At 36.8% G+C, this 140,772-nt stretch overlaps 16 protein-coding genes, 3 long non-coding RNA genes and 1 pseudogene across 36 annotated transcripts; 10 read left to right on the top strand and 10 right to left on the bottom strand.

Moving 5' to 3' along the window:
• Positions 1-1,147: 1,147 nt before the first annotated feature.
• LOC103961880 (E3 ubiquitin-protein ligase ZNF598) lies at positions 1,148-5,618 on the bottom strand. Its single transcript, XM_009374522.3, has 7 exons — positions 5,212-5,618; positions 4,352-4,654; positions 3,991-4,199; positions 3,849-3,897; positions 3,673-3,762; positions 3,526-3,588; positions 1,148-3,392 (listed from the first exon to the last, which is right to left on the bottom strand). The coding sequence occupies exons 1-7, from the start codon at positions 5,377-5,379 to the stop codon at positions 1,599-1,601; spliced, it is 2,676 nt and encodes an 891-aa protein (XP_009372797.2). The 5' UTR covers positions 5,380-5,618; the 3' UTR covers positions 1,148-1,598.
• An 11,648-nt stretch (positions 5,619-17,266) lies between these two features.
• LOC125471819 lies at positions 17,267-20,219 on the top strand (annotated as a pseudogene).
• Positions 20,220-30,289: 10,070 nt separating this feature from the next.
• On the top strand, positions 30,290-31,462 carry LOC125471846 (putative disease resistance RPP13-like protein 1). Its single transcript, XM_048572693.1, has 3 exons — positions 30,290-30,587; positions 30,842-31,014; positions 31,295-31,462. Exons 1-3 carry the CDS (start codon positions 30,290-30,292, stop codon positions 31,460-31,462), a joined length of 639 nt encoding a protein of 212 aa, XP_048428650.1.
• Positions 31,463-32,252: 790 nt separating this feature from the next.
• Positions 32,253-33,377, top strand: LOC125471845 (putative disease resistance protein At3g14460). The gene has a single exon (XM_048572692.1). It carries the CDS (start codon positions 32,253-32,255, stop codon positions 33,375-33,377), a length of 1,125 nt encoding a protein of 374 aa, XP_048428649.1.
• Positions 33,378-46,291: 12,914 nt separating this feature from the next.
• On the top strand, positions 46,292-52,259 carry LOC125471853 (putative disease resistance RPP13-like protein 1). Of its 2 annotated transcripts, XM_048572716.1 has the most exons (3): positions 46,351-46,479; positions 46,577-51,085; positions 51,830-52,259. In XM_048572716.1, the coding sequence occupies exon 2, from the start codon at positions 47,020-47,022 to the stop codon at positions 51,037-51,039; it is 4,020 nt and encodes a 1,339-aa protein (XP_048428673.1). In that variant the 5' UTR covers positions 46,351-46,479; positions 46,577-47,019; the 3' UTR covers positions 51,040-51,085; positions 51,830-52,259. The 2 variants fall into 2 exon arrangements, with proteins under 2 accessions (XP_048428672.1, XP_048428673.1); XM_048572715.1 differs by having other exon boundaries at positions 46,292-51,085.
• A 2,180-nt stretch (positions 52,260-54,439) lies between these two features.
• On the bottom strand, positions 54,440-56,231 carry LOC108868142. The gene is made up of 2 exons (XR_007253891.1): positions 56,071-56,231; positions 54,440-54,806 (listed from the first exon to the last, which is right to left on the bottom strand). It is a non-coding gene; the product is annotated as an uncharacterized LOC108868142 (long non-coding RNA).
• A 3,085-nt stretch (positions 56,232-59,316) lies between these two features.
• Positions 59,317-60,140, bottom strand: LOC125471882. The gene is made up of 2 exons (XR_007253995.1): positions 59,918-60,140; positions 59,317-59,734 (listed from the first exon to the last, which is right to left on the bottom strand). It is a non-coding gene; the product is annotated as an uncharacterized LOC125471882 (long non-coding RNA).
• Positions 60,141-63,846: 3,706 nt separating this feature from the next.
• On the top strand, positions 63,847-65,608 carry LOC125471809 (putative disease resistance protein At3g14460). The gene is made up of 2 exons (XM_048572591.1): positions 63,847-64,867; positions 65,276-65,608. Exon 1 carries the CDS (start codon positions 64,012-64,014, stop codon positions 64,819-64,821), a length of 810 nt encoding a protein of 269 aa, XP_048428548.1. The 5' UTR covers positions 63,847-64,011; the 3' UTR covers positions 64,822-64,867; positions 65,276-65,608.
• Positions 65,609-67,698: 2,090 nt separating this feature from the next.
• LOC103959990 lies at positions 67,699-74,829 on the bottom strand. 6 transcript variants are annotated; one of them, XR_007253975.1, is made up of 15 exons: positions 74,601-74,829; positions 74,395-74,512; positions 74,163-74,289; positions 73,991-74,050; positions 73,676-73,855; positions 73,422-73,525; positions 73,079-73,337; positions 72,430-72,485; positions 71,766-71,813; positions 70,694-70,739; positions 70,414-70,511; positions 69,531-69,559; positions 68,890-68,999; positions 68,639-68,774; positions 67,699-68,432 (listed from the first exon to the last, which is right to left on the bottom strand). It is a non-coding gene; the product is annotated as an uncharacterized LOC103959990 (long non-coding RNA). The 6 variants fall into 6 exon arrangements; XR_007253978.1 differs by lacking the exon at positions 69,531-69,559; XR_007253972.1 differs by lacking the exons at positions 68,890-68,999; positions 69,531-69,559.
• Positions 74,830-74,968: 139 nt separating this feature from the next.
• On the top strand, positions 74,969-77,451 carry LOC108868141. Its single transcript, XM_018650563.2, has 3 exons — positions 74,969-75,524; positions 76,536-76,610; positions 76,734-77,451. The coding sequence occupies exons 1-3, from the start codon at positions 75,522-75,524 to the stop codon at positions 77,187-77,189; spliced, it is 534 nt and encodes a 177-aa protein (XP_018506079.2). The 5' UTR covers positions 74,969-75,521; the 3' UTR covers positions 77,190-77,451.
• A 2,169-nt stretch (positions 77,452-79,620) lies between these two features.
• Positions 79,621-82,869, bottom strand: LOC103959993 (cilia- and flagella-associated protein 20). The gene is made up of 6 exons (XM_009372380.3): positions 82,731-82,869; positions 82,068-82,138; positions 81,944-81,975; positions 80,913-81,154; positions 79,951-80,187; positions 79,621-79,851 (listed from the first exon to the last, which is right to left on the bottom strand). Exons 2-6 carry the CDS (start codon positions 82,118-82,120, stop codon positions 79,843-79,845), a joined length of 573 nt encoding a protein of 190 aa, XP_009370655.1. The 5' UTR covers positions 82,121-82,138; positions 82,731-82,869; the 3' UTR covers positions 79,621-79,842.
• Positions 82,870-82,889: 20 nt separating this feature from the next.
• On the top strand, positions 82,890-85,567 carry LOC103959987 (pentatricopeptide repeat-containing protein At2g33680). The gene has a single exon (XM_009372374.3). The coding sequence runs from the start codon at positions 83,025-83,027 to the stop codon at positions 85,149-85,151; it is 2,127 nt and encodes a 708-aa protein (XP_009370649.2). The 5' UTR covers positions 82,890-83,024; the 3' UTR covers positions 85,152-85,567.
• Positions 85,568-88,469: 2,902 nt separating this feature from the next.
• Positions 88,470-92,940, top strand: LOC103959986 (protein LNK3). The gene is made up of 6 exons (XM_009372373.3): positions 88,470-88,678; positions 89,443-89,811; positions 90,129-90,402; positions 91,228-91,338; positions 91,440-91,591; positions 92,192-92,940. The coding sequence occupies exons 2-6, from the start codon at positions 89,453-89,455 to the stop codon at positions 92,547-92,549; spliced, it is 1,254 nt and encodes a 417-aa protein (XP_009370648.1). The 5' UTR covers positions 88,470-88,678; positions 89,443-89,452; the 3' UTR covers positions 92,550-92,940.
• Positions 92,941-95,411: 2,471 nt separating this feature from the next.
• Positions 95,412-96,975, top strand: LOC103960015 (protein MIZU-KUSSEI 1-like). The gene has a single exon (XM_048572805.1). The coding sequence runs from the start codon at positions 95,909-95,911 to the stop codon at positions 96,653-96,655; it is 747 nt and encodes a 248-aa protein (XP_048428762.1). The 5' UTR covers positions 95,412-95,908; the 3' UTR covers positions 96,656-96,975.
• A 4,393-nt stretch (positions 96,976-101,368) lies between these two features.
• LOC103959985 (cytosolic sulfotransferase 15-like) lies at positions 101,369-102,599 on the bottom strand. The gene has a single exon (XM_009372372.3). The coding sequence runs from the start codon at positions 102,559-102,561 to the stop codon at positions 101,572-101,574; it is 990 nt and encodes a 329-aa protein (XP_009370647.2). The 5' UTR covers positions 102,562-102,599; the 3' UTR covers positions 101,369-101,571.
• Positions 102,600-112,010: 9,411 nt separating this feature from the next.
• LOC125471811 lies at positions 112,011-114,619 on the bottom strand. Of its 3 annotated transcripts, none has more exons than XM_048572594.1 (7): positions 114,213-114,619; positions 113,834-114,117; positions 113,628-113,737; positions 113,154-113,301; positions 112,565-112,717; positions 112,345-112,458; positions 112,011-112,269 (listed from the first exon to the last, which is right to left on the bottom strand). In XM_048572594.1, exons 1-7 carry the CDS (start codon positions 114,616-114,618, stop codon positions 112,225-112,227), a joined length of 1,260 nt encoding a protein of 419 aa, XP_048428551.1. In that variant the 5' UTR covers position 114,619; the 3' UTR covers positions 112,011-112,224. The 3 variants fall into 3 exon arrangements, with proteins under 3 accessions (XP_048428551.1, XP_048428552.1, XP_048428553.1); XM_048572595.1 differs by having other exon boundaries at positions 112,425-112,458; XM_048572596.1 differs by having other exon boundaries at positions 113,628-113,731.
• Positions 114,620-114,655: 36 nt separating this feature from the next.
• Positions 114,656-119,974, bottom strand: LOC103959984. 3 transcript variants are annotated; one of them, XM_009372371.3, is made up of 7 exons: positions 119,799-119,973; positions 118,779-118,880; positions 118,521-118,664; positions 116,847-117,743; positions 116,513-116,600; positions 116,319-116,392; positions 114,656-115,324 (listed from the first exon to the last, which is right to left on the bottom strand). In XM_009372371.3, the coding sequence occupies exons 1-7, from the start codon at positions 119,847-119,849 to the stop codon at positions 114,815-114,817; spliced, it is 1,866 nt and encodes a 621-aa protein (XP_009370646.2). In that variant the 5' UTR covers positions 119,850-119,973; the 3' UTR covers positions 114,656-114,814. The 3 variants fall into 3 exon arrangements, 2 of the variants coding, with proteins under 2 accessions (XP_009370646.2, XP_048428550.1); XR_007253890.1 differs by having other exon boundaries at positions 115,187-115,324; positions 116,553-116,600; positions 119,799-119,974; XM_048572593.1 differs by having other exon boundaries at positions 116,319-116,600; positions 119,799-119,974.
• A 718-nt stretch (positions 119,975-120,692) lies between these two features.
• LOC103959981 (protein MAINTENANCE OF PSII UNDER HIGH LIGHT 1) lies at positions 120,693-123,749 on the bottom strand. The gene is made up of 3 exons (XM_009372359.3): positions 123,550-123,749; positions 122,154-122,288; positions 120,693-121,190 (listed from the first exon to the last, which is right to left on the bottom strand). The coding sequence occupies exons 1-3, from the start codon at positions 123,727-123,729 to the stop codon at positions 120,846-120,848; spliced, it is 660 nt and encodes a 219-aa protein (XP_009370634.2). The 5' UTR covers positions 123,730-123,749; the 3' UTR covers positions 120,693-120,845.
• Positions 123,750-126,469: 2,720 nt separating this feature from the next.
• Positions 126,470-134,149, bottom strand: LOC103959982 (probable choline kinase 2). Of its 8 annotated transcripts, none has more exons than XR_007253932.1 (11): positions 133,893-134,147; positions 132,798-133,162; positions 132,171-132,292; positions 131,832-132,027; positions 131,107-131,224; positions 130,967-131,014; positions 130,767-130,867; positions 130,313-130,436; positions 129,163-129,247; positions 127,177-127,267; positions 126,470-126,960 (listed from the first exon to the last, which is right to left on the bottom strand). XR_007253932.1 is itself a non-coding variant. In XM_009372370.3 (9 exons), the coding sequence occupies exons 2-9, from the start codon at positions 133,146-133,148 to the stop codon at positions 126,944-126,946; spliced, it is 1,077 nt and encodes a 358-aa protein (XP_009370645.2). In that variant the 5' UTR covers positions 133,149-133,162; positions 133,893-134,147; the 3' UTR covers positions 126,470-126,943. The 8 variants fall into 8 exon arrangements, 1 of the variants encoding a protein (XP_009370645.2); XR_007253930.1 differs by having other exon boundaries at positions 127,184-127,267; XR_007253931.1 differs by lacking the exon at positions 127,177-127,267 and having other exon boundaries at positions 132,798-133,216; positions 133,893-134,149.
• A 1,051-nt stretch (positions 134,150-135,200) lies between these two features.
• LOC103959980 (putative RING-H2 finger protein ATL69) lies at positions 135,201-136,313 on the top strand. Its single transcript, XM_018650554.2, has one exon. The coding sequence runs from the start codon at positions 135,430-135,432 to the stop codon at positions 135,952-135,954; it is 525 nt and encodes a 174-aa protein (XP_018506070.1). The 5' UTR covers positions 135,201-135,429; the 3' UTR covers positions 135,955-136,313.
• The last annotated feature ends 4,459 nt before the right edge of the window (positions 136,314-140,772 follow it).

Here is a 140,772-nt window from a genome sequence, read left to right as displayed (position 1 = left end):
CGAAGCAGAATGTAATTAAAGTAATAATTCTCCAAGTTCCGACGATTCCACTTTCAGTCTGTTAACGTTTTGGGACCTTAATAACACAAGCGTGCAACAAAAAACATAAACATGGAAATCTGAATGACAGAAATGTCAACAACAAACCTGTAAAGTCTCACACCTTTGCATATATTCTCAATCCGAAAGAGTATACATGAACACTTGTACCATAACGATAAATACGGCGAGGCAGGATCCTTCCAGGAAATGTAATTAATAAATGAGGTTATTAATGTATAAATGGACTAAAATTATATTTTGATCTTACTTGGAAATGAGACTTTTAAGAAAAAACATGTAATTATTGGAGCTAATCGAAAACTTGGCACAAAACCAGGTGCAATTGTGTTTCAAGATTGATGCAACCAACCCTACTTAGTGAATACGGATTGATTGTTGTAGTGGTGGTTCTTCCAAGATAACGGGGACGATCAAGGGTTACTCTTTCTTAAAGATATAGTGTCGGAACAACGCAGGGAAAGACTGACACAAGATATCTCACATTTTCCTCCAAAAAAAAAAAAAATATATATATATATATATATATATCTCACATTCCCTGCATAAAGAGAGATGAGTAAGTGATCAGATGCACTCTCATAGCAAGCTCGGTTTTCATTTCGCTTTCCGATCAAAGCCAGGTAAAAAACATTTTATGCCTTTCTCAAGTAAAATTTCCCTCCATCAAGAAGTGAGCTCCATTATTTCGACATGAAAAAATAAAAAGCCTAATTGTATTATTAGTTCCGGTGATAATAGGAAAGTCGGGAGATGAAAACAGTGATAAAAAAATAAAAAAAAAAAAGATTTAAACCCTTGCTGTGAAGTGCGTTAGAATTTAGGTACAAAATTAAAGTTCCGTCAACTCTCCTTTAATTGTTAGCCCGTGAACCATACATGTGAGTCCAAAACATAACTCTCTAATAATTGTCAGCACATGAGATTCATGCGCTAACAATTATCAGAGAGTTGACGGAACTTTTAATTTTGTACCTAAATTACAGGGGTTTAAATCCTAATTTGTTGACCACAAGGGCTATCTTTCGACTTCCCCATCACCACGGGACTAATAATCCAATTAAGCCAAAATAAAAACAAGCCTACATAACGAAGCAGAATATAATTAAAGTAATAATTCTCCAAGTTCCGACGATTCCACCTTCAGTCTGTTAACGTTTTGTTACCTTAATAACACAAGCATACAACAAAAAACATAACCATGGAAATCTGAAAGACAGAAATGTCAACAACAAACCTGTAAAGTCTCACACCTTTGCACTATATTCTCATTCCGAAAGAGTATACATGAACACTTGTACCATAACGATAAAAACAGCGAGGCAGGATCCTTCCAGTAAAAGTCGAAACTGCCACGCCACACAGCACCCCACTGCCCAGTTGCTTAAAACAGAGAAACCAACCTGGATGCAGAGTTGAGAACTAAATGGTCGCAAAAAGTGGGGTGAACGCGAACTCTTTTCCAAAATACGAGTTCAATTTGTAACCACAACTTTACCGACAAAAAAATGATGATGTAAATCATCATTGTATTTCTTCTAACTAAAGAGTTTTTGAGTTCCTTTTCGCCAAACACCTTTGACAGGCAATCCTCCAGCCGAGTTACTGCTCCTCCCATCTAATCCTTCATCACCGGCATCTGCTTGAGAATCAGAATTTCTGCTATCTAAAAGTGCTGCAGCATCACCCAAGCGGACTCTATCAAATTTGGAGGTTTTCTTCCGCTGCTTGCTCCCTCCACCACCATCCACTAAATTTGGCCTAGCAGCTGGCGTGGAATCCTTTTGGCCCCTTGGTTGCACTAGAGGTTGACTGCGAGAATTCAACTCCTCCTGGTGCCCATTCACTAACAGATTTGATTTTCCTTTGGCAGCACGGTACCCATCCTTTGTCAACACCTCCACCACTTCTTCCGTAGGCCTGTTGTTTGATTGAAGTTCCCGTACAGAGCTAATAATGCTATCTGCTAGCGTGTTCTTAGAATTACTGTTTTCAGACTCCGAAATCTTCCCTTTACCTTTCTTAGAATTATTACCATCTTTCAATTTAGGACTGTCCTGAGACCATCCGTTGCGGGTACCAGTATTGTAGGCATCGATAAGCTCCTTCTGCTTCTGAGAATCAGGGCAGAGTCTAGCCAAATCAAGGACAAGATGAAGCAAGCCAAACTGCCGCACAAAATCTAAATATATTCCTGTGTCAACCAAACCCTGGCGATACTGTCCAGATATGTCTTTAAAAATAGTGTATTTTTCTTCGTCAAATTCAAGACCGGCACGAATCTTTTCCACTAAGGACTTGTTAGCAGTTTGAACATCCTCCACTTTCAATATAGGATGGGTAGTTGAAGGCAACTTACGCACTTGTACTGCAGAAACAGGCGGAAAATCAGAATTGGAGGGTTGAACAGATCCATTTTCGACCAAATTAGGAGCTGACGTAGAGTGGCCGATCCTACCAGATTTGGTGTTGCTTGAATCCCTTGAAGAACCTGATGATAACAATCCAGGTATTGTTGTCTGTTCAACATAAGCTGCAGAACTTGCATAACTAGATGGTCTCGATCCATTAGCAAAGGCATTCTGTCTAGTCTCAACTTGAGCCTGAGTGGAACTGGCATAACTAGATGGTCTGGGTCCATTACCAGAGGCCATATTGCTCTGACCAGAAACACGAGATGAAACACTTGTCGCGGGTGAAGCCTGAGCTGAATTAGTAGGTTGTACTACAGGCCCCCGAGTTGCTGCTGGCCAAGCCTGTCCAGAACTATTAACAGCCACAGGCCCACGTGTTGCTGCTGGCCAAGCCTGTCCAGAACCATTAACGGCCACAGGCCCACGTGTTGCTGCTGGCCAAGCCATTCCAGAGCTATTAACAGCCACCTTGTGGTTGTTTTGCCGGCGGAGATGCGCAGCCATTGTGTTGCTAGGCAGACTATCTGAGTCTTGTTTGGGGTCTGAACTGTTGCCAGCTGCCATTGAGAGGGGAGGAAAGGAAGATTCTTCCAAACGCCCATTCCTAGAAATAGGCCCCACGGCCTGACGGTACCTTGAAGATGTTTCAATATCTGTTGCACTTAATGATTCAAATGAATCAGCGATCGGATCAATATCGCCTGTATCCCCAATATCTGGAGGAACTTGCAGTCTGGAGGATGAAGGATCATCGTATGTTCTATCAGCATGAGCAGTCTCCAAACTTGCTTGAACAGCAATAGAAAGTTGATTTTCAGAAGAATCGCGATGAAATGCCAGACCTCTTCCACCTCTTCCGCCTCTTCCACGTCGATGATCTTGTTCACTACTTCGTTGATATCTGAAGCTGGTTGGTATCTGTTACAGATATATGACGAAAGATAATTATATTGCATAAAAACTGAATTACAAATAAAAAAAAATGAGAGAAGAACTGAGCCTCGATGCAGAAGGGAAATTGCAGAGAAGAACAAAAAAATAGTATGCCTACCTGCAGAGCAGCATTACGCTTGGAACGAGACATGCTCCCTCCATGTTCAAGTGTATTATGCCTCTGAAAAATAAATAAGAAGGGGAAGTCAAAAATTAAATACTGCAAGAGCAGGAACGCATAAGTTTCTCACATTTTATAAGTCACCTTCATTTCTGCCTCAGATTGGAAGACAACAAACTTTTTGCTGAGGCAGGACTCATCTTCACATAGAAAATGACCTTGGCGGAAGTGCATCTGTGACATACAATGAAAAAGCATTCATAACACATATACAGCAGCAGGAAAAACATAATACAAAATAAATAACACTAATAACTTACCTCCAGGTCATCATAATTCTTATAATATTCATATTGTCCAGGATTCTGCCTGCATTGAACAGCAGAAATCACATATGCGCTTGAACATTTTAAAAATTACAATCAAAACATAGCACTCTTCCAGTGAAAGACGGTCGAATACCTTTGGCATATATGACAAGTATAGTGATCAGTAGTCATGTGGGAGTACAGCTCATTATCGCCATAAAATGGGGTTCTGCAAAACTCACACATAGGATGTCCCATGAAGCCACCTCTTTCACTCTCACTTCCATCCACTTCAGAGTCACCTGTATTTATATGCCGCCTCAATTGAGTTCTAGTATATAGTTTTTGTTCACATATAAACACCTGCGTAACATGAAAGAAGCTAATTAGATAAATCAAATAAAAATGATAATACCTAAGAAGACAGAAAGAAGATAATAGAGCAAAAGCGCTGCTTGAAATGTAAATATACGATAAATATCAAGTCTCTTAGCAATCAGAGTAACGACTTTTACCTTCCTCCCTTCCAAACATAAGGAGCACATCCACAACCTATGTTGGTGGAATAAATGATTCTTCAGATGATCAAGGTTCCGAATCTTCCCACGACGCTTTGGGCCATCATTTGATTGCTCATCCATCTTGTCACATTCGCTACATGAAAGCTTGCACATTGCCTTGATCATCTTGTAGTGGTCCACATCATCGAAAAATGCTTGAGTGTCCTCGTGGTACCAATATGGTCCAATGCGACCCTCCCTTACTTCAGTCGGCAAGACTGAGAAGTCATTAATCATCCTTGTATAATCTCCTAAAGCCTGAAAAGATCGTCAAGGCACACCGCATAAGGAAACCAGAAGCAGAGAAGAATCAAGAAAGTGCGTAGAAGTTAATGCATCCCACTTACAACAAGTTACAACGGAGCAGGCACTGAATAATGTATCTGCTAAATTATGTAAAGCTAGAATTTTTTCACAATAAACAGATACATCGACAATGAACAAAAATTTAAGAAAGTGTGTACGGGCAAATGCATGCCACTTAAACTTCTACAAAAAGCTCATCGAATAAAACACAAATCATGCAGCCAAGAAGCTCATTACATTCAAGGGCAAGAGAATCCAATATGCACCACAATGATAAGTCAATAAATACCAAGAGAATTCAACCCGAACAAGCAAATCGAATGCGAAACAGCCCAGAAAAACATAATCCTACAAAAAAGGACAAATCTTTCCCGCTTCTGCGTGTATCAAAGTTCTCACAAAGAAAATTCACATATCAAAAACCCACAATTATAGTTTGAAGTTTCATCACAAAATCCTAAGCTAAAAAGTAAGAATCTTTAACCCAAGATCAGAGAACAATATAGCACCTTGGTGATAAAAATGACGTCGGACTCGGTCTTGCAGATGCAGCATCGGCGATCGTTGCAGATGAAGCGGAGACGAACGACGCAGGTGGAGCAGACTTCGCGATGTCCACAGGCACCGTAGGCAACCCATTCCAGAGTATCGGCACACACCGCACAGCTGTCGTCCATGGCTATCGTTCAAGCTCTGTGCGTGCCTCTGGGATTGGAGAGCGGAAACCCTAATTCGGAGGTTGATTGAAGGTGGAGGAGGGTTAGGGGATCTAGGGTTTTTATACAATCGATTGGAATTAAATTCTGGGAATGTTGTGAAATTGGGAAAGGAAAGCAAAAATTGAGTCGGTTGAGGATGAATCTGCAAAGGTTTTTGTTGAAGCCAGATATTATACAACTCCGTAAGAAGATGGAAGTCCTTCCCCCTCAAGTTAAAAAAGAGGGGGGCAAATCCGTACGGAAAAGAATTTATCTTTAAACTTTTACTTTCCCACTTTTATTAGCACGTAAATTCGTAAATGTGGATGCAAGTTTTTGTTGGGGCAATTAAAAGACCAAATTTGTATATAAAATTTATAAACTAAATAATATATCAACGTTTATCAAATTTTAATTAATTATTCAATTATGAACTTCTATGTTATTTAGTTTACAAAAATTTATCTACAAATTTAGTCTTTCTAGTATTATCCTTCAAGAAAACTTGCAAAATAAAAAAAATTGAAAGATCAATTGAAAACATCAATGTGTTGTTTGCCAATGGGATGTGATTAGCAGTAGTGGTGGAGTTCTAATTTTAGCTTAGAAGACCCAAAGTTTCAAAACGTTTTATGGATCTAATATAAGTTACCGTGTTGTGTGGTGAGCAACCAATTACTATAGTTTGGGTCTGGTATGGAGTCATGCTCATCATCATCTTCCGTAAAACCTAAACTCCAAGTCTCTGTGACTTTCTTCCTTTCTTTTTCCATTGATTCCCTTACTAGAATCCTCTTCAAAGCTCACAAGCAACAGATTGCTTGAACTCAATAGGAATCACCAACCTCAAATCATGTCTGACGAATAAAATTAAGGTAAAAATATCGATTTGGGTCCTGAACCTACAAAAGACAAAAAATTATAAGCATAACATTAAACTTTTCTATACAAAAAAATGTCAAGACTATCTTAGTCCTTTCGTGGCTCCACCCTTGATCACCAATTTTTTGTATGACTCGTTTATCTATATGGAAGAAGTCCATAAGTTGTGTGCTAAACTAGAGCAAGGCAGACCGACAAGTGAGCAGTCGACTAACCGGTGGAGAAGTATTCCTTTGGGCTCTATGGGTTTTGTGAGAGTCCAAGTAAATCTTACGATCCCAAAAGAGCTTGATCAGATAAGATCCAGCAGAATCTTTAAAGATAACAAGTACGACCAATTAGAATTGCAAAGGAAAGGAGTTGAAGTTTCCTTTTCTGTTTTTGGGTCCGAAGAAAACTTAGCTTTATATTTACTAGATTGTCAAGTAAATAGAAATAGTATATTATAACCGTTCATTTTTCGTTCTTTTGAATAATTGGGACCGTTTATTAAAGTAAAAGTGTGCCACTTTTTAACTAAAGAAAAATGAAACAAATATAAAGTTCCTTGAACCTTGCGCATCTTGAAAACCCAGGCCTCATATGCAAGATTTAATTCAAAGATGATCAACTTGTGCAAAAAACTGTGTGTTTTTTTTTTTTATTAAAAAACGATATTATTTGCCCAAGAGAGGGGAGGTAGACTTAGCCTCATAATGAGCCAGTAATAATGTGATTCAAATTCGTTTTTGACGAGAATTGAACCTAAGACCTCTCACTTACAAATAAAGAAAAATACTACTAGATCGTAGTACTAAGTGGCAAAACACCGTGCATTTCGATATGAGTTTTCTTCCAAATCCTCAAATATCCCAAATTTTCTTGACAACAAAAAGAAAAAAATAAAATAAATCCCAAACTTGGGGAAGTAGTAGCACATATTTAAATGCTCGAACTGGTTTATGGATTTCATTGTTCTTTAAATGACAAGTATTTTTCATTTCTCTCAACTTGAGAAGGAGAATTTGAGATGCAACTTCAATTAACTTAATTCAAAGTCAACGAAAATATTAATATAATCAAATTCTCTTGATTAACGATGATTAACAAGGGAAGGTTCCTGCCAGTGCAGGAGCAGGACAATACATGTATGTAACACTCTGTATATGTGTATATAACACTCCGTATATGTGTTTCCTTGCCTATAACGTACGAACATTAGCTATTCAAATTGCAGTTTTAATACCTCATCATTCTGACTAGTTTTCCAAACGAGCTTTAAATCTTATCACATAAAATTTGAACTTGGTCTTTTGTAAGATTTGTGCTTCTTCTCTTTCGCATATTTCTCGACAATAGATTAAAGCCACCTCTAGAACTCCCTATTTTCATGTTGGATTTTGGTTCATGCATTCATTTCAATATTTTGTCTTCCTGATTTATATGTGTGTAGCAAAAATCTACCGTCTTTAGTCTTAACGAATTTATACCTACAAAATAATCAACAACTTTGATAAAAGACCAAAGCCTCACACGCCCACGAGGTGAACGGTTTGCCAAATAGATCTTTGATGCTTAAGTCAGCAACTCTGAAAAGAGTGAAGGGTTTAGGGCTTGTGTGCTTAACAAAAGTTTATATGCGGATACGAATGCTAGACTGTGATGTTGTATGCTGAGTTACACTAGGCTTGTTGAGTGTACGTTACTTGAGAATTCCAGCATGCTTGTGAATTCTGGGTACTAAACTGAAATTAACTGTAAAAGGAAAACGATGCTGAGGATCGAGGAAGTACCAGTTTGAGAGACGAGGATTGAGGAAGTACTAAACTGAAAGTAACCGTAAAAGGAAAACTCTTTATGTGCTTCATGTGTACAATTAGCTCTAGAGTTGTTGAGAGTATGCGACGTTAGAGAGGAAAATCTTCCATAAAGTGATACATGCTCACATTCTAACAGTGTTGAACCTCATTGAAATCCTATTGATGCCAAAAATTGCTTCAGCGGTCAAGATGGGAGATGGATAGATCACATTCACACATAGAGACACAAGAGGTACTTAGTTCACCAAGATCAGCTACGTCCACGGGATTAGAGAGTGCATACAAACAATCCAACGTAGTTTGATTCTCTCATCCCTTCGTTTCCTTTTAAGTCCTCAAGGTAGTAGAAAAATTGCTCCCTTAGTAAGCAAGGTTAATGTAGGACATACAAGTTCTGTTAATATGGGGGTGACTAAAAGCAGGTGGATCAAGAAGTTTAGTCCACATCAGATGCAGGCTGACTAACCAGACGCTTAATCATCTTCATCTTCAGTCTCAGCTAAAAATATTGAAAATATAAATGTTTACTTCAGGGTTGTTTGATAACTATTTCGTTAACTTAAATCTTGTTTGGTAACTACTTATCAAAAACTGAAAATTACCGGTTTTCAAACAAAGTAGAAACTAAAGATCAAAAATAAAAAACTGAAAATTAAAAACGAAATAGTTACCAAGTGGTTCCTTAGCCGCTTCCATTTGAATTGGCATGTTCTACATGCAAGGAAGTTCTGTAGATTTGCATATAACCTGTACAAACTGATGTTACATCTACTAGCTCTTAAGACAAAGGAGAGGAAACGACACAATATTAAAGAAAGAGTAAATGATAAATAAAAATAAATAAATAAATAAAGAGTCAAAAAAGAAATAAATGGAGGGCATGAGTCATGACTGATAGGGTAGTAAACTAGGACTTTATCATTGCAAATTTTGTGTTAACTAGGTCGTCGTATAAATAACCAACTTGCTCTGCATCTAGTGGACTTTGTCATTGCAATCTTTGTGTTAACAACTTGTCGACTCAATAACCAACTCGCTCTAGGTTTAATGGTGCTTGTTTTCTCAAACTAGTGCATGGCAGACCAACGGGTGACAATCCACTAACCGGTGGAGAAGTATACCTTCGGGTTCTACAGGTTTTGAGTGAGAGAGTAGAATTCTCTTCCCTTCTATTCCCATCCAAGTAAATCTTTATGATCGCGAAAGAAATTGATCAGATAAGATCCATCAGAATCTTTAACGATAACGAGTACGACCATTTAGAATTGCAAAGCAAAGGAGTCGAAGTTTCTTTTTCTTTTTTGGGTCGGAAGAAAACTTTGTTGATAAAAGTGGGGCAAGTCTTCAATAATTCGGACTATTAGTCAGTTCAGCTTTATATTTATTTTTGTCAAGTAAACAAAAATAGTGTTTCATAACCATTCATTTTCCGTACTTTTGAGTAGTCCGGACTATTTATTAAAGAAAAAGTGTGCGACTTTTTTTTTTTTTGGGAGAACAAGTGTGCGACTTTTTAACCAAAGAAAAATGAAAGAAAAAGAAAGTCCCGTGAACCATACACATCTTGAAAACCCATGCTTCATATGCAAGATTCAATTCAAAGATGATCAACTTGTGGAAAAGACCATGCTTTCAATATGAGTTCTCTTCCACATTCTCAAATATCCCAAATTTTCTTGACCACAAAAAGAAAAAAAACCCAAAATTAGGTAAGTAGTAGCACATATTTAAATGCTCAATGTAACAACCCGTCCCGATTATTTAGCGGAATTTACGGAACGAAAGGGTAATGTTGTAATTGGATTTTGGTTATGGGATATTAATTTAAAATATTGTTTTTAGGTCTTAATAGGTGTGCCCAAGAGGGGCCCACCTTTGGTTTGTGTTCCCCCAGCCTAATTGCTCTCTCTCCCTCACCTCTCTGTGAAACTCTCTCTTCTCTCCTCACTTTTTATGTTTTCCCCTCCCGAGCTAGACACCTCTCCCTTAACTCACTCACCCTCTTCCTTCAATTGATCTGAAACCATCAAGCTTAAAGAGGCCATTTACACTTGATCCTCACTCATCTCGTTCCTGTCAACATTACAACCTTGATGCACGGAGGAACATCGACAACTTAACTCAGAATCCAATGAATCCGAGGTGAGTCGATATGTTTGGGGTTGTATCCTTGTTCTAGTGAGTCTTTCGAGTTGTTTGGGATTTTTTTGGAGTTGAAATCAAGGGGTTTAACCCTGTGCATGCGTGTTCTTCGTTCCCCAGATTCCGGCAAGAAAACCGGTGACCTTCGTGTGGTTTTTCGACCAACTCCAGGCCGTTTCATGGCCTCCAATAGGTATATTTCGAATCTTGGTATTCTTAGCTTTATTATGGTTTTGAAATGGAGACTTTTGGTGGATTTTTTACCCCTAATCGAGCCGGGGAAATTTCCCGGCGAAAAACCCCTAGTTTCTGGTTTTCCCATCCATTGGGTCCGGCGACCCATGAGTGGAGTTGGGCTGGCCCAACCCTTTTAGCCTAAACCCCAAACCCCTTATCACTTAGGCCTTTGGGCCATTTAGAACTTAGGCTTTAGGCCCATTAAGCCCAAGACCCAAAACCTTTTAAAACCTTTTAAAACCCAAGCCTTCGGGTCGAGTTAGCACGAGCCCTTGGCCAAAACCCTTGGGCCGGGCTTTTAGCCCAAAAACCCAAAACCCATTTCCCCTGGGCTTGGTTACAAGCCCAATGCACTAAACCCAAACCTTTTGGACCCAAGCCCAAAACTCAGGCTTAACCCGGATCCAACCCAAGCCTAGACCCGGTTGACCTGACCTGACCCGACCCAGTTGACTTGACCCAGACTGACCGTTGACTTTGACCGGTCAACGGTTAACGTTGACTTTTTGTTGACTTTTTTGAATTTTGCCCAGTCAACGGTTAACAGTTCCGTTTTATGAAACTTTTTATAAGTAAATTAGATTTACACTTTATGATTATCATGCTTACTGAGAATATTTTGGAATACCATATTTTATCGAACTTATGTTCTTTGTAGTATATATGATGGATGACTATATACTGCTTATGAACATGTTTTTACACTTCTTTATAGTATGTATGATGGATGGCTATATGCTGTGAAGATGTCTTTGGGATATATGTACCTACGTTTGGAAAGACTATGTTCAATGTTTTGTGCATATCTAGTGGTCACTATTTTGCCTACGGGCGAGATATATATTTGTTGGCTTCGGGCCGAGAGAAATAATCTCTGGCTTCAGGCCGAGAGACATAGTTGTTGGCATCGGGCCGGGAGAAATAATCTCTGGCTTTGGGCCAAGAGACATAGTTGTTGGCTGCGAGCCGGGAGATGTAATTATTGAACACCACAAGTGACTGTGATTAGGATACTACTAGTTAACACACTATATACGAGATATGTTTTATAAAGGTTTCATGGCATTCTAGGGTTTCGGAAAACTTATCACATATTATGCTAGTTTTCATAAAACTTTGGAGGTTAGTATGTTGATAACTATTTCAATATTATATATATATATATATATCAACTTGGTCAACTCATGTTTGTTTTGTGCCCCCTCAAGTCTTAGAATTGAGGCATACAATCTCAACGTCAAGGCACTTCCGCATAGGCATCTTCGAGTCCTCTCGGTGTAAGACCTACTCCTTTATTCATTCACTTTTATATTATTCTTTTTTAGTGTTCTGGTTAGTTGTATGCTTTGAACATGTTCCTTATTTGCATATTAATTATATTTAAATTTATAAGACTTTTTTTTTATTCATTATTCTCATGTATGGCTTCGTCACCTTCGAGTATCGGCCAACACATGCCTAAAATAACTAGAGCCATGATGCAGAATATCAATTAGAAGCTTGCACAAAAATTAAATTAATTGACTAACAAAATTAGAGTCATTCCCCTAATTTTAACCAACATCCAAATATCCAAATTTGCACAGAAGACTTATTTCCAAATTCGAATTTACAGTTCTAGAAATGAGACTATATTACAGAAAATAACAATGCATTTGTGAAGCAGAGCAGAAGTGGGATTTACTTGGATGCTGATGTAGAGGGTTTGGAGGGTGGCTTTCTGGTAGTGGCCTGCGCGACCTTGTAAGGGTTAGAGATGGTATGTTGCTTGCTAGTTTGGAGTTGGCTTGTTGACCCATTATTCAGAGGTGCATGAGTACTTTGTTACTGTTTGAATTATCTTCACCTGCAGTGACACGCCTGATCCCGATATTCCCCGAATATCAGGATAGATACGTGCTGGCTGACACCCGAAGGGTGACGAAAGCCATTTATTAAGTGTAAATGTTGAAAGCAAGGTATATATAAGACTTATAAATATAAAAGAATAATGAATAAGCATTTAAGGAACGTGTTCAGAGCACATATCTAATCTAGAACACTAAAAGAATTAATATAAAATTGAATGAATAAAAGGATGCGTCTTATACCAAGAGGACTCGAAGATGCCGATGCGGAAGTGCCTTGAAGCCGGGATTGTATGCCTCGATTCTAAGTCCTGAAGGGGGCGCAAAACAAATATGAGTGGACCAAGTTGATATATATATATATACACACACATATATATATATATATAAAATAAAACAGTTATCAACGTACTAACCCCCAGGTTTTATGAAAACACATATAATGATAAACATAGGTTTTCCGCAACCTAGCATGATGTGCAATGTCTCAAATCATAATTTGTATATATAATAATCACTAGTGAATGTCTAATATAACCTTCAGGCTCCATGCCGGCTCCTCGTCTCTAAGCAGATAGTCAGAGAAAAATACATTATAGGCCTCATGCCGGCTCCCCGTCCCTGTGCTAAATAGCCAGAGGAAACACACTCTAGGCCCTATGCCAACACTAAACCGTCGTCCGGGACAGACCAGAATTTATCCCTACGTCCCGTAGCGGAATCAAGACCACTAGGTAAGTACAAAACCATTAACCATATATAAATTGACACACCCCAATCCCAATATTTCCTGAATACCAGGATAGGCACGAGCTGGTCGACACCCAAGAGTGATGAAAACCATTTATTGAGTGCAAATGCTGAAAACAAGGGGTAGATAAGGCTTATAAATATAAAAGAATAATGAATATGTATTTAAGGAACGTGTTTAGAGCACACATCTAATCTAGAACACTAAAAGAAAATAATATAAAATTGAATGAATAAAAGAATGGGTCATACGCCGAGAGAACTCGAAGATGCCGATGCGAAAATACCTTAAAGCTTGGATTGTACGCCTCGATTTTAAGTCCTGAAAGGGGCGCAAAACAAACATGAGTGGACCAAGTTGATATATATATATATATAATAAAATAGTTATCAACGTACTAACCCCAGGTTTTATGAAAACACATATATATCATGATAAACATAGGTTTTCTGAAACCTAGCATGCCGTGCAATGTTTCAAATCATAACTTGTATATATAATAATCACTAGTGAATGTCCGATAACCCCAGGCCCCATGCCGGCTCCCCGTCTCTGAGCAGACAGTCAGAATAAAATACACTCCAGGCCCCATGTCGGCTCCTTGTCCTTGTGCTAAATAGCAAGAGGAAACACACTTCAAGCCCTATACCAACACCAAACCGTCGCCCGAGACAGTCCAGAATCTATTCCTACGTCTCGTAGCAGAAAGGACCATTAGGTAAGTACAAAACCAGTGAACATACATATATTCAAAAACAACTTCATAGTATAAAGTCATCCATCATCTATACTATAAAGAGGTGTTCTAAACATGTTTTAAATATCATATCGTTATCCATCGGATATTCTATAAGAACACGGGTTATATGAAAAATAGTAATAATTCAAAATAGCCTCAGTAAGCATGTTATCTCATAAAACGTTTCATAAAACATAGTCATCAAATCATGCTTTTCATGTATGCTACTATCAAAACATGCATTTTTAGAAGGGGTCCACTCATAGTACTTAGCTGCCGAAGAGCCACGCAAATAGCGAACACGGAAACGCCACAATTAATTGCCCCTAAGCACATAAATGGTACATTTAGTCAAACTCTACTCAAACGACTGAATTTGGGAAAACATACATCGAAAACGGGTTCAGGACGTCGAAATTAGCCTAGAAGGGGTCCCGCACGAAGACCCAAAAAGTCAACGATCAAAGTCAACGTTGACCGTTGACCGGTCAAGGTCAAGGTCAAGGCTGACTGTTGATCGAGTCAACGGTCAGATCAGGTCAAAGTCAACGGGTCTTGGTTAACGAGTTAAACCAGGTCAACCGGGTTTGGGCTTAGGGTTGGATCCGGGTTGGGCCTAAAGGGTTTAGGTTTTGATGGGTTTGGGTTTTAAAAGGGATTGGGCTTGGGTCACAAAAGGTTTAAGGTTTAAAGGTTTGGGCTTACAAGGGTTTAGGGTTAGGGCTTAAAAGCCCGGCCCAAAGCCCTTTGAATTTCAGAAAAACAAATAAAATAAATACATGGGTTGGGTTAGTTTTTCAACGGGTTGAAGGTCCTAATTTGTTCGGCCCAAGGGCCTGGTTTGAAGGGTTGGGCTTGGGAGCTCATTACTCACCGGGGAAGAAGGCTAGAAAATGCCTCGAAAGCCGCGAAGGTCACTGGAAACTAGGTAAGATTCAAATGGATATAACTTATTCAATACTCAACGAAATTGGGTGAAACAAAAGGAAAGTTGTAGTACTCAGCGAGACGAAGAGATTGATACCTTTGCATGCAGGCCAACTTGCCGTGGTTTGGTCAAAAATTGCCTCGAAAGGGGTGATGCTTGCCGAAAAATTTGGAAAAGCTACTCTGAGCTATTTTCTATGATTCACAATTATACACCACTTAAAAAACCTTCGATCTAACCGTAAAACACAACCCAAGGATTTCTAGAAGTTTACCAATGTCAGAAAAACACGAAACACATTGGAGAATACGAAGAACAGTAACACCATCATTGTTGGGGTTCCATGAAGGTTTGCTTGAGTTTTCCCGAGGTTCCTACGTCTAGTGATGTTGGTTTGGGGTTGTTGTTGCTTGTGTGAGTGATGAAATCGAGAAGAGAGGGAGAGATCAAAGAGGGAGTGCACAAGGAGGGAAAGGTCCAGGGGTGAGGGAAGAGAGTGGGGGAAATGAGAGAGAAGAGAGAAAGAGGCTCGGGGGACAAAATCAAGGGGTGGGCCCCTTGGGCACACCATTTAAGACCCAAAAACAATTTTAAAAAGGAAAGTATCCTCCAAACTTAGTGAAAATACAAAAATACATTTTTTCTTCCGTAAATCTCAGGACGGGTTATTACATATATTGAAAAGCAACTTCATAGTATAAAGTCATCCATCATTTATACTATAAAGAGGTGTTCGAAACATGTTCTAAATATCATATCGTCATCCATAAGATATTCTATAAGAACATGGGTTATAGGAAAAATCGTAGTAATTCAATCTAGCCTCAATAAGCATGTTATCTCAAAGCGTTTCATAAAACATAATCATTAAATCATGCTTTTCATGTATGCATTTCTACTATCAAAACATGCATTTTTAGAAAAGGTCCACTCACAGATACTTAGACGCCGAATAGCCACGTAAACTAGCGAACACGGAAACGCGATAATAATTGCCCTTAAGCACATAAAGGGTACATTTCATGAAACTTTACTCAAACGACTTAATTTGGGAAAACGGACATCGGAAACGGGTTCAGGACGTTGAAATTAGCCTAGGAGGGGTCTCAGACGAAAACCTAAAAAGTCAATGGTCAAAGTCCTTGGTGGCCAACTTAGATTGGCCATTACAACAATTTGATATGAAAAATGCTTTCTTACATGGTAATCTTAAAAAAGAAGTGTATATGGATATTCCACCTGGTTATGCATCGGTTTTACAACCCGGATTAGTGTGCAAGTTGAATAAAGCGTTGTATGGGTTGAAATAATCACTACGAGCATGGTTTGGTAAGTTCCGGACGGCTATGAGGAAATATGGGTTCAGGCAGAGCAATTCTGATCATACACTTTTCTTGAAACGTCAAATGGGGAAATTGACGGCACTTATCATCTATGTGGACGATATGATTGTTACGGGTGACAACAAAGAGGAAATCTCAAGGCTCAAAGATTACCTAGCAACCGAGTTCGAGATGAAAGATCTTGGTGGTTTGAAATATTTCTTGGGGATAGAAGTAGCTCGATCTAAACAGAGTATATTTCTGTCTTAAAGAAAATATGTTCTAGACTTATTAGCTGAAACCGGAATGCTTGATTGTAAACCGGCTAACACCCCCATAGTCCAAAATCACCATCTTGCCTTGCACCCTGATCAAGTTCTTACTAACAGAGATTGTTATCAATGGTTAGTTGGAAGGTTAATTTATTTATCTCACACCATGCCTGATATTGCATACGCAGTAAGTGTTGTTAGTCAATTTATGCATTCTCCGAGTGAGGCATATATGGGTGCAGTTGAACGCATCCTACGATACCTGAAGTCCTCATCGGGTAGAGGCATCATGTTTTCCAAGAATGATCATTGCCGAATAGAAGGTTACACCATTGCAAATTGGGCAAGCAATGTTACTGATCGTCGGTCCACATCTGGTTACTTTACATTTGTGGGAGGAAACTTAGTGACTTGGCGGAGTAAGAAACAGAAAGTGGTTGCTTTATCAAGTGCAAAGGCAGAATACAGGGGTATGGCAAAAGGAGTATGTGAACTATTATGCCTTCGGAGGTTACTTGGAGAGCTCGAGTATCCTTCGAATTCAGCCTTAGATTTATTTTGTGATAATAAAGCAGCTATCGATATCTTACACAACCCAATTCAACATGATCGCACAAAACACGTGGAAGTTGATAGACACTTCATTAAGGAGAAGTTGGATGGGAATATTATTCAATTCCCGTTCGTGAAGTCAGAGGATTAATTGGCGGATATCTTAACTAAAGTTGTTGCAAGTCAAGCGTTCTACAACTCTCTTGTCAAGTTGGGTATGAACGACATTTATGTACCAACTTGAGGGCGAGTGTTGAAGAGTTAACATTTTGTAATTAGTTTAGTTATCTATTTGAGTCCGTGTAATCATATTGTAATTAGGTTATTTGATGGTTCTTTCCTTATAAATCACTCTTATACATTATATACTTTCATCTTGGGTGAGAAAAATGATATCAAAAAATTAAACCCCAAAAGTCCTAATGAGCACCAGCTTCCGTTGGGGTCAATTTTCTGGTGTTCTCATATGGCTGCTGTGTTCCTGTATTCACCTCTGCTAGTGTGCAGGTTCTTTATAATTTGCTTTAATTATTCACCGTGTAGACTCTGTAGAGGATGCAATTGATTTGTAATTGATTTTTTCTGTGGTCTGCACATTTCTGTTTCAAAACCCATTTACCAGTAAGTGAAACTTCACACTCGAACTTTTTTTTTTCCCACCATTTGTGCAATAATTTCGAGCTTCATTTGCACATCAACAGAGTTTTTGATTCAATTCTTAGCTAGAGAGAGACAGAGAGAGACAGAGAGAGACAGAGCTAATAGTTCATGGCCAGAGCTCCGTCGTCAATCCTAATCTTCCTCCTCCGCAACCACCGTGCCTGGCAAAACCCAAATACCCAAATCAGATACCTCACAACCGAAACCAAAGATTCTGACTTTACAGAAATTTCTCAACAGATTTGTAAGATTATTAGAACAAAACCCAGATGGGAGCAGACTCTGCCATCCGATTACCCTTCTTTTAATTTCACTGACCCCTAATTTTTCACTGAGCTTTTGAAGCACCAAAGGAATGTGTTTTTCTCGCTTCGGTTTTTCTTCTGGTTGAGCTCTCAGAATGGGTTTTTGCCTAACCCCGTTTCATGTAATGCGCTTTTCACTGCGCTCGTGGAGGCTAAGGCCTGCAATGCTGCAAAATTGCTTCTTGGACATACCGGTTTTAGCCCTGATCCTGCTTCATTAGAAAGTTATATTGGGTGTCTTTGCGAGGGTGGATATGTTCAGGAGGCGGTTGATGTGTTTTATAGGTTGAAAGGGGCTGGAGTGTGCCTGTCTATAATGACTTGGAATGCGGCTTTGTCAGGTTGCCTTAAAGTGGGGAGGACTGATATTATTTGGATATTGTATCAAGAAATGATAGAATGTGGTGTTGCAGCTGATTCTGAGACTGTTGGGTATCTCATTCAAGCATTATGTGTTGATAACAATGTTTTGAAAGGATATGAGCTTCTTCGGCAGGTTTTGGTAGATGGACTAGTCCCTGGAAAGGCTGCTTTCAATAAATTGATTTCTGGGTTTTGCAAGGAGAAGAATTATACTCGAGTGTCCGAACTCCTCCACATCATGATTTCAAAGAACCGTGACCCGGATAATTATACGTATCAGGAGGTAATCAATTGGCTGTGTAAGAAAGGAAAGGGGCGTGAGGGTTTACGGGTTTTCAATGATCTTAAGGATAGAGGCTATGCCCCAGATATTGTCATGTATACTACCATGATTCATGGTCTTTGCACAATGGATTATATTGGGGAAGCTAGGAAGCTGTGGTTTGAGATGATTGAGAAGGGATATCGTCCAAATGAGTACACATACAATACGATGATTCTGGGGTTCTGTAAGATTGGTAGTTTTGAAGAGGCCAAGATCTTATACAAGGAGATGTGTGATAGAGGTTATAAAGAAACCACAGTCAGTTACAACGCAATGATGAGAGGACTATGTTTACATGGAAGGACCGATGAGGCATATGGATTATTCACTGAAATGCCCCATAAGGGTATTGTTCGTGATTTGATTACATACAACACTCTAATCCAAGGTTTCTGTAAGGAAGGCAAGATAGTAGAAAGTACAAACTTATTCCGAGAGCTCCTGACTCAAGGCTTCCAACCATCAACTTACACCTACACCCCACTTATTGAAAGGCTTTGTCAGGTTGGAGCTGTACAAGAAGCAAAAAGTTTGTGGAATGATATGAAGAATAGAGGTTTGGAATCAACTTTCGGCACTCAAGATTATATCATCATTGGATTGTGTGATCAAGGAGATGCTGCAGAGGGAATGGAATGGTTCTTAGACATGTTAAAGAGTAAGCTTAAACCAAAGCAGAAAACTTTTGGGAAACTAGTTGAATGTCTTTCACAAAGAGACAGGTTGGATGATTCTTTACTTGTTTTAGACTTTATGTAGGGCAGGTCATACACTGGAAGAACACATATGTTATTCTCTGGTCAATAAGCTTGGCGGGGAGAACAACCATTTCGTTGAAACATGTCTAGGGGAGATCTTAGAAGGAAAGTGCTGTTCCAAGTCATCTTGATATGTTCCTTGCAACTTCTGTAAGTTACTTCTTTTTTACTAGAAACTTCTGTAAGTTGATTTGTGGCTTTCTTTCAATTGTTTTACGGCTGATAATTATTTTGCAGCTTGTTTTGTATGTTTGTTTATGACAGAAAAGCTCAAATGAAAGTTTGAGTTAATGGATACTGGGGATTCCCAAACAGCAGATTAGGGATGAATTGGGGAAGGGGTCCAACATTGTTTTGAGAGTTGACATCCAGGGTGCTCAGACTCTGAGGAAGATTCTTGGGAATTCGGCTGTTTTCATATTTTTGATGGCGGAGAGTGAGGCCAAGCTTGTGGAGAGGCTGATTGATCGGAAAACCGAGACGAAGGACTTATTGTGAGGGTTGCGACGGCTAGGGAGGAGGTGAAGCATGTTAACAATTTCGATTATGTGGTGGTGAATGCGGAGGGGAAGTTGGACAGTGCGGTTAAGTTGGTGGAGTCCACTATCGACGCGGAGAAAGCTAAGGTGGAGCAGAAGAGTTATGTGATATAGCTGTGGAGGTAAATGTGGTAGCAGGTCGAATTTGTGTTTTACGAGTTTAATTTTAGTTATAAACTGTGGAATTTGAATGGACTAGGTTCGCATGTGGAAGAATGCACGCAATGATCCAAGTTCTACTGGTTTTATAGGAAGTTGTTTATTTTGTAACAATTTGAATGTGAAATTTAGGAGCTAGAATCAACTGCTTTAAGTAGTTGCAGTCCACAGAATCACAATGTGTGTTGTTCAAGAAATTGGAAACAAGCTATTATCTTTATTAGAGTTATCTTTATTAAGCATGTATCCACACTAATGATTCTTGGGCATACAGTGTTAGATATGGTCAAATTTGATGCACTAATTAATGGAAGGTAGGAAATATTCAGTTTCATTGGAGATGTTTGGGGCACGAACTTTTAGTAAAATGAGTTCGTTACAAGATAAGCTATAAGAAGTGACATTCCTTTTCTTGCTGTACAACCCTTTGATAACCAATCTGCTTCGTACTGAACCAAAATGCTTCACTTCACGCTGGCTTTGCTCTTTTGCTGGTTTAAGATACATTTGTAACAACTGACTTGTCTTTTAGCCGACGTTTACAGAAGTCCTGTCTTGGTATATTAGCCGGACATCTAAACAGGTGAATTAGTGAAATCAACCTGTGTTAGCTTTGCATGTTTAGAATGAAATCTGTTTTCGGTCTCCTTGCTATCAGGTATCTTTTATGGCCGTTAAACTGGTTCAACCTGCCTATTCACCATCTTCTGCTCAACGGGTTCACAGAATTATCTGGTTTTGTTTGTCACTTGAAGGATGCAAATATTTACTGAGTCGTTATGTGAAGGCTGTTAGTTAATCTGGTAGCCATTGGACATGGATCTGTTGTGTTGTAGCTAGGCTTGTTAATCATGCATAAGGTTCCTATTTTTAAAAAGTTTCTGCTTTTGGGCTACATAATTTTCCCAATTCATAACCAACCTGCTCACCGTTTGGGTTTTCTTGGTCAGGTAGCGATGGTCCAGAATTAGATTTTGCATCATACATTTAATTTTATATTTTGCAATGTATAGACTGCTATCTTTCATGATGATGTTTAAGTGGTTAAGTTCATAATTCAATCCTACCCCGTTGTCATCTCTTTCTTTGTCTTGAATTCTTATTGATTAAGCGCTTGCTGACGTGTCCTCTAGCCATCCTATAGCCTTTTTTCTACTTTGAGCTGGAATTTGGCAAAGGGAGGGACCTGAAGTGCTTAGTGTTGCTTGTTTTTGCTGTATTCTGTTTGTTCTGAAAATGCCTGAGAACATTGGTATATGCCGCTCTCTGTTTTTTTCCGTATGTTAGTGTCTATTGCTACTATTGTATACAGTATAGGCAGTCTGAATTGAAGATTCAATTTTATGTGTTGAGTTGATTTGGTTGATAGTTTCCAACTTTCGATGCTGCCCCTCGTGAAGATTGGTCATGACCTGTCTTAGGTAGGAGAATTTGATCAAGTTGTCTAAAATATGTCTTCCTCCCTAGCACAGCCAAATTATCTTACTCTAGCATCTAACCTAATCCATAGGACTCATTCAACACCCAGGACTTCGAACTTGAAATCTACCCAAAAACAGCAGACTCATTCAATACCCTATTCTAAAATGTTGCTTCCACTTCACTCCACTATTATGGAGAGATGACCTATGACTTGATGCAGCTGTGGCGGTATCCCAAAACAATCAAGCACTGCAACTACTTGATTGATTTGGAATACAGCTATAGACTACGGTGGCCTAGTATCATCACTTAGATGTGTTTCAAATAAACTGAAAATCACGTAACATGATTTAGTGGATTAAATGAGAATAAATACACGTAACATGATTTTATGAATTAGTAACATCACATAGCGATGTTCCAAATAAACCAAAAATCGCTCAGCTGGAGAAATTTTTCTATGTACGTGTAATTAACTAAAAGGAACCAAATTTAGAGCCAATAACGATCAAATGCAAACTTACTTAACTAAAACTAAAAGCCACGGCTTTTTAGGCTTGGTTGCTACCCAAAGCACTCTTTGACAGGGATTGGATCCGTGCACTCAAACTCAAAGGGGTTTTAGGTGAGCAGGGAGTGGGACCCATCTGAACCTTTAACTTGACACAAATGAACACACAAGTCATAACCCTTTTCTGCAAATTCGATCCCAAAAGAAGCGCTATATTTCTTCAATTCGTTCGATCTGATGATTAAATATTAAGAGAAATGTGTCAGAAGTAAGTGTGTGAATAGCACAGTAACACCAATGAAAACCTTTTTCTGCAATCAACGACCAACTGATTTGCAAATCCTACACACAAGAGGAATATTCTTTTTAATAAATCCACAATCTTTTTAATAAATTGATGTTTGCGAAATAATTATGCTGGCTTATGCATGTACATGATTAGATGGAGTTTTGAATTATTATTATTATTTTAACGATACGATAGTTTATATTAAACTACATGAAGAAAGATTTGAACACAAAATATTGATGCAAGAGCAAATGCTCTAGAGTTTTAAATTAATTAATAAGACTCAAACTTTAGTTAGTTTATTAACATAATGTCCTCATATCCTAACCATTAGCAGATGCTTAGTTGGCATAATATATTAATATAGCATTTCATTGGAAAGTTTATTGATTAGGAGCTAATATTATATAAAAAACAGATGCGGATATCTCTAAGAATTGTTATAACAAAAGGAAAATGCTTAGTTCATTTTTTTACAGATGTTTGATGCGCATAAAATTTCTTCTGTGGTTACTAAATTATTTTTGTACATGGATTATACTGGGATTTGAAGAAACAACTTTTTTAGAACATAATTTTTTGGAAAAAAAAAAGGAAAAAGTAGAAATCAATGTCTCCCAGCTACGAGACATCGTAAAGTGGAAGGTTGTGAGAAAAAAACACCATGCAATTTCTTGAGCAGGCACCACCCTCTCTTTTTTATTGGTTTTCTTTCAGATAAAGTGAAAAGTTATATGTAAAAGATACTATTGCTTATTGAAAATAGGTATGGTTTTGTGTTTTTAAGTTGCTTTTTATCAATTTTATTCTAATAATAATGTCATGTATACAAAATTTATGCAGAAATATCACATGATTAGTATAAGATGCCACAGCAACAACATCGTCATGATATGAAAGTCATTCTCTAACTTATGATATTCAAACTTATCTCTTACTGTTCTTCTTTTCTTCTTTGTTTTCTCTTTAATTCTCAAATATTTCAATGTAGTTAATATAGTATCAACGGCAACACATGCTCCACGTCACTCATTTATGTTATTCACGAGCTAAGTTTGAAAATTTCTGACATATAAAAGGTGTGTTGAGAATGAATCTCGTTTAAAGGAAAATATTGCTCTAACTAATTTCACTACTCTGGTTTAAAGGAAAATACTGCTCTAACTAATTTCACTACTCTGGTAATCAATACACTAATTAGTGGCATCAAGAAATAGACGTTGAATCCAAGCCAAGAAGAGCAAAAATTGATTTTCCAACAAAACATAACAAACTTAGGGGTTAAATACAACAACATGAACAACAACAACAAAACATTTTCCTACTAAGTAAGGTCGGCTGTATGAATCCTAGAACGTCATTCCGCTCGGTTTTGTGTTACGTCTTCCGTTGGATTCAAGTCCTCTAAGTCTTTTCTTAGAGTCTCTTCCAAAGTCTTCTAGATATTCCTCTATCCCTTCGGTCTTGAATCCCTGTCCCGTAATCGCATTTTCTAACCCAAGTTCCAAACACGATTTTGCAGCATTGCAGGCCTTAGCCTCCACGAGCGTAGTGAAAAGTGCATTACACGAAACGGGGTTGGGCGAAAACCCATTCTGAGAGCTCAACCAGAAGAAAAACCGAAGCGAGAAAAGCACATTCCTTTGGTGCTTCAAAAGCTCAGAGAAAAATTCTGGGTTTTGTTCTAATAATCTTACAGATCTGTTGAGAAATTTCTGCATTGTCAGAATCTTGTGAGGTATCTGATTTGGGTATTTTGGCTGACGAGATTTCGAGTTTGCTCCGTCTCCGTCTCTCTCGATTGCCCGAGTTTTCGAGGGGTTTTTGTTTCTGTTTTGTTTTTGGACGATGGGTCGTTCGGCAGCTTATACTTTTACATACGACGCGTCGTATTTCGAAATTGGACACGTCTATTTTTTTTATATATTTTAAACTGTTTTTAATTTCAATAGAAAACTATTTTAATATTTTTTTTAACAAACATAATACACTAATACTATATTTGGATGAAATAAATAAACTTGTAATTTGGATAAAAGTTAGAATTTATAAATTGACATGCACCAATTCCCTTGTTTAGATTTATAAACATAGAAATATAGAATTTCTGCATAAAAAAAAAACTTGGAATTTAGGGGCCTCCAATTCCCAAGTTTAAATTCCATGTAAATAGGTGTTATTTTCCAATTTCTATGATTGAAAGTTTAAAATTAACAAATTCCATTCTCAATTCCATTGTTCTTTTAGATTAACCAAACAAGAAAAATCACAAATTCTAGAAAATAAAATCCCGTCATTTCAATTTCCGTCATGTTAAAATTCCTTAGTAATCTTAAATTTCTTCATCCAAACATAGTGTAAGGGAGTGAGCGAGTGGCTAAGCCTCACAATGGGTGTTGTTCAAATTCACCGTTAGTGAGAATCGAAATTAACACATCTCACTTATAGGTGAAGAAGAATATGCTACTAAATTTAAATAGAAGGATTTCTTCTCATTTTTGGTGAAGTAAGTGAGTTATTTATTTTATTTTTTTAGTAGAGAGATAGTGTGAATTGCTTGGGAAGGAGAAACGGTGGGAGAAACCGTATCAGGGTAAATAGACACAATTGTTTTCCATTATTGTTAAATAACGTCATATGCGCAAAGTTAGTGAGTTGTTATCTAAGAAGATGAATCTCATGGTAGTATCATAGATCACAATATTGAATTCAAAGTTTATCAAAACATCATATTTTAACCGTAAGTGAATTTTCTAAAATAACATGAAGCGGTGAAATTCGTAGTGAAAAAGACAGAGAGCATATACCGATACAATTACTAAATGAATGATGGTGTTTGTTGTGAAGCTAAATAGGAAGTTGGTGTCAGGTTAAAGGTTGACATCGAAATCACTAGTGTCAGCTTAGCCATGAGTACATATACGAGGATGTTGGTACTTGTCTTGGCTAGTCCCAGAATAATCGTTGACACACATCGTCGCGCAAAGTCACTTTGCGTAACAAAACTCTAAACTGCGTCACGCAAGTCATTTTGTGAGACGATTTCGTCGCGCAAAGTCACTTTATGCGACGAAATTCTAAGCTTCGTTGCGCAAAGTCTTGTGCGATGAAAATTTAAACTTCGTCACGCAAAGTCTTTACAAAAATAAATAAAATAAATTTTTTATTTTTTTAAATCTTTGCACGACGTAATTCAAATATTTCGTTGCCTAAACCAATTTATTTTCGTTTTTTATTTTGTACGCATAACACTTAAGAAATTGAACGGTATATATATTTATTAAGTAGCTTTAAATTTATTATTGTAGTTCGGATCGGGTTTTTGTTAGAAAAATATATTATTTTAGTTTGGATCGAATTTTTGTTAGAAAAATATATTTTAAATTGACGATCAAATTAGTTCATTGTATTCATATAGGGTCAAGGAGTGTAGATGTAAAAAATCACCAAAATCAGAGTTGAAATAACTGTTAAATCATGATTTTTCGTTTATAATTGTTGAAAAGTTTTATCCCATTAGTTTATATCTGAATGTTTGTTTTTTGTGATTTTTGGTGTATATGATCTCGAAGTATATACAAACAAGTCTGACGGTTGGATCGTTGAAATTAGTTTCGTAGAATGTATATTCCATCAAAACAATAGATTTACTAACACTTAAAGAGTTTATTTATATTTTCATTAAGTATAACTAGTGTAAATATTTTAAATTAAAGATCGAATTCAGTCATTGTATTTAGATAGGGTCAAGGAGTGTAGCTATAAAAAATCATCAAAATTGGAGTTAAAATAACTATTAAATCGTGATTTTTCTTTTATAACTGTCAAAAAGTTTTGCCCTGTTAATTGATTTCTGAATGTTTGTTTTCTGTGATTTTTGGTGTATATGATCTCGAACTATATACAAACAAGTTTGACGGTTGGATCGTTGAAACTAGTTTCGTAGAATGCATATCCCATCAAAACAATAGATTCACTAACACTTAAAGAGTTTATTTATATTTTCATTAAGTATAACTAGTGTAAATATTTTAAATTGAAGATGGAATTTAGTCATTGTATTCATATAGGGTCAAGGAGTGTAGTTGTAAAAAATCATCAAAATCGAAGTTAAAATAACCGTTAAATCGTGATTTTTCGTTTCTAATCGTCGAAAAGTTTTGTCCCGTTAGTTGATCTTTGAATGTTTGTTTTTTGTGATTTTTGGTGTATATGATCTTGAAGTATATACAAACAAGTTTGACGGTCGGATCGTTGAAACTAGTCTCGTATAATGCATATCCCATCAAAACAATAAATTTATTAACACTTAAAAGAGTTTATTTATATTTTCGTTAAGTATAACATAAGAGTTTGTGGTATCCACTAGTATAAATATTTTAAATTGAATATCAAATTCAGTCATTGTATTCATATAGGTTCAAGGAGTGTAGCTGTAAAAATCATCAAAATCGGAGTTGAAATAACCGTTAAATTGTGAATATTTCGTTTATAATTGTCGAAAAGTTTTGTCCCGTTAATTGATCTCTGAATGTTTGTTTTTTGCGATTTTTGGCGTTTGCGATCTTGAAACCAATTTCGTAGAATGCATATCCCATCTCTGAATGTTTGTTTTTTGCGATTTTTGTCCCGTTAATTGACGATTGGATCGTTGAAACTAGTTTCGTAGAATTCATATGCCATCAAAACAATAGATTGACTAACACTTATAGTTTATTTATACTTTCATTACGTATAACATAAGATTTTGTGGTATCCACTAGTGTAAATATTTTAAATTGAAGGTCAAACTTAGTCATTGTATTCATATAGGATCAATGAGTATAGCTGTAAAAAAATCATCAAAATCGAAGTTAAATTAACTGTTAAATCGTGATTTTTCGTTTATTACCGTCAAAAAGTTTTGTCCCGTTAGTTGATCTCTGAAAAAAAAAATTTGCGATTTTTGGCGTATACGATCTCGCAGTGTATACAAACAAGTTTGATGGTTGGATCGTTGAATGGTATATATATTAAATAGCTTTAAATTTATTTATTTTGTACATATAACACTTAAGAAATTGAATGATATATATATTTATTAAGTAGCTTTAAATTTATTATTGCAGTGCAGATTGGGTTTTTTTTAGAAAATATATTATTGTAGGTTTTATGTAAAAAAAAATTGAATTTGAAGGGAGTAAAGTCAAATTTTTAGTAAATTTTATTATTTATAAAAATTATTTTTATAAATTTTGCTCGACAAACCAATCATTTGTTGCGCAAAATCTTTAAATTTGGACGGGAGCGAAAAATGGGATGCGAGAAATGTTTTTTAATTTTTTTTTAAGACTTTGCGCGACCAACACTTCATCACACAAAACTCTAAAAATTTGGACGGGCACCAAAAATGGGCCGCGGGAATTTAAAATTTTTTTTTTTAAGACTTTGTGCGACCAATACTTCGTCGAGCAAAACTTTGCGTGACCAACACTTCGTTGCCCAAAACTTTGCACGATCAACACCTTGTCGCTCAAAACTCCAAAAATTTGGGCAGGAAAAAAAATGGGATGCGGGAATTAAATTTTTTTTTTTTTTTAAAGACTTTGCGCGACCAATATTTCGTCGCGCAAACTTGTATCCTTTATCGCGCAAAGTAATACGGTTTTTAAAACCAAAATAACTCCTCCACAATTTTCTCAATGCCTTTCTCTACTCTTACCTCTCCTCTTTCTTTCCCTCTCCCCAAATCCGACACTCTCTCACACTCACTCCTCTCACTTAATCTCTCTTCACTATCTCTCACTCTCACTCACTCTCTTATCTCTCTCTCACTATCTCCTTTAATTCTCTCACACTCACTCCTCCCTCTCATTCTCACTCACTCTCCATCTTGCCAAAAGATATATTTTCCCCAAATTTTAATTTTTTTCATTAATGTGTTTTTGGAGTTAGTTTTGAGTTTGGTGCGAGGTTTGGGGTCGAGTATAGGATGAGGAATGGAGTTTGGGGTCGGATTTGGGGTATACCAATTTTAGGGGAGATTATGCCAATTTTTTGTTATTATTTTGTTATTTGACCATATATATGTTTTTGTAGGGAATTATTGATACTTTGACGGCTAAAGTTGAGGAATATGACGCTATCGAAACATATCCCCCGCCACTACCACCACAATAGACTTGTATTAGGATTTTATTATTGTACTTTGTTAATTTATGTGTACATTTTGTATATATTATATATATTGGATATTTGATCACTATTTTTCATATGTAATTTTATTTTGAATATGTCAATTTAAATTAAAGTAATTAAAAAAATAAAATCATACAATTAAATTAAATTCAAAAAGAAAAAATTCAAAAATTTTGCACTACCAAATATTTTGTTGCGTAAACAATTAATATAATTAAATTAATATAAGAGAAATAATAAAACAAAAAGTCAAAAAACCTTGCACGACGTTATCTTTGTCGCGCAAAGTATCTTTGCGCAACAAACTAATTCGTCCGAAGATTAATTTTCGTTGCGCAAACCCTATCATCACTAGCTTTGCGAGACGAACCATGCGGGACCAAAATTTCGTCGCGCAAGGTTTTGCGCGACGAAATTGTACTTTGCGCAACAAACTTATTTCATCGCTTAAAGTGTTTTTTGGAGTAGTGCAAAGAAATGCCTTCATCTTTGCTTCCCAAGCACCATAGTTCTCACCATCAAAGTATGGTGGATGTGAGATTGATCCAGCTGCTCGATCCATCACAATAGTCCCCAGGAGCTCTCTAAATAACTTTAGAGAACTGCTCTGGTGCCATTTGAAATTGTAAACCTGGATGGATCAATGTTAAAATGCAATAAGCAGGAATGATATGTGATTCAATCCTGGTACTTCACAACACAAATCAAAACACAACAAACTGAGAAAACAAACGAAGACAAAGTTTTTGCACGAAATCTCGCATGAGGAAAAAACCCTCCACACAGGAGAGAAAAACCTCAAGGCACACAACCAATTTCACTAAAAAACTTAAGGACTTATACAAGACTCAATTGATACTTTCTTACACCACAAAAGAAGCTTGATCAAATACTCTTGTCTTGTAGAACACGCCCTCTTCACCTTCTCTTGGATTCACACCGATTCACACTCACAAGCAAAGCTTACACAAAGTTCCATGATGAATGAATGATGTGTTATGCTCTCAGACTATCACCTAGATAAATCTAAGAACCTAACAGCCTTTTGTCTCTCCCCCTTGACCTTATAAAACAATCTCACGATTTTGATTAGAGTGCAAAAGGTGTCGTGTAAAGCTCCTAGCACAACCCTTTATATACTAGGTTAACTCTTTTACCTAATAAACAAAGAGATTGGCCTTATTTAAACATCTTCCTTATTTAAGACTATGCAGATTTGTATAGACTTCTAGAATCCCACACCAAATCAAAATTTAATAGGGAAAACAAATCCTATATCAATGCAAATGGTTCTTACCAGAAAAGAGCTTTGCCATGTAACATTAGTCAATCATGCTCCTCATTTAACGCAAGCTCCAACCTTTGCATGTTACAATTAATCCCAAGACTAGGAATAACCAACTTACAAACTCTTTACATTTGCTAGGAAATAGCCAACTTAATTACACTTTCAATAAATAAATAAATAAAAAGTCAAAAAAGGAATAAAGGGAGGGCATGAGTCATGACTGATAGGGGTACCAACCTTTTTACTTAGAAAATTAGGACTTTATCATTATAACTTTTGTGTTAACCAGGTCGCCGAATCAATAACCAACTCGCTCTAGGTCTAGTGGACTTTATTATTGCAATCTTTGTGTTAAACAACTCGTCGACTGAATAACCAACTCACTTTGAGTATAGTGGTACTTCTCTTCTCAAAGTTGAAAGAGATTCCAAGTTGAAATCCCCATTCCTAAAGATAGTGGAAGAAATATAGATTCCAAACGTTTTTCGTGTCTAAAATCCAGCGTCTCCCACGTCCAACCAACCTACAAGGAAGCTTCCAATAATTACAACCGCCGCGTTCACGGCATTACAATGACAATGTCCACAGTTACATTTCATTGAAATCCTTTGCAAAAGGAGGAATGGCTGCAGCTCTAATTGGAGAGGCTTTTCTCTCTGCTTCCATCAAGGTTTTGTGTGACGGAATTACTTCAACTGAGTTCATCGATTTATTTCGGCGCAAGAAACTCGATGAATCACTCCTCGTGAAACTGAAGATAACACTGCTCGCTCTTTACACAGTGCTTACTGATGCAGAAGAGAAGCAGATCGTGAACCCTGCTGTCAGAAACTGGCTTGATGAGCTCAAACATGCAGTCTTTGACGCGAAGGATTTACTGGATGAGATCGATACTGAAGCTTTGCGATGCAAGGTGGAAGGTGAAGATCAAAACGACAAATTAACTAGTAAGGTGTGGAACTTCTTCTCTACTTCTCATAATTCTTTTTATCTAAACATGAATGGTAGGATAAAAGAGTTATTTCAAAGACTAGAACAGCTTGCAACAGAGAAAGATGTCCTTGGTCTGAGAGAAGTTCATGGGGTTAAGGTTTCAATAGAACTCCAACAACTTCCTTGGTTGATGAGTTTCGTGTATATGGTAGGGATGACGATAAAAAATATTTATCGACAGTGTTATTGTCCGATGATGCCAGCGATAATGATGTATGTGTCCCTGCCATAGTTGGAATGGGTGGGGTTGGTAAGACTGCCCTTGCTCAAATCCTTTATAACGATGATAAGGTGAAAGAGCATTTTGCTCTTCGAGCTTGGGCTTGTGTTTCTGAAGATTATGATGCTATTAGGGTAACTAAAACCCTTCTCGAGTCAGTTACTTCAAAACCTTGTAATCTGACAGATCTGAATTTGCTTCAACTTGAACTAAAGGAACAAATTAGGGTGAAAAAGTTTTTATTTGTGTTGGATGACCTTTGGAATGAGAAATATCTTGACTGGGAGTGATTCCGAATTCCTTTCACTTCAGAGGCAAGGGGAAGTAAGGTCATTGTAACATCACGAAGCACAAATGTAGCATCTATCAAGCAAAATGTTCCTATTCACAAATTGAAACCCTTGTTCAATGAAGATTGTTGGTTTCTACTTGCACAACATGCATTTTGGAAATCAAACCCATGGTTCACGTCCAAAGTTGGAAGAAATTGGCAAGAAAATTGCGGTCAAGTGCAATGGTTTGCCTCTAACTGCAAAAACAATTGGGGGTTTGTTACGTTGCAAGATAGATGCTGAGGAATGAATAGCATCTTAAATAGCAATATTTGGGAGCTATCTTATGAGAGAAGTAATATCCTTCCAGCTCTAGGGTTGAGTTACCATTATCTCCCAGCTCAATTAAAACGATGCTTTGTTATTGTTCAATTTTTCCGAAGGGATATAGATTCAAAAGGGAAGAAGTGGTTTTGCTTTGGGTTGCAGTAGGTTTGATTGTACAAGTTGAGAATATGAAAGTGGAAGAGGTGGCTGACAAATAGTTTGATGAATTGTTATCTCGATCGTTGTTTCAAAAGTCACGGAAATGAGTTTTAAGATGCATGATCTCATTAGTGGCTTGGCTACGTTCATGGCCAGGGGGTTTTGCTATAGCTTGGAAGGCAAGGAATCACATGAAGTTCCTAAAATAGTCCGTCACTTTTCATATGTCAAAGAAGAGATTGATTCTGCATCAAGATTTGAGCCATTGTATGGTATGAAGTGTTTGCGGACCTTCCTACCTATGGCGTTGAGATTAGAAATGAAGTTTTATGTGAGTAACAGGATTCTGCAAGATTTGTTGCCTACTCTAACACGTTTGTGGGTGTTATCATTATCAAAATACAAAAATATCACTGAAGTACCTGATTCTATTGACTACCTCATACACTTGCGCTATATGGATGTCTCCTACAATTTGCACTCTCTACAATTTGCAGACATTATTGTTATCAAATTGTTCCTCTCTTACAAAATTGCCTGCTGGAATCCCAAAATTGATTAATCTGCACCATCTTAATTTTAAAGGAACAAATATTGGAGAGATGCCATCGGAAATGGGTCGACTAAAAGATTTGAGGACATTGGCTACTTTTATTGTGGGAAAATCTACTGGTTCATGCATTAAACAGTTGAGGGAGCTTTCACATCTTCGAGGGAAACTTTCTATTTTGAAGCTGCGGAATGTACTAGACCTTGAGGATGCTGTGAGGGCCAATTTGAAGAATAAGAAGGATCTCAAGGAGTTAGAGTTGGCATGGGGTGATGAGGACACCGATGATTCCGAAAAGGAGAGACATGTACTTGACAAGCTCCAGCCTTCCGTGAATTTGGAGAAATTGACCATCAGCTTTTATGCTGGAATCAGCTTTCCGAATTGGTTGGGAAACTCTTATTCCTTATCTAACATTCAAGTCATGCGTCTCAGTGATTGTAGTCATTGTTTATCCTTGCCAAGTTTCGGGCAGCTACCCACTCTTAAAGTACTCTACATCGAAAGGATGAAATCCGTTATGACAGTTGGCTTTGAGTTCTATGGTGGAAATGGAACTTCTGTAATAAAGCCATTTCAATCTTTGGAGAAGCTAGCGTTTAAGGAGATGCCAGAGTGGGAGGAATGGCAACAAGGTTCAAGTGGAGGCCAACGACCAGACTTTACTCGTCTCCAGGAGTTGATTTTAGACAACTGTCCGAAGCTGAAAGGCTTGCGTTATCATCTTCCTTGCTTGAAAAAACTTTCCACGTCTACTTTCACAATCGATTGCTTAAAACAATTGAGGATAAATGAATTCCCAGGTGTATTAACTTTACTAGACACAAAATCTCTGTCCTTGCTTCAATATCTTAATATTCAAACTGTAGTTGGTGTAAAGTGCTTGCCCAAGAAAATGGTGCACAGCCGAACTTTCCTTCACCATTTGGGTCTCTATAACTGTCCATCCCTGGAGTTGTTCCCTAAAGATAGTCTACCAACTACATTGACAACTCTTATTGTAGCAAATTGTAAGAGATTAGAATTCCTACCACATGAGATGATGTCCCAATTGACATCTCTTGATTATTTGCGGATAGAGAATAGTTGTGATTCACTGAATTCTTTCCCATTGGGCATTCTTTCAAATCTTTCTCATCTTGTAATCCACACCTGTGAGAATATGGAATCTCTTCCATTGAAGGAGTAGATGAAAATCTCAGCCATCTCAACAAATTGCAGATCCGGAACTGTCAAAATTTGCTTTCTTTTCCCCTCAGTGGATTGCCTACTCCCAACTTGACTGACTTGAGAGTTTTGCAATGCTAGAATTTGGAGTCAATGCCTAAAAAAATTCACACACAAATTGCCCTTCGCCATTTGGAGATTTGCCTCGCAACCTACTGATTGCCCTCCGAATCTTGTGTCATTTGCACGAGAAGGTTTGCCTCCCAACCTGCAAGAATTTGAGGTCAACAATTGCGAAGAACTAAGGCATGTGGATGTGGTGAATGATTGGGTGTTGGATAGTGGCCAAATTAGGCTAGGAAACAAAACAAAATTGATGAGGGAACATCATGATGAGGATTATATTTCCTTGTTTTGTGGCTTGTTTTGTTCCTTGTTTTGTGGCTTGTCTTGTTCCTTGTTTTGTGGTTTTTTTAAAGCCATAATTATTTGGCTTTCGGGTGGAAGAAAGGAGGAGAAGAAAAGGGGCTGATTTTTATTTAAAGGCTTGCCGAGTGAAAAGAGAGATAAGGAGGAGAAAAAAAAGAAAACATTAGAGAGTGAGAGTAAGGAACTCTTGGGGTAGAGTGAGGCTCTTGGGAAAATTCTGTGAGTGGGTGTACAAGGGATATGGGATTGGGTTATGTCGATTTAACTCATGCGTAACTTGTACTGTTTTTCTCATAGTGAAGAGCAATATCTCTCCGAGGACGTAGGCAGGTTTTTGCCGAACCTCGTAAATTTCTCGGTGTATTTATTTCTTGTATTTTAAACTATTCAACTGTGGGTTTGTATGTTGGTGAGATAATCAGCCAAGGCACAACAATTGGTATCAGAGCTTTGTTGGAAGCTTTGGTTCATTGAAGGTTCAGATTTATTATTCACCATGATGACTACAAACATGTTGTTTTCAGTTGAGAAGTTTAATGGGAAGGGCAGTTTTACTCTCTGGCAGATGAGAGTAAAGGATGTCTTGACTCAACAAGGCTTGGTTAGAGCTTTGAAGGGAAAAGATGGGAAGCCTAAAGAAATGACAGATGACCAGTGGAAAGAGCTGGAGTAGTGTTGTATTAGCACGATTCGACACTGCATAGCTGATAACATTATCAACAATGTTATGGATGAAGATTATGCGCCTGCACTGTGGGAGAAGTTGGAAAAACTCTATATTGCTAAGAGTTTGACCAACAAGTTACATCTGAAGAGGAAGCTGTACAAGCTGAAGATGGATGAAGGCGGGAATCTCATGGACCACATGAATGTGTTCAATGGATACTTGGATCAATTGAGGAAAGTTGATGTTAAGGTTGAGGAAGAAGATAAAGCCCTCTTACTTCTTACCTCACTTCCAGATTCGTATGAGAATCTTGTGACAACCTTATTGCATGGAAAAGATACAGTAAGTTTGGAGCAGGTGCATGCTTCTTTGTTGATGGTGGGCACGAGACTGCTTTAGCTGTTCAAGGTTGGAATCATGGAAGAAAATTGGGAGGAGGATTTGAGAGAGACAGCAGGTTCAAATCAAGCTCCAAAGGCAAGGGACCACAATGCTATGACTGCAAAGAATTCGGGCATAAAAAGATAAATTGTCCTTTGAGAAAAAGAAAGGATGATCTTGGTCCAGGTAGCAGCAATTTTGTGGCGGAAGACTTCGAGTATGCCCTCTAGGTACTTGAAGCAACACATCTCCTGGTGATGTATAATCTCAAGTGTTGCAGGGGGTTGTAGCAGGTGGAGCTATGGGATTCACAGGTGATGAGATGGTCCTGAAGAATGAGAAGTGTGAGGAATGTTTGCTGGAAATGGGTGCACTGACAAGTTTCCAAGTTGCAGACAATGAAGAGGAGGAAAACCTGCTGGAGGAGACGAGGATGTGTCGAGATCCTGTCTGAAGCTAAATGTTTTTTTTTTTTGCTTGCAGCAGCTGCACATGCATTGGCAGTGACTGAATCGGAACAGGACCAACGAGGTTGATTCAAAGTGTGCATGCTGGTACGTAAGGCCAATGGACTTTGGTACAGTTTGAGTCGAGGTGGAGATCATTATGAGTACCAGAAAGTTTGGGGAATTTGATTTAGTTATCGTTGTCTTTAGTTTGTACTTTGGGTGCTTATGGTGATTGTTGATTCGAGTTTCTGTGATGTTTTCGGAATTTGGCCAAGGTGGAGATTGTTGGATAGTGGCCAAATTAGGCTAGGAAACAAAACAAAATTGATGAGGGAACATCATGATGAGGATTATGTTTCCTTGTTTTGTGGCTTGTTTTGTTCCTTGTTTTGTGGCTTGTTTTGTTCCTTGTTTTTTGGCTTGTCTTGTTCCTTGTTTTGTGGCTTTTTCAAAGCCATAATTATTTGGCTTTCGGGTGGAAGAAAGGAGGAGAAGAAAAGGGGCTGATTTTTATTTAAAGGCTTGCCGAGTGAAAAGAGAGATAAGGAGGAGAAAAAAAAGAAAAAATTAGAGAGTGAGAGTAAGGAACTCTTGGGGTAGAGTGAGGCTCTTGGGAAAATTCTGTGAGTGGGTGTACAAGGGATATGGGATTGAGTTATGTCGATTTAACTCATGTGTAACTTGTACTGTTTTTCTCATAGTGAAGAGCAATATCTCTCCGATGACGTAGGCAGGTTTTTGCCGAACCTCGTAAATTTCTTGGTGTCTTTATTTCTTGTATTTTAAACTATTCAACTGTGGGCTTGTATGTTGATGAGATAATCAGGCACAACATTGGGGTCTGCAAGGACTGGTCTCCCTTCAACAATTTCATATTGGTGGCAGGGGAAGTGACGCTATTTTGGAGACCTTGCTCAAGGAAAAGCTGCTCCCTACAGCTCTTCACAGTCTCCACATCTTTGGACTATCAAGTCTGAAAGTTGTTAATGGGAGGGGACTTCAACACCTCACTTCTCTTCGACGGCTAAAAATAAATCAGTCTCCAAGTCTTGAGTTCCTGCCAGAAGAGGGTTTCCCAGCATCACTTTCTTGTCTGAGGATTCACAGATGTTCTTCCCTCACAAAAAGGTGTCAGAATAAGACCGGAGCAGATTGGGCCAAGATAGCTCACATTCCCTTAATAAAGATAGATGACGAAGTGCATATCATATGATCACTACTTCACATAAAGTTTTAGCTTTTATTTCACTCTCGAATCCACATCAAGTACGTACATGCCACGACTTTAGTTTCGTTAAATTGCTTGTTCTTGAACTTAAATCAAGTATTACTTCATTCCTTCTTATTTACCGGGGTTTTGTAAAAGCTGTCATGGCATCTATCTTCTGATATTTCTCTTTAAGCCTGTTGTAGTTTTAACACTAGAAATCAAATAATATCCGGGCTTTAGTCTCGGGAGGTTTCTTTAATTGTTCCTTTTCGGCCTAACTTTGTGCAGTCCAAAACTTGTTAATTCGTTTAAATTATTGTAAAAACATGCAGCAATTAGGTACAGTAGAAGATATTCAAATCCGTTGGCTTCTGTTCCAAGATAATATGTAGAGTCTAATCCCTTCATCTTCGCATGCAGCAACATCATGTAGGGTAGAGATGTGGAAAAGAAAACACTTCCAGTTGACATTTACAGTGAATAACTTTGAAGAGAAACAGACTCTTTGCAGATCGATGTGAAATCCAAGTGTAAGGAAACGCACCAAGGTCTTTGCCTCTAGCTTCAGAAGGACTATGAATGCATTAAGCAATTGGGAGACAGTAACCCCGTTGAAGATTCAAACATTCGAGAAACTGACACGGAAACTGCACTACGTAAGTGCAATGGTTTCGCTTTAATTTTACGAGCACTAGGGGGTCTCTTACAGGGCACAATTTCTGGCTTTGAGGAATGGCATCACATATTAAATAGCAATACTTTGGAGCTACCCTCAATTGCTCGCATACTCCCAATTTGTTTACTACAACATTTAAGGCAGAAGGGCAGAGAATCACATGAAGTACGCCACTCTGCTAGGACAGAGTCACAGAGGTAATCTAACTTCATTTGCTAACCAATATTTTGTTTTGCTGCATGTACTGTACTTTTCGTTCTTCCAATTTGAACCGTGTTCCATTTCTTTCGCTACAGTTTCTACTTAGCAATCATATCATACCTATGTAGTTGATTAACGATCATAATTTTGTCTGAAATCCCATCTCTGTCAAATTTATTGATGAAAATACCAGGTAGGCATTGATCTATTGAAATATTCCACATCGGTTGTATGTCTGAAAAAATAAGATTTTAATATCCTAACCCCCCAACTAGTACTGAGGCTTTTTGTAATAAAATCTCATATTTGACGAATTGTGCATGTGGTAATTACCAAGTTAAGGACAATATAGGTGTTGTTGGAAGTGGGTTTTTGGACAGTATAACTACATGTTAGTGATTTTGCTTAGGGACTTTAGAATTTTCTTCAAGTTTGTAACTTTGGGTGGCGATGTTTCTGTCTAACCATGCAGAGAAAATGTGATTTTGGACGCAATTGCAATCACTAGTCAATTGCGTGGTATGACTGAGAAAACCGGAAGCTGGAGAGATCAAATTGGACTGAGTTTTAATTTGATTGGCAAAAATACAATTTCGCCTTTTCGTTTGCACAGTTCTTTCTAGATATCTCAAGTTTTAGATGAACTGATCACTAATTTCTCGTGCAGGCATACTCAGCAGAGCGGATCTTTCTAGTCAGTAGCCCTTGTACGGAGATTTTATCAGCTGCTTGTGATCAGGTTTCGTCCCCAAATAGGCCTCGGTTTGCGTTGTTCGGTGTGCTCTCGGCTGTCGCACCTGTCTACTCACTTGCATATGGGAGCTGATTTATAAGGAGGGGGTTTCTCTCCCTTCTAATTTCTTTTCTCTTCTCTTTCTCTCCTACTTGAATGGTTATGCTTAATTCACGTCAATATATTATATTAATTTTTTTATAAAGAAAATAAAACAAAAAAATAAAGTGTGAGGGGAGGGAAGGGAAGAGGATTAGAATAGGAGGGAAGCGAATTCTACTCCTTAATTAACCATGCCTAATTTACTTTTCCCATGCATGATTAACATGTGGGGTCCACTGAAAGTCACCTAACCCACTCTCTCCCTGTGGATTTGGATCCTCGCTGGATCCCCTTCATGGGGATCCTAGAGATCAACGAACACTGACAGTTGATCAAAAATCCTGCGATCTCAATTAAATACTTTTTATATTTTTTAAAGTAAAGCACATCGTTTTTAGTGAAAAGTTATAAAAAGAAAAAAATTGTGGCCGTACGATTTTTTATTAACGATCCGTGTTCGTTGATCCCTAAGATCCCCAAGGAGAGGATCCGGCGAGAATCCAAATCCTCCCCCTGTCACACCAACTGGCTGACTACTAAAATAAGACTATGATTAACGCGTGAGGTCCACTTATTTATAGACCAAAATATATCTAGTCGTCTTTTTTCAAAATGATATGTTAATTGTGAAATCCCGTTCTCGGATTTCACTGTTATAATCTACGTATTTGTATTATTGAGATTTTATATTATTTTTCGAGAATTTATATTATTTTTTGAGAATTTATATTAGCTTATTTGAAATTAGATTTCAATTAAACTAGGTACGAAGGGTGAAGTTTGGAAAATTGTTATTTACTCGTTGCCCTTTTGAGGTCACAAGTAACGTTTTCGAATAGGTCTCGAAGTCACGAGCGCATAAGTGAAAACCGTTTGTGAGTCCGAGTTATGACGGCATAGTTACGGACATTTGAAGTTGTGAAACTTTAGGTTGTGAAAATTATTTAGTTTCCACTAGAGAGTAAAAGGTCGAAATATATATTTGGGTTAAGGGGATGAGAAAAGGACCATGAAGGAGGAAAAAAAAAAAGAAAAAGGAAAAGGCTGCTGCTAACCCATTTTGGGATTGAATTGGACCTGTTAACCTACAAACTTGACCCACTTGTATCTCCTTCATCCGAACCCCGTTTTGAGTGATCTTGGTGTCCATGGAAAACTCTTGATGAGCCCTACATTTTTGTAGTGTTAGATTTCCCAATTTCTTTCCCATTTTTCCTGTTCGAAGCCATAAACCCACGGGTGTTTCGGCTACTTTATCCCTTTTTCCGGTGGCTCTGGCAAGTTTCACCATCCATTACCACCACCAAAAGACTCCCCTCAACCCCAGGAACAAACCCCAAGCGGTGTTGGAGTTGTTAGAGTTCGATTGGAAGCCGAATTCGAAGCACACCCACCTTAGGGTTTCGGCGGTTCGTGGCCAGTTTGGGGTGTTTTCCTGCCAAATTGGCCTTGGACACAGGTATAAAGTTTACTCTACTCATTGAGATCTTCATTCCTGTAAATTTTGGTAATTTTTGGAAATAGTCGAATTTTTCCAGCGAGTCGGGATGGCCGACCGCCACCCGTGCCGGCGTATGCGGCGGTGCGTGGCTTGTGGGCCAATGATGTCTTTTTAAGCACTTTTAGATGCCATGAGTTCATGTTTGATATCCGTACGACGTAAATTGATTGTCTGGACTTAGCTTCTTTTCGATACATGAATAGATCAAAATATAAACCGATGATCCGACCGTTGGATCGTTATCAAACTTTAAGACATTATAATGAGTAATATTTGAGGATGTTAGGAACTTACATATCCGGAATCCAATGTACGGATCTTCCCGAATTGGATTTCTAAGTTTATAAAATAAATTGTTGATCGCCACTTAACTTTAGTAATTGGCGGAGATCCGATTGTCGGATCACGATGAGATTTTAGTATGTTGTTCTTTGAGAATAATGAGGACCTTAGGAAGTTACGGATCTAGATTATGATGTGCGGATCTTCTGGATCAAATTTTGTAGCGTTGTGGATCCTACTGTTGACCGAGAATTGACTTTTGGTCAACATGTCTCGAAATATTCTAAATACTAAAATTAATACTACGGGGGACTAATTGAAGTCTAGTGGGCTTACATTGGTTAGAGAGTGACTTGAGTATATGAGATATGGATATTAACTTATTTTCTTTTATTAATATCGTATATGAATATGTCTTGGTCTTATAAATGGGATTTGTATTGAAATGTGATTTTATATATTAGCCATAGACTATGTTATTAAACATGAATTGGCTTGTGTACTGATGATGGTTGAGATATATTTGAGTTTAATTATCTTTTAGTACTGTGATTGATGTGTATGATTATTTTTTTAATGATAAGGTTATCCTGTAATCCTATTTGAAGTATGTTGTAGCACCTATATGCTTGTGTGACATATTAGTGATCGCCTTGAGAAGTTGATGGTGTAGATGACTACATTGAAACTCATAGAGGTTGAGATGTGGTTAAGTTGTGTGTTGAAGTTATTGCACCATGTAGCAAAGGTACATGGATGGTCCTGCTTGGTATATCCACGATGGGGGACCTTACATATCCAGGGGTGATCATGCCTAGTATATCTGCGTTGGGTGATCACCGTCTGCACGATTATGTTGAAACTTAATGATGTATATGATGGATGAAATAGAAACCTTGATTATCATGTGGGATATTATGTAGCTTGAATTGAATAATTCATGCTTGTCAAGTCCAAATGTTTGATTGAGGAATGTTAAGCCTTTTTGGCTTGAACGAATCGTGTTATATGTCGAGTTATAGAGAAGTTGAACCACGAATGGCTTGATCCCTAATGAGGGTATGTAGGCAGTCTAACGAAGAGGTTAGATGCAGCCATAAAGTATACGAAAAATTATTATGCATCTGGATCTTGAATGATACTTTGTATAGATTCAGGAGGCGGGGTATTATATATATACAAGTATTTGATGACGTCACGTGACGATACTGGACGTATGTCGGGATCAGGGCGTGACATTAATTGGAGACAAGTTTTAAAAGGATGTTGAACATTAGTCGGACGACAAATTACAGCGGTTAGGTTAGGGCCTAAAAGGATTAGATAGATTTAACCAAATTTATTATATATCATATAAATTAGTATTTATTTATACTTAAAAAAACACATAATTGTATTGAAAATTAAAATACATAAATTGCAAAATAAATGACATAAGCTATAATGTATTAAAGCATATTGAGAAATTGAGAACAATCATATAACGAGTGTTTATTTGAGTATTCAACATGTCTCTTTCATTTTATTAAAAAAATAAAATACAAAATATAATATATTTATTTTCTGTATAAATGAGATGCGCGATCAAGTGCCTAGGTGTGATAGCCCGTCCCGAATTATTTTTGTCGATGGCGTGAAATTACTAAAGTACCCTTGAACGTTTGTGGCGTTGTGTGATTTAAGTTTTGGATGTGGACCAATATGTTAAGTCCCTAATATTTTTGGAACCAATTAGGAACTTAGACTTAGGTTTGTTTTCTTGTTTTTGGTTGGTTGCAAATTGGACCACACAACACACACATACCAATCCCTTTCCCCGTTGACCTTTTCTCTCTCTCCTTCTCTCGGACTTCATCCATTTTCCATACAAGTCATACGAACACCACCCAAACCATTCCATTTCTTCACGGATTGATGTCGAGGAGGATGTTTTTATGTTCCTTGCAAGCTCAGGAAGTCATCTACACTATTATCTAGATGTGAAGCCTTCATTTTCTTGAGAAACCATAATCTCCGATTTGAGCACTGTTCATGCAATCGTAAATGTGAAATTTTTAGGAGATTTTAAGCTGTTAGGAAGCTTTAGAACGTCTTCACGAAGCTCAGAGAAGAAAAACGAAGTGTTTTGGACGTCGGGAAGTTGAGTTTGGCGAGTTTCAAGTTTGGCCGGATTATCAAGGCTTCTTCGACAAGATCCCGTGGATTTCAGGGCTTGAAATTGGTAAGGTTTTGTTCTTCTCATTGTAAGCTTTAACTTGAGACAAATTTCATGGGATTTGGTTGAGAAATGGATGAAGTTTTAAAGTTTTTCCAGTTTTCCAGCAACAACGACGGTCCGATGAACCAGGAAAGAAGACGACGGAATATTCTAACGGCGTCAAGTAACTTCAACAGCATATGCTATTTTTTTTACTGTGTTAATGATTTCGTTAGGTGTGCCAGGCACGTAAGGGCGCGTGGGGTAATGAAATTTTTTTCTAAAAATATGAGGATGTTCGTGGTGTTAAGTAGATCACGTTGGTATATTCAAACACCCTATTTGAGTAATGTATGAGAAGTTATTAGCTAGTTTCGTTTATGTGCTTTAAATTAATGTTTATATAGTTGTTTCGTATATAGGTGAGACCTATCCTCAGGATGAGCGCAATCAATCGAGACTTGGGGGATACAACCCTTCCATATACCAGTGAGTGGGTTTTTGGTTTTCCGTATATACCTATATGTTTTCGATTTTTCCCAGAAAATCGATTTAAATGGAATTATGTTTTGAAATGCTATGCCTATTGATTTATGCTTAGACTATGAATTTGTATGATATTTGCATATTTGTGATTTGACGTGGTGGACGCTCAGGTAAGTACCAGGTGAGTTGCAGACTGTTTATGTGAATTGATAATTATGTGAGATGTGTTAAGAGCTCATAAACCTGCACTCCCGTGTTAGTGCTCCTGCCCAAAGTTAGGGCACAGTTCTTCATGTGATGTTCACCTCCCACACCTTACGCTCACCTTAGATCCAAGTTAGGTGCACAATCCTGTCGTACAGACCACTATAGGTGGTTTCGACTCGTAGGTGACCCACAATTATTCGCACAATCTTCACGTGATTGTAGCACCTGAGCGTATTTATTTACACCCAGTCATGTCATACAAATCATTTTAGGTGGTTCCGACTCGTGTGCAGGTATATTTGTTGAGATGTCGATTTGAGTCGTACATGTCACGTTAGGTGACTCCTGCTAGATGGATGAGGTCTAGATTCAGCTGTACAGGTCACGTTAGGTGACTCCGGCTGACATATCATTTGCATTGATTTATGTCACATAGCTTACATATTTTTTTTATGTGGAGATATTCGACATGGCATATTTGTGAATTTGGCTATTCTAAGCATGGTTTCGATATATGTATATATTCTATTTCTGGGAAATTATACAGGTTTTACGACGAGGGGTTACTATCTTTGATAATTGAAATGGTTTTGAAAAGCATTGTTTTTGCCCACTCACACTTTCTGTTTTGCGCCCCTCTAGGTTTTAGTTAGAAGTGCTTTTTGGTGGCTTGCGAGGAATCCACGGCAGCTCTGACAGATTATCACCATTGTATGGTCATTTTTGGGTGTTGTATAATTAATATTCATCCTACTAGACTGCACTTAGGCTACTTATGCTCTGGTTGTGAATTCACACTTATTTCGTCTTGCACCTTATTTTATTTAGTGCTCTAGTTAGTTTGGTTTTTATTTATTCGCATTTCTTATATTATTATTGCTTTTGCATTGTGTGCATGGCTGCGTCGCTCTCATGTGACGACCAACACGCCTTGTTTTCGGTCGAGGTGTGTTACTAGGTGTGCTGAGTGAATCCAAATAAATAAACATGCCCTAAATAAATAAAAATAAAAAAAATAAAATAAAAGCCTTTAGTCATGGACTCACAAAATATTTTAAAGGGAATCTTAATAAAACATTTATGGTACTGTTAAGAACATTTTGATTAAAACTAAAGCTTTTGAGGACTTTTGGTTAGTTTTTTTATTTTAAAAGTAAGCGAAGTTTCCACTCATCGAAAAAGGATCCTCGTCGGATCCTGGACTTGGCATTCATGTCGTGTTTTTTGTGTTCGTGTCATACCCGATATCTTAACGGGTCATGTTGTGTAACACCCGTTAAAATAAACAGGTAAAATGACACGATCCGTTAATATTAACAGGTAATATGACCCGACCCGTTACCTGTTAAGGAAAATATATTTTAAACCAACAAATAATCAAATGAAAAACATAATAATAAATAAGTATATACATACCATATTGTCACATCCAAAACATAAAAATGCATTTTTCTTTTAAGTATATTTTCGCTTACCTAAATTGATCAAATGGTATAATCGGAAAATATTGGAATAGAGAAGGGGTTTTTTTGTCCAAAAAAGTTCTAATAATATAAGTGAAATAGAATCCAACTGTACATATTTACTCTCATTTATCTTATGGCTGTTATTTAAGTAAAGTTTTTACTAGTTTTTTAATTAATATAGAAGTGTAAAAAATATAGAAAATAAAAATAAAAACGCTCGTAATGACAAGCCTTACAACTTTCATGAAGAGCTTAACTTCGAAATTCGGCACTATAATCATATAAATCGCAGATCAAAATTTAACCGTTGATTGTTGTTTACATTTACGTTTTATTGTTCTCATGAAATTTTGTTTGTTTGTTTTTTTTATTTTTATCTTTTATTTTTTCAGATTTTCTTCTTTGCAAACATGATCTATTAAAGGGTGCAGAAAGATGAACAGTTTGGATTGTTGATATTATATTCAGAGTTTTACGGTTAGTGAAAATATTGCTTGATGTTTATAAAGTTTCTACAAACTATATGACATCAACTTATATTTCTGTTAACCTTAAATATCGAAATGTGATATCAAAAATCTGAACCATTCATCTTCTTATATCTGTCAGATGATCATGTTTTCAAAAAAGAAAATTTTAAAAATAAAATTCAGTAAGAAGAATAAAATGTAAATGACAATCGACGGTTAAATATAAATTTAAGGTTTATGGATTATGGATTATAGTGTTGGATTTCGAAGCTGACCCCTTCATGAAAGTTGTAAAGCTTGTCACTATGAGTGATTGTGTGTGTGTGTGTGTGTATATTTTTTTTTTTACATTTTTTACACTTCCACAATAATTATTATTAATTTTATTAATTTTGCCCTCAAATGAAAAACATTATGCATGAGGATTTGGAGGATTTTAAAAATCTAAACGATAATGTAAGTGTAACCATTATCTATTCGTAGAGGAATAATGATGAATCACGAGTGTTTATATATTCTTTTACATTTTTCATACTATATGTATGTCATCTTAATTCTTGCCTATACAAATACTACACTAGTTTATTTTACTTTTGGATAACAACATGTTAAGTAAAATTTATCCTAGTAATGATAATAAGGAGCTCTCATAATAAAAATAAACGATGGCTAAAACTTTTTTTTTTTAAACTTATTTGTACTAATTAATAAAACACTCATTGTCAACCAAAACCTTATGAAATTATGATTTTAATCCTCTAATTAAAACAGAATATGAATAAGAAATATGAGATAGAAATGTAATTTCACACAACCAATTTTGCTGTTTTTTTTTTCAAAACCTCATCTATATGTAATTCTAACATATTTCTAATTAAAAAAAAAAACTTTCCACTCCCACATTCTCTATCACTCTTTTCCTCTCTCTCCTTCTATTACAAAAACTAAAATAAAAAATTTTCTCACACACCCATGGCCCCATATGCTAGTATAAAATAATAATACAAAACTATGTATTTAATATAGAATATATTGTATATATTAATATAGCTATTGTATTTTATAATAAATTTTTTAGTAATTAAACTTTAAAATTATCAGAATAATTTTTTTCTTAACAGGTCTAAATGGATTACCCACGTGTTACCTGCATGTATACTTGTTAAGAATCCGTTCTTAATGGATCACCTGATAATGACCCGATTAGTTATCTTATTGACCTGAAACCCTGTATTTTCATGTCGTGTCAGAAACTGCCGGGTCTACCTGATCATTTTTCTGAAAATTTGAAAATCTTGTAATCATATCTGTTTTATCGTAGATCGTATCACCATTTTTCATTACATGCTATTTATATTTAATTTTAATTTTTAAATTTAAAATGATGTACTATGAGTTACAAGATCCCGAATCTCCAGGAAAAGGATTCCCCACCCACCTACTACTGCTACTATTCTAAAAGTGTATGTAGACCACTGCATCATTGACCAAAACCAGATCTAGCGTTCCTCACTTCTTGGTCGCTTTTTATCTAGCGTTCCTCACTTCAATTTCAGTGATTCAAGAGTTTCAAATCACTAGTTTCCAGAAAAGAAAAAGAGAAAGAAGAGAGAAAAATGGGTACAGAGGCTTTCCCCTCTGCTTCAATCCAGAGGCTCCGCGACAAGGTTGCTTCTGCCGAGTTCATGGACTTGTTCCGTGGCCTAAAACTTGATCTTTCACTCCTGGAGGAACTGAAGCTGACTTTTCTGACCCTTGATGCAGTGCTCGATGATGCTCAGGATCAGGAGACTGATAACTTTGCTGTGAGAGTGTGGCTTAACGAGCTCACACATGCAGTCTTCGATGCAGAGGATCTAGTGGATGAGATCGATACTGAAGGTTTGCGTCGCAAGGTGGAAGCTGAATACCAAACTAAGAAAACCCAGGTGTTGAATTTGCTTTCTGATTCTCTTACTCCTTTTCATCGAGGCGTGAATGGTAGGATTCAAAAGACTTCTAAGAGATTAGATTTCCTTGCAAAACAGAAAGATGGTCTTGGTTTGAAAGAACGTGCTGTTAGAGGGAGTGTTTCGTCACAAAGTCCAACAAGTCCCATTGTTGTCGAGGATATTTTTGGTAGGGATGAAGAGAAAGAGAAGTTGAAAGCACTGTTGCTATCTGATGATGCAAGTAGCGGTGATATATCTATAATCCCCATAGTTGGGATGGGCGGTGTCGGCAAGACAACCCTTGCTCAGCTCCTTTACAATGATAAAAAAATAAATGAGTATTTTGATGTCAAAGCTTGGGCCTGTGTTTCTGAAGATTTTGATGCTGTTAGGGTAACTAAAGACCTTCTCGGGTCAATTACTTCAGAACCTTGCGAGATTTTAGATATGAGCTTGCTTCGAGTTGAACTTAGGGAACAAGTGAGGGGGAAAAAGTTTCTATTTGTGTTGGATGACCTTTGGAATGAGAACTCTAATGATTGGGATCTTGTACGGGCTCCTTTTACTTATGGGGCGAGGGGAAGTAAGGTCATAGTGACAACAAGGGACGCAGCGGTCGCATCCACTGTGCATACTCTTCCTATTCACTACTTGAAACTTTGTTCAGATAAAGATTGTTGGTTGTTACTTGCAAAACATGCATTTAGAAATGAAAATTCTCCTGTGCATCCAGACTTGGAAGAAATTTGTAAGAAAATTGCGAGCAAGTGCCGTGGTCTTCCTTTAGCTGCAAAAGCACTTGGGGGTCTCTTAGGTTGTAAAGTAGGTTACAAGGAATGGAGTCACATATTGAACAACAATCTTTGGAATGAATTTGATCTGGACAAGAAGACATTTGAGATAACAGATCACCTTGCAAAACTGAAAGATGTCCTTGGTTTGAAAGAACGTGCTGTTAGAGCGAGTGTTTCGTCACAAAGTCCAACAAGTCCCATTGTTGTCGAGGATATTTTTGGTAGGGATGAAGAGAAAGAGAAGTTGAAAGCACTGTTGCTATCTGATGATGCAAGTAGCGGTGATATATCTGTAATCCCCATAGTTGGGAGGGGCGGTGTCGGCAAGACAACCCTTGCTCAGCTCCTTTACAATGACAACAGAGTGAAAGAGTATTTCGATGTTAGAGCTTGGGTATGTGTTTCCCAAGATTTTGATCCGATTAGGGTAACAAAAACCCTTCTCGAGTCAATTGCTTCAAAACCTGTTGGAATTTTAGATGTGATATTGCTTCAAGAAGAACTTAGGGAACAAATAAGGGGGAAAAAGTTTCTGTTTGTGTTGGATGACCTTGGGAATGACAACTATAATGATTGGAATTTTCTCCAAGCTCCTTTCACTTATGGGGCAAGGGGAAGTAGGGTCATTGTGACAACAAGGAGCACAATTGTGGCGTCCCTCGTGCACACCGAATCTATTCACCACTCAAAACCACTGTCTACAGAATGTTATTGGTTGTTACTTGCAAAACATGCATTTGGAAATGAAAACCCCAGTTCATATCCAGAATTGGAAGGAATAGGTAAGCAACTTGCACGTGAGTGCTGCGGTATGCCTTTAGTTGCAAGAGCACTAGGTGGCCTCTTGCAATGCAGTACAGATGTTAAGGAATGGAACCGCATATTATATAGCTTGCAGCTAACCCATGACAATATTCTCGTGGCTCTTAGATTGAGCTACCATTATCTCCCAAGTCATTTAAAGCAGTGCTTTGCTTATTGTTCAATTTTTCCAAAGAGTTACGAGTTCAAAAAGGAAGATGTGGCTTTACTTTGGATAGCAGAGGGTCTAGTTCCTCAATCTGGGGATGGGAAAAGAATGGAAGAGGTGGCTTTGCAATATTTTGATGAGCTGTTATCCCGATCCCTGTTTCAAAGGTCAGGAATTAAGTCATCAGTTTTCACAATGCACGATCTCATTAATGATTTGGCTATGTCCATGTCAAAAGAAATTTGCTGCAGACTGGAAGGGGAGGAATCAAACGAAGTTCCTGAACGTATTCGTCATATTTCTTATGTTAAAGAAGAATTTGACGTTGCCCCTAAATTTGAGTCATTATATAGAGCTAAGTGTTTGCGGACCTTCCTACCTTTGGCATCATTTTGGCATCGGCAAAATTTTATCAGTGAAAGGATTCCACTAGATTTGTTGCCAGCACTAAGAAGTTTGCGGGTGTTTTCATTGTCAGGTTATAAAAATGTCACTGAGTTGCCGAATTCAATTGGTAATCTCATAAGTTTGCGTTATATCAATCTCTCCCACACTGGAATCAGAAGGCTACCTGATAGAATATGCACTCTCTACAATCTGCAGACTTTACTGTTATCACACTGTTTCTCTCTCATTGAATTGCCTGCAGATATGCAAAAGTTGATTAATCTGCGACATGTTGATATTAGTGGAACTAACATAAAGGACATGCCATTGCGGATGGGTAGATTAAAAAGTCTGAGAAAATTGACCACTTTCGTTGTGGGTAAATCTACTGGGGCAAGCATCAGGGAATTGGGGGAGCTTTCATATATTGAGGGAAAACTTTCTATTTTGAAGCTACAAGATCGTGTCGATGCTGAGGATGCTTTGCAGGCCAATTTGAAGGATAAGAAGGGTCTCAAGGAGTTAACATTGGGGTGGAGAGATGGTGCCCGAATTTGTAAGGAGTACCACAATCACAGAGATGTACTTGACAAGCTCCAGCCGCCCATAAATTTGGAAAAACTGACCATCAAATTCTATGTTAGAAACCGCTTCCCCAGTTGGTTGGGAGACTCGTCGTTCTCTCATGTACAATTCATGCATATTAGTCAATGTAGTTGTCGGTCCTTGCCATCGCTTGGGCAGCTGCCAGCTCTCAAAGTGCTCTTTATAGGGGGGATGAATTTTCTTGCAAAAGTAGGTCCTCAGTTCTATGGCGACGGATCTTCTCTAATTCAACCATTCCAGCGTCTGGAGAAGTTGATCTTTATGGAGATGCCAGAGTGGGAGGACTGGCTACCAAGTGGAGGACAAAGTTCAGTCTTTCCTCGTCTCGAGGAGCTGGTTTTAAAGAAGTGTCCCAAGCTGAGAGGAAACTTGCCTAATCATCTTCCTTCCTTGAAAAAACTGTGTGTGTCCGGCTGTGGGGTTTTACATGAAAGGGCCACCACTACCTTTAATGTGGTGTTGCAACAATCTTTTGAAGAATTAACTCTAGATGGGTGCCCAATTCTGTTATCATTACTGGGTAAAGAGTTCCTGACCTCACTTCAGAAACTTGAGATTGGAAATATTGTCAATATAGAGGGTTTGCTCAATAACATGGTGCACAACAGCAATCATCTTCAAAAGTTGAGTATTTGGAATTGTCCATTCTTGACGTTGTTTCCTAGTGATAGGCTACCCTCAACATTGACAACACTTCATTTACAAGAGTGTCCATCCCTGTTGTCGTTCCCTAGAGATGGTCTACCCAGTATGTTGAAATCACTTGAAATAACAAATTGTAGGAAATTAGAATTTCTAGCTCATGAGTTGATACCGAAATTTCCCTACCTTACAGCTCTAAATTTATCTTGTAGCTGTGATTCACTAAGGTCCTTCCCGTTGGGCCTTTTTCCCCAACTGAGGGATCTTTCAATCCGGAGCTGTGTGAATCTTGAATCTCTTTCCTTTGAAGCAGTTGATGGAAAAATCAGCCATCTCAAATCCCTTTCAGTCTTCGGATGCAAAAATTTGAGGTCATTTCCCAAACAACTCCACGCCTTCAATGACCTTCGGGAATTGAGAATATCCGCTCTTCCAAACCTTGAGTCAGTTGCAGAAGAGGGTTTGCCTCTCAATTTAGAAGTCTTTGAAGTCTGTTATTGTGATAAACTCAAGCCTTCAGCAAAGTGGAGACTGGAAGAAAGCTTTCTTCGACAGTTTTCAATTGGTGGGAGGGGAAGCGAGGATCTCTTCGGGATGTTGCTGAAGGAAAAGCTGCTCCCTACTACTCTTAAAAATCTCTACATCTATGGACTACCTAGTCTTAAATCTTTTGACGGGAAGGGACTTCAGCACCTTACTTCTCTAAAGAGGCTACAAATTCATTGTTGTGATAATCTCGAATTCCTTCCAGAAGAGGGGCTGCCAATCTCTCTTTCTTTTCTAAGCATCGAACGGTGTTCTTCCCTGAAGAAAAGGTATCAGAATAAAAGAGGGGACGACTGGTCCAAGATAGCTGGCATTCCTTGCATAAAGATTGATGAGAAAGTGATCATATGAGCTTCTGGAGTACATTTTGGTTCTCATTTCTGCAAATCAAAGTCAGGTATGTAGCCTCACTTACTTAACTTCTTGTTCAATTGCCTATTCTTGAGTTACCTATGGAAATTTATAGGTTATGTAATCCAATTCCTTGTATTATTTAATTTCAGTTTTTGATGAAATAAAGCCTACTAAATGATCTTTCATCCATCGATATGTTAGTTGGACATACATGTTTCATATTTGTGAAGCGTAACATTATTAGCTAAGCAAGCTTTGACTCTCTGCTAGTTAAAACAAGAGTCGTGTAGCTGAAAATCGAACTTCAGATCTTCTCACATTGTAGCCTTCTTATATTTGAAGTGTAATGTTTAGCCTATAGTAATGTAAATCTCTTTGGTTCCATCATGAAGGTCTACTGAAAGTTAGGGTGGGTTTGGCACAGTTGACCTCTAAACAATAAGGGAAAAAGAAAGGATGTGTCAATTAAATTACTGCAATTTCCACGTAATATGCAACTGACCGTTGAGCAGCTCAGAATTGTCATTCTTATTTCTTACTGAGCTAAATCAACTCTGTTGCTTCAGTTTGAATTGGCATTATTGAGGCTTTTGTAGGTTATGCCATGTGTATCTGCAGAAATTTCACCTTGATTATTTAGACCTCTTACCAATATTATTATCAGTCATATGTTAACACTGCAATTTCAACTACTCTATCCTTTCATACATCTTTCCCTCCATTTTTTTTTACTAAAAGCCGGGACAATCTCCTGGGACTTATTTATGTGCGGGATTCGTTTGTGCAGAGAACCGGTGCAAAGATAGGTCTATCCAAGGGCAGCTGTTGTTGACAAAGTGGTCCTTGAATAGTGCTCAGGCATGAATATGATTCTCTGGCCTGCACGGGAAGAGTTAACCCGGTCCCTCGATGTTATTTTTCCTCATACTGCTGTTATTTGAATGCGGCTGGCGTGCCTTCTCGTCATTCTTCAATGTCACGGTAGCCACTGTCATTTTCTGGTTGGTGTTGGTGTAGACATGTTTTTCTGCAAGCCTATCGGTTGAAGATTGCACCTCGGCAAGCTTTAACTTACATTTTGTTTTCCTTTTTCATCATTTTGTAATTTGCTTTGTTGAGCTTATGAATCCTACATTAGGAATTAAAACCTTGTATAATAGTTTAAATGATATTGAACCTCTCCACTGATTGCTAATTGGTTTGAGGTTGGATGCTCACATTCTATCAGAGCAGGCTATTATTGTTGCGAAACTAATTTGAATACTGGCTCTGCGATGTCGAGCGATCTGAAAACTCTAACTGACGGATTGCGTCTGACGTGAAGGAAGCTCCATCGACCTTCTTATCGATTCCTTTATGAGGTTTTCTAGAGGGAGAGATTTTTCAAATGCGACCAAAATACGAGGATAGTACATTACTGTCATTATACAAATGGGATATGTGTGTTAAAAAGTTAATAACTTAAAAAATAAAATTTCTTACCACTTACATAAAAACACGTGGTGTACCACCCGTGTTCCCGTCACAATGAAAAATTTATCCCATGGAGGAATACATATGCAGGTAGGTACCAGTACTGTCATTAAGAATTTAGACAGAATCATCTGGTTAAAGAACATAAGGTCATCTCCAACTGAAAGGGATAAACATAGCCCTGTGTAAAAAATTATTTTTAAATGACTCTCAAGCAATAGTTACATATCATCTTCAACCGTTGAGGCTAAGCCCCTTTAATAATTTATTAGTTTTAAGTTTATATTTTAAATTTATTCGTTAATTTAATTAAACTACTGTTGGATATTTTCAAATTTAGCCGTTGAATTTGAATCAATTATTTCAATTGATGAGCTGAGCCCCAAAAAAACAAAGGCTAAGAGGGCTACATTTGACCAACTTGATGTTTCTTTAGCCAAATAATGATCTCATAGGCTCTATAGAATTATAGTTAAGCCGTCGGTTGAAAATGATTTTTTGGACCAAAAAAACAAAAAGAAAAAAAAATGTCTAATTGCTGTTCACATGCGTGATTAACATGTAAGGTCCACTGAAAGTCGCCTAAATTATTGACTTTAGTGAATAAGAATGACACTATGATTCACGTGTGGGGTCCACTACATTTATTGACCAAAAAAATATATCAAGTCGTCTCTTTCCGAAATGAAATTAATATTGTGTATGATAGGTAAAAAATAGGGTGTGATGAACAATAAATCTTAAAAATCTCTCGTTCTTTCTCATCTCAACATTTTTTTTTTTTGGATAAAAGTTATTATCTATGCTAAGGAGGTGAGAGAGTGGGTTAAGCTTCGTAATGGACTTACAATAATATGGTTCAAATTCGTTTTAGAAGATGATCACTTATAAATAAAGAGAAATATCAATATATCGCAGTATTAAGTGACATCCCAACACTTTTGAAAGAAGAAGAAAAAACATGGGGGAGAGAGGAGAGAGAGAGAGAGAGAGAGAGAGAGAGAGAGAGGCGAAATGGCAGGAGCTTTGATTGGAGAGACTTTTCTCCATGCTTCAATTCAGAGGCTTTGCGACAAAATCACAATAAGTTCACGAATCAATACTTTTGAATTTTTAATTAAAGTAAAAAATCTTCAATTGAGCTAAAATTTAAGAATTATTGCTCCAAGTTTCTCTTTAACCATAAATATAAGTATACTAAATGTAACATATTTAACACAAAGTGGATATATTTGAAAAATAAAATAATTAAACATGCTGACATGTAAATATTTTATTTATTAAAATAATAACGTGAATAAAAATCAAATGACCTTAATATAAATAAATTAAAGAGGAATAATATTTCAATCAATGAAATAGAAAAATGAGGGATGAAAATTTTTTTTTCCCTTTCCTGTCACGAAGGTGTTGATGGATTTCAAGTTTTGACATGTGAAATATGAAACCAACTTAACATATCCTTTGTTTGAACTTGCTTTAGTGCTTTCGTATAGGGCTGGGCACGGCCGGGCCGGGCCCAATTTTGAAGGAACCGGACCGGATCTAGGTTCAAAAAGAACGGGCCGGGCCGGGGATTGCATTTTCTAATATAAGAACCGGACATTACCCGGCCCGGTTGAAACGGGCTGGTTCGAGCCGGGTCCACGGGTCCTTTTTTTTTTTTTTTTTGGTTGTTTGAAAAAAAAAAAAAATTGTACGGATTGCAGATTGCAATCTGCACAAAAACTGCACAGATTGCAAACTGCACAAAACTGCACAGATTGCAAACTGCACAGATTGCAATCTGCACAAAACTACACAGAAAACTGCACAGATTGCAATCTGCACAAAACTGCACAGATTGCAAACTGCACAGATTGCACAGATTGCAATCTGCACAAAACTGCACAGATTGCAAAACTGCACAGATTCACATCCAATCTAAATACAAAGTCCAACATCCAAGTTCATAGATTAACAATACATCCAAAATAATAATATTACATCTTCCAACATCTAAAAATCAAATCAACATACAAAATATCCGAAAATCCAAGACATCCAAATTCTAATGCTTTTCTCATCTTGTTATTGTTTCATCGTTAATTGAGTACATCTCTTGGTAGTCTAGAATTTGGATTCTAACTCAAGTTACATTTCAGGTTGCATAATTTTTAACCAATAAAGCAATTAATAACAACTGAAAATGCAGAATGGGAAAAGTAAGAAACTACCCGTCTCTGATTAGCCTGTTTTCTTTCCTCGAACTGTAATTTCTTCCGCAATCTCGTAATGTACCTATCATGAACCTTCACAAGTGCAAGAAAAGTTCACTTCAATCACATCCTTTTTAGCACATACCAATTTACCAAATTATATTACATACCATGTTTCCCTTAACAGAAATAATCATTAAATAACACTGATAAAACGTATCGAAGGCGAAAGACCCTAATGCTGCGAGTTTCAAATGTATATATATGAAAGATGAATGAAAACAAAATGTAAGGGCATAAGTGAATGGTAACATTCTTACCAGGTAAAGATAAATGAGAGATAAAAAGTAGGCAACTGGGTGGCAGTAATTGTAGTGGGAAAGCAACCACAGCATGCATAACACAATCCCTTAACACTAACCCAACGAGCACAGCAGCGGAGTAATTCAGTCAAGTGGTTGTGAATCTTTACGCAGGGCCATAAAAATGAACAAAAAAAAAAAAAAAAAAAAAAATCCCAAACTAGAACTCCTTCCATCTTCTTCACAAGTTTTCTCGGGAAATAAAACATATCCTAACCTCAAAAACAATTCCCAAACCCCGAAACTTACAATCCCTATCAACAATCAAAAACCCCTACCCCTAATCAACACCAAAAAATCCCCAAAACTCCAATATTTCAAACAATCAACCAAAAATCCCAAAACCCTCCATATCAACCTAACAATCATACAAAAATGGACAAGAAAAAACGAATTTTAGCATGAATTTTCAATTGGGGTCAAAACGCAGACTGGGAAAAGCACACAGTCACAGAACCCACATGAATTTTCAATTGGGGTCTTGCTCACTTTGAGAACCCAGAATAGCATCTACAAATCTAATTAAAAAATCCTAAATTCCTAAACCAAAAATTCACATAAATAAAAATACCCTAATTCAGAATTTCCTAAATTTTAGCATGATGATGGTAGCAGTGTTCTCGATGGTGAATCGATGATGGTCTGGGACCTGGAATCAGAGGACTATGAGCACCCTAATTTAAGAACTCAACAAAACCCCTAAATCTAGAAAACCCTAATTTCATTTTGAAAATAAAAATGTAAACCCAGCACACCAATAACATTGCCCTATTCAATCAACCTTCACCCCAGAGAACTCACTCATCGCAAATCCAGCTCACCCCCAACACATTTCAACAGAGAAACCAAACTAAATCCCAAAAGAACAAAAACCCAGCTCCAAAAATCAAATAAAAACAGACCCAGATGACCATTTCAATCAAATCACAACCAAAAAAAAGCAAGATCCATGTGAAAATCGCAGCAAATGAAAGGAAGCAGAAGAAAATATTTACCTTGCTGGGTACACGAGTTGTTCGACTTCGTTGTTCGTCGGAGGGAGAGAAACTGATTTCCAGAGAGTGAGTCAGGAAAAGAAGATCGAAGCCTGATGATGATGGCAACGGACGGAGGGTAGCGATGTATGGAGCTAGGACGATCGGAGAGAGTTAGGAGGAGAGAGGTCTGAGTGAACTGTGAAATGAGAGGAGTCGGGAGGACCAGGAGGAAACAATTTCTTGATTTTCTTCTATTATTCATTCTAGAAACGGGCCGGGCCGGGGGCCCGTCCACTTCTATTTCAAGATCCGCCCCGCCCCGCTAATATGGTATACCCGAACCGCCCCGCCCCTAAGTTCACGGAAAACCGCCCCGCTAATAGGGCCGTTGATCCTGACCATTCACGGAAAACCGGAGGGCTCCAGAGTAGGCGCCTGAACGGGTACCCAAATATGCTATCAGCTGCCATTGTTTTTGTTTCTTTTCTCTGGTCTTCCTTTTTTGTGTTTGCTGTGAACAATTTTGAAGCAACTATAAGCTCGACGTTGATGATATTGATGGGGTTAGTCCTGGTATTGGACATCCGCAGAACCCAGAAGCTTCTACTCAAAACCTAGTTCTTATCCGTTTCAGTTTCCATGATACTTCTACAACATTCCAGTGCGTCTATAGCAGCCGTTGGATCAATTTGATTACCAAGGTCTCTGTCGTTTTTGGGTATTGGGCCATTGAGTTGGGTCTTGAGTAATAAAACATGTCATACTTTGCAAATTGCGTGTATTTAGTCACATAAAATTAACAAATTTGTTGACACTGGTTCTAATAAAAGTAACCCTATGTGATACTATACATATGTATTGTAGAGTGTTGTGTATTTAAATAACGAGCCATGTTGTCTTGGTTACTTGGTGACCTAAGATTCATAGCCATGAGAGGTATTTTTAGAGAGATTAGATCAGAAATATTTCCAATTTTCATTTTATAATTTCGGAATTGGATCAAAGTGGAACACAATTTTTAGATCCCAAACTTTAGGAAGTAATCTCAGAAATTTCCAAACATAATTATGAAATTCATATATTTTACAAGTATTTGAATATTCTCGAACTTTTTTGTAAATTAAATCTATTGTTCTTTCTTAATTTTTGGTATGTGCTTATGTATATATCCATTTACTTTTGAGGTATATTATTATGCCGATCATTTTAATGTATACGTGTATGATTTAAAAACAATGAATAAAATGTACCCAAAACTAGCAATCAAATACAAAAGTTGATCACAAAATAAATTTAAAAAATGGAATATTAATATTGGAATAATTTGAATTTTTTTTTATCCAACTAAGTTCGGAACACATCGGAAAATTTAAGATTGATCAAAATATCCAAATGCATTCGAATTTCCAATCCAACTTCGAGACTGGAAATTTTTCGGGTTCAGAAATTTTGGTGTCAAAATCAAAAACACAATCCCAACTTACACCTCTAATGGTAACTCACCCTTGCATTTGATATCAAATGTCCAAATTAAAATACTAAAAGCCCATTCATTTATTCTCCACTCTTGATATCAAAACTAAGGGTGAGTAATCATTTTTTTTATATAGAAATATATACAAGCAATATTCTATTTTAAACTAACATAAAGTGCCGAAAGGAGGTTCCGACTTGGGTGCATAGTGCAACACATCATCTAAATGTCAGTCATTTGTTTTCATAATGTTCGTAAATGAAAATATATTAACCTTCTTCTCTTTTGGGCTTTGTTCCATGTTACAGTTTTGTGTTGGTCTGTTGGCATGTTTATGAAAGATGAATAACACATCTAACCCCAGGCCGATGCCAGGAGGACAAAAAGGAGTAGCTCAAACAAACGAGAACAAAAACGCACAAACCTACCTGAAACTAACCGTTTGATTCAAAACACACTTTTTTCATGAAAAATGAAAACACGTGAACTTTGAAGCATCACACACTTTTTGTGGTTACACTGCGAGGGAATGAAAAACATCTATTTAAGCTATGTAGTTTTTAGTATTTACTGTGAGATTGAGAATATCCAGACTTCCCAAGTTTTTGCCTTGTTTCTTCTTCTTTTTTTCCTTCTCAATGTTTGCATCTCTCTCAATTGCGACAAATGCAATTATCAAGCCATGAATCAGAAGACTTTCTAAACATAAAAGAAGGGTGACAATTAAAGGTGTTACCTCTACAGGAAAACTTTTGATCTCAAGGGTTATCGCACAGATAGGTTACTCACATAGAAGAATATGATGTCAATTTTTTTTTTTTTGTACAAGTTGTTATAACTTGTACTATACAAAACAAGATAAGTAGTAGCACAATTTGTGCTTTACTTCTCTTGTTTTATGTAGGATAAGTTATAACATCTCATAAGAAAAAAATTGGCCTTCATATTGTTTTTTGTGGGCGTCCTTCTATGAACTTTTGAGATCAAAAGTCTTCTCAGGATAGCACCCATAGGTGGCTAGTGGCTACTTGTACGCGTTTCAGTCGGATATGTTTAGTTAAGTCTTTATTGTTCTTTGCTTCGTAATCGCATTTTTCACAGTTGATGGACATCTTAAACATTACCAAAAAAAAAAAGAAAATCAAATGAAATTAAGCAAAAGACAGCTGAAAATTAAAAAAAAACATGAACTTTTTTATAGATCTGAAATGCAGAAAATGCGAGAATAGGTAGATAGCAATAAGATACCAACTTTACTAGATTGATACCAACTTTATAGTTAAGTCTTTATTGTTCTTTCTGCGTATAATGATTCAATTCAAACATAATGTGAAATCCTATTCATACTCTTTGAGTTGTTAAAAAGGATGATGAGTAGCTTTTATAGGCATTGATGCATTGTTAATGTCTTATTAAAAACATTTTTATTCGAATAAGCACAAGGCAAGTTTAGAGGTCCTGAGTTAGAATTCTCATGATCACACACATATGTGAGTTACTTATTTGAATGTGATTGCGCATATTGAGTACTTACCTTTAAGTACTGTACTTTGACGAAGGAGAGAGGGGTGAAAAAGGTGAAATTTTTCTTCCTTTTTCTTGTTAACTTTTTCGGTAATATGGAGGAAAAAGAGAAGAGAAACACTAAGAAACAACTAGTCTAGCTCTAGCGACATGCCGACATCAGAAGATATATGCAGTCATCGAAAAGAATTTCAACAACTAGATTTTTTGTTAACTTTGACTTAATAGCGAAGTTGTTTAAATTATACAATACTTCATCACTAAGAAACCATACAAAAATGAATTATATATAAGGGGACATTTCAGAAAGCACAAAACAATTACATACAGAAAAAGAAATCACAAAAAGGAAAGATCATCTGCCCTTTTACAAAAGAATATGCCTCTTTCTTTTTTTTCATATTAGACAACACACTTTTGTTAAGTGGAGAGGAGATTGGAATCTTTAGCCTTTTTTTTTTTTTTTCTCACTCTCCATTTAACTTTGATTTTAGGTAAGCACCCGTCGTACATATTTCCATCATAATTTCCATGAACTCTACTTTTGGAGAGAACATAAAGTAATTAAATCAAAGAAATTAAAGCATAAAGAGAGGGAGGAAGTGGACATAATGAAGAGAAAAGATAACCAAAAGCAAGATCACTTGCGAAGCCGATAACTTTGCATGCTCATTATTTATTTACCTGCACAGAAAGTAACAGCCAGAAAATTTTGTTAAGATATATCCCTGCATATACGGTATCTACTTTTCTGGTTCTAAAGCTAATGAAGATTAATAATAAATATGAACCATGAAATAATTTTTTTTATAAAAAAAAAGTGAAATTAAGGTAAAATAAAGACAATCAATTGAAGATTCTACGTACCATTGCCCTCAGAAATCCTTCTCATGAAAGTAACAAAAACAATGAGTAGAGCAACTCCAGCCAATAATCCAATTATCACAGCAAATGTCTTCTCACCATCATTGATGGATTTATCTGCCATTCATTGTTGAATTTAGAAAAGAAAGAGTAAATCCACAAAATAATGAATTCTATAGAAACTTAGTCGATCGAAAACATGTTTACTTAATAGAAATAGGAGAAGGATCAAAGAACTTAGAAATAACGGGTACCCGTCCCTACCCGCGGGTCCAGGATCCGTTTGCCCAACCCTAGCATGGACCATTGCTCCAAGCCTCCAACTCTCTTTAGTCATAAATATAAATATACCAGATATAACATATTTAACACTAAATGAATATATTTAGGAAATAAATTTAAACATGCTGATATGTAAATATTTTATTATTAAAATAATATCGTGGATACAAAAAGAACCTTAATAAAATATTAAAAAGAAATAAAATTTCAATCAATGAGCTAATTTCTCTCCTCTTTTTTTTCACGAAGGTTGTAACATCCCACATCGTCCAGGGGAGTGCATCTTGTAAGCCTTATATGTATATTTCCATCTCTACCTAGCACGAGGCATTTTTGGAGCTCACTAGTTTTGGGTTCCGTAGGAACTTCGAAGTTAAGCGAGTTCGCGCGTGAGCAATCTCAGGTAGGGGTGGGCACGGGCTGGGTTGGGCCTAAATTTAAAGGGACTGGACCGGACCTGGGTGCAAAAGAGACGGGCCGGGTTCACGGGTCCTTGGTTTTTTTTTTTTTTTTTTTTTTGAAAAAAAAAAACTAGAATTTGCATAGATTCACCAGTGCAGCAATTTATGCAATAGGAAACCCAGATAATGCAAGAGGAAAGATTTCGAAAAATTTCCAATTCCAAATACATCCACTTCCTTATAAAATCTTGAGCATAAACATCTCTGAACAAAGCATATCAAGACTTAGTAGATCAATACGCACAACAGAAACCCAAATAATATAATCCACAGAAAATGGAAACGCATAGCGAAATTAACAAAGTTTAAATATTTAGCAAGTCATTAAGTATATAGGCATCACAAGAAATCCATGATAAATACGAACAGATCTCGATATGAAAGCCCTAATACGAAGCTAAGAGTGACCTAACACACATGGAGAGATCAGTACTCTTCGGCCTTAGCATCCTCACTGGCGGCAGCAACGGTAGATTCCACCGCAGAGCTTGCGGTCTCAGACTCCGTGGTGCCGTTTTGAGCAGCGGAAGCAACGGTGTTCCTAGACTTGACGGTGTTGAGCATGCGTTTGCTAATCTCCTTGGAGTAACCTGTAGGATCTAAACCCCTTCCTCCTCGATGAGGGGTGGGGACGACGCACTCGAGACGGCGAAGGAAATGTGACAAATCGAGAAGATGGTGGTGGGGGTGGCTGGGTTCTGTAAGTCTGGGTCCTTGGGATGTCAAATCGAGACTGGCGAGAGAGAGGTGACAAATTGAGAATATGGTGGTCGCCTGGGCCGTCGTGTTGTCGGGGTGGTGGAGGGAAGGGGACGACGAACTGGAGACGGTAAGAGAAACTCGATCAACAGAGTGAGAGTGACAATTGAATTTGATAGGCTTGAGGACGAGCAAACCTAAAACCAACAATTCAAATTGGATGAAGAGATGATCTCTTCAATCTCATCTATCCATTCTAACTACAAACGGGCCGGTCCGAGTACCCGTGGTTCCTATACTTCAGGACCCGGTCCGAACCGAAAATTTCAAAGGCCCGCCCTGCTCCGCCCTGTTTCTGTTTTTACAAAATAGGATCCAGCCCGTACTCGCCCCGAACCTTATTACCCACCCCGACCCGCGGTTCCTGTACCCGTTTGCCCATCCCTAATCCCAGGATGGGTGACCCACTGGGAAGTTCTCGTGTGAGTTCCCAGAAACAAAATCATGAGGGCGTGATTGGGGCCTAAAGCGGACAATATCGTACTACGATGGAGTCGAGCTCGAGATGTAGTGGGGGCCCGGGCCGGGATGTGACAAAGGTGTTGAGGGAATTTGAGTTTTCACATGTGAAGTGTGACACCAATTTAACGTATCCTTTTGTTTGAGCTTGCTTTAGTGCTTTTATTTTATATATGACTTCTAAATAAGAAGCTGTTGTGTTGAGAAAGTACGTGTGGGGTCCCCCGTAAGTCACCTAACCCACTCTTCGAATTTGGATTCTCTCAGGATATTCTTCGTGAGGATTTAGAGATTTGTAAATATTATCTGTTTATTTTATATCATGCGATGATAAATTATTTTAATTTAAAATTAAATAAAAATAATATTTGACGAAAATAAATTATATTATTTATAATGAATTGATACGATTTACAGATTCCCGTAATCTTAGCAGAGGATTTGGAAAGGATCGGTTGGCCACTCTACCCCTCTCACACCAACCAACAGACTACTGAAATGGGACACAATGATTAACGTGTGGGATCCACTTAGTTATTGACCAAAAATATATCAAGTCCTCTCATTCCGAAAAATTTCTCTTTTCTCAGAAACGACAAACTTGCCGATGTGTCACCACACTTCCATAAAGCATCCTACACCTTAGCTATCATCATTATGTCTGGAGCCATAATGACTTCCACCTCTTTACTAGCACCTAGACTCTAGCCATATTGACTTTCAAACAAAATGCAAGGACAGCTTAGCCTTCACAATACAAAACCTACGTGGCTTTCATACAGACACAAGTAAAACTAAAGCATTCAATTTTTGTTAGAGATGTCAAAATGTTCACAACAGCCCTAATGATAAATAAAAAATTGCATTAATATTCTCCAATCGCAATATCAATTATGTAGTGATGACATGGACTGGCAACAGAAAAGTTGCTATGTGGCATTTTGATATCTTTAAAATTTTGAACATAAAATTTAAGTTTAACGGCCAATGTGGCAAAACATTCTATTTTATCTTCCATTTATTGTTGTGCAAATGATTAAGTTAAGACAATATTGGTGCGATTATCAGTGGGCTACATACTTGACTATGAAACATTGGCAAAACATTTTATATTAGCTTCCATACACCAAAGTTTGCTCAATGACGCACCTAAGAAAATGTTTACGTCGTTGATACCCCTGAGAAGCATGAAAAAGAATTAAAATTGTTTTGATGTATTCTAAAATCACACGAATAAAACTTGCACAAATAATTACGTTTTGGTTGAGCTCCCCTTTGTATTCCAAAATTTCCATTTTCAAGTAATTAAACCTACTTACTCATTAAGTCTAACAACTTGTAATATAACTCTAATCTATTAATTAACCAGGTCAATGTAATTGCCTTTCGAGAAATGCTAAAGAGATTATTTTAAAAGTATTACTCTATAAGATTTTTTATCACCTTATATTTTAAACATAATTTTTATACCTACGTAAGATCCATATTATAAAATATTATATAAAAAATAAGGTAGCGGATAATAAAAAATTCCATTTTCAGAAAGAGTTCTTAGCATTTTTTTATTGCCTTTCACATGCATGCTTGATAAACGTGTGGGGTCCGGTGTAAGTCACCTAACCCACTCTCCAAATCTGAATCCTTTCAAGATATTCTTTGTGAGGATAATTCATGAATCTTGTTAATTTATCTTACCGATTATAAATTATTTTAAAATTTTTATTTAAAATTAAATATAAATAATATTTGACAAAAACAAATCGTACAATTTACAATGAATATATACGATTCACGCATTTTTGAAATTCTCACAGAAGATCAGGAAACGATATGTTAGCCACTCTATCCCTCTCCCCCTCTCATGCCAACCAACAGACTAATAAGATCAGACACTGTGATTAACGTGTGGGGTCCACTTAGTTATTGACCCTAAATATATCAAGTCGTCTTTTGCCGAAACGAAATTAAGCTTATCCAAAATCCTAAAAGTCTCTTATTCTTCCAAACCTGAAAGGGCACTCCTTTGAAGATAAAAAAGAAAAGAAAAACAGAGAGAGAGAGAGAGAGAGAGAGTGAAATAGCAGGAGCTTGGATTGGAGAGGCTTTTCTCACCATTTCTGTTGTCGTTCCCTAGAGATGGCCTACCCAGTACCCACTAAGTTGAAATTACTTGAAATAACAAATTGCAGGAAATTAGAATTTCTAGCCCATGAGATGATACCGAAATTTGCCGAGCTTGAAACTCTAAATATATCTTGTAGCTGTGATTCACTAAGGTCCTTCCCGTTGGGCCTTTTTCCCGAACTGAGGGATCTTTCAATCCGGAGCTGTGTGAATCTTGAATCTCTTTCCTTTGAAGCAGTTGATGGAAAAATCAGCCATCTCAAATCCCTTTCAGTCTTCGGATGCAAAAATTTGAGGTCATTTCCCATACAACTCCACGCCTTCATTGAGCTTCGGGAATTAAGAATATCCGCTCTTCCAAACCTTGAGTCAGTTGCAGAAGGGGGTTTGCCTCTCAATTTAAAAGTGTTTGAAGTCTGTTATTGTGATAAACTCAAGCATTCAGAAAAGTGGAAATTGGAACAAAGCTTTCTTCGACAGTTTTCAATTGGTGGGAGGGGAAGCGAGGATCTCTTCGGGACGTTGCTGGAGGAGAAGCGGCTCCCTACTACTCTTAACAATCTCTACATCTATGGATTACCTAGTCTTAAATCTTTAGACGGGAAAGGACTTCAGCACCTTACTTCTCTAAAGAGGCTACAAATTCATTGTTGTGATAATCTCGAATTCCTTCCAAAAGAGGGGTTGCCAATATCTCTTTCTTTTCTAAGCATCGAACGGTGTTCTTCCCTGAAGAAAAGGTATCAGAATAAAAGAGGGGACGACTGGTCCAAGATAGCTGGCATTCCTTGCATACAGATTGATGGGAAAGTGATGAAATGAGCTTCTGGAGTCCGTTTCGGTTCTCATTTCTGCAAATCAAAGTCAGGTATGTTGCCTCACTTGTTTAATTTTTGTTGTAAATTGCCAATTCTTCAGTTACCTATGGAAATTTCTAGGTTATGTAATCCAATACTTTTATTATATAATTTCAGTAAAGCCTACTGAATGATCTTTAATTAAATTACTTCAATTTCCACGTAATATGCAACTGAATTTAATCAACTATGATTGTGTCAGTTTAAATTGGCATATTTTAGGCTTTTGTAGATTATGGCATATATATCTGCAGAAATTTCACCTTGACTTTTATATTCTTACCAATATTATTATCAGTCATATATTAACAGTGCAATTTCAACTACTCGTATCCTTTCATACATCTTGCCCTCTAATTTTTACTAAAAGTCGGGACAATCTCCTGGGACTTATTTATGTGCGGGATTCATTTGTGCAGAGAACCGTGAAACTGTGCAAAGTTAGTGGTCCTTAAATGGTGGTCAGGGATGAGTATGATTCTGCGGCCTGCATGGGAAGAGTAAACTCGGTCCTTCGATGTGATTTTCCCTCATACTGTTGCTATTTTCTGGTTGGTGTTGGTGTAGACATGTTTTCCTGCAAACCTATCAGTTGAAGATTGCACCCCGGCACGTCGGCAAGTTTAATTTACATTTTGTTTTCCATTTTCATCATTATTTAAATCGCTTCGTTGAGCATGTGAATCCCACATTAGGAAATTAAACCTTGTATAATGGTTTAAATGATTTTGGACCTCTCCACTTATTGCTAATTGGTTTGGAGTTGGATGTTCTCACATTCTACTCTAGTAACACATATATTCCCCTTTAAGACATGCAACAAGTCTTATTATACAGTGTCGAAATTTAGTTTAAAAAGCTGCGACAGTTTGGTGTAAAATTCCTTTATCAACCTGGAATCACGTTTAGCTCTTTAGCATTTTGGTTGGTTGGTGTAAAACTAATGTGAATACTGGCTCTGCGATGTCGAGCGGTCTGAAACTCTGACCGAACGGATTGCATCTGACGTGAAGGAACCTCCATCGACCTTCTTATCGATTTCCTGTGGGAGGTTCTCTGGAGGAATACATGTGCAGGTAGGTACCAATACTCTGTCATTTAGATTGTAGACAGAATCATCTGATTAAGGAACAAAAGTTGGAGCTTGAAGGCTTCTTTGTAATGTTATGTGTACACTCCCTCAACGGGAAGTGGAAGTCCTTGTCCCTATTATTCTTATTCGGTTCTTTGCTTGATGTACAGTTAGATAGAAACTAAAGGTTGAGTATGATTTTGCTCGGTAAACATTCCTTCTGTATGTTCATCTTTATATAGAGGTTACAAAGGAGAGTTTGATGTTGAACAAATTCTTGTATAATAAACAGATAATACAAGTGATAATTACATTAATCCACAATACAAAATTCAAATAAGATCGCATCTAGGACTGATCAGCATCTTTGAAAGAATCTTGCATTTGTTGCGGCTTATGTTGGCAAGAGGAAATATTTGAATTTCCTTTTGACGGCCTGGATGGTTTTTCACGGTTATATCAAGGTTCTAAAAAACGTTAGTCAGTCAGCGGGCAAAAGAAATGCGTTTAAGTTGGGATTTAGACGGTTTTTTTTTTTTTAATTAAATTATATAATATAGTATATAAATAAACGTCTCTTATATTGCAAACGTGGGGAACAATCATTTAATAAGTGTTTATCTAAGTATTTAATAAGTCTCTTAAATTTATTGAAAAAATAAAATGTAAAGCGAAAGTTATCCATTTTATGTCTAGATGAGAGTCGCGATCTAAGTGGGTCTAGGCTGTCGCTAGGTAGGTCCATGTACTATTTCTTAATTTCAAAAGCCTAGAAATTAATCGTAGTGGTGGCTAGCTGACTAGCGCCTAGACGGAGATTTTTAGAACAGTGAATTATACACATATTTAACTCGTAAGTTATGTAAATCTAACAATTTCACATTTTTGGTTAAAGCTGTAATATAATTTGTTTAGCAAGTAAGTTGAACTACTCTTCATATTGCCAATATGAAGTTCAATGACCACATTGCTCCACGTTATCCAATTTGTATTGCCCACATGTTAAGCTTGAAATTCGACACACATGTATGAATCTCACATCGGAGAAAAAAGAAAATTTGCATATCCAATATCTTAGTGGATAGGATATTGAGTTTCACCCATGCATCTTTAGTTCGAAACTCCACCTCTCCATAATTGTTTGTAACAGTTTCAAACGTTCTGGGTTTCTTTAATAAAAATAAATAATTATAAAATAAGTAAGTTAAGCTGCTCTCAAAAGTAATTTACATTTTCATTGGATGCTCACCACAAATAAAGATGCCCAGATGCCCATACTCTCAAAAGTGGAGTACAAATCATTTGCAGATGTATCCCACTAAGTTAATCATTGGCCCCACTACACGTCTTGATTTGGTTTGGTATGATTTAGTTCTCGCCGGCCACACTACATGTATGTATTGTTGCGAGACGTTTTGATTCAACTAGAAATTATGCCCGCGCGTTGCTGCAGGAACCAACTGTTTCAGGCGTAATCGGATGAATAAAACATATTTAAGTTGAATAAATTCAACACAATTATGAACAAACAAAATGATACATGAGTGAATGAGGTTGATAAGACGAACAGTTTTGCTTTTATATACATTCAAGTGAGCTGGCATATAAACACAGTGTACAATGAATGAGAAGAAACTGAACGTCTTTGATTAGAAAGATATAGTTTCCAAAAAAGTTCTGTTTCCTTAAGAAACAGAAGAAACACATAGTTCACACATAATATGTGTCCTGCAGTGTAGGCAACCATTTCAACAGGTAATGGCAAGAAAAGAAATTAAAATATTAGGCATATGAATGCAAGCTTACAGAAACTTTGTTTTTGTACACTTTCTTCTCCCTTCAATGACAATTTGTTTCTTATCCAGAAAAATAAAATGAGCAGGTCAATGATACTCACATGCGCAAAATGCTAATCCTATGGTCTAAAGCTAACTAAGTTTATAAGTGTAAAATCAATAATTTCATTGTATTTGGATTGATCATAGTTTGTGACTTGTTAAACTTGATATCTCCTTGTACACTTTGGGAACTTGACAGCTTAAAGAAGTGCTCATAAAAGCAAATTACACAATATCTACTGAAAAACTTAAGAGAATGGACTCAATTAGTCAACAAACAGGTGTCTCACACATAAATATTAAAGACCAAAGAGAGAAAACCCAGCCGAACTCTTCAAAATTCGTTGGCACACATGCTTCATTGGCTCAATTGAATGTATAATGCATACTTAGATACAACAATTCGAGCAATAGCTCAGAAACAGTGCTGAAATTCCATTAGCACTAATCACACACTGCCGGAACAGAGATCCTAGCAAAGCTATACCAATTAAATGACAAAGACTAAAAACCACAAACAGGAAAAAAAGAAAAAGAGTTATCAGACAGCATGATTCAAATATAATTTTATTAGGGTTGGTAAAAGCACAACCCATCCAGCACTTAGAACACACAGTGGGATTTAAAAGCAGGTCTTTCTTGATTAGAAGCTCATATGTCTTGCACCTAATTTTCAAACACTCAAGCGTCAGTGTCTTAATACTTCAAACCCACAGTCCAAAACAGAAAGAACCTCATTTGATGAAAATGCCAAAATTTTCTAAGAATGGAGTCCAAAAATTTATAACATCAACCTCATGCGGGGACTTGGCTAAAATTTATTTTTAAGCATCCAAAAAGCCATTAAACTAAACATAGTTAGTTCTTCGTACCTTTGTATGAAGATCACACAGGAAAACATAATGCATTGCTACATGCTAGGTTGGAATTTCGGGGGCTAGATTAGAGCCACACTTGAGTTCGACATCGAAAGTGAGGCTTCGCTGGTGTGTTTCCACACCACATGCTCTCCAAAAGAGACAATCTCAGAATCAAAAACACATAAATAAGAAATATACACTATATATATATAGCAAGAGAAACTTAAGAAATGAAAAGTTCAATCAAAGTGAGTGAAGTGAACCTTTTTTCTTTTTTTAACCCAAAGCATTGAAAGTAGAACAAACCATTCTTTTGTCCTCTTTCTCCCCTCTTCTTGTGTCCCCCACTCTTTTTCACCCTTTGAAACAATAACTGATAAGGAAAAATAAAAAATTACTATTGAATAATCTAACAAATCATTTAGCACCATCGGTTGCCAACTTGCAATCTTGAGTCTGCTAACATTCCAAAATTATTATCAGCAAGTCTCCATATAACCTTTTTGATTTGCTTCTTTTCCTCCTATTTCCCAACCAACAACACATTTCTTATCATCTTTCTTCTTCACATATATGACAATAAACAAAAAAAAAAACAATGTGCAAAAGATACAAAAAGTAACAATAGCAACTTCATATTTACCATTTACACTTGTAGTAAAATCTCAAAATATTTCATAAATATCATATGAAATGCACAATGTTACAAATAAAATTGATTAATTAGCACACCAAAAAAAATGATAGTGGAGAACAGGAAATAACTATAAAAAATTAAAAATGTCAATAGACCAGGAGAAAACTACTTTAAACAAAATGAAAACTCAGAATTTAGGATAAAACGAAGGAAAGAAATCAAACAGAAAAGAAGACAAAAGAGAAGTAAAAAATTAAAGCAAAATACCTGAAGCTTGGTGAGATTCAAGCTTCGAACTAAAAAAAAAAACATTCAGTGGTCAACACCCAACCACTAATTAATTAAGTGGTGATCATGAACATGTGAATAAAATTGTAGAGGTTAATTATACGGAATCTTACCGCCAAAAAATAAAAAATAAACTAATTGAAATTATGTGTTGTGCACAGTGATATCGAAGAAGAAGAATTTCTATTGAAATTACAGATTTTCAATCAAATGCGGAATATACAAAGCAATTTTATTTCTGATTTGAATATAACCAACTAAATCCCACGTTGTATCAGTATCAATGGATCCAACATGGTGACCATCTGCCCCTCAAGTATTCATATCTGCAAACCCTCGTCTAAAGAAAAATTCATCCAGAAATTAATCACTGAGTACGCAAGGTTGGCATGCATATTCACATTTAATCGTGGCCATGATGATAGGAATTAAAAAAATACGAAAACAGGAATGATGTACCTTTACTTAGATTTCAGGATTCTAAAACCTGTTGCTGAGATTTGAGAAACATATGAAATGTGTTTCATGATTTCAAATTAGATTTGCATAAGAGTTCAGAAACGCAGACATCCCTTCTTTGCATTCCCCTAAATGCTAAACGCTAAACCCTAAACCCTAGGCTTTCAACACCAAAACACCCAAATAGTACCAGAATTTTGCAATGTGCAGGGAATATACTAAAAAAACTTAAACCACAATCAAGCACCATCTATCTAAACAAAATCAAAGAATCCAAACCACATACAAAATCTCCAAAATCAACTTACCCAACCCCTAAATATATAATAATAATAATGATTCTAGTAGAAATTCCAATCCACTACAACAAAACACAGAGCTAAAACAACAAAACACAGAATACCAGGTATTGCTGGATGTAGATATCCAAAACAGCAGCACCCATCAATTGATCTAATTACGTATCCATTCCCTATCCATGGCATACAAAGTATGTACTCCCTGTTTACATGTTATAAAACATTTAGTAGACCAGCAATCAAAATTAACAACCCTAATTGTTGTATACACCAAGCTCTCCAACTGAAAATGTTTAATTAAATTTTCCAACTTAAAACCCTAAATTAAATTCTACAAATTGAAATAGCAGAAACAGAATTAGAGAGAAGGAAGAAATCACTGACCTTCGAGTTGTTGAAAGCTCTGATGGATGTTTCTTTTCATCCAGCCCTAAAAACAGAACCCATAGTTGTAATATAATATCCAATCATTGGTCAAGAATCAAATTAACCCAGCCTGTGTATAGAAAAATTGAACAAATTTAGACATTTATATGTATGTATATTCCAGTAAATGCACTGAACCCTAAATTGCAAAACTACGTCAGACTGATTCAAGAAGAGAAACAGAGAGGGAGAGGGAGAGTGAGTGGGACGGAGAGAACCCTAAAAACAGAACCCTCTGGCAACCTAATACAAAATCAAGCCAACAAATTCCATTTCAATTTTGACAAAACAAATCGAAAAAGAATAATGAAAACCAGAACGAATTACAGAGGAACTGATGGGTTTATGCATCAGCAACGTGATAAAACCCAGAAACACAAAACATAATATGTATCAGCTAAAAAAACCCAAATAAATAAATAAAACACTCAAATTTCTATGTAAATCCTATCTCTCTCTGCAATTCCTAAAACAAATCTCCTAAATCCTATCTCGGACACCCCCATCTCTCTACAAATCGCACATACAAAACCCCAAACCTAATCCTTGAAATCCCACCCAAACCTAATCCCTGAAACCCTTTCTCTCGGACACCCCATACCACAGAAATGAATCTGAACTTTAGTTAATAAAATCGCAGGCCGCCTTCTCTCTTCCGACCTTTTAACAATTCACCAGTAAGATTATCTCAATAAAAACTTGTATTAGCAAATCCAGTGACGAATGATGTGAAACTAAAGCTGTGAAAGCTTATTTTGAGAAAGAATGAAAAGCCGTCTTTCTACAACTTGAAACCAAAATTCAAGTGAATGGCCCTGTAACCAAGGTTATTGAACATGATTAACTATCCGCAATATGACGACTATCCGCTACCCTCAACCTTGTAACCTGAATCAAGCTGGTTTCACACATACCAATGGAAAACCAAAATATCAATGTTTGGGGAAGTTACCTTATTTGAAATACCACTAAAAAACAGAGTATACTTTTAGGCAAACATAATTCATGATATGTGCCAAAAAGAAAATACCTCTCGATTAGATTTCTATCGTTCACGAACTTTCTCCCTGACAAACTCCTGAGATAAAACCAAAAAAGAAAATAAGTCACAACTGATGCAAGTAGAGGGGAAGGAGGCAGAGAAAAGTAGGAATTTATGAGTACACCACTCCTGTTTTAGGTTCCCAACTTATAAGGATGCTAACTTCATCATATAGGACTACCGTTAAAACGCATTTCTTTCCGAAATTAAATTAAGAAAAAAGTTCGACACTCACATGCCACAACACAATGTTACATAAAGTAATCTTACCATCACAACCAAATTGACACAAAACTTCAAACAGTCCTTTTGAAAGCGAAAGTCAAGCGATTAATCAAATACTCATTTTCCGAAAAAGAAAAAACCCAACAAAAATATATAAAAAGTAAAAGTACCTAAGTTCCCAATAGTCCAATCCATCAGAAAAATACAAACTTAAACATGTTTGAGTATAAGGACCATAAGAAAGAAGCAGGGGATGCAAAATTTTGAGAATGGGTCTAATAATACTCATCAAGTACAGATAATCAAAGTTAAAAGGAGGTAATAAAGGTATAGAAAAAAGAAGAATATATTCTACAAATGAATGAAACAAAAGATGGTGACACTGGAATGGAAACACTTCAGGAGGCCAGAGGAAGAGGGACAATACTATAGCAAATAAATTGATAATGCTTGTGCTCTCCTCTGTTCTTTCCCAAGTCGATCCTACAAACAAAAGCACAGACAAAACTTAAAAAACGATGCCAATCAATGACAGCTAAATTATCCCCATCCTGAATCTTTTATAAAACAAAGCACCAAGAAGATTTCAACAATAAATATTTCATACGACATTTAACATAACAAATATATTAACTTTAGATTCTAGACTTCAAATAGTTAACATAACAAATACAAATTTAACCATCATCTCTCTTATCCATTGCCTTTTCTACTATAAATGAAACCGGATATTAAATAACTGACCATTTTACATTGGCAGATTGCAATTTCTTTGGAAATTAGTCATAAAAGTTAATACATTTCATCACTCCATTTCTGACTTATCCTCTTATCAACTGTCGTGCACCCTAATCCAAAGAACGGAAATTTACCCGCCAAATATCAAACTGGATATCTAATAACTGGAAATTTTCCATTGGATATCTAATAAATTTCAATTACTCAATTTCTATGCAACCCCAAATCCAAATACCGTCTGTTGCTCCAAATATCAATGCAAAGATGCAAACTTTTTTATGCTACAAAAACCAAGTAAATAAGCAGATTTTTGGCAAAAGCGCTTAAAATACACTCACCAGAAGCAAAAGTGGAGGATGGGATTGAAGCCATTGCTGTGGTCCTCCTAGAGCTACAGCTTAACATCTGACACAGCGGTGTTGGCGGAGGAAGAGGCAGCGCTCTGGACAATCAGACCTCTCTGGCGGCGGTTGTGAGGCAGTTGAAATCTACCGGCCTCGGTTTATCCATTGCTGTTTGTTTTCATTGGATCTCCCATTCGGTCTCACTGTTGTTATATCCGTTTCTGTTCTTCCTTGTAAATCAGGATCTGCACCCCTGAAAACCCACAAAGACATTAGAAATGGAACCCACTGCATATCTTATGAAAATAGCGTTGAGCCTTGAGGTGTCCTCACAAACCTAAGGTATGGCGCAATTGGAGTTTTCGACAACATGAGGAAATGTGTAACCCCCATAGGCCCAGCCACATTAAAAAAGTCTCTAAGATTGTTCCGCCTCTTCTCCTGCAAAAACATTGCGGAAAAAGCTCAGCTCTTTACTTCAGATTCTTACTTCTCATTTTCATCAGCTCTTCAAATCAATTAAAATATAAACAAATCAAATATCATAAAGCATTGCAAAATATATTAAGACCAGAACGAATATTTGCATACCTTAAGCTTAAAGGCAGTGTAGGGAAGCACCAGTTTCCTCAAATCAGCTTGAAGCTGCTTTAGAGGACCAGGCAACTTGCATCTGGAAAACACAAACCTCATTGGGATTTTATCCCCTGTGATATGGTCCATATTAGCCTGCTTCTTCGTCGAAACTGACTTCACAAACACGTTCTTCTTCTGTTTTCAAATTTTCAGAAACACAACAATCAACTACGTCTCCAAGATAATTAACAAAACAAAACAAACAAACAAAAAAACCTCTTTGATTCAGTTTTCCAACAACCAAACAGAACCTAAAAATTTCAAGCTTACATTTTTTAAGGCAGCCATGATAGCGTTTGCAATTTCAGCTCCGTAACTTTGTGATTAATACTGCAAAAAATTAAAACAAAAAAATTAAACGCATTTAGAGTAGAGAGTGAGTGAATTTATGCTAGGTATTCGTCAGATAATTAAAACTAATTGAAAAATTAAACAAAATTACCTTTGGGCGTTTAGGGTTTTGGGGTATCTCTGTCTCTGTGTGAGGTTTTAGACGAAGGAAGGAGATGATTGAACGCGCGAGGCAAATTAGGTTTGTTTATTAGGCGCATCCGAATCGTCTAATCATACTAAGGAAATCAAGATGCATCCAGAACACATACAGTCAAACTGGAATGCGCAGGGAGAAGCGGAAGAAGAAAAAGAAGATCGACAGGGGGTAATTGATAGCTTACATGACACTGGTCGTGGTCGGAGTTGACAAAAATCAACGAAGTCCTGTGCGATTTCATCGTTGTGAGCCGTGAGAGAGAATACGATGGTCACATCACGATTTTATCACCAGAAGGTCGACTGTTCCAAGTTGGAAAACAGAAGAATTAAAATTCAAGAACAATAAACTAACAGAAACCAATTACAGATGAGGAAACAATCAAATTACCTCAACAAAAATCCATGATTATTCCATGAGTGCTGATTCTATGGGTTTTGAAGGGGGAAAGTTTTTTTATTTGAGATGGAGAATGTTCGATCTGGGGATTTTAGGTGAGCAGATGGGATCTGAGGGAGAGAGAAAGGGGAGGAAGAGAATGGTAAAGTGACGATCGCACCCTGCCTTTCCACGATCATCAACACGCAGGTATCATGATCAACGGCAGAGAGAGTCAGTGGCAACCTTGTAAATAAAGTGAAATTCGGCCCAAAACACTGTTCATTTCTACAGTGCAATTTTGCCAGCTTCTTTAGACTAAAGTAATGATACCAAAAAGCACATAAAATTAAAAATAAAACCAAAAAGCACGACTCCAAGTCTTACAAGTCTTCAAGTCAGTCAATTATACTGAGACTATATACAATCTCAAAAAAAAAGGATTTACAGTTCATCTGAATCCCTTTCAAAGAAGACAGAAATGGCTGGATCTTTCATGGGACAAGATTTTCTCTCCGCATCTGTCCACGTGCTGTGTGAACAGACGGCGTCAATGGAGTTGCGCGACTTATTCTCCCAAAGGAATCTTGACGACGATTCACTCAACAGACTGGGGGGGAGCTGTCGACTCTTTGTGCAGTGCTCAACTATGCAAAACAACAGCAAGTTACAAACCCTGCTGTGAGAGACTGGCTTGGAAAGCTTCGAGACGTCGTCTTTGATGTGGAGGACCTACTGGGTGAGATCACCAGTACTAGTAGTACTGCGCAAGTTTTACAACGACCAACCGATGGATTGACGACCAAGGTGTTGAACTTCCTCTCCACTTCTTTCAATCTTTGTAATAATAATCAAGGCGTGGATTCTAGGATTGAAGAGTTATTACAAATCTTAGAACATCTTGCTAAACAGAAAGATAGCTTGTTCGACGAAATGGTAAGAGCTCTATATTTATATATCTTTGATTTTATTTTATACACAAAACTACAGTAATATGCGATGAGAACCACACATTTTTTCTCCTCCCATACTTTCATGTTTAATTATATTGGTTGTTTCCCATAGCAAAACCACTTTTTAGTTCTTGTAGTTCGCACAAAGGAAGACCTACATTCATGTTTAATTATGTTGATTGTTTCCGATTGATTTAGTTGCTAAGTCAACCCATAGCAGAACCACTTTTTAGTTCTTGTAGTTCGTAGAAAGTAAGAGCTCATTTGGTAAGTACTTTTAAGCGACTGAAAGCGCTTTTAGATAAAATGTTTTTTGACCTAAACCTTAGTAAAAATGTAAGTTAATTCTGAAAAAAAACCCTTGAAGTGCTTCCAGAAAGAAGCACATAACAAGTGCTTTTAGCAGGAAACACCTCAAGTGCTTTTAGAACCCAAAAACATTTTATTTAAAAGCGATTTTAGTCATTTAAAAGCTCTTGCCAAACGAGCCCTAAGTTCTGTTAATTTCTTGTCCCGCGCTTCCTTTCCCTCATTTTCTCTCCCCACACCAACCTTTCCTCGAGAGTCGAAGACCACCGCTGCAATGCAGCCACCTCCTCGACCCATTGCGTGTGCATTATGTTGAGCTACAAGTCGATCACTTGCGCTTATTTCCTTTCAGTGAAAGGTGATTCTCATTCACCATTTTCCATTTCTGAAGCCTCATATGTTTGGGCTAGGGACTTTCGAGTCCCAATGAACATTACATATGCATGCACAGGGATTTCAAAGTCATTACTTGGAGAAGTCCTTAAAAACCCCTCATATTCAAGCCAAATTCCCTCCCCAAGTTTCCCACTTGAAGAAGTACATATCCTTTGACAAGCTCCCTTAACATCATACTTTCTTCATTTCTCTAATTTTGAGCCACTATTACAGCACTAAGATCACACACACACACACACACACACACTCACATAATACTAATTCCATCTCTGTATTTTCCAAAATGTAGGCGGATCTTTGGGATGAGAGACCTGCAAGCTCTTCACCCAACAAGGAAATTTACGAGCCTAGACAGAAGAAAAAGGTAATGAACACAATTTGATCATTAATCATATCTTTGAAAGAAAAGTAGCCATATATAGTTTCCCTTACATATTCTTGCTAGATTTTTACATTGGTTATAGTTCTTACTCATTTTCTTTTGTAGGCTGCTTCAGCAGAATTGACCTTTTTATTCATTAGCCTCTGCCTAGAGATTTTGTCCATTGCATTTGATCAGGCTTCCTCTCCAAGTAAGCCCCATTATGCATTGTTTGGTATGTTGCTGGCTATTGTGGGGGTACTCATTTCCGCCTTGGAGTTCATTTACAAAGGTATAAAAGGAAAAGTTGTACTGATAAAGTTGGGAAAGCTGTGGTGGTTTTATTATCCTCCGCCTCCCTGTTACGAGCCTTTCGGTACCATCATTGAAATTTATGGATTAGTCGGTGGCATTGCTCAGTGTGTTTCGTCTATAATTCAATATGTCTACTTCTCTCAGCATTTGGATAGTCCTTTCAAAGTCTCCCTTTTGCCTGCCATCCTTGTCCTATGTTTGATTACTTCAAGATTAAGTGAAGATCGAATGCGGATTAGAGATGGGGCAGGTGGCAGGTCACTATAAAATTACAACATCCAATCTGGTTGATTGAATTATTACACCAATTTGTGCTTATGTGCTTCTCCCAGATCCCTTAAAATGCTGGAAACTGATGCAATCAATAGTACTGTCGATTGGAGAAGGGGCAGGTGCCTGTAAAATTTTCTTTTAGCAGTGGAGTTGGCTCAACCAAAAGACTCTCCCAACTGCGCGCATGGTTTATGCTTGAGCAAGCCAATAAACTGGATGTATTGCTTTCATTTCATTTATATATATGCTTTCTAGATATCGTTTGCTTAGTCACTTGTGGATTTTGATTTCACAATGTACCCTCTTCACAAAAAGTTTCAGGGTAGCGGAAACCTTAAGAGACGCAAACATTGATATATAAAATGCACATAAAGATTTAAACTGCATATATAATTGCTTACTAGATTACAATGTGGATTTAAGGACATTGACTTCTTATGTGGTGGGCAAATTAACTGGTTCAACCCTCAGAGAACCAGGGGCGCATACTTATCTCTCAAAAAATTGAGAATAAATGAATGTCCAGGCCTGTTACCATTACTAGGCAGAGTTGCTGCCTTCGCTTCGAGAACTTAAGATTGAGAATTGTGCTGATATAGAATGTTTTAGCAGAAACATGGTGCAAAACATCCATCATCTTCAATGTTTGACTGTACACCGGTGTCCATCCCTGTTATCATTCTCCACAGATGGTCTACACAGAAGATTGACATCACTTGATTTGTAATTGTTTCCGTCCCTGCTGTCATTCCCTAGAGATGGTCTACCTAGTACTTTGACATCACTTTCTATAGACATTGTCCAAGGTTATCATTCCTACATCATGAGATGATCACCAAAATTCACATCCCTGAAACGTCTGGTTCAATACTGCACCTGTGATTCGCTTCATTCCTTCTCATTGGCCTTTTTTCCATGCTTAAGGATCTTTCAATCAGCTAGTGTGTGAATCTCGAATCCATTTATTCTGAAGAATGTGATGAAAATCTCAGCCATCTCAATGACTTGAAGATCGAGAAGTGTCCAAATCTGTTCACTTTCCCTGAAGGAGGCTTGCCTGCCCCCAACCTGATTTCCTTGAAAGTCATAGATTGCGAGAACTTAAAAGTCATTTCCTAAAGGAATTCACACCCTCACTGTCCTTCAAAAATTGTACATGGAGGGTCTTCGATATCTTGTGTCATTTGCAGAAGGGGGTTTGCCTCCCAACCTACAAGAATTTAGAGTCATGCATTGTAACACACTCAAACCTTCAGAGGAGTGGGGTTTGCACAGACTTGGCTCCCTTAAAAAATTCACGAATTGGGGAAGTGAGGATCCATTAGAGATGTTGCTCAACGATCATCTGCTTCCTACCACTCTTATCACTCTCGGTATTTGTCATCTATCAAGTCCAAAATCTTTGGATGGAAAGGGACTTCAACACCTCACTTCTCTTCAGAACCTAGGATTTTGGTGGTGCTCCAGTCTCGAATCTCTGCCAGGATCGGTGCTTCAACACTCACTTCTCTTCAAAATCTACGAATTTTTGGGTCTCGAGGCTCCAATTCCTGCCAGAAGTGGGCGTGCCGGAATCTCTTTCTTTGCTGCACATCATTGGCTGCCCCTCGCTGACCCAACGGTGCCAGACAAAAATCGGGGAAGATTGGGCGAGGGCTCACATCCCTTGTATAAGAATAGATAACGAAGTGATCATATGGACAGGTATGTGGAACCACTTATCTGTAAAGGAATCCATTACTTAACTGGTTTTCCATGCTCTTCTGCAAATTCAGGATTCAAATCGAAAACAAAACCTATATGCACATTGCATTGCACAAACTATACTCATTTCAAACGGTTAAATCTAAAACATTGTGCATTTCCTTAATTCCCACTGAACATATAATTCAGAGCTAGGCTTGCATATCCATATTGAACTTCAAAGATTTTACAGCATCTGATAAAAATCATCATGTTCATAGCTTTACCTGTCATTCCAGAGCTTCCGCTTGCAAGGATTTCTTCGTCTGTCATTGCGCGAGGAGGGTTTGCAATTTTACAGTACTATTTCTTTCATCAGTTATGTAAATGCGTAGACAAATCCTGTAATATCTGTTAGACGGTTAATTTCATGGTCCGAAACTGAAAGCATTCATTCTTCTCAAGAACACAACAGTTGACAATTGTAATGCGGTAATAAAACTATCGATGAACATTGCAGATGAACTGTTATTAACATATTTTTCTTTTCGTCATCATTATTTCCGGAAATTTGAAGGGCTTTCCCTTCTGTTATACTGTTCTCGCTGTATCACCACAAAGCCCATATTAACAGGGAGCGTGTAGAAGGTGAAAAATTGTGCAGTAGTCGCTTTTGGGTAATGCGACAAACTGAAATCTAAGAGGCGAACTGAGACATAAGGGGGGAATAAAACATGAGGCGGAACAATAAGCATACCATATCATATCACCACTAACAGTACTTTAGGCACCATGAGTTTTCTAAATTTTAGTTACAATATTGTGTAGCAGATAAGTTCTTTAACAAAATAAGTTCGAAAAAGGGTCCAGAAATAAACAAATCAAGCACATCCACACAATTACAATCTGAAGAAGTATCAAAATCCAGCTTCAATGGGTTCGATCCCTCCTTTGTTGCATCATATCATGCTTTCTGTAAAGCACAAACATTACAAGCAATGAGTGGACAATCGAACGACATGGTACAGAACCATAATTACGGGCATTAGAAGACTGGATCAATCTAAATTACCTGCATTGGGAGGTACAACTTAAACTCAGGAGGAAGTTCCTCTTCAGAGTACAAGCGGTCAGAGAAATATATCCTCCTCAGGCGGCAATTTGCATGAACCTGAACTCGCAGTGTCTCCACATAGTTTGTTCCATAGGCTCTCCTGGTAAAATCAGCCAGATTAAACTGGATTTGATTCCAGCCATCATCCATCCTCAGCGGCATAGTGCAGATATACGGCTTCACTCGAGTTACAGCCTACAAAACAAAATTAAATACATAACCTCTTGTATCTTGTATCACTTCGACATTTCTACAGCAGCATGATCACTCCAATGCGGAGCATTATTAGTCACAGCGTTATAAATTCAAATCAGAATCCTTCAGCAGTCAAACTAATAGCACGTAAACGTTCACCAGAACTACTAGTCCAAAACTTTACCTACCATTTCAGTCATAAATCCCAAAAGACGGAATACAAGACACACACTATACTAAGAATCACTGAGCAACAATCTACCTAGGTGACCAATGGGTTTGTATCCTCCACTGCTCAACTCGAAATGGCAGGCAATCTCCAAGGAAGCATATCAATGAGATTTTATAGTCCCAGTTAGTCAACCCTGTCAATGCCACATCTATTCGCCATATTACTATCCCACCTTGGACTGAACCTCAGGACATGATTTTCCCCAACATATTCATGACACAAATGCAACACAACAGACATTGTTGATAATATTAACAAAGAAATCAGAGCGAAATATGACCAATTTTATGCCAAATGAATCTTAAAAGACAACCATAAACGCTTTAGACTTGTTTGCGAAATATAGATATCTTTGAGACAGACATAAGAAGCATTACGGTGTACCAGAATATTCCCTGAAATACCAAATGGAAAAAAGAAGAAAACAGAGAACAACAAGATCAACCCATTACGCAGTTGATAAACATCAATAAACATGGGCAAACTTACACACTTGAAAATTGGAAGCTCGAAAACGTCGCCTGACATTCTTGTCATCCAGAATTTGAATCTCAAATGTGAAATATTTCTTCAGATTCTTCACAATCATAACCAGGAATGGAAGCTTTATACTCAGTGTAGCTGATGGGTCTGCCGGGCAAGTAATGTATGTGGACTGGATGTTCGACCCAACTATTTCAAGAACATTGGATTGTATGTCTTCATCCTGTGGTCTTTTTATATGCCCATCAACAACTGCTCAACAAAACAAACACATAATATCAAACCAGGCACAAGTTACTCCATCATCATGTCGATACCTCAAAGGCATGCACCTACCAATAACGCCTCAAGTAGAAAAATAGTTGTTTTCACTATAGCATAAGAAATGCCCCACAGTCCAATACAAACATAAATCTACATACATTCCCATATGCACATGCCTCATTATTTACTTTGTCAGGAACACACTTAAGAAACTCTTAAATTTAATTGTATATCAAAGTGTTAAGGGATCCATCCATCTGTCGATTTTTGTAGCTAATGCTCCTATCAGAAGATTAGGTGCTCAGCAGTCACCAATGTTAACAGAAATAAATGGCGGACTAACATGGATGTTGCATGCCGAGCATGAAGACAATAAATCTCCATACTTAACTGGATTAACACAATATTAACTCAATCAGGAAACAAGGTCTCGGCCTACACATTCAAACAGAAAAGACAAACTCCTTTGACGATAAGAGAGATGGATAGCAATGACGAAGACAATATTGAACCATGATTAAGCACTTTCAGGTACCAAACTATTAAAAACATACAAGCCATGTTGTCCTTGTGCTACCACTTCAAAAGTGTGTTATCAAAAGTGTGATTAAGATTACTTCATCAACTCAGCTCACAATTTAGGAGGGAAAAAAATGTGAAAAACGTAAACAACACTGAAGCGTCATAATGCATCATCGCACATTGATATTCGTAACAGGTTGAATTTCACAAGAATCTCAAAATCTAATCAATATGTTTAGAGTCAAAACCACTAACCTTCTTTATCCCAAATCTGCAAAGGTTTACTCCTGAATATTCAAAACAATGCACAGCTTAACATCAATGTTACAACTGCAAGGATAAGAAAACATTCCAAAAACGAGAGAAAAAGACATCATACCCAAGGCTGTATAGAATGGACAGAAATCCGGATTGAAACGTGTTCTTGAACATTTTTACTTCTAATTCGAGCTGCAACGAGAACAACCATCTTACATTATAAATTAAAATAAAAAAATTGAAATCCCAGTAATTTAAGCTACACAATCAATAACTTATACAATGAAACAGAATATTAAGTAATTTCCAATACACTAAAATTACTCAAAACACAACTAAAGCATGATTAACCAAAGTTAATTACTTCAAAGCTAATCAATATGGATCAAAACATACCTAAAACGGAAAAAAAAGAAGTCTATAAAGGGTTTCAAAAATTCAAACATTCTTTATATTTAAAAACGATAGGTTGCTACTTTGTGACCTAAAGGTCACGTGTTCGAGTCTGCGTACAATAGACGTTCACCACCCTCGCAAAGTGGGGAGCTTGTTGGCTTGGATCGCCCTTTTTCTATAAACGATACTATAATCTACACTAAATTTCGAGGACGAAGATACGAACTCGGGTGCAGAGAGCCAGTATTCTATGAATCATAGAATATGAACCCTAGTTATTCATTCTTGCAAAGAATTTGTACACAAATCTAGAAGCTATCTCTAACCCTAACTTAGATTAGCACTAAGAAAAAAAAAAAAATTGAAGTCGGACGGAATTGCAATTTACCCGGGAAATAGTCCTCCTTTCAGCACCGACGGGAATTGCAGGACTTTGCGAGCCTCTCAAAAGCCCTAACGCTCGCTCATACACCGATTTCAAATTCCTCTCCTCTCCTTCTCTTTAACCATTTTTACCTTAATTTCGTTAAGACTATAATACCCTTGCTGACGACGTTCTAGGTCCCGCAATATTGGAGGACAAAAAGGGAAAATTGGCTCCAGAGAAGGCCATTTTTCAAATTTCACGAGAAAAAGACTCGTAGTAAAAACAGGACCGCCGCTCTGCCTCCGTCGGCGGTTGATGAGTCTGACTTCGCAGCTTCCATCTCAGTACCGGCCCCTGTTCGCCGCCGTCACCCAATACGCCCGCCAAAAGGACCTCCAAAAGGGTAAGTCACTTCACGCTCATTTGATCAAAGCCGGTTCCATATCTTGCGTATACATCGCCAACGCCGTCGTCAACCTCTACGCCAAATGCGGCGACTTGCCCGGAGCCCATCTTGTGTTTGACGCCATTTCCGACAAGGACGTCGTCTCCTGGAACTCCCTCATCAATGGCTACTCCCAGCAGGGTCTCCGAGCCTCCTCCCTCGTCGTCGTCGAGCTTTTTCGGCGCATGAGAGCGGAGAACACGTTCCCTAATGCCCACACTTTTTCCGGCGTCTTCACAGCGGCGTCCAATGTGTCGGACGTTTCTTGCGGCCGGCAAGTTCACGCGCTTGCTACCAAAGCTGCCAGCTTTTATGATGTGTTTGTTGGGAGCTCTCTTTTGAATATGTATTGTAAAGCGGGTCTTGTGTTGGATGCACGTAAGGTGTTTGATAGAATGCTCGAGAGGAATTCAGTTTCTTGGGCGACTATGATTTCTGGGTATGCAATGCAGCGGATGGCTGGGGATGCGTTGGCGCTTTTCGGGAAGATGCGTAGGGATGTGGAGAAGGAAGAAGAGAATGAATTTGTTTTGACGAGTGTTCTTAGTGCCTTGGCGCTTCCTGAGTTTGTTGATACCGGTAAGCAAATTCATTGTCTTTCAGTGAAAGACGGGTTGATAGGTTTCGTTTCTGTTGAGAATGCGCTTGTAACCATGTATGCGAAATGTGGGAGCTTAGATGATGCACTTAGAACTTTTAAGTTGTCTGGTGATAAGAATTCTATCACATGGTCAGCAATGATAACTGGTTTTGCACAAAGTGGGGATTCCCAAAAGGCTCTGGACTTGTTTTCACATATGCATTTTGCTGGGGTTATCCCGAGTGAGTTCACTTTTGTTGGAGTCATCAATGCTTGTAGTGACATCGGTGCTCTTGAAGAAGGAAGACAAATTCATAGCTATTCATTAAAGATGGGTTTCGAATTCCAAATATATATAATGACAGCTTTGGTAGACATGTATGCCAAATGTGGTAGCGTTAGTGATGCCCGTAAGGGGTTTGATTATTTGAAAGAACCTGATATTGTTCTTTGGACTTCAATGATTGGAGGGTATGTGCAAAATGGGGAGAATGAAGCTGCTTTGAGTTTGTATTGCAGAATGCAGAGGGAGGGAATGATGCCTAATGAACTAACTATGGCTAGTGTCCTCAAAGCATGTTCGAGTCTAAGTGCTTTTGAACAAGGGAAGCAAATCCATGCCCGTACTGTCAAGTATGGGTTCAGTCTTGAAGTACCAATTGGAAGTGCTCTTTCAACCATGTATGCAAAGTGTGGGAATTTGGAAGATGGCAATCTGGTGTTTAGGAGGATGCCAATGAGGGATGCAGTAACTTGGAATGCAATGATATCAGGGCTTTCACAAAATGGGAGGGGCTTCGAGGCTCTACAGCTCTTTGAGGAGATGCGGTTGGAGGACGCAAAACCAGATTATGTTACATTTGTGAATGTTCTTTCTGCTTGCAGCCATATGGGATCCGTCGAGAGAGGGTGGATATATTTTAAGATGATGTCTAACGAATTTGGCATAGCCCCAAGGGTGGAACATTATGCTTGCATGGTTGACATATTAAGCCGTGCTGGGAGGTTAGATGAAGCCAAAGAGTTTATAGAATCGGCAACTATTGATCATGGTATGTGTTTATGGCGTATTCTATTAAGTGCTTCTCGGAACTATCGTAATTACGAATTGGGAGCCTATGCTGGCGAGAAGTTAATGGAGTTGGGCTCACAAGAATCATCAGCTTATGTGTTGTTGTCAAGCATATATACTTCCTTGGGTAGGAGGGAAGATGTTGAGCGGGTAAGGAGCCTAATGAAACTCAGAGGAGTGAGTAAGGAGCCTGGGTGTAGCTGGATTGAACTGAAGAGTCAGGTTCATGTGTTTGTTGTTGGTGATGAAAAGCATCCACAAATTGAAAATATACGTCATGTGACGCAAAGGCTACTCAGGCATATGAAGGATGAAGATGACCAACCTTCGTCTACCATCTTCTGAAGCTCATGGTAACTATAAGTTATTCATCAGGTTCCTGCATCGACATTCCATTATTCTTCAGGATTTTTTGTTTTATTCTTTTTCCTGGAAATTAAATTTGAGGATAACAGGCAGCCATCTCTTTATTCCATTTTGGCTTGGAATCATAAAGAATAGAATTAGGACATGATACAAGAAATTTCATCACAAGTTGCAACTAAAGATGATTTTTCTTCCGTATCTTGACTTGTTGTGGCATTATCAAAGCAATTTCATGGCACTGAAAATTGTCGCTGTTAGTTTTTTCTTTGTCAACATGGGTAGTGTGAACAGATCTGTGTAGTTATTGCATAACCTTGATCATTATTTATTGTCAGGCATCAAAGTGAGTTTTAAGTTATAGCACAGAATGATGATCATGAGCCTTTTTCTCTGAAGTTCTGAACCATGGAATTATTATGATATTGGTATTAGAATCCCCAGGCTTCTCTTGTTTTGGGGGAAGTCTTATCGTGATCAAGATTATGATGATACTAATAGTGTGGACCAAGATGATATAGGTTAGTTGAGATTATATGGAGTTTTTTGCCCTGCATTGTTGTTGATATTTGAAAATTCATCATGGTATATCCTTGTTCTCTTGTAGTCTCACTCTATTTGGTTGTTTTTGTCATGATGTTGGACGTGATTTTTGAATTTTGTATAAAATGATTATGATGATATGAGTTTGGTGGGGTCTGTCTAAATTTGCATTTTGGGTTTGGTTAATTCGGTGGGTTTGATGTGTACTCATAATATGATATGAAGTTATTAGTCTATTAAGGTGGTTCATTTGAAATTGATGATTGAATAAGACATTGGAATGTGAATTTTCATGCATTTTGTAATTCTAAGTCTGCATTTGGATGCTTTATGTTAATGTGTTCAATTACATTAGAAACTAGCCTTACGTTACTGCCTTGATTTATAATGGGCGTTTGACTGTATTTTCATGCCTGCTTCTTGGGTATTTGAGGGAAGGTATGAAGAAAATGATTGTAGGAAGGGAGGCTCATCGTTGATGTATGATTTAGCTAGGTTTTTGGTTCGGGGTATTCTTTCTTCGAAGAGTTTACTGATTATCTGGTTTACATCTAATGAAAGATAGTACATCACAGCAGAGTCCACTTGACATGAAGGTTTTCGCAAGCAGGTTCCAATAATCCAATCGATGCATGATTTCCTACCTGCTCCTGCTTTACAGTTTGTTTAACATTTCTTGCTATGCAGTAAGCGTTGCGAGAAGAAATGTCTCGGAATGCTGTGATGTCGATCTGCCATTAAAAGTAGACTTCATGTTCTGTCACTCGACTTCACTGATATTTCTCGCTCACGTCGAATGTTAACTTATTTCATATTATAAATCAATTGAATTTTAACTTAGTTCATGTTATAAATCACTCAATTGATGTGGGAGTTTTGCATCTTGTGTTAATTGGTTTGGGGCATAATCACTAACAAGGAAAACCATATGAGAGTTGGTTCTCCAAAAATAGAATTGAAAAATTAGCACACCTCTCATATGCTTCTCGATAAAATTACTTAAGTGATTTTATGGATAAACACATTTTATATGCTTATTCGCATCGTGAGTTTGATTGATTACACTAGCTAGTGCCCTATTGGTGTGAGCTTGATATGAGTGAGTTTCATATATTAACTATGGGATCAATCTGCTATATCTTTCTTTTTTTTCTACCTCTTTTCTCATATAGAAATCACATTCATGAGTTTAATATATTTAACTGAAAATTCAAAATCACTTTCATAAAATGTAAATTTTCCGGTCCATTGTGGAGTTTGATTCCTATATTATTGAAATGGTGCTCAATTTTCCGGCTCACTTGGAAGCCTTAAGCTTTTCACAGTAGTTTAGATGAGTATGATGACTATATTTAAGAATTAGAAAGAATTAGTTTGATTCGTATTATACTACTGTTAAAGTGGTTTCAATTTGATAGGGTTGAGTTCTACGTATTAAATATGAGATCTCTCTGCTTGTTCTTTTTTTTCTTTCTTCCCTGTGTTTATGACGTTTACGTCTTTTCTCTCTTATATTTTGTAACGTAGATACGACAATCAAGAATTTAATATATTATAATTAGAAAAATAAATCACACTCATAGCAGTCAAATTCATAGCCTACTGCAAAATTTTGACCTATGTCATTGATATCGGAAAGGGATCCTCTTTTTTCTACGAATCTTGCAATTATATCGGTTCATCATATATTATGTAGTAAATTTTCGTTAAGTACTATTTATATTTAAATTTTAAATAATTTATGATCGCACAATATTCAATAAACAAATACGATTGCAGAATTCCTAGAAAAATAATTCGACGAAAATCTTTTTCCATTGATATCACTCAAATTTGCTGTCTAATGTGAAAGACCTTACTAAAATAGAGAAGGATTGTTTGTCCTCCCACTTCCGGTGCTCTTTTGTTTGTGTGATCAAAGTTAAATCACGTTAACATTTTATATTACTATTTCTTTTTATCTTATTATCTTAAAAAAATAATATAAAATATTAACATAACTTAACCGTGACCACACAAAACAGAAAAACAATAAAAAGCACCAAAAATGAGACGACAACAATCCTTGTCCTACTAAAATACCTGCTCAAAATCCAATTTAGACCCAATGTTTTTGAAGAAATTTTCAGTGTTCAAAATACCGACCTCTATTTATATAATAATATATACCGTACCACTTCCTATTGCAAGTCACCTAAAAAAATCTCTCCTTTTCTTGTGTACCAGGAATCCTGTCCCCTCATCTTCTGTTAATCTTTATCCGACTGTATCTTATCCCTATTTCCACCAAATAAACCAAGCTACAACTTTTTTTTTTGTTTGCAGTCCTCGATTCCCTCAGAAAACGCCACGTGTCATTCACCCTACCATATAAGGCCACGTGTCAGAGGCCCAAGCATATCCAGCCACGTGTGTGCGTGGAAATCTATGCGGGACCATCGAACGTGAATGCTTTTACGGCTCCCAATGTTTAAATGACCATTCGGGCCACGGACCCCACCGCCTCTTTCTCCTTCGAGACGTCGGTACAACTAAACAAAATGGAGGTATTTCCGGAATTAAAATATGAGACGCAAGTCGCATGTCACGGCATCCCAAGCGCAATCATCCACCAAGTAATAAATCGGACCTGCTCTCGGTGGGACCGGATTCGGACACGGGGCCCAATGAGGATGCAGTTTTAGATGGAGCCCTCAGCCACAAGTAATGACAGCCACCAGCTTCTCTCTCCCTCTCTTATTCTCCATCCGCAAGTTGTTTTCTTTAGTCTAAAATAAAATACAGAAAAACCTGACCACCAAAAAAAACCACGCCCGTCTTGTTTGTTTTTCAGCTCAAACACTCCAAATCCCAAATAAACCCATCTGAATTTTCAGTTTTCGAGATCGATTTCTTCATCTGGGCTAGCTTAAATCTCGGAATCACAAACTGGGTCCCGTTCAATTTCCCAAATAGTCGATCAAAAGGTATGTTTTCTCTTCACTTTGATTTATATCAGTTGTGTAAAATCTTGGGGGTTTTTTTTGTTGTTGTGATTTTTATGTTTGATGTATTGGATTGACCTTGCTATTCACTGCTGTTATGATATTGTTTGATGATAGTTGATAAAGTGGCTTCAATTTTCACTCTTACTTGGTTTGATGAGTTCTGGATGGTTCAGATGCTAGTGCAAGTGTAGGAAAGAAACGAAATTCTGAATTTTAAGCAATTTTAGAGCTATTTTGGATGCAGTCGGTACTGGAAATCAAAGAAATTGTGAAATTAAATGGTTTAATAATTAGTTACTTGGATGTGAAATAAAAAAAAAAAATTTGTGTTTTTGTCATGCTTCTGGTTTACCTGTTTTGTACTAAGCAGATCTGGAAACCAGATTTGAGCGCTTGCTAATTTGGTGTTGTTCATGTAGAACAACCTTCAATTTTATGATTATCCTATCCAATCCAATCCTAAGCACCAGACAAGACATCTAGATCTCTGTTTGATTACGAGAAAATTGAGGCTGTAGGGCTTTTAAAGAATAGATGAAATTTTGTTGCTTTGTTACCTAACTGTACAAGACTTGAGTGTATAATTAGAGTGGAGAACCGACATGAAGGGGATATAGGATTTCTTCCCCTTATTTGTTGACTTGCCCTGTACAAATAAGTTATCAAAATCTGAAAATCAGAATTACCTTTTGTGATTCTTATTCATTTATGCTTGTTATAACATTTCTATTATCTATTTTCAGGATAAGTCTCATGGATTGGTATTACAGCGTTGATGATCTTGTTGTTCCAAATGATGGACAATTGGATAGGCTTCCATCACCGGACAGTTGGTCAAGATGGGGAATTAGTCCATCTGAATATTTTCAGTCGACTAATAAATGCTTTTCAACGTATCCCCAATTCAACAAGGAGTCCAACTTTAGTGGTAACAGTTTGTTTGGTGAAGTCGAGATGGAAACTTCTGTTAATGAAAAAGATCCGTCGAGCAGTTCAAGTGCATGTGAAGGATTGTCCGAGGCCTCTCTTCAGCAGACCACTCTTTCATACAATCGGGCTAATAATCAACTTGAAGACCTAGCAGGACTCGAACAGATGGATGACATTTTCCTGTACAAGCGTAACCTCTGGGATTAAGATTCTTGATGTAGTTTCTTAACTGCCTTCATTTGTCATAATCAAGTATGGCATCATAGGAAGTCCAATGGAAATTGAATTGCTCCATTGTGTTTTCATGTCATATTCTGCACTATTTTATCTTGGGGATTTGTGCCAGTATGAAAGATGGCATCGGCTGCATGATACTGAATAATTTAGAGGCATAAAATTCAAACTGTTTTTATAACACCATTCTTGGAAGGTCTTAGTTTTCTTTTAGACCTATTTTAGACCCTAAAATTTTTTAACATCTGATTTCCCCTTCATGCAGGAGTTCCTTACTTGACGATCTTCCTGGGGCAGAAAACGCACACAAATCATTCTCTTTTTGTTCTGATTCCAATGGCTTGTTACCCACTGATAGTATCTCGACAAGCACGAGTTTGGAAGCATCAAGTATCTCGAGCAGCGTGCGCAGTGCAGGAAATTCAATGTATCTTCAAACTCATGCATTTTCACCAACTGTGGGTTCTGATAAACGAGATGCCACTACTTCACAGTTTAATCAGTGCAACTCGGAGAACGAAAATTTCCTTCCAGTAAAGGTAATATATTTTTTGAACCATTAGCTTGCCCTGTTCGGATCCTGGGGACAGCAGTCTTAAAAAAATGCTTGGGTTACTAACAATCTCCATGCATCTGTATGTTGAAGTTTTGAAGTGTTTAAGTGGTTATTACTTATGTATTGCGTATAACTTAGTTGCAACTGAAAATTTTTTTTTTTTTTTTTTTTTTTCGTTAACAGGAAATGCATAATTCTTTGCAGTTTCCAGAGTGTAAGATGGTCTGTATGTAGTCTTAGAAACATAAAAATCCCGATTTTATTAAGAGTCAGATTTTTCTGGCTACGTACGTGGATTCAGACTTTGTTTAATAAGTTATATCAAGAATTTCATCTTCAGGGAAAAAATTCATTAAACTACAATATGATAACTTGAATGAACTATGATATGATAACTTGAAAATTTTGATGTCCTCAATCTGATCTGTGTTGTGGCCTTGTAGTTACTCTGTAAGACAAGTAACACTACAATCTATAAAAGATCATTGTTCATGCTTTAGGTGCTTTGACACAATTTTATGGCAATGTTCCAAGTGCTGTTATGTGTTATCTGTTTTTTATTGAATACCATCCTGAGGTTGTTGTTTTTTGGGATTTTGTACCTTCTTATTTTCCTTGGTTTCAACAACTTTATAAAATTTAATTTAATTTTTGAAACAGAACTCCTTGCTGAACGTTCCTAGCATCTGTTATTGCAGTTGATTTGTTTTAGCATCTCAAGTTTTACGTACTAACATTTGTATATTTCTGCAGTACTAGTTTTCTTGACCAGTAGTATCTTATTAATGTAGTTTTGTTTAATGTACAGACAGCAAGAGTTTTTGCCCTACCTGAGCAAAGCAACAGGAATGGACCCATTGGTGAGGAGTCATCAGTTGAAGAGTCTGTATTACATGAACTGGAAATGGTGATGAAACAGGTAAACTTAGGCTTCAAAAGCAGAATAATGCACATGTTATAAAGCACGTCCATCACATTCATTTTTTGTTATGGAATCTTACCCTGTTATTGGATGATCAGTTGAATGAGAAGACCCGAATTTGCTTTCGAGATTCCTTGTACCGTCTTGCAAACAACTCAAACGGAAATCACACTACACAGAGCCAAGATGGGGCTGAAGCAATGGAAAAAGAAAAACCCTTATCATGGACAGCCCAGGATGAAACAGTCAGGTATATTTTGTAATACTTGATACATTACTTCTGTCTCGTCAGAATATTATTTTGTCCATTTCATGTTAGAAAACTGGCCTTGCTGAATTGTGATGGTCAAATTAAAAGCCACAGGTTACATGTTGGTGATAGGGTGATTGTGGTAAATTATTTATATGATTCCCTTTCGGGTGTTCATTTCTGACAATGTTAAAGTTCTATCTCTGCCCGAGAGTTAAATTTGACAGCCCTGAAATCTCTTGATTGCAATAATTGCCAGAGATGCTTCTTTGGGCAGGGGAGGATACTATTTTTATTTTACCCGGTAGTGAAGAATGAAGTTTTCATATTTGCCCTTGTACTGCTTTGAAGTACTCTTAAGGTGTTCCTACATTGGCTTGTAGTTGCAATGTACATACTAAACTGGGCGTTGGGTGCTGGTGGGGCATTGAATCCTAGAGTGATGAGTGTTCTTTACATTAGCTTGTAGTTCAGTTTGTTAATGTAGTTTAGTTTTTAGTCATGGTTAATTTTGTTTAGTTTAGTTTTTGTTAAGGTAGTCCTAGTCATGGTTATTGTCTCTCAAGCTCTTATTGACCAAAAAATAAACTTCATATTCAGGTCAGGGAGCAATAAAGGGACGGAATCAGAGACGAACGCCATTGACAGAGCAATCGCAAACCTCATGTTTAATGAGATGAACTTTAATGCACAGGACCTTTCTGGAGGCGCATCATTAGACTCCAAACAAGAAGTCACTGGAGCGACTGGGCAACAAGCTGACGACGCTTACCGACCACAAATCTCTCATTCACATATCCCCTCACTTGTACCACAGGATGCTGAAGTTCCAACTCTAGGTGAAATAAACATGGATGTGGCGACAGATGATGAAATGCACATCAGTTTCTCGTCGTGTAATGCTGGTGGGAAGCAAAAAGCTCCAATGAGGGAGTTCGCATCTACAACTGAGTTCTAAAAGGCTATTCGAACAACGGCATATATGGCCAAGGTTTGTGGTCAAAGAACCTTGCTCGAATTGCTTTGAGGACGTTTGTTACTTCTCTTGTACATACAAATCCCGTCTAGTTAGTGTGCAATGTTCAAAGATTTGATGTATCTCTGTTCTGCTCAGTTTTGATTGACATGCGAATGAGCGAATTTAATTCAGGTACCTCGTCATAGACACGAATTTACGCTTTCCTACTGAAGGCTCGTTCTAGTTACGCTATAGTGTGTTATATTCAGAAGACTTTACATGCATCCTCAAGCGTGTGCTGTAACTTGTTTGGATAATTATATGGCAAGTTACATTTGTGGTCTCTAGTGTATGGGATTGGTATCACTATAAATCTCTATTTCGCTTTCGACATCATGTTTCACTTTCTTTAATTTCAAACAGTTTTGCAAGCTTTATTTTGTGGGTGTGTTGTAGCTTGCGTAGTGACCGACTCGACCTCCTCTCCCTATCCTTCCCGGCCCTATGTTCGCACCGCCTGCGACGGCCCCGATTCTCGATTCTCGATTCTCGTTGAAATCGGTGATGTGATGATATAATGGTGGCACGGAGATTGACATTGAACTGTGAGCTTGGATCTCTAGCCCAGGGCCATGTTCTTATTTTAATCCTTTGATTTGGGGGGCGCAGTGTAGTTTAAACTAAGTTTAGGACTTGGCTATGGGGAAGTAAACGATTAAGAACATAAACAATTACAGATGAAGAGGAGGCAGAAGACCTATCAATGATTCAGTTTATAGATTATGCTCCTCGACGTGCCCTCCAATTATTCGATGTCAATTTATAAGACATTTTCTTCACCTTGGTCCTCATTTTTTCTTGATCCATAATTTACCAAGTTTGCTACTCCACACATCTACATTTCCTCAAGTTCCTCCCATGCCCTATCTTCTCATAGTGCATTACTTCACATTAGTAATGACAATGAGAAATAGACTCGATTGAGTCAAATAAGAATTGATTTTAGACTCAGCATGATCCATGATAAAAATCACCGATATTACTCCAATTGACTACATATTAATAGGTGTTGAGTTTAGTTGACCATCCACATATAAGCTGTATATTATTTTGTCATATCTCAAAAAGCTTTGATGCTTTTTATGGATTCATTTGGATTGAAAGTGTTTTTAGAGAAATGATTTTAAGTGTTTTTAGAGAAAATGATTTTGGATTTCAAAGGCACTTGAAGTGCTTTTCCAGAATTCACTTGCGTTTTTACTAAGAATTAGTTCCAAAAGCATTTCCACATAATACACTTTAATCATTTAGAAGCACTTAAAAGTGGGGGTTTTTTTTTTTCAATCAAAATTCACTTGCGTTTTTACTAAGAATTAGTTTCAAAAATATTTTCACTCAAAACGCTTTTAGTCATTTTAAAAGCACTTCCAAACAAGTCGAATAACGAGCCACACGTTTTCTCATATCTCAAAGTGTAGCAAACTTGACTTGCTTTGCGACAACCTCAAAAAATTGCTCTTCTCGAGCTACCTGACATTAGGAGTAGGATTTTCTCCCCTCTTTTTCCCCTTCCCTTCCCTCCCCTCCCCTCAACGGTCTCAGTTAAGCCACGTCAACATCTTATATTACTTTTCTTTTTTATAGAAAGAGAAAGATAAAATAGAGAATGTAAGAGTAAGGGATGAAAGGGGATGGAAAGAGAATAGGAGAGAATCCTAGTCCCTGACATTATATCATCTTGCGGATATCTTTTGAAATAAATTAAACACAAGTATATTCAACATTAGGAATTGAGGGAAGAGATCCTCTCCGGACCTCTCCCACCAAATCAATTAATCCGGGCTCTTGAAATTTGATCCAACGGCTACAAACAGCGAGCCCCTTAAAAAAGTTATAATAATTTTAGCTGTTTAATCAAATTTCAAGAGCTTGAATTAATTGATTGGTGAATTTGGTGGAGGAGATCCGGAGAGGATCTCTTCCTTGGAATTGAGTAAGATCACAATGTATTCATTGAACCAAACACTATTAAAAAGGTTAGCTAAACGAGAACAGAAAACTAAAGTAAAATATATCTTCATAGTCAACTGACAAGAACAAAAGTCAACAGCAGTACCGGACGGCTGATTAGCTTACCCTTCAAATATTGTGTGACAATTTAAAATCAAAGAAGAATTAAAAGCAGAAATTTTACGTTAATCATATAGGGAAAAAAAAACGTTGTATTGGTGTTACAATTTGTATAAAAATCGTTTTGAACATTACCTTCATATAATAGGGCCTTTCAAATTTGAAAGGAATGATGATCAATGTTCTTCTTTAATTAAGAATACTACTTATCAAGTTGATTAGTAAATAAGTACTTCTGTAGAAAATTAAAGAGTGCTTCGTAGAAAAGGTGGCAGTATGCATCCAAAACCAACCCGGCAAACGCAAATTCAGTAGCAAAGTCCTTACAATGTAGATTGGGACTCCAAACTCTGATTTGGCTCTATGACTCGCCGTTTCGTGTCACGAGTGCAACTCAATCTGATTTAGACCAAAATTCTTCGTTTCCTATGTTGAATTTGGATTTAAAGTTTTCAGGATGTTTCGTAATTTGCTTTCAATTGTGATTCCTAGCAAGATTAGGGTGAGGGTAGACTATAAAACCATCGTTTGTGCGGTGCTAGGGTTGGTATCTTTCTTTTTTCAATCTTAAACTTTGAGAGGTCTTTTATGGTTTCTCGTGGATTTCATATCGTTTGATTTCCTTCTATTGTCAAAATGTATCACTTTGTTTCCCACCTTATGTCCATTTCTCCACCCAATTTTTATGTGAAAGCTTTAATGACAAGTTCATCATTTCGTAAACGACTTGTAAATACCTGAGTACAAATATTGCCAAAAATGACAAATGACATGAATGATCGAACACCACTCTCAACCTATTCGATCGATTCTGTTATGGATACGGTTACTTAGACTTGGCTTATTGGTATCTTTTATATACACAATGTCTAGTGCTAAAGGTTTCTATCTGTGAGTCTTTCCAGCCTTCGAAGGTTATGCAGATTGTCGTCGCTTGACCACCAGCTTGTTTTCCTTTAAAAAAAATAAACAATAGTTATCTATCTTTAGCTAAACCACCAAACTAAAAGCCTAACCATCTATAAACAAGGAATAAAACAATCCATATCCTTAATTCCCCGTTAAACTATTCAACAATACTCGCAACGTGCACACCACAAAATCACAAACTTAAAACTCCTTTTCTTATACACCCTAGCTCATTTCCACAACCAAGCTCTCACCAAAGTCATCTCTCAAACATTGCCGTCCCCAGCGATTCAACGATCCACCAACGACCAGTTTTTCTTATGGCAGCAGCGGAAACACAGCCGCCACTGCCACCACTACCAGCATCGTCGCCACGATCTCAAAACCCCAAACCATCTACACCAACGGTGAATACACCTCCGCCTATCTCCCTCCAACCATCCACGAAAAAAGGTCCATCAAAACCTACAAAACTATTCCAGCGCTTTCGCGCTGTTTTCCGCTCATTTCCAATCATATCTCCTTCATGCAAGATTCCTGTTTCACTCCACGGAAACCGTATTTTAGACGGACACCTCCATGGAGGGACACGGATGACCGGAACCCTATTTGGGTGCCGTAAAGCTAGGGTTAACCTCGTTATCCAGGAAAGCCCTAGATGTCTTCCCATGCTTGTTCTAGAGCTTGGGATACCCACAGGAAAGCTTCTCCAAGATATGGGAATGGGGCTTGTTAGAATAGCCCTAGAGTGCGAAAAGAAACCGGGCCAGAAGATGAAGGTCGTTGATGAGCCGATATGGGTGTTATATTGCAATGGGAAAAAATCAGGGTACGGAGTTAGAAGGGAGCCGACGGAGGATGACTTGAGTGTGATGCAAGTGTTGCATGCAGTGTCCATGGGAGCTGGGGTGCTACCAAATGAAACTGAGTTGCCAGATGGTGACCTAATGTACATGCGAGCACAGTTCGAACGTGTTGTTGGGTCTAGGGATTCGGAGACATATTATATGATGAATCCGGATGGAAACAATGGCCCTGAGCTCAGTGTGTTCTTCGTCAGGGTCTAATTCGATCAAGTCAAATCTGAGGACAAAAGGTTAATCAATATTGCTGGGAAAGAAAAAAAAAAAATGGTCCACATGCAAGGCACGAAGTGTTAATGTCGTTGAAAGGGTTCGGGGAAAAGTATATACACCTCCAATTGGTCTTCAATGGAGGCAATGTTGGGATTGTAGACCGTGTATATCGCATCTTGCTTTATGTGGGTAGACCCTACGTTTTGGCCCTGAAATATTGCGTCGTGTCTTTAAGTCGTAATGTTCTTTGTTTGTTCATGAGAGAAAAGACGTACAATTTTTTTTTTTCCTTTCATACTTTGTAAAAGTAATTTTCGTGCCAATCAGAATCAAATCAGTTGACTAAGAAGAATATATTCTGTATACTCCATATGCAGATTTTGTTCCTTTTGTTTCTTTCTTTGTTCTTCATTAGTGCGCATCAATTATTGTAGCTAGTGGAAAAGATTTGTAACTCAAGTGATTAAGAGCATTCATCTTTGATAATTCACGTTAAGTGAGGATAAGGTAGGGTGGGTGGTGGAGGGAAAGAAGTTTGAGTTAAGCCACATTTAGGTCAATTGTAATAATTAGGTATCGTACTTACTATGCGTCAAACATTAGACCTCTAGCTTACAATAATTCTGAGTTATACGTAACTCATGTCTTCAAGGTTCCTTATAGTACTTGATTGTTGCAGTCATATGATTTGTTTGGTAGTGCCTTTAAAATGGCTAGAAGCGTTTTTGGTGAAAATGTTTTTTGGAACGAATCCTTAGTAAAAATACAAGTGAATCTTAAAAAAACAATTGAAGTGATTCTAGAACCTAAAAACATTTTCTCTAAAATTGCTTTTATTCATTTAAAGCACTTTCAAATGAGCCCATATAATTACAATGTGTTCACAATATATGAAATATTAGGCCTAGTAAAGTCCTATTTGCGCTCCAACTATGCTTTGATAGAGGGTAGGATGATGTTGAGAGTAAGAATCCGACATTAGGGAAAGGAAAAAACTTTGCATGTGTTTATAAGTAATTAAGTCACTCTTTATATTGCTAATTGATTTTATGGTGAAACTCCAACTTTCTTCATGGTATCAGAGCAGATTAGGCTTGAAAATTCGCCGCATGTGAGGGGGTGTGTTGAGATTATAAATCCCGTATCGGGAAAATGAGAGACACTGCATGTGCTTATAAGTAATTGGGCTACTCTATATTGCTAATTGGTTTTATGATAAAACTCCAACTTTCTTCATTTCTTTAAGTAATTCATCATCATCATCCTTAATAATCTGGGCATGGAGCTTGTAAGTGTTAAAATAGGAGCCTAGGGTTTATGAAAATATTTTTTGTTTTATATCTCCATGTGGAGGCGAATATTTATAAAAATACAATCCTTGTAGGACAAAGAAACAATAACTCTTAACCTATTTACAAAATTAAATAAAATTCTACAAGGAAATAAAATAAAGAATTTAATGACTCCTATTTTAAATTGGGCTCATGCAAACATTCCATCTCAAGTTGGTGCATAGATATCGCTAATACCCAACTTGTTAAGTTAGTATTGGAATACCTTACTTGATGCAGCCTTAGTCAAGATATCTATTAGTTGATCTTCAATCTTCACAAATAGAAGTTGACTAATATGTCCCTTCCACTTCTTGATAAATGCCTATCCACTTCAACAGGTTTGTGCGATCACGTTAAACTAAATTGTAAGATATGTGAATTGTAGCCTTATTATTGGAAAAAAAAGTTCATAGCACAGACCTCAGATATATCCGTCTCTTCTCAAATCTGCATCAGTGTATCCATCTATTCTCAAATGGTCATTCTTATAAAACATAATCTCTTTCATGGCGCAGACCTCAGATATCCACATATCTGAAAAACTGCTTCATATGATCTTCACTAGATAAATTCTTTCAACTAAAACATCATGTCCAAAAACTGGCTCACAACGCATATTGCATATGCAATATCAGCTCTAGTGTGCGTGACCGATTCTTCCAATTAACCTTTGATAATGATTTTTGTTTGATGCAACCTAATATGGACATTCTTCAAGGTGATGATTATGAACAATAAGTGTATATGGCGGTTTACAGTCTAGTAGGGCGATTTCAGCGAACAAGTCTAAAACACACTTTCATTATAAAAGAAATGTGTCTTATTCTGAACAAGCAACTTTGATTCTCAAAAAGTATTTCAATTACCAATATCCTTTTATCTCAAATTTGACAGCTAGATACTTTTTTGGTCTTGGAATCTCTTGTTGATCATTAGTTACAATCACATCCTCAACATAAATTATGAGAGCAGTTAGCTTACCCTAATGATGCTTAAGGAAAAGAAATGATCCGAATTGCTATGCTTGAAACCATATTTCTTCATAGCCGCATAAAATTTTCCAAACCAAGCGCTAGGTGATTGCCTTAACCCATACACGGTCTTCTTCAATTTACACATCTTGGATTATTAGACACAACATATCTTGAAGGTACATTCATATAAACATCTTCTTTCAGATTTCTATGAAGAGAAAAGCATAATTCATATCAAAATGCTGTAAAGGCCAATAGCAGCAAAAGATAAGAAAACACGAGCCTCACTGATATTTGCCACATGAGCTAATGTCTTTCCTTAGTTAATTCCATAAGTATGAGTGTAGGCCCTTGCAACTAATCTTGCCTTATATCTCTCCACCGTACCATCTACCTTATATTTCATAGTATACATCCACGTGCAACCAACTGCCTTTAACGTCTATGTAATGGAACCGAGTTCCAATCCTGATTTTTCATAATGCCTCAATCTCTTCCATCATTGCCTTTCACTTTTTCACGGCCTTTCCCCATTTGGGATCAAACTGGATTTTCTCTACATTAATTGGAATATGAATGGTAAAAGCTGATGGACAAGCACCTTTCTTGAAGGTGAATGTCCAGTACCTTGAAAACACAACCAAGAAAAGGCAATCAATCATCTCTGCACGATTGCGCAAAAATAATGATTTTCCTACGTCACAATCTTCATGAAGGCTTGAATCGGAGTACCTTGGAGTGAAGGATCTTGCTGTTCCTTGGTTTAATTTGGAAGAAAGGTCTCTATGAAGGAAAGCATAATTCATATCAAACTGTCGTAAAGGCCGATTCAAATTACCGGCCAGAGATAAGAAAAGTCTAAGGATTTTGTGAGAATATCTACAAGGGTTATCCCCTATTATATTGAATGCTTGTGAGGAGCAAAAAGGAATCATTTTCCCACCAAGACTTGGATCCCTACCTTGCGAAGAAAAGTACTAATCAAAAGGAACTGCATCTCCTTTTGTTTCCTAATTCAACACAAGTAGCTAGATGTGCGGGCATTTGTGTAGACTTCAATTAATCATCTCTAATAGGTGAATGACATGTGGATTATCAGTTCACTATAACGAATTTGTCCTTGACATCTTGAATAGATCATACATGATACTTCAGTGGTTATGCATCGCCTACCCTATAGGTCTTCGGCCTTCGGACCAGGTATATACCCTTACTCCTACAATCGTGTCCTTTCAGGTATATGTCATTACTCTTCAGAATCTCCCTTAGCTGTCCCTCGGTCTGGCTAATCCATCTGCCAAATACCGAGCCTACCACTAGAAATCTGATCAAATGGTCTGCTCAGTAAGGTATGCACCATCCTAGCAAAAGTCTACTTAGCATGATCTGGAACCCTATTGTTAAACTGCATATGAGAGGTCTCTCCTATAAATAGACAAGTCAATCAAGGAGATTGGTAGTCGTTACTTACTACCTAGAATCCTCTCAGTTCAGTTTCTCTAGAATTATTTTCCTAACTTAGACATCGGAGACCCTTTGGCAGACACTCTCCACCTTTGCTTAGGTGTTCGTCAATTAGGCTAACGGTGTAAATTTATTTTACAAGTTTTTTGTCAGTCTATCCTTGACTGAAAATTTACATCCACAGTTACAATGATCAATTACCTGATATATAAGAAAGTATAATTACGGAGAAAAATCCATAATCAACGATTCTATTCTAACAAATAGGACTGGGGTAGAGCTGAACACACTGCAGTAAGTGGTAGTCGAACCGAAGCATCTACTAAACTGCGGTAAGTGGCTTGATAATCTCAATTTTGGCATAAACTTTAATTGAGTGGCAGAGTGTCCAAAACAAGAATAAACCAACCAAATTATGGTTGAGTTTCTGACATTTGAAAGGCCATATTTTGCCTTCGTGGACGGCCTCCTAAATAAATCTCTTAATTAACCTCACTGGTTTCACCTACCATCTCTTATCCTAATTATTTCTAGGCCACCTATACTGGCCAGAGCCATTGTCTATGTGCGATGTCGCCTGCGATCAGTTTTCCAGCTTGGCGGTTTTACTGCCTATCCTTGTTGTCTCTGTGGAAGGGAATCCCTAGGGAGTTAGTCCCAACCCAAGTGGTGAGCGTAGTGGAAGTGGGTTAGAAATTTACAAAATTCAATTACCTTCCATTATTAACCCAAGTGGTGAATTAGAAAATTTTGGGGAGTGAAAGGTCTATTAGTGAGTAGAAATAAAGATGTGCAGAGATACAATCACCCAAATTAAATCAAAGGGCGACCACTAAATTCCATCCCTTGTTTCTTTCAAGTTTTAACTTCAGATTTGCCCTAATAGTGGCATGCAATATATATTGATATAAATCTATTATGAAACAAACAAGACAACCTGATATGGAACAATTAAACTGAAAAGATTTACACTGCATAGCATTTCATAATTAAAATGATAAATCCACTTTCTTTTTGTGACAGAAACTTGACATAATCCACCTTTTGGTTACAGTGAAATAAAGCAGACATGAAAATAGCTGGATAGATTGAATAATCGAGACCCAAAACCACTGCGACTAGGGTTCTGTAGGCCCTAGGGAAACACTTTGAATCTCAAACCTGAACCACATAACTTGTCTTCTATGACCTTGGACAGCCTCTCCACCATCTTTGGGGACAAATAGTTAACCCAATCTCCGACCTCAGCTTTTCTAAACAGGTTCTTATTCTCAAAGTTCTTAATAGAAGAACCAGTTTTATTAACCTCCAATTTCTTCATGTTGTCAAAGCAACACAGCTTCGAAATGCTTTCTATCACACCATTTTTCTCCTCTACCAGAGTAAAAGGGCAGCCCAAAAATTTGGCCAGTTTTTTTAGTTGAAAGTCACAATCTTCCTTCAGGTCCTCATACTTCAAGAAAAGCACCTTTTGGGGCCTAAGCAAGCTCTCATTCCAGTACCCCAGCATGTGGTCCCAGAAGGGACCAAACCCTACTATGCCCTTGCAGTACATGTCAAATGCATCCTCCATAGAGAGTGGCGCTTTTGATTCTGGCTTCACTTTGTCAAGGAAATGCCAAGAGGACACAAATGTGTCAAAAGGGTTCCTGCATATGTAAACAATCTTTGAGTTAGATTTTCTGATGGAGTTAGCCAGAGAAGCAAAAGGAATGTGGGTTCCAAAGAGTCTTGGCTGATCATCAGGAAGGTTGGTGGTGGTGAGATCAGGAATCTGGTTGTTTGCATAAAGCTTGTACTCAAAGAAAGGCACAAGGTCATGGGGGTTGGAAGTGAGCAAAGGGTGGCTCTTTGAGTTTGTGGTGAAACGGTGGCGGTTGACGGTGGCGAAAGCCAAGGCTTTCAGCCATGTGGTGCCGGATTTTGGTATGGTGGCTAAGACTATGTCAGTGTCAGTAGCTTGGAAGTGCTTTTGGAAAGTGATTATGGACTGGATCTCAGCTGCCTGGCACCAAAAGCCTTGGAACTGATAGAGGTGAAGGGTTCTCCAACCTCTCTCCTTGGGGAGAGAAAGAAGCATTTGCTTGCACTCATCACTGATTTTTTCTTCCTCAGTGGGTGCCATTGATGTGGTTGTGGAGGTGGTAGAGGACGCAAACACCCCACGATTATATACTAGAGCTCCCACACTTCATGCATACACTTTGCATGTACAAGATCAACTGTTCATTTGTGTGCTCCAATCAAGCACGTGCCTTGCAAAATTGTCATGCTACTTGTGCTGTTTGTACATCATTCATGGGACCATACCTATCCAACATGTCTGTGACGTGATGGTGACATTTTACATGTTGGAAGTTGGAATTAAACAATAAAGAGAAATCGGTGGAGCGGTGGTTCGTGAATTTCTTTATTTTTATTTTTACAACCGATATGATGTTTACCGTAATTTTTTTTAACATAAAAAAGGAATTTTAAACTTGAATACGGAGGAGGAATACACTGTTTTAAAGTTAAGGACTAATCCTGAGGATAATATAGTAAATAAATGTTTTAGTAAATCATAATAGTTACCAAGTTAGTTAGAAAGTTGTAAATAATCTTTTACTTTCCTTAGTTTGTAACTTTAGCTTTCCTAAAGTGTAAATATATAAATAGTTGTGTAACTTATCCTTGAGATTAATAAAATGAAACATTTTCTCAATATGGTGGAGTGGGTTGAGGATAATATAGTAAATAAATGTGTTAGTAAATCATAATAGTTACCAAGTTAGTTAGAAAGTTACTTGTAAATATTCTTTTACTTTCCTTAGTTTGTAACTTTAGCTTTCCTAAAGTGTAATTATAAATACTTGTGTAACTTATCCTTGAGATTAATGAAGTGAATCATTTCTCAATACATACTGTTGGGTATCCTTTACAACTATCGTTCACGCATATCTTTTCGAAGCCAATATAACATACGACGAAATGACTAATAATTTTATCATCATAATTCTATGAAGTTCTCGCAATTATAGCAAATGTAACGTTCCTAACACTAAATGAATATATTTGAAAAGGGAACTATTATTAGCACATCAAAAAATCTCATTTGACACTCCTTACAAATGTATTTTTATTTTTAATTATAAAAAATTTAGAGTGCAAAATGAGATTTTTAGAGTACCAATAACAATTATCTTTGAAAATCATACGTAATTTTTAAATATAAAATCTGAATATGTTAAGTAAATAAATTTGAAAACAATAACATGGGTGCAAACCAAAAAATCTTCCAAAAAAGTAAAAAAAAAAAAAAAAATTTAATCAATAAAAAAATGAAAGTTCAAAACATAATTTCTCCTAATTAACACGATCAAGTTATATTATTCCATTGCAATCGCACCAAAATTTTGGATGTTTATTAGAAGTGGAGAAGTAGGTGGTTGGTATGTGTCTATAAAATATTTAAATTGCAAGGGGTCTACTTACATCTCTATGAATAGGTCATAAGCATCACGGGAGCTACATTCCTATCATAGAATATGGAAAGTGCAGTTTTGAATAATGTGTAACATATGCACCCACCCATTCTTGGCATGCCATTATTAAATGTTGAGAAAGAAAAAAAATGAGAAACAAACCAACTGGGTTGATCAGGGCTGTCCTGAGGTAATCGGAGTAGGTGAGCCAAACATTTGTAAGATTTAATTGTTTTATATAATTAATTTGTACATAAAAGGTTGAAAGTTAGATTATGTAAACTTAATTAGTGTATTTGTATCTAAAAACGTGAGGCGTATAGTATTTGATTAATGTTTGTATGTGTTTTTTATTTTTGATATTAATTTTTAATGATATTTGATGTAGAAGAACTTAATAGCAGAAGTAAACCACTTCAATTGTTTCATGTCAGTGAAATAAAGACACGTGTAAGTTTTTTGTTTACATGTTTTTGTTTTATTAGCATGAGACACTACATTGCAGTATACTTGTATCATGTAAGTTGTTCTCGTTAGTGAGAGGTTTGAAGTTTGAATTGCATGGATGGCGGCCATTGTCTAACTTAACACAATTCTTCACCCCTTATTGTAAATACATCATTTTATAAAAAAAAATCCAATCACATAATCTTTTGTTGTTTAAAATTTTGCATAAATACCAATTGGATGTTCAAGATGTATGCAATTATCGCCCAAAGACATTGTTTTTACAGATGTTGCTCAAGTTTGTCTCTTTTTTAGAGGCATATCTTTGTTAACATAGCTGACGAAGAAGATAGAAGTGAGAAAGATACGAGAGGGAGCGAGAACAATGTGGTTGTTATTTGTATTTCTCAATAATGAGCACTCTGCTCTACAACTTCAGTTTTATCTCACTATAACAATCTCACCAATTTAATCAATATAACTAACCAATTTAGGATTGCGACAAGTATCAACAACCCGACACATCACATTCTTCATTATTCTCCTAACAATCTTCACTTCATGACGCTAGACGATTTGGGGTAGAAAATATTTTTACAAGAGTAATGTTATTCATACCATATTTTTGTACCACATTTTCATACCATCTTAGGTGTCATTTGATATGGACAACCACATCATTTGAATTAATTAGATTTTTAAATTTAGTTCATTATTTAATAAACTAATAATTAAGAAAAACTAGTTCATTAAATGATGATTGTAGTACACAAGGAATCTTTCTCATTTATTTCCTTGGGTTTTACAAATTTTTCAAATGATGTGACTGTTCACATCAGATACCACCTAAGGTGGTATAAATAACATTACTCTTTTTTATAATAGCTTATCACCTGGGCTAGGATGGTCAATGATCGTCCATAAATATTTCATCATCATCACTAGCACAAACACCACCACTTATTACCACAACAAACATATATCTAACTTAGATGGACTTCTACTTAGCTAAGTTGGCAATACAACATAATTCCATTGACGTTGTTTTCCTTTGGTTGATCCTCATGAATGAGTAAATACAAATCTTACCCCCCGAGTCATCTGTACGTCAAGAAATTAGTAAAATATCAAAAATGTCTTTAAAACATGTGTAGAGACATGACCCCCGATGCGATTTTACATAAAATAATGATATTTAAGCACACCCTCCCTTTATTAGATATTGTTAGTATAAAATTGAACAAAAATATCCAAAAAGAAAATATCCAGAGAGACAAAGAGAGTACATAGGGTAATGCGAGAAAGATTTAATTTTTTTTAAAGCAAACTTGCAATTAAGTGATGTGGTTATTGATTATTAGAATATTAACTAAGTATCGATTAACATGCTCGTTTTTTTTAATAGCATATTATTTCGTTTACGAATTTTATTTAAAAATTTAATCTCTCTAACATTACCTAAGAATATATATTAAAAGCGTGGGGTCTTTTGTCTTAGGAGTGGTTATGTGTCTATAAAATATTTAAATTGCAAGGGGCCTCCATACATCTCTATGAATAGATCATAAGCTTCACGGGAGCTATATTCCTATCGTAGAATATGGAAAGTGCAGTTTTGAATAATGTGTAACATGTTACATATGCACCCATTCTTGGCATGCCATTATTAAGTGGTGAGAAAGAAAAAAAATGAGAAACAGATCAACTGGGTTGATCAGGGCCACTCTGAGAGTAGTCGGAGTAGGCTGAGCCAAACATTTGTAGGATTTAATTGTTTTATATAATTAATTTGTACATAAAAGGTTGAAAGTTAGATTATGTAAACTTAATTAGTGTATTTGTATCTAAAAACGCGAGGCGTATGGTATTTGATTAATGTTGGTATGTCTTTCTTATGTTGATATTAATTTTCAATGATATTTGATGTAGAAGAACTTAATAGCACAAGTATACCGCCACAATCGTTTCATGTCAGTGAAATAAAGACACGTGTAAGTTTTTTGTTTACATGTTTTTGTTTCATTAGAATGAGACACCACATGGCACGAGCATTAAATTCGTGCCTATGTAAGTTGTTCTCATTAGTGAGAGGTTTGAAATTTGAATTTCATGGATGGCTTGCCATTATCTAACTTAACACAATTCTTCGTCCCCTTATTGTAAATTCATCGTTTTATCTAAAAAAATTCAATCACATTATCTTTTGTTGTTGAAAATTTTGTAAAAATACCAATTGGATGCTCAAGATGTATGCAATTATCGCCCAAAGACATTGTTTTTACTGATGTTTCTCAAGTTTGTCTGTTTTTAGAGGCATATCTTTGTTAACATAGCTGAAGAAGAAGATAGAAGAGAGAAAGATACGAGAGGGAGCGAGAACAATGTGTTTGTTATTTGTATTTCTCAATAATGAGCACTCTGCTCTACAACTTCAGTTTATCTCACTACAACAATCTCACCAATTTAATCAATATAACTAACCAATTTAGGATTGCGATAAGTATCAACAACCCGATACATCACATTCTTCAGTATTTTTCTAACAATCTTCACTTCATGACGCTAGACGATTTGGGGTAGAAGATATTTTTACCATAGCTTGTCACCTGGGGTGGTCAATGAGCATCCATAAATATTTCATCATCATCACTGGCACAAACACCACCACTTATTACCACAACAAACATATATCTAACTTAGATGGACTTCTACTTAGCTAAGTTGGCAATACAACATAATTCCATTGACGTTGTTTTTCTTTGGTTGATCCTCGCATGAATGAGTAAATACAAATTTTACCCCCGAGTCATCTGTGCGTCAAGAAATTAGTAAAATAGCAAAAATGTCTTTAAAACATGTGCAGAGACATGACCCCCGATGCGATTTTACATAAAATAGTGATATTTAAGCACACCCTCCCTTTATTAGATATTGTTAGGATAAAATTGAACAAAAATATCCAAAAAGAAAATATCCAAAGAGACAAAGAGAGGACATAAGATAATGCGAGAAAGATTAATATTTTTAAAACAAAGTTGCAATTAAATGATGTGGTTATTGATGATTAAAATATTAATTAAATGTTGATGAACATGCTTTTTTTTATTTTATTAATAGCATATTATTTCGTTTACGAATTTTATTTAAAAATTTAATATCTCTAATCTCACCGGATAATATATATTAAAATCGTGGGGTCCTTGGATTGGGAAAATTTTTAGGTGTACCGGGTACACCAAAAAAATTTGGTGTACCCTCACTCATTAGAATTTTTTTGGTGTACAAAAAGTGAGGGTGCACCAAATTTTTTTGGTGCACCCTCACCATTATGAGTGAGGGTACACCAAATTTTTTTGGTGTACCGGGTACATCGAAAAATTGCTCCTTGGATTGGTTATGTGGGCACAATTTGTTGCGTGGTCGATGTTAGGTAGCGCGTCGACATGCCGTAAAGGCAGCGTACGTCAGCCATAAATAAATACTACGAGAATCGAACTGCCTATATTACTCGCCGAAATTGCCCAAAGAAAGAGAAGGATTAGGGTTCTGGAGGCATCTTTCTGTGTCATGGGATTGGGACCTTCTCAGATCACATATGTTGCCGACAATTCCAATCGTATAGTTTATGTGTAAGAATGGAAAGTCCATAAACTCGTCGAAATTCAGATTCACGTTTATTTATCTATTTTGATATTCAGATTCTCCTGTATATCAATAAATAAAGGTTTTAAGGAAAATACAAATATAAGCAAACTACCATTCTTTTCACATTCTATTACTTATAAGTACAGGACCATTTATATTTTTATCCCCACATGCCATCGGTGTCTGAAATTGCCATCGGTCACCGTCATTGTCGGCGGAAATGTTTTCAGTTGTTGAAAATCAAGTAATTGTTCACTAGTGAGAGAATTCATTACTTAACATGTTTTTTTGAAGGTTATTATTAGACAGTAATATTGAGATCAAAAAATTTGTTCAATAGAGAAAAAGTTGGCCATTCGACAAACGTGGTAGGATTGAGTGACAATCATGTAATTATCTTGAATTAGAGTAGTAATTACATAATAGTTTTGGTTGACTTTTTCATTGTTACCTGAACTAAAATCATGGTATTTTAGCTTAAAGTTTTCTTAGAATTGGTATTTAAATTAAGATCCCTAAAAAAAAAACTATACAAAATGGCGGTAGCGTTGTTTAAATAATAAAAAATAAACATGTTAAGGTGTTTAAAGCAGGAGAAATTACACACATAGTCAAATTATAAGGCTACATTTTGGAGGGAGATACAATTTATTTATTTATTTTATAGAGGAAAAAACTTATTCATGTAGCAAGTGATGTCATGGTTTTTTTTTAGTTGTCTTTGCATTTACAAGTTTATGAAATATGAGTCTCTTCTCCTTATTTCTCTTATCTTTTTCTCTCTCTCCTCTTTTTTTTTTCTTTGGCACTTCTCTCTCCTCTCTCTCCTACTATGCTTCTCTGTCACCTCCTCTTCTTCTTCGTATTGTTCCTTAAATTTTTGAGTGTTTTTATTTTATTTTATGAGATAGTATCTATGGACATAATAACTATATGCTCCTAATTGCATGAATATGAACTGGTTGAACGAGAGTTATATGGACATAAAGTAATGAAATAAAGTCCTCATAATATTATGATTAGGACACGCATTGTGAATAAGAACATAATATGTCATTGATATGCAAATATGATCGAATAAGTATCTCAAATAATTAGCAAGATAAAATAGTTTATTCATGCTTATTGATTATCACAATTGCTTCTCATACGGGACCTTTCATTTTATCTTACGTTTTATATTCTTTTATTGTTATACGGCACTTAACAATGTAGCATTAATAACAATTAATGTTTGTAGAAAATAAAAAAAAGGTTATAGGAATTAATAATCAAATTAAAGAATAGCAAAAAAAAAAAAAAAAAAAATCAAATTAAAGAGGAAACTGGAAACCAAATCATATGTGTGGGTGTTTCATGGTGGCAGCCGGAAAAGCAATGCACGTCTTCCCAGCTGCGGAGCCAACATGGAGCCATTAGCTATTGCCAACCTCAACAACTTCAAGTACCTCCCTTTCGAATTTGTTTATGACCCCTTTAATAACTAAGGCAAACAAAATAGAGAGATCATTTATTAATAATTTTTTTAATTAAAACAAACCAAAACTACAACCTTACCAAAATAGGGAGTCTTTTTAGGGATCATTAATGTGAAGAATCCATCGGATGGAAAATCAATGTTGAATGATAACTTGGTTGTATACAATGAAAAATGAATGGAGATCAATGGTTAAATGATAACTTGGTTATATAGAATAAAAAATGTATTTGATTCTATTGATAATGATGCTGTAATATGACGTTTCTAAAATATGAGAAGAGGTTGCCAATTATAAATAAAGGTATATTTAATTTTTTTTAAACTTCTTATTCAATTCGTGACCCTATTATTATAAATTTTTGATTCCCCCATTGAATTTTCTTCTGTTTTTGTATTTCAGTTGTCTCGCACAACACCGAAGTGCATAACACTTTTCCTTCCATAATAAATCTGCACGCAAGGCAGATCTGTGACATGTCATCACAGGCATATGCACCCATATAAACGATAAAAAAAACATTAATCCATGAGACGAATCATATAAATATAAAAACTATTAACAATAAGAAGTATATGGATGTATATGTAATACAAGCATCTAATATGTAAAACTCCCTTGATATGAGCCACAAATTCTTCGCACAGCAAGACAGACAAAAGCCATGAATGGTATGTACCAATTTGATAGATGTGGTCAGAGGGGGCGTTTGGGATTTGCAAAAGGTGCAATGGCATAGGGTCCGAATATTTTAGGGACCCCAAAACTTTTCATAATTCTTTATATTACATATGTGTATAAATTTATAATAAAAAAGTTTTAAACTGAAAAAAAAAAATCATCAATCATCTGATTTTATCTATATTACAATTTGATTAAGTGGAGCTTATATTTACTATATAAATTTTCTACTTTTATCTAGCAATAAAAAATTTGTGTATTATTTTCTTCCACTTTTCTATTAAGCAATAAAAATTAACTTGCGTATTACTTTCTTCCACAAATACAAACGTATTTTCATATCTCTCTTTCAATTGTGCTTCATTTTTTTTTTTATAGATGAACCCTAAATCATGATTTTATATTGGAGATTATTCAATTAGTAAAAGTGAGATACTAATTTCAATTAAGTTTGAATATTAATTGTTGAGTTTTGTAAGAATATATTATCCAAAAATATATTTTTTTTAACTAAGAAAACCTTTTTATTAAACTCGCACATGACCCTCACAATGTCAGAGATGGCCCTGGTTGTGGTAGCAATCGGTAGATAATGAAAGCTAGTACAAAATAGAAAGATCATTTATTAATATATTTTTTACTTAAAACAAAACAAAAGTGCAACCTTTCTAAAATAGGGAGAGTTTTTTTTTTAGTGATCAATATTGTGAAGAATCCACATCATATGAGAAATTAATGTTGAATGATCACTTGTTGTATACATTGAAAAATGAATGGAGGTCAATGTTTAAATGATAACTTGATTGTATAAAATGAAAAATGTATATAATTATATTGATAATAATATTACAATACGATGTTTCTAAAATATGAGAACATATCGTTGCTATAAATAAAAGTATACTTAATTTTCAAAAGCTTCCTATTCGTGTAAAATTTATCTCCGTGACTGTTTCTTCCTCTATTTTTGTATTTCAGTTGTCCTCGCACATCAACGAAGAGCATAAACTTTTCCTTCCCTAATGTGCATGCAAGGCAGATCTGTGAGACATCATCGTAGGGATATGCACCCACAAAGGACAAAAAAACATTAACTATGAGACGAATCATAAATATATAATTATTACTAATAAGAGAATCGTTATTAGTACTTCAAAATTTCGTTATAGATTCCCTTATAAGTGCATTTTTCTTCTAATAATAGAAAGTTTGAAGTGTCAAATAAAATTTTTAAAATGCTAATAATAATTCCCATTAACAATAAGAAGAATAAGGATTATATAAGCATGTCGAATGTGTAAGACTCCCTTGATATGGACCACAAATTCTTCGTACAGCAAGGTAGACAAAAGCTATGAATGGTATGTACCAATTTGATAGGTGTGACAGCAATCCATTGATATTGAAAGTCGGTACAAACAAAAAAAAAATCTCAAATTGTACAAGGACGTGTTGATAACGTATTAAAAATAAAGTATGAATAAGACACAAGTGAGAGACGAGAGAAATTAAAGAGTGATTGAGAGGAGAAAAGGGACATCCACATAGAAATAATATTACAACAAATATATATATATATATATAGGACAGATTCAGAACACCACTTTTCTACATAATTTTTGACACGTTTTTGTGAGACCCACTTTTAACATACACACATCCCTTGTTGATTTTTGTATTTTAATTTTCTTCAATCTATTTAATCTATCGATCAGAAATTGAAAGAAGTCTGTTAAAAATAAAAAGGAGCGTGCGGAATAGCACCATCCTTGAATTTATACCTAGCTAATCGTAAACAATCAATAATATATATATATACATATATATATATATATATATAGTTATTTGAAACTGAAACATGCAACTTTTGTTGTGGTTCATAAATGAGTAAGCCGAATTGGGTGAACCACATGCGAAAAATGCTGGCCGGTTCTTGTGTTTTCTGCTACAAATATTCAATACAAAATTTAACTAAGCACCTCTAAATCGTAAACTAGGTGCTTAAGGTAGGCACTTTGAACAACTGATAAATTACAAATACGTGGACACATCTACTGCCTACGGTCGCCAAACTTACGTATGTGCGGTCGCAAGCTTTGGAATCGCCATATGTGTATCCTACAAAATTACAAATACATACATCTACGACCAATGCTGTTGCAGAAACTGGTAACTTCATAAATCTTCACTCACTTTTGCGGAAACTGGGATCTCTGAGATCTTAATTGTTGGTAAAGTGGGCCGACCTTTATCTGGAAACGGAAGCAGCTTACCTAAATACAAGCCTTTTATGATCCAGCTAGCTGGCTGCCACAGGTGACCAACTCAATTCAGAAAAAAGGTGGAAGCTCAATTTTATAGGAAAATAGCATGTGAGCCAATGTACTTGTAAAAGCAATTAATAATTACATACCATCACTGCTATCTTCTGCTCGGACGCGCACTGCCTCAAGTGACGTGATGTCCTACTTTCATCCTCAGCAACAATGGCTCCCAAAGTAACCTTCTCTTTGTCCAAACTGTGGACTAACCACTGGAGGGTTTTAAAGACCTTCCCACCTCCGTGCTGCACAATCCAGAAATATTACCAGAACGAATCAGACTACAGCGAAATGTATCTTCATTGGAAAGCTGGAAACACATGATCCCACTAGATTATGATCCAAACGAATTGGAAGATTACAATTTTTTCCATTCTGCATCACTTAGTGACTCATAGAAATTAAACATTTAGTAAGACCGCAGAGTAAGATGCATGCCATGACCAAAATTTATGAGATAATGAATTTAGTTCCTGCCAAGAGTACCAATTTCACAACTTTGACAGCAGGAGATACACCTTCATTCTACAATAGCTCAACAACATTACATGGGGTAGGAGGAGATGGCAACTAGTGAGAGGGAGAACTTAGAAATGAAACTAAACTAACCAAGATAAAATATGGTGTAATGTTTGAATTTCGGTGACAGATTAAGGTTATAACAACATTAGTGACCCCTACCTTAATTATTTTTGCCAATTTGCTGTAGAAACTGTGCTTTCCGTGAAGCATGATTCCTACTTTTTCAAAGACATAATTGCGGTTGTGGTGAAATGGCTCCCCAATAATGATATGCTCTGCATCAGCTCGATTCGGTAGTATCATGTATCTAACAACAATATTGATTTAGAATCATGAACCATCGAAGTATAAAAACTTACTGGTACAATAAATGCCTACAATAACCAATTAACATGACCACAAAAAGTTAAAGCCCCCGGAACAAAGCAAATAGATCTGGAAAAAGGAGCCTAGGAAATCTATTTACTATATCACAAAAGAAAAAGGCTCCTAGTGTTGCACTGTCCTGTGTCACATGTTCCAACCAGGGCTGTGAAACACAAAGCAGACGCTCCTTTCACCAATACTCTAAACTGTAACCAATCCCCACGACTAAAACAGATGGTAAACCTCCAAGAAAAATGCACCACTTACTTCTTCTCAGGTAGTAAAATACAGCCTGCCGAAATTGAATTAGTAAGCCAATCAACTTTTAATATTAAGGAGTTCACTGCACAACCATACAAAAACTTGGTGGTCTGTAGCTGCAATGAATAAAGAATTAGAGTAGAAATAGGGTTCAAACACATGATAACCAAGTTTGAACTTCAGTCATAAGAAATGAAGTAAGAAAAAACAACCTTATTCATACATAGAATAACGGGAAGATGGTAGCCATTGGATCGTAAGCTTCTTTTTGCCCTTAAATTTGGAGAAGGAATATCAGAAAGAACAATGCCACCATGTTTCCATATTTGTCGTTCAATGTCCTTTTCCTTCTGACTAGAAAATCCTGTAAGCAGGAATTCTATACCATGAAACAGTAATCTCTTCCCAGACTTAAGGTGACAATTTGTACTGCTGCTTCTCTCATGACTTTGAAACTTGGGATGTTTCCATCTTTTACTTGCTCTAGCATTTGAGCCTACATTTAAAGTTTTAGCAACATAATAAATTAGAACGATTTGTAGAGTTCATCAATTAGGACGAAATTTTAGAGAATCAATAGGCACGGCTTACAATATTTGGTTGAAGAATCTAGCTTTTGGAGGTTCTTGTTCTGCTGAACTGCAATATCTGCTTCACAGAAATGAACTCTCTTTTTCACTAAAACATCTCTGTCAGGGAAGTTCTTGCATGCAGATTGTATAGTGTGGAGTTCCTCGTTTTGTTGAAGCTTAACAACATTTTCCGGCAGCAAATCAAGTTTGAGATGTTTCTCCAAAGTGGAATTGTTCATTAAAGGTTTAGAAGCCTGGATACGGAAATGTGACCTATGATTAAAAATAAGAGGTTGCCTCCTCTTTTTCAATGCTTGAATAGGTAGCTCGTTCCCATTTCCTTCAGTCTCGTGATAACTTCTCTTCTGATCTTTCAGTGTTGCAACAGGATTCGCATCTAAGGTAGTTTCACCAGTTTCCCTCATTGTCCTCTTCCAGTAGAATATGAGGATACAGTATTGGAAGGAAGCGACTCTTTATAACTCCTTTTATCAGAAGATATATCGCAAGGGCACATCCTTATTCAAGGGATTCAGCCTCTGATCGAGTTCTAGTTCAAATGACCGATCACGATAGAAGCTTCCTCCATCGAAAATGGAAACAAGGTTTGGGAGAAGCGTACTATATGTCCTGAGTGAAATCATTTGCCTTCGAACTGTGACTGGAGAACTGCTCACCATTAATTGTGGGCATAGATGGCCCGTCCTCATGGGGAAATTTAATAATTGGATTTGACGATTTGTGTGAATTCTCCACCGCAAGTTGCTGTGTGGGTCTGAAGCATTCTTCATTATGATTTTCCTTATCCTTCTGATTGTGAGCTAATGTAAGACTAGCATTTTCTGAAGAAATACTGCACGGGACAACAGAACAAAGAGGATCTACTGAAGATAGGCTAGAAGATGTCACCACATCTTGAGAGAGCATTATCCCATTGTTATCTTCGTCATGTAAACCAGAAAAGGCTATGCTTGACTGTGATGTTCTATAAAACTTGGTGTCATGCACTTGCACAAAAGAGTTTACGTCTGGAGCAATATCTGCCGATTCTGAGAAAAAACTCGTCTCACCAGCAAAACACTTCATCACACTTTTAGTATTCTGTTTCAATTCTGGAGTAGCAGATGCATCCTGCCAAAAGGTATATTTGAAAAGGAACAAAAAACAAAAATATTATCAAAAACAAGAGAAGCAACTACAATAACAATGATGCTAATGATCATATAAATGTTGCATTAAATAGTAAGTATGAATGATCTCACTAAAGCCAATAACACCAAAATAGTAAATATGCAACCTGAATAACTGCTTACAGGAGGTTTTAATTTAACAGTGGTATGTTTAATCTTGAATATTAATGTCAGGCAGGATGGTATAATGCATACAGTAGATATGCTTAAAACAGGAAAGGAATCTTGACATGTAAAAGAAGAAAAAGTGGTCACGTAAAGCTTCAAAACTATAATAGTTCCAACTGCTAGTATTCAGTGGAGTTGAGAGGGAAAGTATATGGCACATTCAGAAAGTACAGGAAATGGCAAGTGACCCTTTACTACAATGGTGGAAAAGTATTGAGCCCTGCATGACGGCATGGGTTCGAACCCCGTCGGTGACTAATTTAACATCTAATCGAACAAAATCTATCGTTTGACAAAAAAAAAAAAAAAAAAAGTACAGGAAATGTGAAGAGATAGTAGCAAAATAAAAATAAGCTTGACGATAATGGTATCTTAAGAAGCCATTGAATTATATGAATAAATGTAAGTGGTAGACCAAAACTTACCAACAGCACGGGCCTCAAAACTTAGATGCCCTTAAAGAATGAGATTAAATAAACCATGTTTTAACGTTGTAAAAAGTAAAAGTGATCTTAGCAAATATGGTTGGATTTCTAGTCTGTATGTGATTAAGGAGACAAAACAAAGGGGAAATATTAAAAGCAGTGATATAAGAATAAAAATCTTTAAGGTATTCTAGAATTTTGCCAGTATCAAACAGGTTACAGCATAAGTTTCTAAGCTCTCATCTAGGTCTAGAACAATACATATAGAATTAACTTAATATTGGGGTAAGTGTAGATGCGTAAGATTGAAACTGAATGCAAATCAAAAAGTAAAGCACACACCTGGCCTGTCCAACCCCCTAACCACCGGCTCCTGAATCTGTTCGAAGCTAAGTAACTTACTGTATCTTCTCCCTCTACGGGACATAGAAAGCTTAATAAGAAGATAAATAAATAGCAAGAAATAAAGAATACACACATATGCCTAATCAAGAGTAGGGAAAAAGGAGGCGCATGGAAAAGGAAACGTTTCTCACTAGAGTTCCCTGAATTCCAAGCTTGTGGGCGGAAGTTTACATTATTTTGAGGCTGAAATGATGCTACATCCACCATAGCGCCAACTGTCTGGAAGCTAAACTTACAGAATTAGTTAATAAGTCCCAATTGGAATGAGATAAAAAGTCCAACATGCACAGAGAGAAACGACAGTCTAAACTAATTACAATAATAAAGATTTTTTTTTGTTTTTTTTTCTAAAAAAAAAAAAAAAAATATATATATATATATATATATATATATATATATATATATCAGTTTTATATATTAGATAAGAGGAGAATGGGAGATCAGAGAAGGTGAATATGATTTTACCTGCTTCATGATAAAACCATCTGAATTTTTTAGAGCTGAAGGATCATATCTGGCCACACTGATATTTGAACCCAGAACAAGCTTATCATGAAACTGTTTCCTCTCATAGTTGACGGATTCTGGAGGGAAGTTCCCTCTTGATTTGAGATCCATAACCAAATTCTGTCCTAGTTCTTTTTGCATAAGGATATCATCAAACTTGACACATTGAGCCCTGAACTCTGAAGAATCAGATAGATTTACACACTCATGCAGAATTCCAGAGAGAGGGGTCTCTTTCACTTGAGAAATAGCTGAATCACATGCACACTCATCAGAAGGTATGCTCTGAGACAGCCCTACATCTTTATATACATCAGCCATGGTGAAATCATCCAAATCTGAGAGAGAATCACAATTTTCAGTTTCCTCAGCTGGGCCATCCGAGGAATCATCTAGCCACTCCAATCTTGCTTTCTTTACTTGAAGGGCTGCTTCCAGTACCACTGCTGTTGGCAATACGTCCGAAGGCAACCCACTCCCCATTATTTCATTTATAACCAATGCTTCAGATGCTGCAATGGAGAGTTCAACTGCATCAGAGATGTCAGCTGCTTTCAGGTACCTGGTATCAAGCTTTTCATCAGAATGACTTGCTGATTTCTTGTTATTGGAGGGGCAGGGTGGAACAGTATCCTCCCTGGGTTTTTCAATGGACTTTGGAGGTAAAGAATTTATCCCACCAACATTTATGCCAATTTTGGAGCAGCTCTTCAGTTCGGAACCCACTGAGGTGTTATTTAGTTGCACGGAGAGAACTGTATTGGATTCAAGATGATTTTGAGAAGCATCCAAAGGTTGAAGTGGGCTACATTGTGAATATCCATTTGATGAAAGATGAAGATGGAAATGAAGTACCTATACAATAAAACAGATGTACATTAGTGTATTTTTGGTAAAGGTAGAGGCCTACGTACCCAGTTTAGGCATAGGCACAGAACTAATAATCCGGGCATGTTGTTTACTTTCTATGTTATTTTACTAGCCTTTAACTTTTATTGTTTCCTTGTCACTGTAAGATCTTATTTTAGATTGTGTATACAGGCCATTCTTTGTACTTGAATCATAGTTTTCACATTGATTAGAGAATAGAAGATTGTAGTCAAATAAAATAGCTCTTGTTTTTCTATACTATGTTACCCTTCTCTCTGTTTACGATCAGTATGCACAAATTCATTGAAGAAGGGAAAATATTAACCCTAGCTGCAGTGTGTTTCATCACGTGGTATAAGTAACCATTGACATTATGTAGCATTTTTCATGTACAATCAAATTTCTCATCTCTAGCTTCTTACCTCTAAAATATTCTTTGATTATACAAGATAAAAGTTTCAATATTTGATGAAAGTACTGAAGCTAATTTAATTGAAAACAGAATCCAGAATCCATCTCCTGTTTGAGAGACAATTTGTTTGATTCTAAGATTCCTCTAATAGCTCAGGTACATCTGTCAGCTAATATGTACAAAGATTTACATTTCCAGAACGTGGTTTCAAAGCATGCTGTTATGTTAATATATCACAAATTTAACACTAACTTCTAAAAAAGAAAAGTGGACCGATTTGTGAATTGATAGGACATAGTTAACAACATAAGAAAAACAAAAGTAAAATACAGTCATGCTTAAGAGCTTACATTTCCAGGAGATGAAGCAAAGCTAACTGCAGAATTGTCTTCCCCAGATAAGAATAAATGACAGCTTTTGTACGCAACTTCCTCGTGTGAAAATGTATTAGCATCTTTTCCTTCACTAGTGTTTCCTTGAAAAATTCTCAAATCCTATTTAGTGCAATAAAGAAGACACATGAGAAAAGAGTTTAACCAATCCCCGCCTCTCGGCTTTAGAACAAGCAGTAAATGTTAGAATATGGTTGGGATGGGTCTAGTTCCAACCTTGGACGCTAGCTCTAAGTTGGTACCCTTAGGTTCGTTGGTGCATTCATCCAATTGTTCTTTCTGGTGCTGCTGAAGCCAACCAGGAAGCCAAGCTAAATCCTGTAATTAGGAAAAAATTGAACATCATCATTGATTAACATAAGTAATCTCGGTAGTGTATATAACTCATCAATGTTATCATTAAACACAATAACTCGTATCTGTCTCCAAATTTGATGCTTCTATTGCCTCTCTTTTTTCATTACACCCCGTTCTGAAAAGGACTTTCCCATGCTTCCTTAGTAAAATTTAGTTTACTCGTTTTTTAACTTTAAAAATTAAAAATTAATATGAGAAAAAACAAGGAAGAAGATTAAAAAAAAGGGAAAATCTTAGTGGCATGGACTTGCTTCCAATCAAAACGTCTCAGTCAGGCTATCAAACGATTCTCCGTAAGCCTTCAGTTGTGGTATACCTTCTACTAAAAGCTCCATTTACATAACAAAACAAAAGCTTTAAGAACAAAATCCCCTCTCATGGCACCTCGAACAACATACGAAAAAAACACCCTTTCACATTCACTTCGTAAAAATCAGCACATCAATAAAACTAAATGGGAAAAATTGATCTCATTTAACATATATAATTATAAAAACTAAACCACACTTTGGGTTCCGATCTTTTCCAAACAAGCTTGATATAATTTAAGCGAAACACTTGTATTACTCGTTCTACATTCAAATTCAAACTTTACCCAATTCATTTTACTACCAGAAAACCCAAGGAAAACAAATGAATCAAATTATAAAGTGTCTATTTTCTACGAATTAGCATCCGAAATGCCTAATTGGTCCACTTAAACTACCCTAAATCAACTAATCGACTTCAAAATTTCACCACTCCTCTCTACCTTTTCGAAAATAGTAACAGTAAAATAAACTAGTTCATTATTTTGCTCCAATTTCTCGGCAGCCGAACAAATGGTAAAATCCAGTCTTAGCAGAGTGGTAAATGAGGAAGAAAGGTAGAAAGACGCACCTCGGAGAACTGTGGAGGACGAAACCCTAACGTGTCGACAGAATGAGACATAATTAGCTGCTCCGCCCCTGCCGCCGCCTTGTGTTTACGCGCGCAGCTACCCCGGGTACGTCCCCTTATATCGAGGAGGACTCATTGGCGCCAAGAAGACTCGAATTTGGCGGGTTTTGGAGTAGATTTTTCCAAGGGGTAATTTTAGGGAGTTTAACTCTTAACCTCATGTAATTACTGAATTTTCTTTTTATATTTTTGTTAACAAACAATGTTTTACACTAATCTATATTAAAAGGGTGAGAAATTGAGTTTGTGACGCATTGAGTTCAAAGACTTTAACCACCAGAACAATCCACCACTTACTACAATTATAAAAATTAAAAAATTAAACTTTGTAACAACTCTCCGTCGACAACTGTAAAATTTTTGGTAATTTTATTTCAACTCAACCATTTTTTCATTTTAGTGATTGACATTAAATTTTTGTCTAGACATAACATTTGTCATTATTTGAAGGCTAAGTAGCACAATAGATCATACATGCCTCCAACCAGTGTTTTTAACACATGCTTGGAAATACTTATCTATTTATTTTTTATTTTTTATTAAATCTTGGAAATACTTCTCTATATAGCACTTTTGCTCTTAAGCACTTTTACTCCAAACACTTTCTTTTAGAAGCATGTTGCGATTTTAAATGCTTCTTAAGAAGCGCTTGAATTGCTTCATGAAGAAGCACGTGCTTCTATAAAGCTTTCTATGTTCCGCGAGCATTTTTAACTTTTACGTGTAAATGTTGACATTAAAAGTGCTTTGAGTTACTTGAAAACGCATTTAGCGATTTTAAAAGCACTTACAAAATCTGTCATTTCTCACAGCCCGTATTCTTCCAAAATGACATTCCCCACAACTTGTGTACTTTGATTTACATTTTGCTGTTCAAAGATGTATCACAACATACATCCTAATAATTACTCAGATAAACTGGTGATGAGAAAGAAGAAAAGCTTTTAGTAAATTTTACATATCAGAAAATTCCAGCAGCTTCATTGCCTAAGAGATATTGCTGACATCGCTCGCAGAAGGCTCCGGCAGAACCTGTGACTCAACCTGAATCTGGGAGGGTTCCGGCTGGGAAGATTCAACCACACTTGGCGCCAAGGCTTCGATTGTCTCCGGTTTGAACTTGTTGATGTAGTAACTAAGTGATGGCCCAGAGTAATCTACCTTCTGCACCACCGGAGGTGAGTTCTTACCTACTTGGAGGAGTACCGATGAAGCTGCAGCAACAGCAATGAGGGCAACCCCAGCTGCGATTGCTGCTGTGTTCTCAGCTCCATCGGCAGAAGACCCTGCAGTTCCTGAGCTTATCACGCTTTCTGCTACGTAAACTGCAGGCTGGAAAATGTAGACAAGCTAAGAAAGTTGGCGCACTGTAACGTGACATATACTCGAGTCTCGAGCAAGCAAATAAGAGAGGAAAAGAAACAGAACAACCAAACCCTATGAACTGATAGCCACTATATACATTAGTAGGTTTCAAACATCTCTTTTGAGGGTGTGGTTAATGAACTTTGTATACCCCTCTGAAGCATGCGCGTTACAAGAGTTATGATCAACGTTTTCAGCTTAAAGTAAACTATACTCCCCACATCCTGAGGCAAGACTTATTTACTAGTTAAAAAAAGATACAATAAAGAGAATGACGTTCACCATTTTCTCAACAGCAACTTTCAATTTCTTCCATTCCAACTAAAATACTCGATTAAGCTAATGATCCATCAGTTTTAAGCATTGCTGAATCTCATGGTAATTCACTACACGTCTTGTCAGGAGGCAAGACTTATTTACTAGTACAAGAATATGACAAACAGAATGATGTTTACTACCATCTCTACAACAGCTCTCTAATTCTGCAATTCTATAGAAATAATCGATTAGGATACTAATACATGATGCTCGGCATCAGGAAGAACTACAAGTTTACTTTCAAAATTTTCCAATATACAAAACCCAAAAAGTTTGGTCATATGAACTGAAAATTTGGTCTTGTGAAGAAGATGTCAACTGTGATTTTACATTTTCTGTTGGCATTACTTTTCTCAGGTCACCCTTGTTTTTTGATCTAATATATCATCGCTCAACCAAGCTCTGAATAACTTTTCAGAGGTTTTTTTTTTTCTTTTCGTAATGATCAGTTATAATCATTCTGTCCGGTACATTCAATGTTTTTTTGGCTTCAAAATTTCAAATAAGAAATAAAACACCGATTTCTCAAAGAAAAAACAACAAAAAACGGAAAGGTAAAAAGAGGCAGAATGCAGAAGTCTAGCAGAGTGTAAAAATTCAATATTTACTAACCTCCACAGAATATATGTTTGTCTGTCCAGCAGTGTCCTTCTCAACGTATCCAGTCCAACCCCGATTGCGGGGTGGAAATGTCCCAGAAATTTTTGTCTTCTCACCAGCCAACCATTCCACGCTCACTTTTCCAACCTATTCACACCACAAGAAAAATATCAAAAATATATTTGTTTAATTATCCTTTTTCTGTCAAGTAGAATGCCAATAAACATGTCATTGACCCTAGAAATCCCCCGCTCTTTAATTGTCAGTTTTCGTTCCTGGTCAGATTTGTTTTCCATGAGAAAGACAGACTCGTGTGAGGAAGAAGGATGTGGACACCACAGCTTGGAACACTAGGACCCAAAGAATAGTTCAACATTTGTGGTTTGAGAGTTTCACTCCAATATGTTTTGATTTCTTAACCGATGGTTGGAAATCTTTTCTCATCCACATATGCCTATGGGCTTCCGCTGGTCGCAGAGATTTACAAACTAACTTCTTTTCATTGCAATTATCGGTGCAAAGGGAGACTCGGATAGTATACCAACAGCTTCAAGGCATGGGTGAGGTGAATCATAACAGGAATTCTAAGGAATAACTTGCTATTAAAGTTCCAATTATGCTACAAAAACAACAAAAAACTATTTCAAATTCCAGATTCCATCAAAGACCAAGAGTAGTCGAGTTGCCTCTTCCCTTCGGGAAGTCACTCTTCAAACTAATGCCATGAGGATGCGCGGTAGATAAGTCCACAAAACAAACACAAAGACCACGCAAAAATCTTCATTTATTTGTCATCAAACATATTGGTTTGCAATGTGATTGAAATCCTGAATTAGCGTCCTAGGCAGTAACAACTCTCCCCAATTACTACAGCAAACATAACTGGAAGTGAAAAATTAATCGGGAAAATGACCAATTACATATAGTTAAACTTAATCCTAAATTAGGGTATCTGTTTTCTGTAGAATCCAATCCAGTAATCTGAGATTACCAACCCATCGCTGCAAAAAGCTCCAACATGGATGGGTTAAATTCAAAACTTTTGCTTGCCTTAATTAATCAATTAATTTAAGTCACAGAAAATAAACACATCCAGCATTAAGATCAAAAACCATAAACAATCTTACAACAAACACCTAGGTAGAGTTTATATGCATACATATGTAGAATCCAATCCAGTAATCTGAGATTACCAACCCATCGCTGCAAAAAGCTCCAACATGGATGGGTTAAATTCAAAACTTTTGCTTGCCTTAATTAATCAATTAATTTAAGTCACAGAAAATAAACACATCCAGCGTTAAGATAAAAAACCATAAACAATCTTACACCAAACACCTAGGTAGAGTTTATATGCATACATATGTATATATACATATATGTGAGAGAGAGAGAGAGAGAGGGTGACCTCCTTGTCAGGAGCACATTCTTCCACATTACAGTCAGCATCTTCGGTGGAAGCTCTAACTACTGTGAGATGATTAGCTTTATGAAGTTTTCTGGAGAAGAAGGAGCTCCTTTGTTGTGTAGGAAATGTGCATGTGAATGTGTTTGCTGCTGCAATCAGAGCTTGTGCTGCGGCTGCCATTGTTTGCAGAATAACACTCAGACACTCAAATGCAAAGTAAATTTTGTTGGAGAGTTTTATTGTGGAGAGGAGAGGCAGAAGGGATGCAGTGGAGGAGGAGGAGGAGAGGGAGGGATGATATTTTTGGATGAGGATCCTCTTCGGATGCACTTTGCGGGGATCCTAGGGATTCCTACATCCTAACCGTTCATCGTAAATCGTGCGGTCATTTTTCGTCAGATACTATTTATGTTTAATTTTAAATAAAAAGTGAAATTATTTTTGACCGCACGATACATAATGAATGGCTAAGATGTGAGAATTCCTAAGGCACTCACAAAATGATCCGGATGGAATCCAAATTCCGATATTTTTCCCACTTGCGGATTGGGTGTCCTTTGCTTTGCGTCGGAGGTTTGGTGGATTTTAAGATGGCTACGTCATCTAAATGTTTTTTGGTCTTTTTATTTTTGTTGACCTTTTTCCTTTTTTCTTAAAAATAAACTGAAACAAATTACAAACAGTGAAACGAAGATTCTCGGCGGATCTTAAAATCATACGTTTCAACATTTAATCTTGAAAAGACGAAACTAGGCTAATTATTGAAAATATGTAATCGATTTAAGATTTTAATTTTAATCTATGCTCATGTTAAAGAAATTTGATTGTTCATCACATTTATTATTGGATTGAAATTCAATTGTGTTCATTTAGTTACGTCAAATTTTTAAAGTATTTGGAGTAAAAAATTTTATTATAACACTACTATTTTTGAGTGACATAGAATAAAGCAAAGTTAATCTTAATTTGCATAAAACTTTAGCGATTGTAATTCACACTGCACCAAAAAAGAGCTCACATGGCTTAAGATGAATTCAAAATGCACCCACAATTCAATTGCCTTTGTTTTAATTTTTCAATTATTTTTTTCTTATGAACTCAAAATGCACAAAATATAATATATCAAAACACAATAAACTCTCATTTTTTGGCATCTCTCGTTAGTTCAATGTGTATTTTCCGTAGCAAAACATTAAACACAATAAACTCTCATCTTTTGGCATCTCTCGTTAGTCAAATGTGTATTTTCCATAGCAAAACGTATGAAATCACCGTTGTACCCTCTTGAATTTTATTTTTTATTTTTTATTTTATTCAGTTTTATAGGAACGTTGGGATGAATTCTTTCTTGGGATTAAAAAAAAAAAGAAGTTATTTAACGAGTTTTGCCACAAAGATACATATTGGATCACCGAAAGATGTCAAAGGAGAGGAGACCATTATATTTTGATAAGACCAAATATGAACATTTTGAGTTATTAAAAAAACAACTAGCTGAAAAAATTGAAATTTGAGGTTTTGATGAGACTTAGGGCTGGTTTGGTATTGCTGTGCTTTGAAAAAAAGCTGCTTCTGCTGTGCTGTGAGAATAAGCAGCTGTGAAATAAAGCAGCAGAGTGTTTGGTAAACTTTTTTGTAAAAGTGCTTTTGAAAAAAAAAAGCAGTATTAGAGTGTTTGGTAAACTTTTATGTAAAACAGATGTGAAAAAAAGCCAGTTTTTCAAAGCTAGGTTTTGCAGCTTCTTGTTTTTGGCTTTTTTTCATCCAAAACTGTGAAAAAAAGCTGAAGCTGAGTGTTTACCAAACACAAAAACAGCTCCCAGCTTTTTTTGATAGCAGCTTTTTTCAGAATCACCTCAGTACCAAACCAGGTCTTAAGGTCATCTCCAATAGAGAAGTCTAAAGGTCTAAAAGTCAAAAAATGGATTGCTTTGCCAAAAAATTCATTTTCAACCAATGACTGGGCCATAATTCTTTGAAATCCACCGGGCCATTATTTGGCCGAAAGGTCATTAGGGCCAAATGTAGCCCCCTCTTAGCCAATTTTTAGGACTCAGTTCCTCAGTTGTAATAATTCATTCAAATTCAACGATTATATTTGAAAAAAAATCTAACGGTAGTTTAACTAAATTACCAATAAATTTAAGGTATAAACTTAAAACTAATAAATTATTTAGAGGGGCTATGTTTAGTCCTTTCGGTTGGAGATGATACATGAGTATGGCCTGACACTGTTCATTAAAAAGTATTTTTTTTGCAGACTATAATTCTGGAGAAGTTATGTTTAGTTCTTTCGGTTGGAGATGATCTAAGTACGTGCGTGCTGAGTTCTTATGCACCGACCACGATGTTCTGAGTTCTTATGCACTGACCACGATGTTCTGAGTTTGGAGTCGTCAGCATTTGCTTTATGTTCTGCATACGAGTATATTATGGCAAACAGAGTCTCTGACCCAACCCATATTTTTATGGAGTTAGGAGAATCTGTCATGGATCGATCCAGACCGGCTCGACGACAAGACTTTAGGCTCGCGAACGCAAGTAAAGCAAGCAATGTGGTGCTGATGCATGCTTCAATGTACTGCGACATTCGTACGGTGTCAATATTTCTGGTCGTTACGATCTGAAGAGTGGCATCGAAGAACGCTTGGGGGAACTATATGCAAAGAATCAACGACGATGGATTCATGGTGGTTCGAGATCCATAAAGGAAGCTCTGCAGGAGGACAGGGCTACTTCCGAATAGGAATCAAATATGATATTCTCTATTTTTTGTTACGTATCTGACCGTGATACGGTGAATGTACGTAAATGCATGTACTGTAACCAAGTTCGTAAATTACTGAGTTTTGAGAAAATTTGATTTGTTTTGTTACCCAAGAAATCTGAGAAAATTTTATCCAAAAAAAGGGACAAGGCAGAAAAAAGAAAGTATCGTCGTATACTATATAACATAAACCAACAGTACATAATGCATCAAAGAAGACAGCACTCCCGACAATATTAAAACCTTTACGCGCTTGTTACCAAAGGGCCACTCGAACTGCAGAGGCTCCAGAAATTGCAATCACGCTGTGGATGCCAATATAAGAGAGGACGTTATGAAAGATCGATCAGACGAAGACATGATCAATCGTTTACAAACCTCAAATCCCACTTTCTGCACTCGCCACACCAGTCTTACGTTACACGGTACACCACTTCATCCCATTATGCAATCCACTCGCGAATCTTCCCCCTCTGAAACTGATGCACCCTTAGTTGAGGAAATCTCCAAACCTAAGTTTTCGTCTTTGTGAAGCTGAAATATTTCTGAAGCTTCTTCAAGATACTTGGCCGCTTAGCTAATGTTTTTCCGGTACCCTTTTGTTCGCGTGCAAACCAAAACTCACCTTCACCTAAAAGAAAAGCCTGAAGAATGGACAAGAGAAAAAGAAAACCACAGGGGAGATTAAACATGTAAAAAAAACATACACGATAAGGTTACAAGCTGATAGAAATGCGTCCGAACAATGCAGAAGTGAATTTCATCCAATGATCCAAAAGATGCTGCTAATTTATAGCGCTAACATGAACATTTACATTTTCATAATATCTGATCAAACAGTGATCCCTTTTATAACTTACAACTAACCAGAACAAAAGATGCAAAGAAGAAGAGCGTCTCCACAGCCTCACATGTGCTGTTAAACAGCAGCTCAATGCATACCATATTTAACTGAAACATTTATTTTTTGTACATTAGCATTGCATAATGTGGGAAAATTCTCAAATACAAAGTATTAAAGATATGTATGGTGCAACTTCATGGCATGGAGATGATGCATTTACTAAAGCATGGGATGGAGAAGCAAGAAATACAGCAATGAAATTGCAGCAGAGAAATCAAAAGCTAGAGAGCTTCCTAAAAGGACGGGCAAGGAAACTGAAGATAACGTCTGTTGGATTCCCACACCAAAATATGCACTTTGATTCATCAACAGAGCCCTAAAAAGAAATATAAACTTTGACGTTACCATTTACCCAAACTTTCATGGATATCATTTGTCGCAGTTACCAATCAATCAAACTGAGTTTTCAACCACAGCCTAATGTTTTCAGGTGCCTAGTCTCCATAACTTACAGCCCCATTAAAACATTTACCACTCAGAGAGAGTGCTCCACTATCTACATGTTCAATAGTCATCTTTAACAATACACAGAAGAAGGCAATATTATGATGTAGTTATGGAAACCCTTTCACGATCAAGAGCTAAAGCTATGATTTAGCTTGGGATAAATAGAAAATTAGAACTTTTAAGTAATGTCTTATAGCTTTGGGAAAATGAACCTGATTAGTGATCACGACTTCAGTACTAGCCTACTTGGACTTGCAAAGCAATTTCACTCGTTAAATTTCAACCGCGTCAAGTTACCTTTTTATGTTCATCCTGTTAGTGTATAAGCATTGAGCTAATCTGAGTTCAGTAAAATAAGCCTTGAGTTTAGTTGTGTATCCACTTCGATTATTTTCACCAAGCGTAGGGCTCATATTGTAATTATGTCTAAGTGACATGTGTAAAGATCCTAGAACTTAGCTAGATGTGTGGCTGGGATCATTTCCTGATGTAATGGTGAGAATCCAGATGCATAACTAACCGTTATGCATTGTTGTGTGTGTGAGAGTGTGAATACAGAAAAGGAAGAACATTCTCTGCAATTTTGCAGAGAGTGAAGCACCCATATCCATCTTCATTTTTTCTGTGATTTCCTCTTCTTCTCTTAAAATTAGCACACTCTAAATCAAACTTCAACATGGCCTTAGAGCCAGGTTTGATCAATTGAGATCGGGGCGTGAACTATGAAGTGGACGTCATCGACGTTGAAGCAATCGAGCTACACTCAAGTTCGTTTTGGTTCAAGTGATGTCGCTGGAACTCCATAGAAACCTAATTCGATTTGTGTTCGTATCATCTAAGCTAAGAGATGGCTGGATCTGGAAGTTATGAGGTGAGAACTCCGATCTTCTCCGGTGAGAACTACGAGTTCTGTAGAATCAAGATGGTGACGATCTTCAAATCTCATGGGTTATGGAAATTAGTTGAAAAAGGGGTCACGACCTCAGAGTCAAAGAAGAAGAAGAAGGTTGAAGGAAGCTCAGAAGAGGAAAATGATGAGAAAACAGTGGCTGCTTACATGTAAGACGCAAAAGCTCTAGGTATTATAGAGAGTGTGGTCTCAGATCAAATATTTCCTCAAATTGCCAACGTCGATTCAGTGAAGATGGCATGGGATTTGCTATATGGAGAATACCACGGTGGTGATCAAGTATGGTCGGTTAAACTCCAAAATCTTCGACGTGAATTTGAGTATACTAGAATGCGTGATAATGAATCATTATCTGTGTATCTTACACGTTTGAATGAACTGATTAACCAGATGAAGACGTTTGATGAAGTGTTATCTAATGAAAGACTTGTGCGAAAGGTTTTAATTAGTCTTAGCAAACCCTATGATCCCATTTGTCTTGTGATTGAGAACACAAAATGTATAGAGACTGTTGAATTACAGGGGGTTCTAGCAATTCTTAAAAGCCAGGAACAGCGTTTTGATATGCACACTATGAAAACTCACCTTTTGCACAAGATGCAAAGAAGAAGAGCGTCTCCACAGCCTCGCATGTGGTGTTAAACAGCAGCTCAATACGTACCATATTTAACTGAAACATTTATTTTTTGTACATAAGCAGTGCATAATGTGGGAAAATTCTCAAATACAAAGTATTAAAGATATGTATGGTGCAACTTCATGACATGGAGATCATGCATTTACTAAAGCATGGGATGGAGAAGCAAGAAATACAGCAATGAAATTGCAGCAGAGAAATAAAAAAGCTAGAGAGCTTCCTAAAAGGACGGGCAAGGAAACTGAAGATAATGTCCGTTGGATTCCCACACCAAAATATGCACTTTGCATTCATCAACAGAGCCCTAAAAAGAAATATAAACATTGACGTTACCATTTACCCAAACTTTCATGGATATCCTTTGTCGCAGTTACCAATCAATCAAACTGAGTTTTCAACCATAGCCTAATATTTTCAGGTGCCTAGTCTCCATAACTTACAGCCCCATTAAAACATTTACCACTCAGAGAGAGTGCTCCACTATCTACATGTTCAATAGTCATCTTTAACAATACACAGAAGAAGGCAATATTATGATGTAGTTATGGAAACCCTTTCACGATCAAGAGCTAAAGCTATGATTTAGCTTGGGATAAATAGAAAATTAGAACTTTTAAGTAATGTCTTGTAGCTTTGGGAAAATGAACCTCATTAGTGATCACGACTTCAGTACTAGCCTACTAGGACTTGCAAAACAATTTCACTCGTTAAATTTCAACGGCGTCAAGTTATTTATGTTCATCCAACCAAACTCAACCAAAGGTACCTTGAACTACTCCCACCTAACTGAGCTTTGAAGATCACAATATCAGGTTTAGGCCACCTTTAGATGAATCAACAACCGAGAAAGTCATGGCACAAAATATCCATTGAAAAATATACATTGCTGACTGCTCATCACATCCTTAAAACAGTACAGGATCAATCAAAGATGATGCATCCAAGGAGACAGAAGTAAATACAGAAAACAACTTGGGGATCTCTCCTATAAAGTCATTATCAGATAACAAAATACACTTGCTAGCCTGCAATATAGTGCAATCAAAGGACTATAGAAGCATGAGTTAAACACACAGAAGAACTAAACAATATAGTTACCATCAGTTACAACATCTGGAGGAGATCCAACAGAACCCAACAGCTTAGGCCTGCTTATCCAGTACTGTTGAAACCTCTGCCTTGCATATTCCATGTAGTCAAAGTCAATTTCATTCACATGTTCCTGGAAAAATGAATGCATGATCACTATTTCCTCCAAGAAACAAATGAATGCATGTTACTATTTCCTGCCAACTTAAATATAGCCACAGGAAAGTATTGCTACGCATTATGTATATCAGGTAGGAGGTAGGTAAATCCTTGATCACAATTAAAATCAGAAAGACATCCTATCATGGACAGGATAGCTTATAGGATAAACTATCATATAAAGAACGCAAGCGTTAGCACTCATTATGGAAGCCACAAGAGTGCAAGTGCCTAGTCAAAGTGGCAATAGGTTTCTATGATAATAAGGTTCAAGCCACGAAGACTATGTTGAAACGACAAGTACCGAAATGATTCCCCATAAGCCCCAAAAGAGATGGCTTGCAAGAGTATAGTTCTCAACGTCTTGAACCAGCCGCTCCACTTCGCTCTCAGTAGGTTGATTGCCTGCATACAAATCCCACAATTCAGAGAAAATCAAATAAATTCTTCCAATTTCTTGAGGGAGATAGAGAAATTACAACATAATCAAGAAAATAATATTACCTGAAGAACTCAGATACAAACGAACAAACCGCTGACGCTCCTCCGAACCTGTTGTGAGTGGCAGGTCAAGTTATAGCATGGAAACAGAAGGAAATAAAACAAGATAGATATAAAAACATGTGCCACAACAGATGACAAACCAGGATATTTTCTGTAGTCCAAAATATGAGGTGTATCAGTGTGATAGTCAGCTGCCATCTCACAGAAATGATTCGCTATGTCAAATGCTACAGCATTATAACTTGCATATTCATAGTCCTGGCATGAAAGGTAAATATAATATCAGAACCAAAGAATTTTATCACTGTTGTTCATGCCCTATTGCACATTGTAGATGACATACTTGGATATTCCATATATGCCAACAAACATGGTGCTCAATTTGCTTCCCAAGAAATGAAAAAAAAGAAGAAAATTATAGAACTTTCTTATAGAAGTCAGTCAAATCCATACTTCCTTGGTAAATGAATCCTTTCATCGATACATCATACGCGACGACGCTTAAACTTTAAACCTATATACATACATATAAAAACTGAAATACTATGTCCAGATGATTAATGATGATCTCAGTCCCAATCTTTTTCTGGTATTGTTCACAAGTTGGATTATATTGTGAATTTCACAGACACGAGCTATTTGAAATACTTGGTATCCTTTCTAGTAATGACATCTCCCATACTAAAATTAGGAAATCATCTAAGCATAGTACAGATAACTAGGCATTCTATTGTTGCATGTAAATGAAACGTCTTAACAACTTACTTGAATCGAAATTTAAAGATCAAATGAAAAATAAGATTTTGCTGCCAAAATTCAGGTGAGAAAAAAAAAATTGAAATTCAAAGCAGAATGAGAAACTTACGATTAGGGTTATCAATTTACTCTCTTCCTCAAGCATTATATTACCATACTGTAAATCATTGTGGCAAAAACCAATGCGTTGATGAGGCCCTGAAAGCTCTTTCTCCAGTAACGGGATTTCCTTTCCAATAGAATCTAACTGAAAGGAGTTAACTTCTTCTGGCGTAGACAATCTCTTGGCCGTACTGAGCCAATTTCTGGGGCATTTACAAAGAAGTGAGTGAAGCTATAATAACAGTAGGAACAGTAATTTATGCGACAAATTAAGCTCATTTAATTTAGACACATAGCATTATCTCAATTTTTCAGAGAATAATAGAGCAAAAACAAAGTAATGTACCGCAATCTATCCCAGAGGGTGACAACCTTTGGACCAGGCATATCGAGTTCGTGGAACTCCTTCAGTTTAGAAGCTATAAGAGCAGATATATCCGGATCACGTAGATCACATGCTGAGAGTGTCTGAAAATGTGCAAGTGAAAGTGATAATATCAGGAAAGGAACAAAAAATGTTCTTCCATAGTTTGAGCTACATAACTCTTTAATTCACTTCTTTATGCAATTTATCCATGTAACCCAAGAAATTAAAAATAGATATTTTTTATCTTTCTCATGCATAACCACCAATAGAAGGAATTGTAAAACCAAATTAATCAATTCCGGAAAAAACTAGTATTAGTTAGAAAAGTTGATCTTGAGCTAGGGAAGTTAGTCATAAAACACTACGACATGACAATTTAGCATGGCATTCTTATGCACTAGAAATATACCGAGCGTTGATAGAAAAAAAGAACATGGTGCATACAATATGCTCCTAAACCCAAGTAGAAATGGTGAACGAATATTGTGTGTTCTTAAGAAATTCAACAGTAACGATCCATAGAAAACAACATTTTTTATTATTAGTTTAAGTGCAAATTATGAGATTGATAGAGAATGACAGCAAGATAAATAAAAATGAAAGTACCCGTGCATGGATGAACTCTTCAATTCGGCCATTTGGAAAACGCCCAAGCAGTCGAGGTCCCTGACCATTCTTTGACATGTGTTCAAACGTCCGGATCTCATTATCCCTGTCAAAGAACACCTCGACACCCTCACCATAAATCCTAACCAGAACTTTATGTGACAATTCCCCTGTCCTTGATGGCCACTTTATTTGGAAAACCTCATTAGTCATTGCACCCTTGAGAGGGATCACCTGCAGTGCCTTTGAATCTACCACATCGTCCCACTGGGAAGCCATTGATTGTAGAATCTCCCTAGCTTCAGCTGGAATACGATCTTCTCTGTTGTTGACATTTTCCATGGCGCCCATGATAAATGATTATGCTGCACATCCACACCACGATGATGTCGATGAATGTTACCCAAGCAACCTAATATCTTGGTGTGGAAATGTTGGATCCAAGAAAAATAAGCAAAGAAAGTAATATGATTGTTTGACAGACTCCCTAAAACAACATGCACTCTTAACCGTCTAACATGACCTAAAGCCTACAAATTTAAACCAGATACCAAATAATAGCTGTAAGAATGCATAATTAGCGCACCATTGCAGTCTAAACATGTGCATAAAACATTTTTGGCATCAAATAACACAACAATTTGTGTCCATTACTCTCCAACTCGCTCGCCGCAGACAATTCATTCCATTCCACAACACATTACAAAAATATAAAACGATTGGAAGCTGCCCAAGAGGCAAGAAACCAATTACCACATTATTCTATCTTAGGTAAGGATTAAGGACCAATAACATGCAATAATGGCCACAATTTTGAAACTTGCAGATATAATTAAGGGGGAAATTTCCATTTTCTTCAACAAAACAAACAGAAAATAATCCCAAATTCACAAGCAACATGCAAGATGCAACTTTCTCATTCATTTCTCAGCAATCCAGTCCCTTTCCCACCAATTCCCCGTTACCAACACAACACAAGCAAGAAAGGGATCCGACCCAGATTCTCAAGAACCAAATTGAAATAAAATAAAATAAAAAGATTTCTTCTTTGATGTTGCATGCAAATATTGGGGACTATTAGAGCAATGACAATACCTGGAAAGAAGAACCGGACCGCCGGAACGAAACGAAGCTGAGGAAGAGGAACCGCACGAGAAGAGGGCACGGAAGGTGGGCTATAAGAAAGCAGAAATACCTCGAGGTCGTGCGATTTCGGGGAGGAAGGGAAGGGCGGTGGAACGGAAGCGGGGGGGAGGGTGGTGGTTTTGTTGGTAATATTTTGGGATTTGAGCGGGTTGGCAGAGGAGTTTGGGCCGTTGGATTTCGGCTGTGAGGAAAGAAATGATTGTTACCTTTTACGTGTGAGTGACGAACCGCCCAAATGCGTGTTGTCTATTTCGGTACCCGGGAGACAAACCCGTCTAGCTAATGTGTGGGCTAACTACCTTCATGTGATTTTTAAATTGGGCCATTAGGTTTTAGTTTTTTCATATTGCTCTGTAATGTTTTCAAACTTTTGTATGTTTCAACATCTAATTATTCCTTAAATTGATTACTTTTTTAGGCTTTGTAATGCAAATGTGGCTTATATGTAAACTTAGTTACGGATTTTATACTCATCGTGTCATCAATTTAATAAATATTCAAATAATTCATTAGACAATAAATGTAAATTAATATCATTTTTAAACATTTAGGGTAACGTGAAAAAATTGAAACTTTGTGACCCATTTAAAATTTTTTAAAATTTTAATATCCACGTGGGCCCTAGATTGACACATGGTCGCCAGTCCCTGTCCATGTGAGTACCACGTCCCAAGTTAAGTGTTATTTTAACAGAAAGCTTGACAGATGTATGAAACTATCTAAGAATTATCACTTTAGGTACCAGAGTGGGATGAAAAAAAACTTGATGTTTGAAATGTTGAAAACCAAGAAATTTCAAGATAGTAAACTGAGATTTACCCCTAAATTTTAATTTTTTTAAAATTTTTTAATAATTTAATATCCACGTGGATCGTAGATTGAGACATGGTGCCCAGTCATTGTCCATGTGGGTGTCATATCGTCAATTCACGGAGATTTTGACGAAATACTTAACAAATGCATGAAAGTGACTCAAAATTATGACTTTAGGTAATAGATTGAGACAAAAGAAACTTGATTGTATAAAATGTTGAAAACTAAAAAAATTTAAAGTAATAAACTGAGATTAATTCTAATATAAATACACATATTCATGAATATAAATTTGTCGTGAAATAGTTATTGTAATATTTATAATATTACAGCAAATCCCATCATCAAATCAAATTTGACTCCGTATGCTTTGTACTTTTTATACGTGGGATAACTTAAAACTCTTAATAAAGCCCAGAGCACTTCAAGGCTAGTGGCATGTGACTGCGGTTTCCAATCTAAAAGCCAAAGTTGGGTGACACTATAAATCCCAATTAATACACAGACTACAAAGGTGGAATCAATTTAATTTTTTCCCGCGGACCCCGGCGGGCTTTCAGACACCACTGTCTCTACCTAATTCTCAACACACACCTGTAAACCCTCCTTCCTCCCTGCCCTCTTCAAATCTCACCTTTCATACACTTTTACATAATTATACATCTCTCTCTCCATGTTCACGGCGGAGTCACCTGCATCAGCCCCTGGTGTCGGCGTCGGCTACGGCATAGCCATTGCCGTCAGCATCCTCGTCCTCATCTCCGCCATCATGCTCGCTTCTTACGCCTGCGTTAAAGTCAAAGGCTCAACCGGCCGAGGCCACACAGGCGATGCCACTTCTAACTACTACGAAGACGGCAACCGCCGCTTCTCCACCACAAGCAACTCAACGGAGCCTGTGGTGGTCCTCACGGGCCTCGACGACCCCACCATTGACTCGTACCCAAAGTTGGTACTCGGCGAAAGCCGGCGGCTCCCTCAGCGCAACGACGCGGTGTGCTCCATTTGCTTGTCCGAGTACAAGCCCAAGGATCAAGTACGGTGCATTCCGGACTGCCACCATTGTTTCCATGCAGAATGCGTCGATGAGTGGCTTCGCATGAGCGCCACGTGTCCGGTTTGTAGAAATTCTCCGGCTCCGTCAGCCGGTCCAAGCCCTCTGTCCGATTTGGTGCCACTGGCTTTCAATGCCAGGTGATTCTGATTCTGATTATTTTCATCTTCTTTCTTGATTAAAATCTTGGGGTTTTTTTCTAATTTACTTTCAATGGCGAGTTAGGGTATTCATCTTCAAATCACCGTGTGATCCGGATTCAAACTTTCTCCTGTTCTTGTTCTTAGAGTAGATTAGTGTTAGTAGAAGAAGTTGCTACACGAATTTTTATTTATTTTTTAAGTTGGGGATTTTTACAAGTGACAATCTTTCGTCCACGACGGAAGGAGCACATGGGTAGTATATAGTATTAGTTGGTCCATCTCGATTTGCATTTACGTTCATGTTGGAGGTTAGATGACTTTGATTGTTCACATTGAATACAAAGTAGTTAGATTGCCGTAGATTGCGCTTGAATTACTTACCTAAATTTTTGTTTGATGTCAACTGCTCTCTTTATCTATCTACTTAATCTACTTTTGTTAGACGGTTGGTCTGCTCTGCCCGCAGTTGTAGACATTGACGCTATATGTTATGGGTGTCAAATTAACTCATTAGATTGCTAATAGATACCCATTAAGGCCTATTTAATTTGATTTCACATTACATCATTATCATCACTATCAATCTCACCACTACATTCTGATAATATCAAAATAAACAAGTCTTAACGAGTACCCATTAACAACCCAATAAGTTGATTTGTCACTTCTACTATGTGCAGAAGATTTAGTCTTGTTGGTTAAAAATATTTAATTATACGTTCTTGGTACTCTGTTGATTCTCATTTCTTTTAGTAAAGAGCATTAGAAATGATGGGATCACTGAACATGGAATTGGACCCACTTTGGACCTTAGTGTTCGGAGCTTAGGAATCCACAAATTTGAACCGCACAATTGTGTGAAAAAGAAATATGAGTCGTTGATTTGTGTGAGGTGGGTGGGCTAGCAGAATGAGTTAATGAAAATTGTTAGATTCAATTTGTGTGTTCCAAATTTATGGATCTCTGGGCTCCGGGTACTAAAGTCCATAATGGGTCCAATTCCATTGAACATTTGAGCACAACAGTTTTTCACGTTGTATTGTTTTGGATTATTTAGAAAACTAAAATAACATCACAAAGAATGTCTTCGACGGATTCTAAATCATAAAAATCAAACTTTAACCTAGGCAAGATTGAAAAATTAGTATACAAGATGTATGATCGTGATTATGAACTAAAGAAGCAAATCATCTGCCGCCAAAGGTTGATCTTGGATTCAAACCTTGGGGGTCACAGTATTAGAAGTCCAAATTTTTTACACAAAAACAGCGCACAAAGTGTGCAAAAAAATTTCAGTTTGTTAACTGGGGCAATTTGTTGACTATTTAGTGGACTTGTTGTCAGCCGAGCCATATTATGTATATGTCAACATATATCGACCATATGCTGAAGCAATTTGCTTAGTGTTATCGAGAGCATATGAGAGTTGAACTCTATCAAGTGTTGTTGATGCAAGCTGCCAATTGCTGCCGAACTCTATCAAGTGTTGTTGATTTGAAGATTCCCTAGACCTTCACATGCATGTTTTCCGGCCTTTGGATGATCCCAGGACCATTTTGGTCCTTATATCAATTTGTCCTTGTCAGCCACCATATTCACTTCTCGATAAATATGATTAAAAGTATAATTTTGAATTTGCTGACAAGAATACATCTTTCACTTTGTTTTGGCCAATGGAGTGAACGCACAAAGAAAGAAATATTAGATAAGGATTTTTTGTTTTTACTAAACGAATTCTTTTTAGAAACTTCACTTTTCATGTTTGCCTTTTTTTCATCATCAGTCTGTCATTTTCTTTGGAAAATTTACTACAAACAAATAAAGAAGCTATAAAAGGCTCTAGAAAAGACCAGTCCAAGTATACATACAGACAAAGTCAACAAAAGGCACAACAAAAGCTTGAGTAAGAAGGCACTAGCTAGCCCAACGAACATTTGACAAAGCACTGACTAGCCTGGAAATAACAGTTCTGAGACTGTTAATGCTAGATATTGTGTTAGAGTAGTTCTCATTTAGGTTTAGATAATGTATTTACATAATACAATGCTAGTTTAAATATAATCGCTACTAGTGGATTTAAATAGGGATTAAGAGATCAAGATGTTGAAGAATGCGATCTCACATTAGGGGTTGCATTCCTAATTACACTGAGATCCTTTGAGATAAAATCTAACACTTATTAAACAATACATGTGGTTAAGCCGAGACAATATCAACACGACTCTGAAATGCTGATACAAGGATCTCTTGAGTGTGAAAAATTGGAGCGTCATTTTCTACAGGGGAGTCCCCCATTGTTGTCCCCAATCAACGTGAAACTCATGTCATTGTTATCGTTCTTTGTTTGCTTGGATCTCTTCTGGAGTTGGCAATCTTTTATTAGCTGGCGAGGTTCTCTTACTAAAATAATTATGAAATTAGGTATTCGGTTGCGGACCTAGACACAAAAATAACCGCATATCCCATCACCCTTAATTTAAGGCGCACCACTACCTCACATCTATAAAAGCGTGCGTTTTTTCTTCGTATGGAGGTAGGAAGCTACATAATAGATGCATGGAAATTTGCAATGATTAGTGCTCAAACTCACAATTTTCTTTTCAATAGTTTTAGATTAAGATAATATCACGACTATTTTAACTTGGAGCACTATCCTTTTGTCTATAACAAATAACAAACCCTTTTCGTCATAAAACATTTTCATACTCTATTTTAACAGGTTATGAGAAACCATTTTATTTTCAATTTTTTTATTTTTACTTATTATTATTTTTAATTGAAAACTTGTTTGATTATTAACTGAAATTTCAATAAAGTTGTTTCTGTATTTTAGTTGAAAACTGAAAATAGTTATCATATGAAAGAACGTAAAAAGTGAAAACGAAATGGTTTTCGGATGACCACTAAGATTTTAAGTTTGTTAATTATTGATTCTAAGAGAAATGAAAAAAAAAAAAAAAAAAGGAAAATGTCAGGGAGGTCATGTCTTTAGACTATGTTTGTAGACCACATGATGTGATGATTGATAGCTGAATTTTTTATTTAATGATTTAAAAATAAAACTTAACTATCAATATCACATCATGTGGTTTACAAAATAAACTTCAGCCGAATAGTCTCTAGTATCACTTGAAAATAAAGTAAGTGAGGTAAGATATAAAGTAAGCGAACACAACAATCATATTTGGAGGCAAGGCACCAAACAACCATATTTGCAATGATTTCATTTTCTTATATATTTTTTGAGTAATGTTAGGTAGACCAAATTTTTTAAATCAAATTTGCAAATTAAATGATGTGGTTGTAGATAATTAGATTATTAGTTAAGTATCGATTAACGTGTTTATTTCTTATTGATGACATCTCATTTGATTTGCAATTTGGTTTAAAAAATTTGATCTTTCTAACCTTACTCATATTTTGTCAGCATTTGCAACATGCCTCGGTTTTGGTGGGCTCTTTCTCGTGGTCTACCGTCACTATATATATATATATATATATTCAATATATATTCCAGAAAATCTATGGTTTTCAGAGTCGATACATAGATATGTTAGTCATCTTCTCAATTTCTTCTCAATTTCCGATGACCTTCCTAGCAGTTAAAACATTGGAAAAGTTGGATGGTGGCTGCCTTGGCTGCATTCAGAGAATTTGGGTTTCCACAAAAAGTGAAGTTACAAGTAGGCTCGATGGGTTCTGTAGTCAAATGGAAAGATCTTCTGATATCCTAGGTATTCTTTTATAATAATTGTAGGAATAAATATCCATTGTGTTAAATAGACATTTCATGAATTGGAGACATGATTTTTCAGTCAATGCAGTTTTTTTTTTTTTTTTTTTTTTGGTTTGTTTGTTTTTAAATCAGTACTCAATGCTGTTTAAGCTTCAGTTTTCTTTTTGTTTCTATAATTCATGAAGCTAAATTTAACAATCAAACAATTTAATACCCATATATGTATTCTCACTTATTGTTACGGCTTAGTGATATTCTTCTTTACTTGTAAGTGAGTGAACCTAGATTCAATTCTCGAGAATGACGAGTTCGAAACCAATTTATCTCGTATCTTCTAGTGTAAATATGTCGTTATATACATACACGTTTGACTTTGTACATGCCAATTTTGAAAAACTCCCTCACAAGTAGCTTGACCATAATTTTTTTGAGACAAACCATCAGTACTGTTAAACTTAATACAAGAAAAATTAAGGCGAAGACCAAAGCAAATGATGATAATATACGTTGGATAACCAAAGAAGAAATAATACATAGATTCAAAACTTGAGAGTACTATCCAGGGAGTAATTAACTTCCTAGCATGATCTTAGGATTAGTAGACATGCATATGCAATGTAAAGAAACTGATCAGTCCTAAAAAAATAAACTTAGTGCATGCTTTTCAATTGGCAGAAACATTAAAAAGGCCCGCGAAAATTCAAAGGTTAATTGATGAGAAAAATTGTACGCACAAATGCGTCCCAAAACGCTGTTAAATAATCAGAGAAAGGCAGAAAAACTTAAATATAGAGGTTCAAAATGCCATGCTGGCATATTTACTTTGTTTTTACAAGAAGCAATGGGAAGTGGTATTTCATTGAACTTCACAAAGATTACAAAGGTTTCCAATTTGGTACATAACTTTAGTGACCAAAAAATTGATCTGGAGTGTTGTGCAATCAAGCAAATTACAATAAATCCCTATCTGACCACAAGCACAACCCTACCCTACAAAACATCACCAGTACAAATTTGTCACAATAACATGATAGACACAACAAATCTCTATCGACGACCACATTGGTCATTGTAGAAGTACGA

This window comes from the organism of the source record quoted next, unplaced genomic scaffold (assembly GCF_019419815.1).
Source record: "Pyrus x bretschneideri cultivar Hongxiangsu unplaced genomic scaffold, Pyrus_bretschneideri_v1 Contig62, whole genome shotgun sequence".
NCBI classification, from domain to species: Eukaryota; Viridiplantae; Streptophyta; class Magnoliopsida; order Rosales; family Rosaceae; genus Pyrus; species Pyrus x bretschneideri.
Note: the sequence above shows the minus strand (reverse complement) of the source record. Positions and strands in the feature narration are given on the sequence as shown.

What these genes read in the sequence shown, in the direction of transcription:
- LOC125471853 (XM_048572715.1), top strand. Translation starts at nt 46,429, where the DNA reads ATGGGTACAGAGGCTTTCCCCTCTGCTTCAATCCAGAGGCTCCGCGAC.
- LOC108868141 (XM_018650563.2), top strand. An exon ending in AGCCTAGACAGAAGAAAAAG is followed by an intron (nt 76,611 to 76,733) that starts GTAATGAACACA and finishes TTTCTTTTGTAG; the next exon opens with GCTGCTTCAGCAGAATTGAC.
- LOC103959985 (XM_009372372.3), bottom strand. Translation starts at nt 102,561, where the DNA reads ATGGCACCCACTGAGGAAGAAAAAATCAGTGATGAGTGCAAGCAAATG.
- LOC125471846 (XM_048572693.1), top strand. Translation starts at nt 30,290, where the DNA reads ATGGCTGCAGCTCTAATTGGAGAGGCTTTTCTCTCTGCTTCCATCAAG. An exon ending in TTTGCGATGCAAGGTGGAAG is followed by an intron (nt 30,588 to 30,841) that starts GTGAAGATCAAA and finishes ATTTATCGACAG; the next exon opens with TGTTATTGTCCGATGATGCC. An exon ending in AAGATTATGATGCTATTAGG is followed by an intron (nt 31,015 to 31,294) that starts GTAACTAAAACC and finishes TGTTCAATGAAG; the next exon opens with ATTGTTGGTTTCTACTTGCA.
- LOC103959987 (XM_009372374.3), top strand. Translation starts at nt 83,025, where the DNA reads ATGAGTCTGACTTCGCAGCTTCCATCTCAGTACCGGCCCCTGTTCGCC.
- LOC103961880 (XM_009374522.3), bottom strand. Translation starts at nt 5,379, where the DNA reads ATGGACGACAGCTGTGCGGTGTGTGCCGATACTCTGGAATGGGTTGCC. An exon ending in AGAATTATGATGACCTGGAG is followed by an intron (nt 3,763 to 3,848) that starts GTAAGTTATTAG and finishes TGTATGTCACAG; the next exon opens with ATGCACTTCCGCCAAGGTCA. An exon ending in AATCTGAGGCAGAAATGAAG is followed by an intron (nt 3,589 to 3,672) that starts GTGACTTATAAA and finishes TTTATTTTTCAG; the next exon opens with AGGCATAATACACTTGAACA.
- LOC125471845 (XM_048572692.1), top strand. Translation starts at nt 32,253, where the DNA reads ATGGGTCGACTAAAAGATTTGAGGACATTGGCTACTTTTATTGTGGGA.
- LOC103959980 (XM_018650554.2), top strand. Translation starts at nt 135,430, where the DNA reads ATGTTCACGGCGGAGTCACCTGCATCAGCCCCTGGTGTCGGCGTCGGC.
- LOC103959986 (XM_009372373.3), top strand. Translation starts at nt 89,453, where the DNA reads ATGGATTGGTATTACAGCGTTGATGATCTTGTTGTTCCAAATGATGGA. An exon ending in TGGAAATGGTGATGAAACAG is followed by an intron (nt 91,339 to 91,439) that starts GTAAACTTAGGC and finishes TTGGATGATCAG; the next exon opens with TTGAATGAGAAGACCCGAAT. An exon ending in GCCCAGGATGAAACAGTCAG is followed by an intron (nt 91,592 to 92,191) that starts GTATATTTTGTA and finishes CTTCATATTCAG; the next exon opens with GTCAGGGAGCAATAAAGGGA.
- LOC103959984 (XM_048572593.1), bottom strand. Translation starts at nt 119,849, where the DNA reads ATGTCTCATTCTGTCGACACGTTAGGGTTTCGTCCTCCACAGTTCTCC. An exon ending in TTGCTTCATCTCCTGGAAAT is followed by an intron (nt 117,744 to 118,520) that starts GTAAGCTCTTAA and finishes TTTATTGTATAG; the next exon opens with GTACTTCATTTCCATCTTCA. An exon ending in ATGGTTTTATCATGAAGCAG is followed by an intron (nt 116,601 to 116,846) that starts GTAAAATCATAT and finishes TTTAGCTTCCAG; the next exon opens with ACAGTTGGCGCTATGGTGGA.
- LOC103959982 (XM_009372370.3), bottom strand. Translation starts at nt 133,148, where the DNA reads ATGGGCGCCATGGAAAATGTCAACAACAGAGAAGATCGTATTCCAGCT. An exon ending in ACCCTCTGGGATAGATTGCG is followed by an intron (nt 132,028 to 132,170) that starts GTACATTACTTT and finishes TAAATGCCCCAG; the next exon opens with AAATTGGCTCAGTACGGCCA. An exon ending in TTTGTATCTGAGTTCTTCAG is followed by an intron (nt 130,868 to 130,966) that starts GTAATATTATTT and finishes ATTTGTATGCAG; the next exon opens with GCAATCAACCTACTGAGAGC.
- LOC103960015 (XM_048572805.1), top strand. Translation starts at nt 95,909, where the DNA reads ATGGCAGCAGCGGAAACACAGCCGCCACTGCCACCACTACCAGCATCG.
- LOC103959981 (XM_009372359.3), bottom strand. Translation starts at nt 123,729, where the DNA reads ATGGCAGCCGCAGCACAAGCTCTGATTGCAGCAGCAAACACATTCACA. An exon ending in AATGTGCTCCTGACAAGGAG is followed by an intron (nt 122,289 to 123,549) that starts GTCACCCTCTCT and finishes TGGTGTGAATAG; the next exon opens with GTTGGAAAAGTGAGCGTGGA. An exon ending in CAAACATATATTCTGTGGAG is followed by an intron (nt 121,191 to 122,153) that starts GTTAGTAAATAT and finishes TACATTTTCCAG; the next exon opens with CCTGCAGTTTACGTAGCAGA.
- LOC125471809 (XM_048572591.1), top strand. Translation starts at nt 64,012, where the DNA reads ATGGCCTACCCAGTACCCACTAAGTTGAAATTACTTGAAATAACAAAT.
- LOC125471811 (XM_048572594.1), bottom strand. Translation starts at nt 114,618, where the DNA reads ATGAGGGAAACTGGTGAAACTACCTTAGATGCGAATCCTGTTGCAACA. An exon ending in AGATTCTTCAACCAAATATT is followed by an intron (nt 114,118 to 114,212) that starts GTAAGCCGTGCC and finishes CTTTAAATGTAG; the next exon opens with GCTCAAATGCTAGAGCAAGT. An exon ending in ATTTTACTACCTGAGAAGAA is followed by an intron (nt 113,302 to 113,627) that starts GTAAGTGGTGCA and finishes TATTGTTGTTAG; the next exon opens with ATACATGATACTACCGAATC.
- LOC103959993 (XM_009372380.3), bottom strand. Translation starts at nt 82,120, where the DNA reads ATGTTCAAGAACACGTTTCAATCCGGATTTCTGTCCATTCTATACAGC. An exon ending in TCCATTCTATACAGCCTTGG is followed by an intron (nt 81,976 to 82,067) that starts GTATGATGTCTT and finishes TTGAATATTCAG; the next exon opens with GAGTAAACCTTTGCAGATTT. An exon ending in GCAGATTTGGGATAAAGAAG is followed by an intron (nt 81,155 to 81,943) that starts GTTAGTGGTTTT and finishes TTTGTTGAGCAG; the next exon opens with TTGTTGATGGGCATATAAAA.